This window comes from Balaenoptera physalus, assembly GCF_965194825.1.
Source record: "Balaenoptera physalus genome assembly, chromosome: 7".
Lineage (NCBI taxonomy): Eukaryota > Metazoa > Chordata > Mammalia > Artiodactyla > Balaenopteridae > Balaenoptera > Balaenoptera physalus.
Window position 1 is genome coordinate 5,815,338 of NC_138886.1, and position 105,813 is coordinate 5,921,150.

The window sequence follows — 105,813 nt, forward strand, 5'->3', positions numbered from 1 at the left end:
AATACTGGGACTGAGCGCTTTGAAATGGCACCGTGAGGACCCAGAGGGAGGCTGGAGGGCAAGGAACAGCACAACAAAACAGTGCCCCACGTTTGCAGAGTCCTGGGCCCGAGTTCTTGCATCGTAATCAGTTTCCTCGAGGATGGGCTAATGCCACACCTGGGGTTGCCTAGCGACATAGCTTAGGAAGGGCGCTTCTACTGGAAAGACAGCGTGGTGTCCTCTTACACATTCCTTCACGAACTCTGGGACTCTGGGGATACAGGAAATACCACAGGACCATCATTGCTTCCCTGCCTGCTGAGTCAAAACAGTATTGCAAGAGGGCTTCTTGGAATGCTTAAGTAACTTTTTAAAATGATGGTAACTAGATATAGATATTTCAAAGCAAAGGAAGGAATCTTAACGCTGGAACACACTTGAGCTTTTGAGGTGGATTTTACAAATGAGCAAACAGCTACCCCCCGGCCCCCACCAAGAAACAAGACTTAGGGGCTTGACACATTTTTGTCAGTGGCAGGTCCAAATAGAGGTGCCCCTCTTTGGATTAACAAGATTGCCCTCATGATTAATATTTCCAAGCTCTATGGTGCCAAGGAATCGAATTTAATGGAGAGTCGTGTTGTCAACTATTTTATGCCCATCTTGAAGTTATGAAGGAAGATGAGCACTAAGAAAGGGGAAATAAAGAAGTAAAATCCAATGTGACTTCTCTTGAGCTCTTGTGTCAGCATGATAAGAGAACTTTAGATTTTGGAAAGTAGTATGAGCAATAAATGGCCAATAATCAAAGAGCAGTTCTTCATTTGTTAATGACTTCACTACTAGACTGTGAGTTCCTTTAGAGCAGAGACTGAGTCTTATTTTTCCCTGTATCCCTAGGTGCTTAGGAAACTTATTTTGAATTGAATAAAGCCAAATCGGATTAATTCCTAGATTATGGTAAAATAAAAGAATTTGGCAAAATTGCAATATTGGAGAGTATCACTTTTGGCCAAAATGTTTCAAGCCATGTAGGAAAGCACATAGCTGGCGGTGTTGCTGTTGTTGAAGTGCTATTGTGAGGCAGGACCAACACATGCCAACATATCTATTTGTGGTCCAGCTTGGGTGTGTTGAGTGTTTTAATTTGCTATCCTTGTAAAAATCAAGGATATGGCATCAACCTTCCCAAACAGGGATGGTTCTGCTGACCCAGTATCAGTGATACTTGAGTTTTGAATACTTTTAAAAATCTGAGGTAAGTAGGTTGATTCGTCCAAATTCCAGCTGGCTCTCCCTATGAGTGAAAACAGGGTTATTGGCCCAAATAGTAAGGCACAGTTCAAGGTTTGGTCCAAAGATCACAGAATGCCTAAGTAAGAGGATGAGGTTCTTGTTCTTCCCCCTTTTAGTTGTTGAGTAACTTTGGGCAGCTCACTTATTTCTGGGGGCACCAAAGAGAAGGATGACCCAGACCCAGTCAGGTCCAGTGTTCTATGTTCTACTAACACCATAGACTTCATCATCTTAGCATTTATCGCGACTGTTTTTAAATCACTGTGTAATTATTTGTTTATTGTCTGTCTTTTCCACTAGAATAAAACCTCTGTTGAGACAGGGACCGCACTTGCCTTGTTCATTGCTCTTCCCAGTACCTAACAAAATGCCTGGCATTTTGTTGGCTCTCAATATTTCTGAAATGAATGAATGAGAATGATTTTGCCCAAATTGGATAGGAAAAGATTCTCAGAGGTTAAAAAAAAATCCACATATTCTGGTTGTGACTCGCTTTGCATACGAGACTGTCACCTAAATAAGCCATCCCACCCTGGGATTTAGAGGTACATTACTGATGACATTGAAATGCTTCCTTAGATATTACCAACTAGAAGCCACTCTAAAATGAAATTTTATCTGTAAGAGTCTAGGTTATGCTTCAGTAACAAACCTCAAAATATCAGTGGCTAATAGCAAGAAAGGTTATTTTTCACATGAACATGAGCATTCATACTACATGATGAACATTGCTGATAGGTTGTGCCTCTGCTACACATTGCCTTCACTCTTCAACCAAAGCTGATAGAACAGCCTGTCTCAAACATTAAACGTCACTGAGGCAAAGGGAAAAGAAAGTGTGGTAAAGCACGCACTGTCTATTAAAGCTTCTGCCTCCCCTCAGAAATGCTATGCATTACATTTGCTCACACTTCATTGACCAAAACAAGCCAGTGGTCAAGTATTGGCCAAATGGCAGAGAAATATAATCCACCTCCAGGGAGAAAAGATGAATATTTCTGAACAGTGATATGATTTTCTAGAGAAATTAAGAGGAACAAAATATATATGGGGAATGTTGTATAGTAGACCCTTACCCTAAAGGATATAGTATGGGTATTTCCAGTATTCATTATGCTAAGGATCCTTGACATCTGGTCATTTGTAATTTGGGGAAGGCTTGCATTCCTATCGCAGGATCTGCACTGTTTTTCTTTCTCTCTGAGGTAGAACGAATTCATAGCAGTAACTCTTTGTGAGTGGGGTGTTCTCCATTTAGAGGTTTTCATAGACCCCCTTTTCTATTGTCAAACATCCACTGGAATTTCAAATGCCGACTAAAGAGCATGTCAGCATCAAATCTAAAAATAAAGGAGAGTTACTAAGAATCTCCAGCACTGATGAGGAATAAGGACATTCCTTTGAGCAATGTTAAGACACAGGTACCCTGTGTCTTACCATCAGAGTAAGAGTACCAGTCTTGCCCTCATACCACCCTACTCTTCACAGAGTAGTGCTACATCCTCAAGTAAGTTCCTATGAGGGTACATGCAGTAAATATTTTGGGGCCACGCTTGTCCAAAACAATCTTTATTCTGCTGTCTCAATTAACAATTTAGATAGTTGTAGAAGTTGGTATTGCAAATAATTCTCCTTTAGGACACTGAAGTCATCATTCATTGTCTTCTAACATCCAGTTTTTTTTTACAACAGTTTTATTGATAAAATTTGATATATAATAAAGAACAAAAAATTTTGATATACAATACACTGCACATATTTAATGTGTATACTTTGACACTGTTTTACATATACACCCAAGAAACCATAATTACTATCAAAGTCATGAGCATGCACACCCCCCAAAGTTTCCTCATGCCCCCTTGTAATTTTTCCATCCCACCTCTCCCCGTTCTTCAGCCTCCCCGCCTTTGGCCTCCTCATCCACAAATAACCACCAATCTATTTTCTGTCACTATAGATTAGTTTGTGTTTTTTGGAATTTTATATAAATAAAAGCACACGGTATGTACTCGTTTGTCAGAGTTCTTTCACGCAACATAATTATTTTGATATTCATCCATGTGGTGCTGTGTATCAGTAGCTCATTCCTTTTGATTGCTGAAAATAGTGTTCAATTGAATGGGTATACCACAATTTGTTTATCCATTTACTTGTTGGTGGATATTTGGACAGCTTCCAATTTGGGGCTGTTATAAATAAAGTTGAATATCAGTCTTATTATGAACATATACTATTATTTCTCTTGGGTAAACACCTAGGCATGGCTGGATCACATGGTAAGTGTACGTTTATGATGAGTTAGTGTTTAATGGGTACTGTTTCAGTTTGGAATGATGAAAAAGTTCTGGAAATGGATGGTGGTGATGATTGCACAACATTGTGAACGTTCTTAATGCCATTGAATTGTGCATTTGAAATGGTTAAAATGGTAAATTTTATGTTATATATATATTTTACTACAATAAAAAATTTAATCACCCTAGGAAATAAAATACTGAGGTGTCAAAAAAGGGGGGATCTGTTGGAGTGCTGCTGTGGGAAGCTTGTGAAATGCAGGCCATGAAAGGAATGGGTTTGGCAATGGAGCAAGGCTACCAAGTCAGGAAGGGTTCTCTTTTCATCTCTCACCTTGGTAACTGTCTTGTGCCTTTTGGGGCTTCATCCTTTCTTGTGGCCAACTTGCTCTTTCTCCTCCTCAGACTGGAAGATGGAATATCGAAGCAAACAGCACTGGAGTTTACACAACATCATTGCCAGCCACCTGAAGAGAAACTGACTTCTTTATCTCCATTCCAGTTTAAGAATTCCAGGGCGGGGCTTCCCGGGTGGCGCAGTGGTTAAGAATCCACCTGCCAATGCAGGGGACACGGGTTCAATCCCTGGTCCGGGAAGATCCCACATGCCGCGGAGCAACTGAGCCCGTGTACCACAACTACTGAGCCTGTGCTCTAGAGCCCACGAGCCACAACTACTGAGCCCACGTGCTGCAACTACTGAAGCCCATGTGCCTAGAGCCCATGCTCCACAACAAGAGAAGCCACCGCAATGAGAAGCCCGTGGACCGCAACAAAGAGTAGCTCGCGCTCGCCACAGCTAGAGAAAGCCCGCGTGCAGCAACGAAGACCCCATGCAGCCAAAATAAATAAATACAATAAATTTATATATATATAAAAAAAAGAATTCCAGGGCAAGATTCTGATTGGCTCAGAAAGGTTGGGTGTCCACCCTAAACCAATCGGCTGTGGCCAGGAGTGGAATTCCCCATCAACTTCAGAGTTGGAGTGGAAGGGAGGCACCCTGCTCTCCAAATGCACTGTGTGCCTGGAGATGTTTGCTGGGCAAATAAAAGTCAGTGCTGATAACAGAGCTAAGCAGAGAAAGAACTGGATTCATATTTGTTCATATTTTCCTTTTGAGGAGCTGAAATTACTCTCTCTCTCATACTCTTGTCTTTTCCATCATCTTTGTGAGACAAAGTAGGTGAGCATCCGATCCATTCTAGTAGTGGAGAAAGTAAGGACATAGTGAAGTCAAGTGACATATCCAGATTCCTGATAGAAATTACACTGTGTTGTATGTTTGTATTCCCAACACCAAGTATCTGGTCCACAGAGACACTAAATTATGTTGAGCGGATGAATCCCAGTTTATCAAATCCCAGCATATTATCACTTGGATACAATTTCCCTCAGATGATCTGCTAGAATTTAAGTAGTAGAATCAGTCCCACTCCTTGCTGACAGTAGGAAAACTACTCTAGATCGTTACTGATCACTCTCACTGTTGATGCATAGATTGGCTGGGTATAGAATTTTAGATTGAGGCAGTAATTTCCAAGGCATTCCTTCATTATCTTCTAGCAAGCATTGTTGCTGTTGAGAAGCCTGATGCTATTCTGATATATTATCCTTTTGGACTTTTTTCCCCTTTTCTTTGGAAATCTAATAGACTCTTCTTTTTTTCTCCAATGTTCTGAAATTCCATGGTGTTGTGTCTTGAAGTGGATTTTTTTTCATCCATTATGCTGGCCACTCAGTTACCCTTTTGATGTGGAAATTAATGTCCCTCAATTCTGGGATATTATCCTGAACTATTTAATTGAGGATTTCCTCCATGATTTTCTCTATTTATCTCTCTAGAGCTTCTATTATTTGGATACTGGACCTCCTTTACTGGTCCTCTAATTGTCCTATCTTTTCTGTTTCCCATCTCTTTGTCTTTTGCTTTTCTTTCTGGAGAAAAAAAGAGTATTCCCTCAATTTGATCTTCCAGTCTTTCTGTAGAGTTTTTCATTTATGCTGTCATGTTTTTAATTCCTAAGAGATCTCCTTTGCTCTCCCAACAGTCCTTTCTTTAAAAAATAGCCTTCCGTTCTTGTTTTGTGGATGGAATACCTTCCCTTATCTCTCTGAGGATGATAAACATAGTTTTTTAATAAAAGATTTTTCTCCCTGCACAGTTCACGTTGCACTGATCTCAGTTGTTTTATGTATGTATGTATGTATCTAAGTAGGTAGGCTTTATGGTCCCTATTTTTCATGTTACAGACTTTCCTCAGATGTTTGGGAATACATGGTGGCCTGTTCATGCTTCTGGGTGGGTGAGGATTGTTGACTGTGGGTTTCAATGTAGAATGGTCCAGCTGGGCTGTTTGTTGGGCATCTCCCAATGTCAGCATCTTTAAGTTGTTTCTCTTGGACCAGTTAAACCCCTCTATAGAAAACTCCCAGTCTCCTTCCTGCAAGTCAGAGCACCTATTTTAGTTTAAGTTATACATTCATTCACCTGATTATCTGATTAAAACTTGTCTCCCCCACAAGATCATCAGCTTCAGAGACAGCAGCACTGTATCCATGTTGTTTGCCATTGTGTCTCCAGCATTGAGCCCATAGTATGTGTTCAATGAACAATGATTTCTATAAATTAATGCCTAGACCCTTTTGGCAATGTCCCATCATATTCTTTTAATCTTTGACTTATTATTTTTTATTATGAAATATTTCAAGCAAACAAGTACATAGAATAATGTAATGAAGAACCATGTACCCAATGTCAACAAAGGAAGTCAGCACTGCAATTACTAGTGAAGAGCCCTGTTTAACCCTCCACGATCCTAGTCTGTTCCTTCCCTCTCCAGTGGTAACTGCCTTCCTGAACTTGGTAATCTACATTCTTTTTTTTTTTTTTTTTTTAGTGTTATTGTCTCTTTTTTTTTTTAAATTTTTATTTATTTATTTATATTTATTTTTGGCTGTGTTGGGTCTTCGTTTCTGTGCAGGGGCTTTCTCCAGTTGCGGAGAGCGGGGGCCACTCTTCATCGCAGTGCGCGGACCTCTCACCGTCGCGGCCTCTCTTGTTGCGGAGCACAGGCTCCAGACGCGCAGGCTCAGTAGTTGTGGCTCACGGGCCTAGTCGCTCCGCGGCATGTGGGATCTTCCCAGACCAGGGCTCGAACCCGTGTCCCCTGCATTGGCAGGCAGATTCTCAACCACTGCGCCACCAGGGAAGCCCGGTAATCTACATTCTAATGGATGCTGTATTCTTGTGTGTGTCTGTGTGTGTGTCTAATGCTTTTAAACATTACATTGATATAAATGGTATCACGCTCTATGTATCCTTCTGTCATTTGTGTCTTTTTTTATTTTTTGACCCCACGTGTATTTCTGAGGTTTATCCAAGTTCACCCGTGTAGCCGTATTTCAGTTACTTTCCCTGTTATTCCACTATATGAATAAACTAGAAATTATGTATTCTTTCTCCTGTGGATCACCATTTAAATTGTTTCCATTTTTTTCTCTGCCACAAAATGATGTTGCAGTAAGCTTTCTTGAACTTGTCTCCTTATGCAGTGTTTGGCAGATTCTCTAGGATATACACCCAGGCGTGAAGATGCTGGGGGTGGGGGAAGGTGGTAGGGAATATGCCACCTCAGCTTTGCTAGAGAAAGCCCAGTTGCTCTCCAATGTGGACAAAATATCTCCAGAGTGGGACACACATCCCACCAGCTGCAGATGAGTTCTCGTTACTCCTCATCCTGGCTGACACTTGTTAATATCACAATTTTTATTTTTTGAAATCTAATGAGTTAAATTTTAAACATAAATATTTAAATTTAATTGTTATATTGTGAATATCTACATATATTACCATTTAAACTGTTGTTAAGTGTACAGCTCAGTGACATTAAGTACATTCACATTGCCGTGCAACCATCACCACCATCCACCTCCAGAACTTCTCTCATCTTCTCAAACTGAGACTCTGTACCCCTTAAACATGAATTCCCTGTTTTCCCCTCTCCCAGGCTCTGGATACCTCCACTTTACTCTCTATCTCTATGAATTTGGCTACTCTAGGTACCTCATGTAAGTGAAATCATACAGTATTTGTCCTTTTGTAACTGGCTTATTTCACTTAGCATAATGTCTTAAAGTTTCATCCACGTTGTATCGTGTGTCAGAATTTCCTTCCTTTAAAAAATTTTTTTTATTGAAGTATAGTTGATTTACAATGCTGTGTTAGTTTCTGGTGTACAGCAAAGTGATTCAGTTATATATAAATATATATCTATTTTTTTTTTTTTTTTTAAAGAAATTCACGTTCTTTTATTTATTTATTTATGACTGTGTTGAGTCTTCGTTTCTGTGTGAGGGCTTTCTCTAGTTGCGGCAAGTGGGGACCACTCTTCATCGCGGTGCGCGGGCCTCTCACCATCGCGGCCTCTTTTGTTGCGGAGCACAGGCTCCAGACGCGCAGGCTCAGTAATTGTGGCTCACGGGCCCAGTTGCTCCGTGGCATGTGGGATCTTCCCAGACCAGGGCTCGAACCCGTGTTCCCTGCATTGGCAGGCAGATTCTCAACCACTGCGCCACCAGGGAAGCCCCTATATATCTATTTTTTTCAGATTATTTTCCCTTCCTTTTCAGATCCTTATCCCTTTTTTTCAGATTCTTTTCCTTTTTTCAGATTCTTTTCCCTTACATCTATTTTTTTCAGATTCGTTTCCATTTTTCAGATTCCTTTCCCTTGTTATTATAAAATATTGAGTATAGTTCCCTGTGCTCTACAGTAGGTCCTTGTTGGTTATCTATTTTATGTATAAGAGTGTGTATATGTTAATCCCAAACTCCTAATTTATCCCTCTTCCCCTTCCCCTTTGGTAACCGTAAGTTTGTTTTCTATGTCTGTGGGTCTATTTCTGTTTTTGTTTTTTTTTTTAAAGGAGACCAAAGAGGCATAACAGTCAGATACAGTTCATGTGCCTTGATTGGGTCTTTTTTTCTTTTTTAATACATTTATTTATTTATTTATTTATGGCTGTGTTGGGCCTTTGTTGCTGCTCACGGACTTTCTCTAGTTGCAGAGAGTGGGGGCTACTCTTCATTGCAGTGCGTGGGCTTCTCATTGCAGTGGCTTCTCTTGTTGCAGAGCATGGGCTCTAGGTGTGCAGGCTTCAGTAGTTGTGGCATGCAGGCTCAGTAGTTGTGGTGTGCAGGCTCTAGAGCACAGGCTCAGTAGTTGTGGCGCATGGGCTTAGTTGCTCCACGGCATGTGGGATCTTCCCGGACCAGGGATCAAACCCGTGTCCCCTGCATTGGCAGGCAGATTCTTAACCACTGAGCCACCAGGGAAGTCCTTCTATTTCTGTTTTGTATATAAATTCATTTGTATCATTTTTTTTTTAGATTCCACGTATAAGTGATATCATATGATATTTGTCTTTCTCTTTCTGACTTACTTCACTTAGTATGATAATCTCTAGGTCCATCCATGTTGCTGCAAATGGCATTATTTCATTCTTTTTTATGGCTGAGTAATATTCCATTGTATAAATATACATCTTCTTTATTCATTCATCTGTCAGTGGACATTTAGGTTGTTTCCATGTCTTGGCTGTATATAGTGCTGCAATGAAAATTGGGGTGCATGTACCTTTTCAAATGGGCAAAAAATTCAGACACATTCCAAAGGAAGATGAATAAATGGTCAAGAAGCACAAGAAAATGTGCTCAACATTATTAGTCATTAAGCAAGTGCAAGCTAAAACCGCTACACACCCACCAGAATGGCTAAAACTAAAACTGAAAAGATATCAAATGTTGACAAGGTATGGAACAACTGGAACGCTAACACGTGGTTCTTAGGAGTGTAAAATGGTACAGCCACTTAGAAAAAAAGAGTGGAAGCTTCTTAATAAACTAAAAATATACCCACTCTTTAACCCAGCAATTCCACTCCTACGTATTTACCGAAGAGAAATGAAAACATGTGTCCATAAAAAAAGTTGTATGGTAATTATCATAGCAGCTTCATAATAGCCTAAAACTAGAAACAGCCCAAGTGGAACGATCAGAACAGTAGTTGCCTCTGAAAGTTGAGGATGGAGATTGAGTGGAAAGGAGCATGAGGGAACGTTCTATATATTGATAGGAATTTAGGTTACACAGTATATACAAAATCAAGCATATGTCAAGATTTGTATATTTTATTGTATGTAAACTTTATAATGAAAGAAAAAACACGCAGACAAATATTGTACTCTAGTCAATGATACACATTTAGGAGGAAATGTACTGATGTCTGCAATTTACTTTGAAATGCAACAAAAATAAGATGGATGAATTGCTTGACGGAGGGGCAGATAGATGGATAGACATGAGATAAAGCAAATGTAGTGAAATGTTCATAGTAGAAACTAGGGGGTGGGTTAATGGGTGTTCACTATTGAATTCTTTCAATTTTGCCCTGTTTGAAAATTTCATAATAATATGTTGGAAAAAAGATTACATAAGCCATCTTGGGGGGAGGAAGTTGAGTCATGGATCTCAGCCATAGAGTTCTGAGAGCTCAGAGATCTCAGAGCCATAGGTATTGAGAGGGAATGAAGGGATGGAGGAAAATATAACTGTTACCAGAAGAAAAGTGGATACAATGGAAATAAACAACTCTTGTCCACTAAAAATGGTGACACAAAACCAGTTTGAGAGTGTGGGAGAAGAAACAGATTTGGCTGAAAGAGGATGCATTCAAATGGGTTATGCTCAGACAGCATTCAAAAATATATGTGCCCTCAGGGAACTATATTCAATATCTTGTGATAAACCATAATGGAAAAGAATATGAAAAAGAATATATATATATATATGGGAGTCACTTTTCTGTACAGCAGAAATTAACACAACATTGTAAGTCAACTATACTTCAGTAAATTATATGTGCCCTGCTGGTCACATCCATCCTCCCTCATCCTTAGCTAAGACTTGGATGGACTTCGTTCCTGGCTAGACCAACACAAAATCATTTGATTGCCTATGAAACTGTTTCTTTTCCTTCTGCATAGGGAGTAAATAATGACTGCCAGGGATTGTTACATTAAACTTTCTCCCTTCCATCCATCCATCTAACCATCTATCCATCCACCTGTCCATCCATCCATCCATCCACCCATCCATCCACCATCCATCCATCCATCCATCCATCCTCTATCCATCCATCCATCCATCCACCCAACATCCATCCACCCATCCATCCATCCACCCATCCACCCACCATCCATCCATCCATCTATCACCCTCTATCCATACAACCATCCATCCATCCATCCATCCATCCACCATCCATCAGTCTATCCACCATCCATCCATCCATCCATCCATCCATCCATCCATCCATCCTTCCAACAAAGGCTCTTCCTGTGGATGGATTATTGAGGTATGGTCTCTGAAAGGCCCTTGTCTTCAATAATCATCCTCACCAAGATGGCATGATATCAGGAAAAAGATAGCTAGGACGGGGGCTGGAAATGAAATCCAGGAAGGAGTTGCAAGGAACACAAGATAATAACCAAACCATAAAGAAAGCCTGCAATTGATATCTGTGACGGGAAAGAGACATGAGTCAGCAGACAGAAATGGGCTGGAGTGGTGGTGGTAGCAGTGACGAACACTGCAAAGAATAAACTAGGCGCGGAGGCTGAGTTGCTTGCTATAAAGGAAAAGAACAGTTTCTATCAGAACATACGCTCTATTTGTTACACAGAGATTTCTAGAGATTCTCAAGCCTTTTGGTCCCACAAATTCGGGATAGAGTTAAAAGTGTGTGTGTGTGCACGCGCGCACGTGTGTGTGTGTGTGTGTGTGTGTTGAATCTGGTTGAGCCTGGAAGTATCTGGAAAAGAGAGAGGCAGGTAGGCAGGCTTCTCTCTCCCAGTCACATAGGTGTCCTGCTTCTATTCTATGTCCATTTAGGAACACCAGTTTTCTGCTCTGCGGCTTGATTTTTTGTTTTTGTTTTTTTTAACTTTTTGTTGTTGTTGTTTGTTTTTTATTTATTTTTATTTTTTATTTTTTAAATTAATTTTTATTGAAGTATAGTTGCTTTGCAATGTTGTGTTAGTTTCTACTATAAGCAAAATGAATCAGCTATACATATATCCCCTCTTTTTTGGATTTCCTTCCCCCTTAGGTCACCACAGTGCATCAAGTAGAGTTCCCTGTTCTATACAGTAGGTTCTCATTAGTTGTCTATTTTATCTGTGGCTTGGTACTTGACTCAGCTCTGGACCTGGAGGCCAGGGGGAAAAACAATGGCTACTTCACTAGAACCAGGCTGCCATGAAGCAGGAAAAATGTGATGCTTCCAAAGAAAATTCTACCCCATGTGGAAGCAGGAAGTAATCTGGCTGCATTTTCAACAAAATGTCACTCTTGGTTAAGGGCCTTTCATCCCTAAGACAAAATCAGTGGCTGGGATTGCCTCAAGGGTCAAAAAGTCTTAAAGGCCTGGTGGTGGGTTATCCTTTCTCACCCCAATGCCTGGGACAAGGTCTGATTCCAGGGTCAAATCACAGGCTGCTTTTGTAACATTCGGGTGTGTTTTCCATGCTTCGCAGTGACACATGTCTTTCTGGTTTTTCTTGTTGATGATCACAGCTTCCAAAAACTTGGGGCTCAAGAAAAGAGGCCTTGACAACAGGCCTGGGCCTCGTAGCCGCAGACCCTGAGCTGTCTTTTCATAATCTTGTAAAGAAAGCCTCCCTCCCACTGGCTGGGTTTGATGGATACTCTGGCCCGAGTGAATGGAGAGAAAGATGTTTTCATGTTTTAGAACCTGAGGCTTGCAGGTGATTCAGACAGAGAACAACCGTGGTTTGTTTGCAAAGATAAAACAGATAAGTCACAAGGAGAGCAAAGGTGAGCCCAGCAAATTCAAGTGCCGCAGTGGAATGACTAGTCTGTGAGTTGCAGTCTTTGGTCCTGAAGTTTCCAGACCTAGGATGCCCCTCCTTCTTCCTTTCTCACTGACATTAGTAAATCGAAAGAGGTGTTATTGAGTAAAAAAAGCAAATAGTAGAAAGATATGATTGGTCTGATCCCTTTATGTAAAAAGCAAGTCAAATGTACTGCACACACATAAATTCATGTGCTGGCAAATGCACAGGAAAAAAAAACGCCTGAAGCAGAGGCAGCAAATGATAATAGAGATTACCTTTGGAGAATGATGGGGAAGGATGGGGTGGGGAGGGAAGGGATGAGAAGATGGCAGAACCTATAGGACAGGCACTCAAAAGAGACTTTAGTCTTACCTAGAAGATGTGGCACATATATATACGATGGAATATTACTCAACCATGAAAAGGAACGAAATTGAGTTATTCGTAGTGAGGTGGATGGACCTAGAGTCCAGAGTGAAGTAAGTCAGAAAGAGAGAAACAAATACTGTATGCTAACGCATATATGCGGAATCTAAAAAAAAATGGTACTGATGAACCTAGTGGCAGGGCAGGAATAAAGATGCAGACGTAGAGAACAGACTTGAGGACCCAGTGGGGGAAGGGGAAGCTGGGACGAGGTGAGAGAGTGGCATGGACATATATACACTACCAAACGCAAAATAGATAGCTAGTGGGAAGCAGCCGCATAGCACAGGGAGATCAGCTCGGTGCCTTGTGATGACCTAGAGGGGTGGGATAGGGAGGGTGAGAGGGAGGCTCAAGAGGGAGGGGATATGGGGATATATGTATATATATAGCTGATTCACTTCGTTGTACAGCAGAAACTAACACAACAATGTAAAGCAATTATACTCCAATAAAGATGAAAAAAAAAAAGAGACTTTAGTCTTACCTATAATGGTAGTTTTTAAAAAACAAGTAGTATGTATTTGTGCATTGCTCATATAATTAACAGTCAATTAAAAATTTTTCCTTTATTTTATTTTATTTTTTTTAAACATCTTTATTGAAGTATAATTGCTTTACAATGGTGTGTTAGTTTCTGCTTTATAACAAAGTGAATCAGTTATACATATACATATGTTCCCATATCTCTTCCCTCTTGCATCTCCCCCTTTATTTTTTAATTGAAGTATAGTTGATTTACAAGGTTGTGTTAGTTTCAGGTGTACAGCAAAGTGATTCCTTTTTATGTATATATAACTGAATATTATATATATATTCTTTTTCAGATACTTTTCTATTATAGGTTATTACAAGACATTGAATATAGTTCCCAATTAAAAATCAATTTTGAAAAAAGATCTTATTCTTTAGTGCATAGTGAGAATATCTAGCCAGGTGAAAAATATATTGTAGGTCAGATAAAGGAAGGATAGAAATGAACATTTGCCTGTCGTTTGCCCCTCATCATAACAAGTGACAATGGTGACGGTGGTGATGATGATGTCAAGTTTATTGAACTAGGGGCAGCTTTATCTAATTCAAGTTTTATGACCTATGAGTTGGGTACTGTTAATTATTCCCATGTTACAGATGAGGAACCTGAGACTCAGAGAGCTGAAGGGATCTGCCCAAGGTTAGTACATTGCAGAGCTAGATTTCAAGGCCATGTCTGCTGGACTTCACAGCCTCAGATTTTAACTACAATGTTACACCATCTGGTAAAAATTTTCCCCTGCTACTCAGACTCCCTTATCTTCTAAGAATGTTAGGAGAGCGATGGGAGTTGGGGAGAGAGGAAGAAGAAGGAAGAGAAAGAGAGACAGGGCAGAGAAAAGAGGTGCTGGGAGCCCTGTGGGGTGAAGCCTCAAGAATCCCGAGGGTCCTGAGCTGGTTGGAAACTTCCACCAGGTGCCACACTTGGGCTGAGGCAGGGTTGCCCAGTGGCTAGGAGCACAGGTTCTGGAGTCAGACCCGGCCCCAATCCCAGCTCTGCCACTTAGTAACTAAGTCACCTTGAGCAAGTCCCTTAAGTCTCTGACTGAGCCGAGCGATCTCGCCTGGAAAATGGCCATGTCCCAAGGCCGCTCTAGGAGTGCACATGGGATGCACGCAGAGCGCTCCGGCAGACGATGGCAAGAGGGTGCTCGGAAGTGCCCGTTATTAGGATTGGCATCGCCGACGAGGCTGTGGGCTGGGTCCTAAGCAAGCACCGAGCCACCGAACTGTGCGCACTTCCACCCTATAGCAGAGACCAAGGAGGACGGGGCCTGTAGCACAGCAGCAGGAAGGTACTCGCATCCCCACCAGGCCTGCCTCTGTTGCCTGAGGGTTCTGAGAATGGGAGCTTGAGGGTGGGGACTCTGCCTCTCTAGTTTGCACTGAAGCCGTGTGCCTGGAACGGTGTCCAGGGCACAGTAAGTACTCAGGGATTATTTTTAGCGGAGCAAGAAGGGTGGGCACTCAATTATGTTCCCCGTGTGAATAAATAAATGTATGAGTATATAAATGAAGACTTCTCTGCGACAGCCCAGTCCCCACAGCCTCCCCCTTCTCTCGGGAGGTCTCAGCATTTAACACCCACAAAAAGGCACGTCTCTAAGTCTTTCTGGTGTATCTTTGCAGCCTTGGTTTTATCTCTAAGCAGTCAGGGGTTCCCAGTAGCGCCTGTGTCTACAGGAGCTGAGCTATCACACGAACTTTATAGTTCACATTTTTATATCCCTCCCATGCTTTCTACATAAAAGCACTGAACATTCAAAAAAAAATTTTTTTGTACAAATGAACCTATTTGCAAAACAGAAATAGAGTCACAGATGTAGAAAACAAACTTACGGTTACCAAGGGGGAAAGGGAGGGGGAGGGATAAATTGGGAGATTGAGATTGACATATACACACTACTATATATAAAATAGATAATCAACAAGGACCTACTGTATAGCACAGGGAACTCTACTCAATACTCTGTAATGACTACAATACACGGGAATAGAATCTAAAAAAGAGTTGATATATGTATACGTATAACTGAATCACTTTGCTGTACAGCAGAAACTAACACAACATTGTAAATCAGCTATACTCCGATAAAAATTAATTTAAAAATGTTTGAAGATGAATTCCTGATTTACACACGTAGCAAGTTATTAAAGGAAAGGTAGAAATGGCCGTTGCCAAATCCTGATTCTGTGACAGTGATATATGGATGGATTAAAATTGCCAGAACTTAATTCATGACTTTTGCATCTGTATTTGTAAGACACATAGTCTGTGATTTTCTTTTGCTGTGCTGTGTTACCATTTGGCAGTGAAGTTATGCAAATTTCATAAGATAAGTTGGGAGGCGTCCATTCTTTTCTCTGCTGTGGAAGAGTCTGAATCTTGGGATTACTTATTCCATGGATGTCTGAAATAACCCAGACATAAAACTATCAGGGCCCGGATACTTTCTTTGGGGAGGGAATTCTTGGAGAAAATGGTCTACCTCTTCCATAGTTAATGTATTATTTGGTTTTCCACTTCTTTTAAAGTCAATTTTAGTAATTTTATAATGTCTTGGAAACTGTAAATCATTCATTCCATCCAGATTTTCAATTTTACTAGCCAAATCTATACATGGAATCCTCTATTCATTTTTGAAATCTCCTCCATCATTGTATTCCCTTGCCCATTCCTAATGTTTATATTTGTTGTTTTTCTCTTTTCTTCCTTTTTAGTTTTTTTTTAACGAAGCTGAGTTTTCTTTCTAATGTACAAAAAACTTAAATTGTAGTGAAATATACATAACATTTACCATTGTAACCATTCTTAAGTGCGCAGTTCAGTGGCATTAAGTACATTCATATTGTTATACAACCATCACCACCATCCATCTCTAGAGTTTTTTTCATCTTGCAAAACTGAAACTCTGACCCATTAAACATTAATTTCCCATTCTTCTTTCCCCTCAGCCTCTGGCAACCACCATTCTACTTTCTGTCTATATTAATATTCAACTTCTTTAGATACCTCATATAAGTGGAATCATACAATATTTGTCTTTTTCTGTCTGGCTTATTTCACTTAGCAGAATGTCCTCAAGATTCATCCATTTTGTCACGTGTCAGAATTTCCTTCCGTTTTAAGGCTGAATAATATCCCACTGTACGTATACCACATTTGGTTTACCCATTCATGTGTCAGTGGGCACTTGGGTTGTTTCTACCTTCTGGCTGCTGTGAATAATGCTGCTGTGAACATGGGTGTGCAAATATAGAAGCTGACTTTTGAAGCCTTTGTCATGGCGGGTGGTGGGCGGAAAACCAAGAACTCCCCCTGCTGGTTCCTTGCTGGAGAAATCAGAATTAGGGGAACCACTGGGTGGCAAAGACCTCATCATTTCTTCCACAGATGAAGAACTGAGGCTCAGAGGGGACAAGCAACGTTACTGAAGCCACACAGCCAGGAAGCGGAGGACTCAAGGTTTGGACCCAGAACTGCCGCAGGAAATGCTGCTTCCCAGCCAACTGGCCTCTCTTATCCATCCTTCCGGGCCATGCTGGTGTCTGCTCAGTGATGGGTCTGGCCCAAATGTATCCTGGGGAGAGCTGCTTCTCAGCACTGGGCAAGCCGGCTGAGGGAGTCTGAAACCCATTTTGTTCATTACAAATGAAAAGCAGATGAGACTTTAAACGTTATGCTTTGGCTGCCATTGCTGCGTGGAGCAGGGCCCCTGTGAGCAGTCACAGCAAATAAAACATATTATTTAGGAGCGATTGGAAGGCAGACAAGCTGCAAACACTGTGCACTAAGGACTGCCGCTATCTGCTCACACGCATCAGAGCCACTTTCCCCAGGCTTGCACGTGGACTCACATTTAGGGCAATTTCCCTCGTGGTACCACAACTCCGTGACTAGACTTGGGCTTGTGGACAAGTGATTTCCCAGCCACATGGCTTCCAGCCCCAATACAGAGCATGGGGCTTGGCTTCCTGGGTCTTCTCTGATGCTGCCTGTGGAGACGTCATCTCAGCACTCAAGATTCACCCTCCCAGTTTCTGTTGGGATGAGAATGGTGGGCAGAGCCTTGACCCCAGGCATTGGTTGAGCACTTACTCTGGGCACCGTAACCAGCAGCCTGGCCCTAGGAGCAGCAAATCAGGAAACTGAGGCTCGGAGAGGTTAAGGTGCACATCCAAGATCACAAAGTTCCCCCGAGGAGCTCCTAAATGGTGGGAAGGCAGGGCTGGCTAGCAGGTGTGGTCCTGTGTGGTATTGGCACCCTTAGAGAGAGGAGGTAGGGTAACACTGCCCAGCTTATGGCATCTGACTCAGGGGTTTCTCAGGGCCTCTGAAGCCAAATCCTGGGAAGGCTCCTTAGACCCCTGCATAGGGACTCTGAGCCTGGGTTCTGAGGCATGGCCATAGTTTGGGGGATCCTGCAGTGGATGTTGGCACATCTTTCTCACATCGTGAGTGGAGGCAGGGCTGAGTCTACAGCTATAGGGAGGAAGGTTACTGAGGCCAGGAGCCACCAGATTGAGGTATCCCCGACAGAATGACAGGGAGCCCAGCTCTTAGAGACTGGAGGCCTGGGAAGGGAACACTGACCCAAATGCTAGACACAGGTACACACGGCATCTGATGTGTATTTATGAGCATCCGCTATGTGCCGGGCCCTTGGAGCTCACACTCCAGCAGGACGGAGCTGTGGAACAATGATGGTAACTCATTAGCCAGAACTTCATAAGCACCAAGCGCTGTGCTGAGCACTTTGGAGAGATTCGCCCTTCAGTCCTCACGAGAGCTGGATGGGGAGGGTGTTCATAAGAGCAGGCTAACTATCTTAACAAATAACCCCACAATAAGAGCTCATTTCCTGCTCATTTCATAGTCCAATGTGGGGCAAGGGTGTTGGGTGGGGACTCTGTTCCACGCGGTCATTCATGGGCCCAGGGTAGAGAGTGGGAAGAATGGTGCAGCACGTTTTAGGAGCCAGGCCTAGGAGTTGTGATGTCACTTCCTCCTACATTCCATTGGCCAGAACTCTGTCACATGGTGCCTGTAGGGGAGCCTGGGAAATGTAGTCTGGCTGGGTGTGCCTGGGAGGAAAAGGGAAACAGCTTGGTGGACAGAAGCCAGTATTTGCCACCGGTAGGAGCCATTAGTGTTCCAATTTTGCATTGAGGAGACCAGCGCTCGGAGTGGTCCCGTGGCTCAGCTGGGAGGGGATGGAGCTGACATTCGGCTGTGGGCAGCCTGACTCCAGAGAGCATGCCCTAATCACCAGGTACACTGCCTTTCTGGAAGTGAGTGCTGAGTTAAACAAATGGATATTGTGGGGGGCCGTGTGTGTTGAGAGTGAGGGCTCTGTCACAAACTTCCTGAGTTCAATTCCCCAATTCCATCTCTTACCAGCTGTGTGATTTTGGGCAGGTCATGTAAACTCTCTGTGTCTCAGGTCCTGGGGAAGGGCCTTGGCCTTTTCTAGGCCTTTCTCTGTTCTCTCCCGGGGACAGCAGGACAAGAGAGGAAAGCAGGACAACACAGGAGAAAACCAAGCAGCTCACACTAGGAGCCTGGGTGGACCAAGGAGGAAGAGAGGGGATTGAGAAGTAGGGGCTGGCCCTCCACCTCATCCACGTCCATCCTCATTTGGTGACTCTGGTCCCAAGGTGGCCACTTCTCTGCAGCCTCTGTGCTGACACACCAGCTGCATGGTGGGATGTGTCCCAGAGTGGATGTATTGTCACTCAGCCCCCTCAGCTGAACAGTGTTCTGTACACCAGGTGCTCTGTGAGGGCCATTAACCAAGGGGGCAATGGGGGAAGAGCTGGGGAACCAGGAGCTAGCTGACCTGTGTCTTCTCTCGACAGACTCTGGTGGGGGCCCATGAGGGACAGGCTGCATCGTGAGCCCCAGAACCCACTGGTGAGTAAACCAGGCCTGGCTCTGGAGCATGCGCTGAAGAGGAAGAGAAAGTAAGGGAGTGGGAGAAAAAAGACGTCTCACCCCCAGTGCTTTCTTTGTAACCAGGGTGTGCATTTAACAAAGCTCATCCCGAAATGCAAATCAAAACTACAATGAGGTACCACCTCACACAGTCAGAATGGCCACCATGAAAAAATCCACAAATAACAAATGCTGGAGAGGGTGTGGAGAAAAAGGAAACCTTCTACCCTGTTAGCGGGAATGTAAGTTGGTGCAGCCACTGTGGAAAACAGTATGGAGGTTCCTCAGAAAACTAAAAATAGAATTACTGTATGATCCAGCAATCCCCACTTCTGGGCACATATCTGACAAAACTATAATTCAAAGAGATACATGCATCCCAATGTTTATAGTAGCACTATTTACAATAGCCAAGACATGGAAACAACCTAAATGTCCATCGACTGTTGAATGGATAAAGAAGATGTGGTACATATATACAATGGAATACTACTCAGCCATGAAAAAGGAAATAATGCCATTTGCAGCAACATGGATAAAACTAGAGATTACCAAACTAAGTGAAGTAAGTCAGAAAGAGAAAGACAAATTACATATGATATCACTTATATGTGGAACCTAAAATATTACACAAATGAACCTATCTACAAAACAGAAACAGAATCATGGACATAGAGAACAGACTGGTGGCTGCCAAGGGGGAGAGGGTTGGGGGAGGGAGGGAGTGAGAGGTTGGGGTTAGCAGTTGTAGGCTTTTATATACAGAATGGATAAACAACAAGGTCCTACTGTATAGCACAGAGAACTATATTCAATACCTGTGATAAACCATAATGGAAAAGAATATTTTTAAAAAAGAGGGACTTCCCTGGTGGTCCAGTGGTAAAAAATCTGCCCTGCAATGCAGGGGATGTGGGTTCGATCCTGGTCAGGAAACTAAGATCCCACATACCGCAGGGCAACTGAGCCCGTGTGCCACAACTACTGAGCTCGCGCGCCTCAACTAGAGCCCACGTGATGCAAAGTACAGAGCCCGTGCGCTCTGGAGCCTGTGCACCACAACTACAGAGAGAAAACCCACACGCCACAACTAGAGAGAAGCCCGCGTGCCACAACGAAGAGCCCGTGCCTCAAAGAAAGATCCAGCATGCCTCAACGAAGACCCCGCATACCCCAACGAAGACCTGACACGGCCAAAAATAAAATAAATAATAAATTTTAAAAAAATCTTAAAAAAAAAAGAGTATGTATATATATATGTATAACTGAATCACTTTGCTGTACAGCGGAAATTAACACAACACTGTAAATCAACTATACTTCAATTTAAAAAATTGAAAGAAAACAATGTTCATCCCATCCCACCCCCTTTCTGCTTAAAATGTTCTCATGCCCTCCCCGCATGCCCCTGCCCCCCACCCTGCTCTCCAGATAATGTCTCCAGTTTTGCAGGATCTGGCCCTGCTGTATTCCAGCCCCACCCCTTTTAAACTCCCAGCACCCACCTTGCTGAATCACACGCACTTCTCAGAACATGTTGTTTCATGCACTCCAGGCATATTAGTATACTGGGGCTGCTGTCATAAAGCACCACAAACTGCTTGGCTTCAACAGCAGCATTTACTGTCTCTCAGATCTGGAGTCTAGAAGTCTGAGATCAAGGTGTCCACAGGGTTGGTTCCTTCTGAGGGCTGTGAGGCAGAACCCAGCTTCTGGTGGTTTGCTGGCTATCGTTGGCCCTCTTGGGCTTGTAGAAGCGTCATTCTAATCTCTGCCTTCATCTTCATGTGGCCTTCTCTCCCTGTGTGTCTGTCTGTGCCATGTTGGATTAGGGTCCCCTCTTACTCCTGTGTGACCTTATCTTAACTAATTACATCTGTCAGGATCCTATTTCCAAAAAGGTCATATTCTGAGGTGCTGGGGGTTAGGACTTTGGCATATGAATTTGGGGGTTACAATTCAACTCGTAACACTAGGCTTTGCCCATGCTGTTCCCTCTGTGTGGAACTCCCTTCCCTTACTTGTCTGGCAGGCAAGCTTCCATTTGCTTCCAAATGTCAGCTCAAGCACCGCTCCTTGGCAAAGGCTTCATAGAAGCTGAGCTACCGTGACCTAGCCTCCACTGTACCCCACTGTCCTTGCACAGCCACCGGCCAGCACACCAAATGCTTTGTACCAATCTGTCTGCCTTCCTGACTCTACCAGATTGTCGTTTCCTCAAGGGTAAGGATTGTGCCTGCTGACCTTCATGTATCCAGCACCCTGGCAGGATGGGCACGTAGGAGGCGGCCCTGGCTCAATGCCCCGTGAGTTAATGCATAGATTAAGAAGGAAAGAAAGATGAGGGAAAAGATGAGAGAAATGGGGAAGAGTGGGCCAAATCAATGTCACTTGTCCCCGCTGGCCCTCCCTCTACCAGGGGAGACGTGAGTGGTTCCCACGCTTCTGATAGAACCTCAAGCATCAGTGTTGTGTTTGGGGTCTGGGTTTTCTCTGGTGGCTGGTTGGGGTCGGGGTGGGTGGCGAGAAGAGAGTGGTGGGAGTCCCCGAGGGCTCAAGGTGGTGGACCTGGGGGTGTGCATGGGGGAGGGGGGGGGAAGCTGGAAACCTACAAGGCCAGGCCCAGTTTCCCAAAGAAGCAAACCACCGTCCTTAAACACTCCCCAAACACATTTATGATGTAAATCTGGTTTTGAAATAATAACAATAATGATAAATAAAAAGAGTGAGCGGATGCAAGAGGGAGGGAACGGGGGCTCAGCCAGGCCCCTCCCCCGGGACACCGAGGGGGGAAAAGCACATGGAAAAATTGAAATTAGTTGTGACAGCTGAAATTCTCTGCTCTGCAGACGACATTTGACAGGGTACTTAAAAAAATAATAAGAAAAGGGAAAGTGGATTGGGCTGCCCGGGGAAGGGGGAGATGGGGGGATTTCAAATGACACAAGACGCATAATTCAAGCTTCTTAGATTGCAAAAGCTCTTCTTACCTAAGGGGCCTGCTGCCTTTATTTTTATCCAAATGGCTCAATTACCTCAAAGCCCCACAGAGAAAATTACGGATGTTTGCCTCTATTTTTCTCCTCTTGTCTCGACAACTGTAGATATTTTGTTTTCCTTCTTTCTCTCGTGCTCTCTCTCTCTCTGCTTTTTTTTTTTTTTTGTGGTCGGGAGTGAAGACAGTAGGGGGGTGTTCAGATGGGCTAAGGGGCTGGAGGCTTTTGAAATTGCTCCTCCAAGCCCGCGTCGCGCGCGCACACACACACACACACACCACAGTCTTAGGCCACACCACAACTGGTCTTTGTGTGCGTGTCCATTTTGACGTTTGTCCTTTCCATCTTCCGATCGTGCTGTTCCATTATCCTCCCTGTGCCTCCTTTCCCTCCTCGGCCTCCTGCTCTGCACCAGTGGCAGCAGTTCCCTCTGGCCTCCCAGCTGCCCAGTGGGCACCCCCGCCTTGTGGCTCTCTTTTCATCTCAGCTATTTCCAAACCCTGCAATAGACACAGGGAGGCGCCAAGGTGCCCATTTTCCAACCTTCTTATTGGGTCTCCATTTGTCATTTTCAGAATTGGTGCTCCGGGGAGCCGGGCCTGGACGCTGCAGCGTTCACACCTGCCTGCTCTGAGACTTGGAACCTGCCTCCGGTTCCAGAAAGCTCCCTTTGGGGCTCTGGGGGTCCAAAGAATGATGTCTGAGCATCAGGCACCAGGACCCTGGTGGGTGGGCTATATGGGGGATTTTACCTCTCATTTGACCTCTCGCTTGACTGGGGCCTGTGCCTCCCTCTCCAGCCCACTTTCCTGCCCTTCTTCCGGGCCATCCTCACCACGGCCCCAGCCTCCCCTTCCACCCATCTCCCTGCCCCCTTCTGGCCCCTCCCACCAAGCCAGGACCCTCTCTTTCCTTGAACCTCTTCTGGTTCTTTGACCTTGGGATAAGCCCTTCATTGGCCTGGCTTTGGGATAAAAACCAAATCTCCCCCCCCACTCCCACCCCCAAGGGCCTCCTTCCTTCCAGCTTCATCATGGAGTCTCTCTCCGTCCCCTCCCAGCACCTTCCCACCCTGGGCCTTTGCAGCTGTGTCTCCTTCCTCCTGGCTTTCCCTCTGCTTGTCTCTCTTCACCCACCTAACTCTCACTCAGCCTCAGGTATCCTTAAAATGTCCCCTCCTCAAGCAGCCTGCCCAGCTCACTCCTCTCCGCCGTCAGGGCGGGCCCTCAAAGCTCTCTGTAGCCTCTGCCCCTGGGGGTACCACACAAAATCCTGAATGGCTGCACGGACCAGGTACAGCCAATCACAATGGGCGCTGACTGCAGCCCTGCAGCCAGGGCCTGGAGACCCCCAGGTGGGCAGGCTTTAACTCTTTAGTTAGTGGGCCTGGTGAGGCCTGAGCGGTGGGTCCCAGGGGACGGAAATGGACACAGACACATCACCATAGTTCAAACACCGTCCCTGCCAGTGAACATCATCTTGCCTGTCCCTGTCCAACGCGGCTCTCCACCCACTGGTCATTCTTGGTTTGATGTCCATCACCTCCACGAGCTGTAAGCCCCGTGCGGACAGACCGTGCTCCCTGTTGTACCTACAGGGCAGTGCACCGCGCAGGTGCTGGATAAATAGCTGTTGACGGGGACTTCCCTGGCGGTCCAGTGGTTAAGACTCCACCCTTCTAACGCAGGGGTGCGGGTTCGATCCCTGGTCGGGTAACTAGGATCCCACATGCAGCACGGCATGGTCAAAATTTTTTTAAAAATTAAAAAAAAAAAAAAGCTGTTGATGGACTGAAAGGCCTTTGGGACAAGACCCTTTCTGGGGACCACTGATTTCTGTGCCCACGGGTCCCCTCTTATGCCTGCATGTAGCTTAGCCGCGTGTGGGCAGCCAAAAGGTAAGTAAATCAAGTGGAACAGGACATGGGTAGGACCTATGACATCATAGTTGTTCTTCAAAGGTTCAGGGTCAAAGGGCCTGGATGCAAATTCCAGCCTCAGAGCTCTCTCTCTCTCTCTCTGGGTGGCCTTGGGCAATTGATTGAGCCTCTGTGCTCTCACCTGTAAATGGGCAGGGAAAATGCTATTGTGTGTAAGTTACTTAACCTTTTGTGCCGGCTTATAGCATTTTGATTATTGAATTAGCTTTATTTCTTATTTTCTTATCCTCTTGTCTTCCGTAATCAAGAGGGATCCCTGGTTGATCCCTGCTTGCCTCTCCAATCCACTGTCTACTTCTCCATTCACTTGACATGTATTTACTGCATGTCTACTATTTCCGGGTGTGAAGATGCAGCAGTGAGCAAATCAAGCAAAAAGCCTGCCCACAGAAGATACCGTCCATGGAGCGCCCACTGCATGTGGGTCCTGGGCTGATGCCTTCACACAGTGTCTCAGTGACTCCTCTCCACACCTCTTGGTGGTAGAACCTATGACTGTCCCCATTTTATAGCTGGAGAAACTGAGGCTCAGAGCTTGCGCAATTTGCCCGAGGTCAATGGTTAGTGTCAGAATTGAGATTTGAATTCAAACCCTTCTGAAGCCAGATCCTGAACATTCCTCCACTAATCACTCATCCGATTGGGCCACTCCCTTGCATAATCCTCCTCTATGGCCTCCATACTCCTGAACTCGGCCCAAGGGTCCAGCAAGACCTGACCCCTGCCTTCCTCTTCTCCCTTAAGTCTCTCCTGTCCCCCTTGAGCCCCTTCACCCTGACTGGGTACTTCCCTCCAGCCACACAGATCTGTCAGGTCCCCAGACAGGTCTATGGCTCTCTGACCTCCTAGCCTTTGCAAGTGCTGTTCCCTCTACCCAGAACACCCTTCCCCTCCTCTTGGTCTGGTTAACATTCCTTCTCCTCCAGGTCCCAGCCAGACCTAACCTCCTCAGGGATGCTCTCCTCCTTTCCCTGAGGCTGTTATACTAGCTGGCTAATCCCTCTACTAGCCCGTGAGTTCCCAAGGTCAGGGTCTTTGTTTGCCCTTTCCAAAGTTATATCCTGAGACCGTAACACAGGGCCTGCCTGGCACACAACAGGAACTCGACAATATTTGCCGAATTAACGAATCAATGAAAAATTGCAGAAGTCACTCTCCCGGCCTCCTCTTCTCACCTATGTACTGCAAAAGTGAGCTGTAACATAAACATAGGGGATATTTTTTTATGAGAAATGAAGATGGGCAGTTGTTAACAGGCTTATTGACTGTATATAAACTTGACATATCTGGGGAACAGGAAAATGAGCATTCTACTAGCATTTAAAGAATTATTTTCCCCTTAAAAAAGAAAGATGTGAACAACCTGGGAAAGATCAATGAGCTCCCTGTGCGGAGAGAATAGTCCATAAAAGCGCCCAGACGACATACTTTGTAGAGGCGGCAGCGCTGAGAAGCAGAGAGGCTCCTCCAGAGGGGAGCACACTTCCCCAGTCGTGGTACCCATGTGGGTTACCGCGCAGCTTAATCCAGCATCAGTGTTGCAAAACAATGTGCCTCAGGGGCAGACTTACTGGAACTCCGTGCCAAACCACGCGGCAGCTTTCTCAAGCTGGGGCTGGATGAGAGTTCCAGGAGGGGCCCAAGACATCAGGGGTGTCGGGAGGTGCCCTGCAGAGCAGAGGGAGAAGAATTGGGGGTCTTTGGGGCTGGGGGTGAGGAGCAGAGGTGTGGGGGGAGCACGGGCCTCTCTGGGACCCCCTAGCCCAACCATCTCCAGGAAAGGCCACAAAATCCATAGATGCCGGTGTGAGCGACTCTACAGCGGGAGATGAGGATGGAACTGGGGCTCCTCTTGTAGTTGCTGTGAGAGAAGATGGACCCCCAGAGGCAGAGCAGGAGGCCAAGAGGAAGGACCCCTAATGCTGCCCCCAGCACAGGCATCCTGGGCAGCCTCCAGGGCCCACATCCCAGGATTGGAAGTGACCGCCCACAGTCAAGGGCAGGGAGGCGATTAAGTTATTTTCATTTGCAAGATTTTTTTTTTTTTTTTTTGTGGTACCTCTGAAATCACACGCACCAAGGACGGTTAAAGTTTGCAAAGCAAAAATAAAGGAGGCATCAGAAGCAATGATGAAGAGGGTGGTAATTATACCAGGAACCTGGGAAGAGTGAGCTATTTTGACCAACGCGCTCACTTTGACTTTGAGCTTCCAAAGACAAGGCCAAAAGGGAAACTGGCAGAAGCGAAAGACCGGGTGATAATAATAACCATCACCTCGCAATGTAGAAAGGCAGGCGACAGAAGTAAGGAATATGATAGCAGCTCCGGTGTGCCGGGCACTTCCTTGAAGCCTAGGGCCTTGTTGAGACCCCTCTGTGGCCTCCTGGGGAGGCTGCCATCACCATTTTCACCTGCAGATGAGAGAGCCGAAGCTCAGGGAACGGAACTGAGCATCATATCCGAGGTCCAGGAGCTGCAGAGGCAGGCTTCAAACTGGGGCTGCTCAGACCCAAGCCCGCACGTGCTGCCTGCACCCATGGCTGTCCTGCCTCTGGGGAGGCTGCAGCGTGGACCAGCGGACAGGGCTATCTTCACATGCAGGTGCAGTGGGGTAAGGACTTGCCGTCCTCAAGACCCCTGGCCTGACAGCTGCCAGCCAGCGCCTGGGCCCCCTAAATGGAGTCCTGATACAGTGCACAGCGGTGACAGTCGAGCCCAGAGATAGCAGGGTGCGTCGCACCTGTCTGACAGAAGGGACAGGTCACCCGCAACCCTGTAATCCTCTGATTTCTGCAAGGCTGTGGCGCTTAACCCCTGCCTCGCCAGACTGGGCAGCGGCCACACCAGCAGGGCCAGCGAGCTGGGGGTCCCGAGGATCCAGGGCAGGGAACACTGGCTCCTCCCTCTTCCCATCCCAGGGAGGACCCTTCACTTCTGCCACCCAGCCAGCGCCTGCTTGGGCTGTTGGAGCAGCGGAGGGCGAGCTCCCTGCCTCTGCTCTCAACCCCTGCCTCCCAACTCCTTCTCCACCTGGAAGCCAGTAGGGGTCTTCGAAAAAGAGAAATTTCGTGAGAACACCTTGCTGTTCTCATCCCTTCCGTGGCTCCCTATTGCCCTCAAGATAAAGCCAAGCTCCTTACTGTATCCTGCAGGGTCCTTCTGGCCAGGTTCTTGTCACTTCACCAGCCTTTGCCCTGGGCTCCTTTCCGGGCCTCCAGTTCAGCCCTGCCTCAGGACCTTTGCATATACCGTTCCTTCCAACTGCGATCCTACCCCACCTCATCTCTGCCCACACGGTGTGCAGGCTCAGCTCTTAACCTTCAGGTCTCAGCTTAACCTGCCTGATTCCTGAGATTGGGTCAGGGTGCCCTGTAATGGTCCCCAGCAGCCCCCATCCTTCACACTGTGATTCTCTGAGAGCTGGGGAGGGCCTGTGCTCACGGCTCCAAGAGCCAAACAGGCACCACCTCAGTGAATCCTCGTAGCATCCGTGAGGGCTGACATTGCAACTATCCTGTTTTCCCCACCAGAAAAGTGACGCTCTGAGAGGCTGGGGCTGCAGGTCACATGGCCTGTCTGGAGCAGAGTGAAGATTTGAACCCGGGTCTGTCCGAGGCTCTGGGGCACTACACCAGTCAGGCTTTGGGAGCTGGGAGAGACCTTAGACGCCACAGTCCAAAACCCTCCAGGGATGTAAGCGGAAACTGAGTCCTAGAGTTGGGCAGTGACCCCTCCCCCTCCCAGGGTCCCGTCGCAAGTTGGTGGGGTGCTGGGAGAGAATCCTGTCCCCCCCACCCAGGCCTGTATTCTTCTCTGCCCCCCATCCAGTGAGCCCTGTCTCTTCTCTCCTAGCGAGAACCTCCCAGTGCAGAGGCAGGAGAGGGAGGCGATGCCTGGGCTAGGACCCTTCCCTAGGAGCTGGGCTAGGAGCAAAGGGGCTTCTCGCAGAGGTCCCCTCCTCACCCCTCCCCCAGCCCTGCCAGCAGCTGCTTAGCACAATTAGCCAACAAGTGGCTGTTTTGTGGAGTTACTGCTGATGTGTTTTAAGTGGCTTTCTGAGTGGGAAATGTTCAGTAGGAGAGTCAGGCAGACAAAGGGGAGCAAATGCATTAGGTTTTATCGGTCTGTTTTGCACACATCTGACAGCACTCTTTGAAACAAGTTCTCTTTAGCCCTGGGAGAATGATAAAGAGACAAGAGGGAGAGAGTGCAGACAGGCAGGCACGCTCGCTCGCTTGCACACGCACCCGTCCTCCGAGTGGAGGCATAATGGCCGGAGACATTGGAGCGAACTGTCCGACAGATGGGGCCTGCCCTGCTCCGAAGGAGAGGCTCAGGCAGCAAAGACAGTCTTCAGGTGAAACAGAATAACTGAATTAGCCAACCATTGTGCAGTGAGAGGGTAATGCGTCCGCCTCTTCCTAATGGCCGCCCAGTTGCCAGAGAATGAAACCTCTTCTGGTCACGCAGACGATCCAAGGACAAAAGTCACCGAGAGATGGCAGAGGGAGTGGGGAGGAGGCAGCCCCCCTACCTGGGTTGAGGCTTGGACAAAGGGTCCATCTCCTGGCCACCCTCATGCCCAGGGCTTCTGCTCTAGGTTTGGTAAGAAGTAGTGAGCAAGGAAGTAGCTACTTGTGAGGGGATGCTGGAGTCGGGGGCAGGGGTCCTGGGAGCAGGAAGGAGTGTGGCAGACAGGCAGTTGACACAAGGGTACATAGACAGTGGGATATGGTCTGGAGTTAAAGCAGTTTTCCTTAACCTCAATTCAATGCAGCCATCTTTATTAATCTTCTTTTCTCCCAGGTCTTGTTTCTTAAGAGGAGAGGATTTGATTTAACCCATTGTCCATCCATCCAGCCACTCAATTATTCATCCATCCAGATGGACAGTCATTCATTTAACAAGCGCTTTTGTTCAATAAAGGTTAAAAATATTTTATTTTGCTGTACATACAGCTTTGAGTACTGAGGCTGACCTACACTTTCCTACTATCATTCCTTTTTCATGGTGAGCTCTCTCCCTGGAAACCCCCATCTTTCCACCTTTGTTGATTGACATTTTATCTACTTTCAAAGTCCATTTTGCAATGCTAGCTCCTGGGTGGCTCTTTTTCAGATTCACTCATCCCTATTTGAGTTATAGATCATTTAATAAGTATTTTTTTTTAATTTATTTATTTATTTACTTATTTATTTTTGGCTGTGTTGGGTCTTTGTTTCTGTGCGAGGGCTTTCTCTAGTTGCGGCAAGCGGGCGCCCCTCTTCATCGCGGTGCGCGGGCCTCTCACTATCGCGGCCTCTCTTGTTGCGGAGCACAGGCTCCAGACGCGCAGGCTCAGTAGTTGTTGCCCACGGGCCTAGTTGCTCCGCGGCATGTGGGATCCTCCCAGAACAGGGCTCGAACCCGCGTCCCGTGCATTAGCAGGCAGATTGTCAACCACTGCGCCACCAGGGAAGCCCAATAAGTATTTTTTGAGCCCAGATTATGGGCCAGGCATTCTGCTAGGGGCTGGGAATACAGAGTGAACGAGAAGCTCACAGGCTAGCAGAGGGACAGATGATAATTAAAAATCCCAGAGATAATCATTAATTATAGTCGTGATGTGTACTCCGTGGAGAAGCTGCACGGACCTGTAGGGCACCTTGGTGGAGGGTCGGGAAGACTGCCTGGAGGAAGAGACCTTGGGGGGGGGGCAGTGCTGGGAAGTGGGTCAGGAGGAGGGGGATGGGGGACACTGAGAGCCTCAGGTGGGCAGAGAGGGAAGGAAAGGAGACATCTGGGCAGCAGAAGGGTAGTGAGAAGGCTCTGAAGAGGGACAGAGCCCTGAGGAGTGGGAGGGGACACACTGAGGGCCAGTGAACCCACATGAGCCTGGGCACAGGGGTGAGACCAGGATGGGTCTCTGTTCTCCACGTTTCAATGGTAAACACTGGCAGTGACAGAGGGGCGGATGAAGGGAGATGCCAAGGACAGTCCTTGCCCAGGAGGAACTGGCCTTGGAGGGGAACCCAGTCTGGGCTGGGAATCTAGTTGATGGAGGAGAAGGACGCTCTTTTCATCAAAAGCAAGAATTTCATTCAACTCACCAAAACCTTCTTGCTGCCCCTGTTCCTCACCCCACCCCCAGTCCTCTGCTCTGTGCATCCCTGCGGGCCTTGGTCAGAGGCTGGAGGACAGGAAGGGCATAGAATGAACAAGGAGAATAAGAGACCGATGTGTGTAGCAGGCAGGTTCGGACCCGCCCTGCTTAAAGTTCCCTAAGTTGGATAAACCATCTTCAAGGGGCACCTGGGGAAAGATGGCGCCTCCTGTAATGCGCTCCCCTCAGGATCGCTTTCAACGAAGAGGATGCTTTTTTCTCCCTTCAGTAAAAGATGTACTTTCTTTCTTCTTTCTCATTACAATAGTAACAGGTATTTGCTGAAAGAAAAGGTCAAAAGTCACAGAACTCAACAGACCAGAAACCTTGGGGCCCCCTTTTCTCCCACACCCATGTCCAGTCCATCAGCTAATCCTGTCGGCTCCACCTTCAGAATCAATCCTGACTCCAACCCTGGCTCTACCACCGCCACCCTATCGCCTGGCCCAAGCCCCCATCATGGGTCTTCTAGACCTGGCAGTAGCTTCCTAGTGGTCTCCAGACTGAGCTCTTGCTTCAGGCTCTCCACTCAGCAGCCAGTGGAGACCATGCCATTGTGGCGGGGGAACAGCGAGGGACCATGCCACATCTCTGCCTAAGAGCCTCTGGTGCCTTTTGTCTCCGAGCAAAAGTCAAAGTCCTGGGACTTCCCTGGTGGCACAGTGGTTAAGAATCTGCCTGCCAAGGCAGAGGACACGGGTTCGAGCCCTGGTCTGGGAAGATCCCACATGCCGCGGAGCAACTAAGCCCGTGTGCTGCAACTACTGAGCCTGCGCTCTAGAGCCCACGAGTCACAACTACTGAAGCCCGCGCGCCTAGAGCCCATGCTCCACAACAAGAGAAGCCACCGCAATGAAAAGCCCGTGCACTGCAACGAAGAGTAGCTCCCGCTCGCCCCAACTAGAGGAAGCCCGTGCACAACAATGAAGACCCAACGCAGCCAAAAAAAAAAAAAAAAAAAAAGTCAAAGTCCTCTTCTCTACCCACAAGACACTATATGATCTGCCCTCCATCTCTCTCCTCTTCTCTCCCTGCCTTCCTCCCTATTCTTTCTCCCCTTCTGTCCTCTACCCACCCCCTTCCCCACTAGCAGCTTCCTTGCTGCTCTTTAAACCCATGACCCCACTCTCGCCTCAGGGCCTTTGCACCTGCTACTTTGACCATCCCTCCCCCACCCCCCATCTGGAGGGCTAGCTCAGGTTGCTCCCCAAATGTCACCACTTCAGAAAGGCTTCCCTCACTGCCTTGTTTAAAATAACCCCTTCCCGGGCTGAGGGGAGAGGGAAATGGAGAGTTACTGTTTAATGGGCACAGAGTTTCAGTTTAACAAGGTGAAAACTGTTCTGGAGATGATGGTGGTGATGGCTGCACGACAACGTGAATGTATTTAATGCCACTGAACTGTACACTTAAAGATGCTAAGACGGTAACTTTTACATTATATGTATTTACCACAATTAAAAATAAGAATTCAATCAGGTATGCAAATACAGCAGATGGTACTCCAATGGGTAGAACTCATAGGAGGTATAAATACTTGAAATGCAGCCTCTAACCTATGAGCAGATATTTTCATTCTTTGGGACTCTAACGTGGAAACAAATGGATGGTTTAAATGCTATTTTCAATTACCAAGTAATGTAATGGCTCTAAGGGAGAGAGCAATGCCAGCATTCACTGCCATGGAGCTAATTATAATAGAGCAAGTCCCAATGAAAGAAAAAAAAATAGTCCCTTACCATCACTCTCCACCTCTTTGCTCTGCTTCATGTATCTTACTAGCCCTCATCATCATCTGACATTTTATGCTATTTGTTTCCAAGTCTGTGATCTGCTCCCCTGAGCCTTGAGTGTGGGCCCCATGGGCATAAAAACTTGGTTTGCCAACCAGGGCATCCTCAATGCCTGATGGAGTGGAAGTTCACAGAATGACTGTGGCTGGACCAAACGCTGACCTTCCACCACCTTCCTTTCCTTCCTTCTCCATTCTGGCCGTCAGAGCAGGAAAGGGGGTGGCTTCTCCAGCCTCGTTCGTTCATTCTTTCATTCATTTATTCAGTGCATGTTTATTAACTCCTGCTCTGCCCCAGTTGTCCTCCCCTTTAGGATCAGGACAAGATCTTGTTCGTTTCTGTCCCTTCTGGTTCCCCCCAGGGTTAGCCCAACAGCTGGCGCACAGCCCATCAGTGCCCACTGTGTGCAGTGCCTTGTGCCACAACTGAACTCCCTCCCGTTGGTCTCTGCCACCCTGGCTTCTGAGATGAGCCTGGCTGTGATGGGTTCCTTGCTATCATCCAGTGTGAGTGAGATAAGGAAACAAGGCGGTGGGTAGAGGGGGATGGACACTTGCAGAGCTTGCGGGTCAGGGAACACAGGTTTTATTTTTCTAAGGATAGTTTGTCCAAATGAATCAGGTGTGATTTTATTTTCCTTCTCCTTGGCCTGACTCTGGCGGTGCAGGAGAGATTTAGAACAACAATGACAAAAATGTTGGGTTTCATCTGAGGGCGCCAACTCCAGCCCACACTGAGGGAGGGACAAGAGACGTCAGGGAGATGAAGGCCTTCAAGGGCCCTGCCCAGCATTCTCCTGGTAAAAACTCACAAGCTATGGAGCCCAGAGTTGGGTACTGATGGCCCCTCGTAGACACATTAAAATAGTCTGAAGACTAGGGGACAGGCTGGGTTTGGGGTTCCTTCCTCTTAACCTCTCAAGCAGCTGAATGAATAATTTTAGCAAAACAACAGTGAGACCCAGCAATTCCACTCCTGAGTAATAATAGATGAGTGCCTATGAAACTAATGTACAAGAATTTTCAAAGGAGCTTTACTCCTGTGCCTCTAGTAATTTTTGATTATATACTGGATATTGTAATGATGCATTGTAGAGACTGTGGATTCTGTAATCTTCTTAGGAAGACTATTGGTTCTTATTGGAGCAGGCAGTTTCATTGCTAGCTGATCACCTTGGGCTCATGCATGCTTGGTTTTGTACCTTGTTAGAGCAGATCTGTAGAGAGCCCAGGGTATTTCTCAAATCCCTCTGACTTGGCAGGTCTGAAACTCTTAATTTTGCTTCCCCTGTGGATCTTGTCAGGGCTTGTTTTTTTGTTATTAGGACATGTAGACCTTACTGTAGGGCACAGTCCTCATTCCTAAGGGGAGACTCTTCTGATGTCAGAGCTGGAGGCCCACGAGGTTAATGAGGTCTCTCCTCTCTGGCTGGACCAGAATGCCAACATCCCCCAGCATTGCTTGATTTCAGTATCTCTGTTCCACTCCCCACCCTATAGCAGCTGGTCTCTGGGAAGACCCAAGGGGTCTTGTCCTGAGCACATACAGCCCAGATCTGGACCAAGGACTTGCTTAGAAACCCATTGCTGTGCAGCAACTTCTTCTCCAGCCCCACAGATTCCAGCTGTTTTAGCAGCTCCAAACTCTGACCTCTGCCTCCCCAGCTCAGTGGGATGACTGTATTCAGCTTGGACCCCAGCTCTCTGATCTGTGGTTGGGGCACTGGCCCCAGGCAGAGGGCCAGGTGAGAGCGGAGCTCACCTCACAGGTTTCCCTTCTCCCAGGGACTGCAGTCTTGTACTTCCTGAAAATAACTGCCTCATACATTTGATCCAGTTTTATGGATGTTTATAGTGGGAGAGTTAGTTGGTACCTATTACTCCACCATGGCCAGTAGCAGATGGTTGCTAGCAGCATTATTCATTTGCTTCTTAAGTAAAATGTTTATTTTGGGATAATTTTAGCTCTATAGAAAAGTTGCAAAGATAGTACAGAGAGCGTCTCCATGTGCTTCACCCAGCTTCCCCTGCAGTTAACATCTCATATGTAACCATGGCGCATTTGTCAAAACTCAGAAACTAACATTGGTCCAATATTAAAATACTATGTAACAGTGAAAAGAAACAAATTGCTATATAGGCAACAACATGGATAGATACCATAGACACAATGTTGAGTGAAAGGAGCCTTACACAAAGAGACACTGATTCCTTTAATGTGAAGTTCAAATTGATGATGATAGACGTCAGGATAGTCACTACCATCTGTGGGAGACAGATCCTACGATGAGTCCCATAATTCCTGGTGTCTACATCCTGTATAATCCTCTTCTCTTAACTGTGGGCGGGACCAGTGATTTGCTTTTAGCCAATAGACTGTGACAAAGGGGAAGGAGTTTTGTGGATGTCATTAAGGTCCCAAATCAGTTGGATTTTGAGTTCACCCAAAGGGTGGGCCGGACTTAATCAGGCAAAAGCCTTAAAAAGAGAGATTCTCCTTTTTAAGCAAGCTTCTGTGGTGGGAACTGCCTGCGTGAGGGCCACATGGCAAAAGCAGCCGCAGCTGACAGCCAGCAGGAAAACAGAGACCTCAGTCCTACTGCTGCAAGGACCTGGATGCGGCGAACAGCCATGAGGTCTCGGAAGACAGTTCTGGGCCCCAGAAAGGGACGCGGCCTGGCCGACACCTTGACTGCAGCCGTGGGAGATCCTGAGCGGAGGACCACAAAGCTGTGTCCAGACTCCTGACCCACGGAGACTGTGAGATCATAAATGGATGTTGTTTCAAGCTGCTAAGTTTGTGATCGTTTGTTGTGCTGTGATAGGTACCTAATACACCCTTGGAAGGAGACTGACTGGGAGAGGGTATAAGGGGGCTTCCAGGATGCTGGAAATGTTCATATCTGGATCTGGGTGGTGGTTATGTAGGTGTATTAAGTAGTAAAAATTCATCAAGTACACTTAAGATTTGCGTAATTTATCGTATGTAACTTATACCTAAATTAAAAAAAATTTTTTTTTTCCATTGGCGAACACAGTGGATGGCCAGCCCTGGTTTTCTATCCCTCCCTCCCTCTCCCACCCACCATCTTTTCTTATCTATCCAGGCCCTCAGGACCACCAAGACCTCCCTCCAAGTGTCAGACATCCTCTCTCCTCTTTCCCTATTAGTCATCACTTGCAGAAAATCTCACTTACTTGGGCAGCATTTAGAGAGCAGAGGCAGTAGCCCTTTTCAGGTGACCATCTTTCCAAAAATTTAAATCAAAACCTGTCACCCCTATCCAAAATCCTCCAGTGGCCCGAGACTCTGAGTGACTAGGGTCCTGCCCAAACTACCGCCCATCTGGGACCACCCCTGTCTCAGCCACCCCACCTCTCTCTGCTTTGTTCAGGTGGCATCTATTTTGTTTTTCTTTTTTGTTTCTTTGGCCACACCGCACGGCTTACGGGATCTTAGTTCCCCGACCAGGGATCAAACCTGGGGCCCCAGCAGTGAAAGCACCGAGTCCTAACCACTGGACAGCCAGGGAAGTCCCTATTTTGTTTTTCTTCAAGTGAGTTGCCATGTGCTGTTCTGAAGTTACATCAAATACTTTTGGACGCAAAAGAGTATCCTCCCCCCAGCCCCCTTCTTCCCTCCCTTCTTTCTTTCTTCATCTTTAGGCTCAAGATCTTAATATGTACACATGCCCCCTCCACACACACGCCTACTTATTTAACTTTATGAGACCAGCACCTCTCACTCCTTAACATGTATGTGAATCAGTTGAGGACCTTGCTAAAATACAGATTCTGATCAGTACATCCTAGGGAAATGGGCCCCTGATTCTGCTTTTCTAGTAAGTTTCCAGGTGACCCCTTTGGTCCACGGACCCTGCTTGGTGTAGGAGATCGGAGCACCACCCCCTCTTCCTGCTGGCCCCACTGGTGAGGGTGGCAAGTCACATGATGACTGAGGAAAATTTGGACTCAAGGCCCTCCAGCTTTTGGTAAACTTCCTCCCTAAATAAAGGCCACTGTCCTCTCTGGGGACTGAGAGGGTCTGAACACAGGGAGGCTCGGTGCCTCTGGCCTCTGCCCTCGGTGGGATGTTTCAGCTGAGACTGTCTTGAGGTCTGGTTTCTACACGTGGAGTCAAGGGCAGGGAGCTCCATCCTGGTGGCATGTTGGATCCACTGAGGTCCGATTTGAAGGCTGTGGGAGAGACAAGCTTGGCCTTCCAAGGTGCCAGTGACACCCCAAATACCAGGACTGCCACCTTTGCCCACAGGAAAAGGCAGAAGTGCTGAGCAGGAAGAGGAAAAACCAGAGACCTCCTTGAACTTGCTCTGTGACCTTGAGGAGCTCCCTCAGCTTCAGTTTCCCCATCTGAAACCCAGTTGTCTGGGCTCAGTAATCTCCAGCTCTTGCGGGCTCGTGCCTGAGACACTTTGGTGGACAAGCCTGGAGCCGTCCTGCGCCCAAGCACACACGCAGACCTCAGCTCAGTGGCCGCCACGGTGGGGTTTCTGGGGGAAGGGGTCCTTCTCTGCTGTCCTAACTGGCCCACTTGGGGCTGTTTTTCACAGCACCGCTGACCCAGCTAAACCAGGGAGATGCATTACATCTCCTCCCGAGGTCAGGGGTTGGGCAGCCCAGCTGGTAAATCGCCCAGGGGCAGTGTTTTAAAGCCCTGCCCTGTGTTTTGCCTCCTTGGGGCCTAGCTTGGGAGCAGCGAGGCTGCTGAAGTTTGATATGGCTCTGGGGGCTGGCAGGGGCAAAGGGCTCCAGCCAAGGGAGGGACAAATAGATCAATGGGAAACTGCCATGACCTCATGACCTCAGAGATGGCTTCAAACCATGTTCTTAACATGCCCTAGTAAATCTGGGAGTGGATCTACCTCCCCTGGGGGCAGTGGGGGCTGTGGGGACAGGGGCAAGGGGGAGGTGAGGCAGGAGATGCCAGGGAAGTGACAGACAATGGCCCAAGTGGCTAGATGCCCAGCATCCCTGGGCAGCCTGGGTTTGTCTGCTCTCCTTTGTCATCATAGAATGGGGTCACAGCATTTATTATTATTATTTTTTAAAATATTTTTCTTAACCATATTTGCTTATTTATTTATTTATTTATTTATTTTTATTTTATGGCTGTGTTGGGTCTTCGTTTCTGTGCGAGGGCTTTCTCTAGTTGTGGCGAGCAGGGGACACTCTTCATCGCACTGCGTGGGCCTCTCACTGCCGCGGCCTCTCTTGTTGCGGAGCACAGGCTCCAGACGCGCAGGCTCAGTAATTGTGGCTCACGGGCCTAGTTGCTCCACGGCATGTGGGATCTTCCCAGACCAGGGCTCGAACCCGTGTCCCCTGCATTGGCAGGCAGATTCTCAACCACTGTGCCACCAGGGAAGCCCGGGTCACAGCATTTTACAGTTTGCATGGAACTCTCCACGCCCTGTCCTTGTGGCAGCAGACTCCGAGGGGGTGGGGTTCGTGGCCTCCTCTGACAGTGGGGAAACTGGGCACAGACTTGGCTCAGCTTGCTGGTGGCAGAGCTTTTGAGGAACTGCAAAAGGGCCACTTTGGCTGGGGGACAAAATACAAGGAGGTCCAGACAAGTGGGGGTGAGGCCCCAGAGGTGGCCAGAGACCAGCTTCACTCTTTAAGGAGCCACAGGAGGATGCCAGCTCAGGGTGGGGAGGGGCACGGCATGATGAGATTACTGCTCTGGAATGCTCGCAGGGCGTGGGTGTGGCGAAGGCTCCCGTGGGCATCCTGGGGCTGTTGATGGATGATGGGGTTTAAACTTCCCTCCCAGCACCACTCCTGGACCCCACCATCTTCCCAGGCAATCACCCCACAGTTCCCGGACAGACCTGAGTTCCATCTCTGCCCCCGACTTGCTGCGTGGATGTGGGCAAGGGACTTCGCCTTCCTGAGCCTCCATTTCCCCAAACTTACCTCTACGAGTGTGAAAGGTTTAGCAGTGCCTGGGGTGGAGACGTGAGTATGGCTGCTGTCTTTATATCCCATTTCCCCTTTCCTCAACCTCAGCATCCCTCCCCCGGATGACTCAGTGTTCCTGGCCTTGGACTTCTCTAGCTGCCCTCCAAGGGGGCCTCCGGAGGTAAAGACATCACACCTGCAGGTCCCTGGTGCCCAACACGATGGGCTGAGGGCACAGATGCAATGCAGAAGACTGGGCATCTGCCTCCTGGCGGCACTGACTGTCCTTGCTGGACCCTCCAGCCCTCCGGGTGAGGTTCATCCAGACGCCAGTGGGCCCAGGTTCCAGCTTAGGCTTTGCTACAACTGGCCCTGCGCTGCATCTTCTCTTTGGGCCTCAGTCTCCCCATTTGTATGATGACTGGTGTTTCCCCAAAACAACAGGCACAGCTGGCGGCCCACAAGCTGAGCTAGGATTTTGCACGTAATAACATCGGACCCTGTTGTGATAAATATACTGTCCTTTCAATTCTCTTCCAACCCTTCTCATTATGTCAGGGAGACTTGGGTTGGTGTTGATTTGTCTTTAGTGGCTTTTTAAAAAAACTTTTAATTTTATATTGGAGTGTAGTTGATTAACAATGTTGTGATAGTTTCAGGTGTACAGCAAAGTGATTCAGTTATACATGTATCTATTCTTTTTCAAATTCTTTTCCCATTTTGGTTGTTACGTAATATTGAGCAGGGCTCCCTGTGCTATATAGTAGGTCCTTGTTGGTAACCCATTTTAAAGATAGCCGTGTGGACATGGAAATCTCAAATCCCCTAAGCATCCCTTCCCTCTACCCTTCCTCCCTGGTAACCATAAGTTCGTTCTCTAAGTCTGTGAGTCTGTTTCCGTTCTGTAAATAAGTTCATTTGCATCATTTCCTTTTAGATTCCACATATAAACGAGGTCATATTTCTCTTTCTCTGTCTGACTTACTTCACTCCATATGACAACCTCTAGGTCCATCCATGTTGCTGCAAATGGCATTATTTCATTCTTTTTAATGGCTGAGTAATATTCCATTGTGTATATGTTTAGTGCCTTTTTAATCCTCGCTAAACTCACTTTTAAAAAATGTTTGGGGCTTCCCTGGTGGCGCAGTGGTTAAGAATCCGCCTGCCAATGCAGGGGACACGGGTTCGAGCCCTGGTCCAGGAAGATCCCACATGCCGCGGAGCAACTAAGCCCGTGCACCACAACTACTGAGCCTGCGCTCTAGAGCCTGTGAGCCACAACTCCTGAAGCCCAGGCGCCTAGAGCCCGTGCTCCGCAACAAGAGAAGCCACCGCAGTGAGAAGCCCGCGCACCGCAACGATGAGTAGTCCCCGCCCACCGCAACTAGAGAAAGCCCGTGCACAACAGTGAAGACCCAACACAGCCTAAAATAAATAATAATTTTTAAAAAATTAAAAATTAAAAAAAATGTTTGAACATTAAAAATTGTTTTTAAAAATGTGGTAAAATACACATAACATAAAATTTACCATTTAACCATTAAGTGTACAGTTCTGTAGTGCTAATAATCTCACTTTTTATCAGAGAGAGCAGAGTCCCTTAAAGAAATAAGGGCAAGTAAGTAGATAATAGCAGTAAGTTGGTCCCCTGCAGCAGGATGACCAGGTGTCCTCCCAATTCTTACACCTGCTGTGTCCACAGATGGAGCCGACGTGGGGCTTCTGCACACACCTGCAGCAGGCACTAAACATATAGACAATGGAATACTACTCAGCCATTAAAAAGAATGAAATAATGCCACTTACAGCAACATGGATGGACCTAGAGGTTGTCGTATGGAGTGAAGTAAGTTGGCTGGTGGGCAGACCCAGCTCAGTCGGGAGGCCCGGCGCTCAGGGCCTGGGCTCTGGCCTCTGACAGTCCTGGGTTCGAACACTGACTCTGCTTCTCCCCAGCTGGGTGGCTTTAGTCAGAGGGTCTAACCTCTCGGCTGCTGTATCCACACCTGTGAAACAGGGCTGCCATCCCCTGCCACAGAGGGTCTTGTGGACCTCAGAGGTAATCTCCGAGGAGGCACGTCATGGACACGACGGCTGCCATGGTCAGCATTAACCAGGGCTAAGCAGGGGTGACAGATGCAGCTGGAAGGCATCTCTTTCTGGTTCCCGTCCTCATCTCCAGACTGCCCGATGGTGGCTTAGGGCATAGGTCTTTCTTGAGGCTCCTTTTCATTTGGAAGACTGCCCTCCTTGACGGTTGTCCCCACCCTGACGCTTCCCAGGACCAGAGACAGGGAGTGGGGAGCAGGCCCGGGAGATCTGGTTACAGGCGGCTCAGCCTCACCTGTCTCCCTTCTCCCAAAGGCCAGGGGCTGCACAAAGGGCCATGTCACTGACCAGTGCGATGGAGTGACCAGATTGTAAGAGGGTGCCTGTGTAGTTCTCTTGTCCCCCTCTGAGGTGGGGGACAGCTTTGACAGGCTGCCCCCCCAGGGCACTCGTTTTTCCCCAGCTTCTTTCTGCATCTGCGGCCTCAGGAGTCAAGGCTGAGGCTGCCGCCTAGCCCATGTGCCAGCCCCGGCCGTCTGCTTCCCAGCGATCTGCCCCGAGACACACATAAAGCCGCCTTTCAGAGCTTCGTTCAGGCCGCTGCAGGGGGCCGGGGAGGAGTCCTGGGGTCCTCGGAGCTGGCAGACAAAGCCGCCTTGTTGGGAGGGTTCAGAGAGAGCAGGGACCCCCCCCCCCCCCCGCCCCGCCAACCGCTCCGGTGAGACCCTTCCCCTTACGGTCTCTCCAGGGTGCATGGGGCCAGCTGCTCCCAGGGGCAGGGCATCGGCCTCACTGAGTCCTGGGCGCCGGAGGGCAGAGAGGGTGGGACTAAGGGGCCTGGACCCCTGAGAGCAGGGCTCCTGGATTTGGGGGTGCTCTTCTCAACCACATAAGCCACCCGTTACCCTGGATGCTCTTAGAGCAAACCCAAGGCCCAGGAGGCTGTGGGTGACCCGGCTGAGCCCACCACCTCAGGCCCTCATTCTCTCTCTCTCCTGAACCCACTCAGCCCTTTCGGATGCTTGAACCTCAGGTCCTGGAACGTGCTGTTCCCTCTGCCTGGAATGCCCTTCCCAGCCCTTCTCACATGGCTGCCTCCTGCTCACCGTCCTCGGAGGCCTCCCTGGCTCCCCTGTCCAACCCCGCCCCCACCTCAGATCCCATTTATTCCCCCTCTAACGTCCCTCCAGGGCACAGTGGAGGTGGGGCAGCTTGTTTTCTTCACCTACAACAGTGAAGAATCTAGAGCAGCCAAGCACCTAGGACATGGGCAGTACATAATTGTCGAATAAAAGAAGCAGCCCCGTTTCTGACTTACGTCACTTACCATATGACATCACGTATATGTGGAATCTAAAATATGGCACAAATGAACCTACCTACGAAACAGAAACAGACTCACAGACATGGAGAAAACGCTTGTGGTTGCCAAGGGGGAGGGATGGACTGAGAGTTTGGGTTTAGTAGATGCAAACTATTACGTATAGAAGGGATAAACGGCAGGGTCCTGCTGTAGAGCACAGGGAACTATATTTAACACCCTGGGATAAACCATCATGAAAAAGAATATAAAAAAGAATGTATATATGTGTATAACTGAGTCACTTTGCTGTGCAGCAGAAACTAACGCAGCATTGTAAATCAACTATACTTCAATTAAAAAATTAAAAAAGAAAAAAAGAAGCAGTCCTCTTCCCCGAGGGGGCGTCACCCAGCGAGTGGAAGCAGTGGCCAGGGCTTGGAGCCTGCCCGTGTTTATCGCAAAGCTTTTCTAGGGCCTCACAATCTCCCACCCACAGCTGTAGAGTGTCACCCTTGGGCCACTCCCACCCCAGGAAAGGGGAGAGGTCCCTGTGCCCCTACCTCTGTCTCATCACCCACCCCGTCCTCTGAGTGGTGCTGAAGGGCTGGGGGCTTCCTCTCCACAGCCATGGCCGGGACATCTGTCTTCATGATTGGGGCCTGGCAGGGGCAGGGCGAGGCCCAGGGGAAGACCAGCAAAGACAAATGGGAGGTGGGAACCGGGCCCGTGCCTGTGTAACACGGACGTAAATAAATGATCATGCCAGGCATAAACAGCTGGGCTGGGGGGGTTTGGAGTCCACACGGTGATTTCTCAAACCTCAGGCAGGAGTCGGGTCAGCCGAGGTCCCAGATGGGAAGGCATCCTGTGTCACAGCCGCTTCATTACCGTCTTAACTGAGTGGCCGGCTGGGTCCCTAGGAGCCCCAGTGGAGGTGACTAACATCATGATTAGTCACAGTTGGTGCCTGAGCCCACCCTCAGGGTCAGGGTGTGGGGGAGGGGGAAGGGGGGGCAGAAGCAAGTGTGTGGGGTGCTGGTGGAGTTGTGATCATTAATAATAATAGAACAACAGTTCCCGTTTCTTGGACAGTTACCAGGGGGCCTGGCCTGGTTTAAGCTCTTTAAGTGCGTTATTTATTCCTCAGGCCAGCCTCAAAAGGTCAGTACTATTATTGGACCCATTTTACAGATGAGGAAACTGAGACTCAGAGAGATGAAGTGATCGGCTCCAAATCCAGGTCCACCTGAGTTCTAACTGGAGTTTGCAGCCACTGTGCTCTCCATTGTTACCGTGGCTCTGCAGGGAGCCCTCAGAGGCCCTGGCAGCTCTGGCCCTCTTCCCCAGGGAGGCTGGTGAACATGGCCAGTGCCGGCTGAGTCTGCACAGTCCTGGTTAAACACACAGGTATTTGGCCCCACCTAGATCCTATGGAGGCGAGATGGGTAAAGAGGAACCATCACAGAACATTTACCAGGCCTCCCCCTCGGTGGATGCAATCAGCCACCATCTCTCCAGGCCTATGGTTTTCAAGTTCCAGTGAGCATCAGAATCACACAGGTAGCTTGTTAAACAGACAAGAAGGGCCCAACTCAGGAATCTGCCTGTTTATCAAGAAACATCGCACCACCAGTGGAAAAACACAGCTCCACCATTTCAGAAGTCACAAAGGAAGTGAGCCCAGAGTGCTGTCTCATTGGTCTCCCTGAGCTTGTCCAGAACGCAGACAAGTGGGCTGGAACCACGTCTAAAATTCTGACTTGTCCTCACTGAGCTCTCCAGGCTGTCACCAGCTGGGACCCTGGAGATTCACGGGGAGGATGCTGGAGTGGCTTTCACAGCCTCACAAGCTGTAAAAAGAACATTTGAAAAGAAAGGGAACCTAGAGGTTGTGAAATCTAAGCCCTTTGTTTTACATTTGGGGAAACTAAGGTCCCTAAACTTAAGGGACCTACCGAAGGCCACACAGCACATTAGTGGTAAAGTCATTTCAACAATTTTCCATGATGTCAAGCTGCCTGGGGCAACAGGTGTCTGGGGTTCCATCCCTGGAGGGCTAGTACTTACTGCCATGTTCTCTCAGGTGCACATGAAGCCATTAAAATAAAGGGCTTTGTGTTAGCTGGGCTGATGTGTTCCAGCCTGGCAAGGGGCCTGGAATATAGAAATTGCTCAGTTAATATTTTAGGAATATGCACTGAACATCATCCACAGCAGTGGGCAAAACAGACGCAGCCCTTGCTGTTACGGGGCTCACAGCTGGTCAGACCTCTGTGGCCTGTGAGCCAGGGTGAGGACGATTAGGCAGTGGCTCCTCTTTTCCAGGGGAGGAGGCTGATTCTCTTCCTTCTCCTCACCCCTCTACGCCAAGACCTCAGTTTCACTGATCCCAGGTCAGACAGGGAACTTAATGTATGAAGCAGGTGGCATGTGAGACATTAGGGAGAGGTAGGGACTGCGGCCAACAGTGATGGCCTTTGAATCCTAGTGTTTTTCAAGAAGCATCGAGCCAGACAACGGAAAACACTGACATACCTAAAGGCCAAGTACGGCCCATGACCATGGGTTTGCCATGGCCAGCATGCTGTGTAGTACTGGATCAGGAGTCTGAAGACCAGAATTTATTGTTGGTCCTTGGCTGACTGAGTGACATTGGGTGAATCACTGGCTTCAGTCTCCTCAACCATGCCCAGAAGGACTGGGTCATGGTCACCTCTGAGGCGTCATGCCAGGAAGCTGCCGGGAAACCAGGATGGACGCCAGCAGGCAGCGAGGCTGCTGTGGCTTTAAAAGTGCCTGGACAGCCCCAGTGGCAGCAGCTAGCGGTGCGGGCCACCTGCGGAGCCCGCCACAGCTGGGAAGATTAGTCTCTTCCACTAGACAACACCCATTACCATGTTCCAATAGCCATCACTTCCGCTAGGAGAGCTGCAGATGAGATATCGATTGCACTGACCCCAGGTGAGCCCTTTCCCCAGCCTGAGAGGCGTGCAGATCAGCTCTGCACCCGGCCGGCGGCTGCCAGGGCCCTGCCGACTCCTATCCTCAGCCCCCCGCCCCCATGTGCTCAGGATCCAGGGGAAGCTGACAGCAGCCCCGCCAGGTGCACTGATCTGGGTTGGCCAAGGCCTGGGCTCTACAGGTTCTTTGCTTTCAAGAGGGAGATGGGGAGGGGGCAGTTCACATGATCAAAGGTGAGAAGGTGGGAAAGGACAGTCAGTGGAGAACCTCGAGAGTGAGGTCTGTCTGGGCCCCCGGGAGAGGGAGAAGCAGGAGGCCAGGCTGCAGGCGGGGGAGGACGGCCTGATGCCACCATTTAGGCGGGCAGTGCAAACTTTGGGACAGGAGGTGACACGACCTCAACTCCACCTTTGCCCCTTGAGAATCCAGCCTCCTCTCCAGGCAGCCTGGCCTGCTGGCAGCTCGTAAGGTCTGTTCCTTCTCCCTCGGTTCAGGCACTGGAGCACCGGAAATGGAAAGGGGATGCCCACGGGCCTGGGTCCTGGAGGTAGGCTCCCTGAGGGCAGAGGCTGTGTCTGCCCCGCCCTGCCCACCCCGCCACACCGCCCTCACCATGGCACAGGGCTGGGCGCATTGGCCACGTGAGAGGTGGAATGTCTTAGTAGAAATCAGCTGAGCGTCAGAGGCAGGTGCAGCCTCCTTCACCCATTCACTCATCTGTGGAATCCTGCAGGGCAGGAACCAATCAGAGCTCAGAGCTCTTCTCCCACAAGCAAGATGCTCTCTCTGGCCCCGGCCATCCATGGGCACTGTGACGGCGGCAGCCCAGATGGCTTGAAGCTTTCTTATTTGCCCAGCACACCCCCGTACATTTTTTAAAAGAAGAAAGGCATTCTCCTTTTCTTTTTTTAACCCTGTGATTTCCAGCAGTCTCACCATGGCACCAAGGAGCCTTCTGGGCACTGGAAAGTTTCCGTAGCTTCACCTGGGTGGTGGTTACACAGGTGGATACACAGGGAAAATTTATCAAGCTGTCCACCTCAGACGTATGCACTTTTCTGTGTGTGTACGTGTCTATGCAAGTGTATGCACGTGTACGTGTACACGTCTATGTGTATATGTGTACATGTTTATATGCACGTGTCTGTGTACGTATATTTTACCTCAACAAAAACCAACTCTATCTTCCGCCTTTGAACAGGAATGTTTTTTTATTTTATTTTATTTATTTATTTTTAAATTATTATTATTATTATTTTTAAATTTTATTTATTTATTTATGGCTGTGTTCGGTCTTCATTTCTGTGCGAGGGCTTTCTCTAGTTGCGGCAAGTGGGGGCCACTCTTCATCGCAGTGTGCGGGCCTCTCACTATCGCGGCCTCTCTTGTTGCGGAGCACAGGCTCCAGATGCACAGGCTCAGTAGTTGTGGCTCACGGGCCTAATGGCTCCGCGGCATGTGGGATCTTCCCAGACCAGGGCTCGAACCCATGTCCCCTGCATTGGCAGGCAGATTCTCAACCACTGCGCCACCAGGGAAGCCCTGAACAGGAATGTTTTGCTTCTTCCAGGGAGGCAGGAGGGGCCTGGAAGGTGGGTTTGGCTGGCCGGTGGCCTGGACCCCTCCTCAGCTCCCCAGCCACAGAAGGTGAGGGGGCCTGGGGTCCTTGCTTGACCCACCCTGCTGAAGCCCAGCCTCCCAGCACCTGACTTCTCAGGATTCCCCCAGACATGAGAAACCCCCCATTGCCCAGCCAGGAGCTAGAGGCAGGAGTGAGGGGATTTACAAACAGTAAAGAAAATAATAAAATGATAACCAAGAGGGGATGGGAGAATCCCATCATTCATTCAATACAATTTCATTGAGAGCCTCTTACCTGCTAAGCCCTGTGCTGAGTGCCAGGTGATACAGTGGTGGGCACAGCAGACATGGTCACTGCTCCCAGGGTTGCCTGCGGCCTGCAAGGAAATGAAATCCATCCCAGGAATGTCCGGGGCTGGGCATTTAAGGAAAGCTGGAAGATGTGGTTTTTAACCTCAAAGGCCAAGAAGGTCGCCCTTGTCGGGGCCCAGACTCACCAGCTCAGAGGCAGCAGCTACCAATAAACAAAGTGCACCCAACTGCCATATTGTGACTTTATAACAAAAAATTGAATGGTCACACAGACCAAGCTCGCACCGACAGCTCCTGCTCCCGGTAAGCGTGCTGCACGGGCTGGCACACCGTGGTTAGGAGCCAGGAGCCCTGAGACCCACAGCTGCTGAATAAAAAAGTGCTCCTGCAGGGTGGGCACTATTGTTATCCTGTTTTTATAGCCAAGGACACTGAGGGCCCTCAGAAATACTGAAGAAGTCACCCCAGGTCCCCAGTTAGGAAGTGGCAGAGGCAAGATTTGAACTCAGGTCTGTGTGGCCTCGCCTGTAAAATGGGGATTCCCCTCCCCGCTTCCCTCACCATGATGGTTTTCCATGGCATAAAGGAGAAAAAGAAAGGATCTTCTCACAGGCTTCCCTGGTGGCGCAGTGGTTAAGAATCCGTCTGCCAATGCAGGGGACACGGGTTCGAGCCCTGGTCCTCGAAGATCCCACATGCCATGGAGCAACTAAGCCCGTGCGCCACGACTACTGAGCCTGAGCTCTAGAGCCCACGAGCCACAACTACTGAAGCCCGTGTGCCACAACTACTGAAGACTGCGTGCCTAGAGCCTGTGCTCCACAACAAGAGAAGCCACTGCAATGAATAGCCCTCGCACCGCAACAAAGAGTAGCCCCCGCTCGCTGCAACTAGAGAAAGCCAGCGCACAGCAACGGAAGACCCAAAGCAGCCAATAAAATAAATAAATAAATAAATAAAATAAATCTTAAAAAAAAGAAAGAAAGGATCTTCTGAACTGTCCACCCAGGGCACACATGAAGGGCAGCTTTTATTTGCCTTGACCAGATTTTGTAATGCTTCCGTGCCTGTATGTGGAGTGGTGACTGAGACCAGGCTCTGTCTCCGATGTCCCGCTGGGTGCCTCAGTGGGGCCTCCAATATCCCAGGAGGAAGGGCCCCTTAAGATCCCATCCTACAAATGGAGAAACTGAGGCTCAGGGGGAGTGAAGTCCTTGCCCAAGTTCTCACAATGGAGGGGAGTAGCCAGGATTTAGCGTGAGTCTAAGTCTGGTCCCTGAGCTGGGGATCCATTCCCCGCACTGCCCTGCCGCCCTACCTGCTTGCCCACAGTTGCCTTTCGAGGATCCGGTGCTCCACTCTGGCCGAACACCTTCTCTGTACTTCTCAGAGGCTTGCTCCAGCCCAGCGCTTTCCTGGCCCATGCTCTTTTCTATTCCTTTCTTTAACACTGGCCATCTTCCCCCTACCCCTTATCTTTAAAAATTTATTTATTTTTAACAGATTTATTGAGATGCAATTTATATCTCATACAAGATTCACCCATTTTAAGTTTGTTAAGAAGCCTACTAACAATGTGGAAAATTAATTGCACAATTATGGTAAAAAGGGAGAAAATGAAGCAAATGTGCAGGTACACAATGTAAACAAATTACGTTACCTGCATGAAAACATTTTGCACATGCAAAAATGACTAGCAGGAAACTCATAAAAATATTAACCAAAACGTTTTGGTTAACATGTTGGATTCAGAATGAAATTTTTTCCTAATGATTTTCCTTAGTTTCTGTAATTTTCGATATTATTCTACTAGGACACTCTGGCTGAGCCCCGGTAAAAAATGGTGTGAGATTCCAACACCCCCATCTATACCCCAATATCTATTTGCATTTCCTGATTGAGTCGAGCTAAGAACATGCCTAGAAAAAGATCTCCAGTGTTGGAAGTGAACTGATTCAGACTTACTCAGCCTTCTGTAATGGTCTGGGGGGCAACTCCATAAAAGCCTTATAGCCAGGGGTGGGGAGATCTAGGGTCTCCCAAGGGCAGAATCTACCCTGAGAAGGCGGAATCAGTCCAGACCAGCTAACCCCTGCAATAGGATCTGCTAGCTGGGGGATGAGGTGGTTCTAGTGGCAGCTGGGGGGTATTGACTAAAACTACTGCCAATCCAAACCATTTGGCGACACCTGCATGCTCAGGTGGAGAGCTGCTGTGTACACGAAAAAGTAAGAGTTCTAACATCTCGGTGTCCAAACAACCCTACTCCAGATCCCCTAAAGTGGTGGTTTCCTACCCACTTCTCAGTGGAGCTGGGGTTAACGGTCTTGAGAGCTGGGGCAGCAGCCAGTGGCATGGGCAGGGGCTGAAGTGGAGTGACAGGAGGGGCAGGTCCTGGGCTGTGGCATGAGGACTGGATTGGAATGGCTCCTGAGCACCTACGCACCACTCCTTGGGCTTCTAGAACAGAGAAAGCCCTGAAGTGGGGGGAGGGAGTGTGTGTTCCTCAAGTTCTTTGGATGTGGCTTCTGAGCTAGTAAAGGTTGGATTGATAGTCATTCATTCAAGAAATATTTATTGAGTAAATGTTATGGACCAGACATGGTTTTGGCACCTGAGACACAGCTGTGAACCAGACAGAGCCAGTCTCTTCCCACATGGAGTTTCCTGTCTAGTGGGAGAGACATTCAACAATGCCCAGCACCCAATAAAAAATTATTAGACACACAAAGCAAATCAGTGCATAATGTCAGGTGCTGATATGTGCTATGGAGAAGAGAAAGGCAGGGTAAAGGGTATGGCAAATGCCAGGTTTAGGCTCTATAACAAGTGAGCCTCGTGGCTATCTGGAGGAGGGAGAAGGAGGTTCCAGGCAGAGCTTGGCCTGTTTGAGGAACAGCAAGTAACACAGTGGGCTGGAGCAGAGTGAGAGGGAGAGTGAAGGGAGGTGAGGAAGAGAGGGGGTAGCGAGCCAGATCATGAAGGAATTTGAAGGTCATAGTAAGTGTATCAATTATCTGTTGCAGCAAAATAAATAATGCAAACTTAGTGCAATAGAGCAGAACTTTATTTATTCATTCTCATGTACCTATAGGTTGTCAGTCTGGTGGTTCTTCTGCTGGTCTCATGTGGGATCATTTAAGCAGCTACTGTCATCTTATGGCTTGCCTGGGTCTGGAGGTTCCCATGCATTTCCATGTCAGGGAGTTGGTGCTGGCTACAGTAAGGACTTTGGATTTTATGCTGAGTGAGACAGAAGCCATGGTGGGTGGGTGTTGGTTCAACAAGGATGAGAAATTATGTGACTTATGTTAATGAAATAGTAAATGTGACCCCAGGCCAGGGTGGCCTATAGGCATTTGGATTGTATTATTGTTAAATTGAAAAAAAAAATCAACTTCCACTTCTGTCCACGAAGCAGTAAGGTGGTCTAGAATTATACTCCCATTGTAAACAATAGAAACTGGACAAAACACAAGGAACAACTATTTTCAGACATTCAACAACAGGCAGCACAGGACTGTGAAAAAAGAAAAACAAGATGAGTCCTACTATTGTCTACCTTCCTGCCTGGAGATAGTTCCCAAAATGCAGAATGGAAAAGGCAAGACAAAAAAGTCCAGTGATCTTACTGAGCTAAGAAGACAGATGGGATTTGAGGAGACCAAGGCAGCTGGAATTGATGGGACTGATGACCAGAGAGGAGGGAGTTACTAAGAGAAAGAACTCCAGTCATCTGCATAGTGTCCAGTTGAGACTTTGGCAGGTGCCACTCTCTTCAAGCAAAATTCCATGAGCATACACAAGAACAATTTTCAAGGAAAGAAAAATTACTAGGAATTTCATACAGGACTGGGAATTGTTTAAGAGTCCTCCAGCTAGAGGAGAGAGACCTCATTGACTACAAGTCATCAAGTAAGAACACCAGAAAGGCTACACCTTAGAAGTAGAGCTAAATTATCCCTAGAATAAAAACTAGAGCTGCTCTAAAAGAGCTTAAAAACAAATCTTTAAAGGATCAAACTAATCTATAAGTAACTAAACTACCTTCTCTAAAGAAGTCCAATACTCTTTAAGGAAATACAAGAAAACCCAACCATGTATTGTTACAATGCCCAGGGTCAAAGTTTTTAAATTATGAGCTATACAAAGAAGTAGGAAAAAATCCCATAGTTAAGAGAAAAATCAGTCAATAGGAGCAGACCAAGCAGTAATGGGGACGATAGAATTAACAGAAAAGGACATTAAAGCAGCCATTATGAATATGTTCCATATGCTCAAGGATGTAAAGGAAAACATAACCATGAAACTGGATATATAAAAATGACTCATATAGTGATGAAAAAAATACCTGAAATGAAAAATACACTGATGAGATTAATAGCAGATTTGATAGTGTCGAAGGTCAATGAAGTTGAACACATAGCAACAGATACTGTACAAAATGAAGCTCAGGAACTTCCCTGGTGGTCTAGTGGTTAAGAATCTGCCTTCTAATGCAGGGGACTAGGGTTCGATCCCTGGCTGGGGAACTAAGATCCCACATGCCTCCGGGCAACTAGGTCCGAGCACCGCAATTGAGACCCGACACAGCCAAAAATAAATAAATAAATATTAAAAAAAAGATACCAGAAAACTATTTAAAAAATGAAGCTCAGAGAGAAAATAGATTAAACAAAGAAGAATGAACTGAGTCTCAGCGACTTATGGAACGATTCAAATGGTCTATGCTATGTATAATTAGAGTGCCAGAAAGGAGAGGAGGGTAGACAAACAAATTTGAGGAAAAAACTCCCACAAATGTTCAAATTTGATAAAAATCCACAGGTTCAAGCTCAATGAATGTCAAGTAGAATAAACATAAGAAAACCATAACAAGGCACATCATAATCAGATTGCTGAAGATCAGCAATAAAGAGAAAGTCTGAAAAGCAGGCAGAAAAAAGACACATTACATATAGAGGAACAACAACAAAAGCTTTTAGTTACTTTGATCAAGAATAAGGGAGATTGATACAGCCACTATGGAGAACAGTATGGAGGTTCCTTAAAAAACTAAAAATAGAACTACCATACAACCCAGCAATCCCACTACTGGGCATATACCCTGAGAAAACCATAATTCAAAAAGAGTCATGTACCACAATGTTCATTGCAGCTCTGTTTACAATAGCCAGGACATGGAAGCAACCTAAGTGTCCATCAACAGATGAATGGATAAAGAAGATGTGGCACATATATACAATGGAATATTACTCAGCCATAAAAAGAAACGAAATTGAGTTATTTGTAGTGAGGGGGATGGACCTAGAGACTGTCATACAGAGTGAAGTAAGTCAGAAAGAGAAAAACAAATACCGTACGCTAACACGTATATATGGAATCTAAAAAAAAAAAAAATGGTCATGAAGAACCTAGGGGCAGGACGGGAATAAAGACGCAGACCTACTAGAGAATGGACTTGAGGACATGGGGAGGGGGAAGGGTAAGCTGGGACAAAGTGAGAGAGTGGCATGGACATATATACACTACCAAATGTAAAACCGATAGCTAGTGGGAAGCAGCTGCATAGCACAGGGAGATCAGCTCGGTGCTTTGTGACCACCTAGAGGGGTGGGATAGAGAGGGTGGGAGGGAGGGAGACGCAAGAGGGAAGAGATATGGGGATATATGTATATGTATAGCTGATTCACTTTGTTATAAAGCAGAAACTAACACACCATTGTAAAGCAATTATACTCCAATAAAGATGTTTAAAAAAAAAAAGAATAAGGGAGGACAACCTACTATGTACTAGATGCTATGCTAGACCCCTGAGCTCTACTAATACCTACTAACAGCCTGCTCTTCTATCTGTGACTCTGTTCTACAAGTAAAAATAAGTAGTAACATATGTGATAAATAAAAATTCTCAGAATTCCCTGGCAGTCCAGTGGTTAGGACTCTACGCTCTCACTGCCAAGGGCCCGGGTTCGATCCCTGGTTGGGGAACTAAGATCCCACAAACCACGTGGCATGGCCAAAAAAAAAAAAAAAAACTTCTGCATGTCTCAGCAATCCCTGGGGGGAAAAAAAAGAATACGGGAGGACACAAATCACCAAGGTAAGTAATGAAACAGGGACATTGCTATCAATCCTGCAAACAGTTAAGGATAATAAGAAAATATTATGAAAAGCTTTATGCCAATAAAATTGACAATCTAAATGGAATGGGCAAATTCCTCAAAAGACACAAATTACCCAAAGTTGACCCTAGAGGAAATGGACAACATGAATAACCCAATATAAATAAAAGAAACTGAATTTATACCTTAAAAGCATCTGCCAAGAAAATTCTAGGCCCAGATGGTTTCACTAGTGAATTCTATCAGATATTTGTGAAAGAAACATTACCAATCCTACACAGGATAAATATAAAACACATACCTTTCTTATTTTTAATCTTTTAAAAACGATATTTGACTACCTAAAGAAAAAATAGCAACATATTGTGGGTTTTTGTAGAAGCAATATATATGACAACAAAAGCACAAACTGAAATGTTCTAAGATTGTATTGTTGTAAGATTCTTATATTACACATGAGACGGTACAACATTAATGAACGTAGCCCATTGTAAACTAAAGATATATGGATACTGTAGACCCTAGAGAAACCACTGAAAAGACAAAAAGCATAGCTAATAAACCAACTACTAAGAATACTCAATTAAATCCAACAAAAGGCAGGAAAATAGTTTAGAGTGAAAAACTAAATCTATAAATGGGGAAAGGTTAACAGCTATCAATATAATAGAAGATTACATAGTTGTTGAAAGTGTTTAAGAGTTTTTGATGAAGAAAACTGTTTATGATGTAATGTTAATTTAAAAGCAGGGCAAAACACTTGCTTTTAAAATACTTTAGGGACTTCCCTGGCTGTCCAGTGGTTAAGGCTTCCCACTTCCACTGCAGGGGGCATGGGTTCGATCCCTGGTGGGGGATTTAAGATCCTGCATGCTACGTGGCACGGCCAAAAAGAAAAAAGAATACTTTATCCTAAATAACTCTGTAAAAATATTTATAAGCATAGAAAAATTTGACTGAGAAGAAATTCACTAAGTATAAGCAGTGTTTATAATTGGGTGGTGAGATGATGGGTGATAGTTATTTCTATAAGATTGTATTTTGTTTTGTTTTTTAATAAGATGCAGCCCAATGATGGTTAAGGACATAAACACACAAGATTTGGGGGGTCAGCCAGGCCAGAGTCTGGTTCTTGGCTCTGTCACTTGTTAGCTGACTGAAAGCTGGCAAAGCAATTCCTCTGCATCTCAGTGGCCTCCTCCACCAAACGGAGATAAAAGCATCTACCTCAGTGTCATTTTGAAGATTCAAAGAGATAATGTGAATAAAGTGTGTAGCAAAGTGTCTGGCACAAAGTCAAGATTCACTGAATAATTTATTTGTAACCTTCACAATAAGAGGAAAACAAGTTTTAAAAACAAAATTTCTTTTGAAAGAAACTCTCCTTAACGAAGGCAATGGAGTGGAGGTCAGAACCAGGGAAGGGTCCAGAGCAACCAGCACTCAAGTCTTCCGGGTAACAGTGCTTCTGTCTGCAAATACCACAAACTCTCTCACCAGCTTAATTAAGCTCTAAATGGTAATTGGTTATGAGAACACCAGTGTCTCAGAGAATCCAAGTTAAGAAATGCCGCCAGCTTCCATGAGGCCTACCAGGATGGGAAATGGGATTCTAAACCGGACACCCACTCTTCCCATCACTCCCTTTTCCCTCTCTGCTTTTGCAGCCACAGGGCATCCCACCACGCCTAAATTCCCTTGTCCTCGCTTCTGGCCGGTTCCCTGGGCCCCATTGCTGGGACTGAGATTCTGATTGGCCCAGCTCTAGTCAGGTGCCCAGCCACGGTCCAATCAGATATGACCAAAGGGGCGGAGTCAAGTACAAACATGGCGGCTTTCGGCCGTGCTTTGTGGAGGAAGGAGGGAGGGACCCTTGTAAGCCAGGTAGACACTCCCCACCACCACCGCCACCACCACCAAATTATGTCTGTGCTTTTGTCCTCTGTGCTCAGGCTGCTCTTCTTACTTGGGTTCTTTCTCCTCCTTGATGTAGGACACTTAAGGCCACCCAGCCACGGTGGGGAAGCCTGGTGTGGTCAGTCGTGGCCACCATTCCCGGGAGTTCACTGCAGGCTGTGGGCACGACTGCTCCCAAGTTTGTCACCTAAACTCTCCTCGGTTTCCCTGGCACGTGCCACAGGGGCACAGCTGGTATCAAAATGCCAGGCTGCTGGGCTAGGGTCGACGCGGGGGGATGCTTCTGGATTCTATGCTTTTTGCTGGAGAGAGGGGTCGATTCTTCCAGATAAACAGGTTCTCTGGCAAAAGGTGGCCTTCGGCAGTGTGTAAGTCAGAAAACACAAAGGTTGGTCTAAGAAAAGCATGATTTACCACACCCACACACACACACTCTCTTACTCCTCTCTCTGCAGAAATAAACAAAAGACCAATGTATCATTTTTTTTTAATCGTCATTTTACAGCTCCTGACTGCAGCCGGCCCCCGCCCCTTCCGTTTGCTGACCACTTCTGCAGGCTCCAGGGGACCAGGGAACAAAGCCGGGGCCTGGCACCCGCACTGCACTGCCAGCCCTGGAGGACAAGTCACAACTACAAATTATCACAACAATTAGCGGCCGTACTTGGGAGATGGGCAAAGCGAGGAGGCCCAGCTCCCCATTGTCAGCCGGTTTATTTGGCAGTGACCTTGCTCTGGAGGCGATGATATTCCTTCAGCCTGTAAACCAGATTCAAAACAAAGAAAAATGTAAATTAACAATAACAACATGCACTCAGTTCAATTAATTCAGGCAGAGCTGCGCTGGCGGGGCAGCTGTTTGTTAAGATGTGTGTGGAGTTGTCTTTTTTTCTCCCTCTCTCCCTCTCCTGCCCTGGCCCCTCCTGCCCTCCAATCAGGATAATGTAATTAATTTATCTTAGGGGGAAAACATTGCTTGCCATTGTTTAAGACAAAGCGTTAAACTGGCAATGGGAGAAATGAAGAGGCCATTATGAAAACCCGGTGTGTTCGGAGCCATTTAAAAGGGTTTATAGAGTCATAAAACACAAACAGGGTGAAGGAGGCGGGGAGGTGGAGGTGACTGTCGGGCTGGAATGCATGTCTCTCCCAGTCTCGGCTCCAGGGACAGGAGGCTGGCTCTCAGAGAAAATGGTTTTGTGCTGGGGGCATGTTATCAGCGAGAGAAGAGAAACTCATGCCTTCTTCCTGACCCCAAGCCCCAGGAGAAGGAAGCTGGTGATTAAGAACCCAGAGCTGGACAGACAGGCCTTCTGGACTCAGCCCCACTGAGTACTTGTTGCTAAGCACCGTGCCCTTCCTGGGTGCCAGGGTCTGGGCAGAGTGCTTGATTTCCACGGACTCAGATCAAACTTTCCCTGCACCTGTGAGGCAGGTATGGTTAACATCCTATGATTTCCAGAAGTTCAGAAGGGTTCTGAGACCAAACTGCAGAGGCAGGATTCGAACCCAGGTCTGAGTGGCTTCAGATGGTGTGTATCACCCCACTGGGCCATGGAGATCCATGGTTCCAGTTAGACCTGAAGCTCATGTATGTGGATGTGAAGGCAGGAGCTAGCCAGGTGACCTTCTGTGGCTTCTTTCTACCCCTCGGCCATTTCCCTTGCTAACCTGCCCAGGAAAGGGGCTCCTGGTGGCTGGAGAGGGTGGGAGTGAGTGTCAGAGGCAGACAGCAGAACCCAGAAACCCGGAACTCAGGTGCCCAGGACCCTCTGTTGCTCTTGGCTGTCACAAGTGGGCCTTCTGGCCCCGCAGAGGATGGGAGCAGGCTGGGTCCAAAGCAGGCGCTGAGGATGTGGTGGGTGGAGGGACAGGAGGGTGGGGCTTGTCTAGGGCAGAGCAGTGGTCAGAGCATTGAGGTCCCAGCAGAGCCTGCTCCCCACACCTGGAGGGTCTGAGGACCCATCAGGGCCCAGAGCTTCTCACCTGAGGGAGTTGATGTTGATGAAACCAGTGGCATCAACTGGCTCGTAATCTCCCTGCACATTCATGCTGCAAAAGAGTAGGAGCTCGTCAGCATCCCCCGGGCCTTGGCCTTGGCATCCAAGGGACCTCAGCCTCACAGACACTCAGGCATTTCCTCAGTGTTGATCCAATACTCCCTGCACTTTGGCTTTTCATGCCATTCCTTCCAATTCAGGGAGCCCTACCCTGGGCCGGGGATCACGCCGGGGCTGGAGAGCAGGGAGCCACATCCCTGCTACGCAAATGGGCAGGTTGGGTCCTGGTCCAGCCAGCGCCAGCCCAGTGAACTCCTCCCACGAACCAGAGCACTGCATCTGTAACCTCAGGACATGCACTGGAGCCAGCTCTGCCCTCGGGCTGTGGAGGGCTTTGACGAGTGCCGAGGAACAGCTGGTGATGTCCAGTGGCCTGAAGGCCTGGGAGGCCAGGAGTTACACACCAAACAGCCTCAGATGTGCGTGACGGCATCCCTCAAGCTGCAGAGAGGCCCCAGCAGTTAAGATCTGTCCGCGAAGTCTTTTTCACCTTGTTTGCCCATTGAGTGAGACCGAGTCTAATCCAGCCTCAAACATGGGCACCCACCCCATGCCAGCTGGTTCTGAAAAGTGCCCAGTCAATCCCTGCTATACTCAGTGGAACAGATTTTTTCCCCCCATCTGCAGTTTCCATCTTCCAGGTTCGACAGCCTTCATTTTTTGGGTGTTCTCACTTAGCTGCGCTTTGGAACCCTTCTCAACCAGTCAGTCAGGTCCAGCCGCCTGGGTGAACATCCCGGCTCCACCCCTGCCACAGACCTGGGTGAACATCCCGGCTCCACCCCTGCCATAGACCTGGGTGAACATCCTGGCTCCGCCCCTGCCATAGACCTTAGGGCAAATATTCTTGCTCTTTGAGCTTCAGTCTTTCACTTGTGAGATGGGGCTCTCAGCCTTATCACTGGCTCCACGTGAAATGATGTAGCTGCCACCTGGCACCAGGTAAGCACTCAGTTTTACTAACATCATTCAGTCACTCATTCATTTACTCAGGTGTTTATTAAGCACCTACTACCTGCCAGGCACTGTGCCAGGTGCTGAGGAAACAAGAACAAAACAAGAACAGCACCCACGTGGGGGGCAGGTGGTGGTGGGACGGCGATTGCAGACATAAGCAATCAATCATCCATCTGCCTTCGACAATTACGACTGTGATATGCTCTTTGAGGACAAGTTCAGGGCGCTGTGGTCTCAGATCTGACTCCACGAGGCCACCCTCTGAGCCCCCTGGGGGAAGGGGGTCCCTCCCGTTTCTCACGGGCCCCTTGTTGCGTCCTGCCCTGAATCAGCCCCTTGTCTTCATGTCTGCAGAACTCCAGCCTCAGGACAAAGCAGTCTCAAGGTTCGATGACAAGGAGGTGGCCTGTCCCCTCAGGAGCCTTCTCCAGAGAGGTGAGATCGGGGAGGAGGAGGGCAGAGGGGTTCTGCCATTTTTCTGAGACCCTGAGGCTGTGCCTCTGACTGGCTCTTTGTGGGCTGTGGGCTTTGTACAACAAACGGGGTCTCTGCGCCTGGCTGCCCTGCAGCTTGTCGGGACTTGGGCTCTGTGCCTCCCCCTGCCACGCCCTCACCCTGACCTTCAGGGGACCTTGAAGCTGGATCTCCCACGCTCTCAGTGCTCCCTCCTTTTCACCTCCACTGGCCCCTCCAAGGCTCAGGTGGCTGAAGCCACCAGGAATCAACTAGCAAGCTCCCCGTGAAGGGAGAAGATGTCAGACATCCGAGGGGCTGAGCTCGGCACCCCTCACCAGGCAGGGGAAAGGCTAGACCCACCTAAAGCGTCAGCCTCCTCAAATAGCTTTTACAGACCTTGCTGGGGTGATAAACGAAGCTTCACATGACCCCGCCCTGAGCCTCCACACCCCCATCCCAAACCATCGCATGGGCTTCGGACTCCTGGCCTCGCTCCCGCTGTCTGAGGCGCTCGTCCCATTTGGAAGGGCCCCTGCGCTCAGCCCAGGGAGAAAGCAGGGCTTGGATCCCCTTCCTGCCCCCCCCCCGTGTGCATCCGTCCTTTCACCTCCATCTCTCACGAGTCGAAACAAACTCTGCCACCCCCTTGCCCCCAAACAGGCCCTTCAGACCACCCCAGCAGCCCCTGCAAAGAGAGGCCCACATCCAGGGACAAACTTGTCCCACGGGACTGCTGAAGTATTCCCAGAGGTGTTTCTCGGGAACCAAAAAACCTCTTTTAAAATCTGTGGTTTTGGGGGGTAGGGGGTACCGGTGGAAAAAGAGTTTACAATGATTTTTTTTTTTTTTTACCTCCCCTGACGGTCTACAGAAAACCTCTGTGCTTTTATTTTTGTTCATTCGAGTGGCTCTGACCTGCTCTATAATTACGGTACTTTCTACCTACTGTGCCGCGGCATTTCCAGTTCTGCTACCTCTCGCGGTTTCCTCGCTGGTCCCTGTGACGCTGTCACTCAAGGGCTTTCAAGTCAGCGATGTAGAAATCAGAAAGAAAAGGGAAATGGTCGGAGACACAGTGAGAATAAATGCTCCTGCTTTTCTCTCTTTTTTTCCCCTTTCCCTTTTTACTTTATTCATTTAATCTCCCTGAGTGAGACTGTAAGGCTTAATGAAGGGTTGGACAGATTATTAGAGGCTGTTGATTTGGAGGGGGAGGGAAGAAAGAGCCAGAGAGAGAAAGAGAGAAGATAATTTGACATTTACCCCGACTGATCTAAACTGATTCGGTTATATTTATGGCTTCTAAAGTGTTTAGGAAGATTGAAGGGGGGAGAGAAACGCAACACGGCAAAGAGAAGGGAGAGAGGAAAATAATATTGACCGCTAAACAAAACTCGTACTGTAATTCCTGACCGTCTTCCGGGAGGGGAGAGCTGGCCTCAGCCTGAGCCAAGCTGGACCTGGGACTTGTATCAGGTGGGGCTGCCTGTTCCCACCTCTTGTTTGGCCAGGTGGACTCCAGAGGGAACACCTTGCTCCTCGGTCAAGGCCAGTCTATCATTCAGGATGCAAACACAGGTGCAGCTAATAGGCAACTGCTACCTTGGACCCAGCCCGCCAGGGCTCCCCAGCCTCTCCCGCATCCTTTCAGCGCCCTCAGCCTGGCCCATCGGGGGGCAGCTCCTCAAGGTTCCCTCCTGGCTCCCTCTCATCCAACTCTGCCGCTCCCCTGGGCTGTCTCCTCTTGGCCCCATCAACCAGTGTCCTCAGACCACGTTTCTCCTCAACTCTAGCCCTGTGTGTCCTGTGGCCGACTATAGTTCTTCTGGCCTATCTCAGAGAAAACTCATCCTGCAGATGTCCAAATCCAAGTGCATGATTCCCCCCCCCCAATTCCCTCAACTCAGTCATTGCCACCAAAGTGTACCCAGAGGCTCGTGCCAGAAAACCCAGGGTGGTTCTGAACTTTTCCATCTCCCTCCCCATCCAAGCCCTTTCAATCCCACCTCCTAAATATGTGCCAAATCCATCTGCTGCTCTCTATTCCCAGAACCAGCAGCCTGGTCCAAGCCACCAGCGTGTCCCACGGGGAGCCCTTGTGTCCACCCTTGCCAGTTCCCACCTCCCTCAAATCCAGAGCAGCAAGAGGGGCCTCAAAAACCCACAGGTCTGATGTGTCCTTCCCTTTAAGATCTGGCTCCAGGACCCTCACACTCTGGAGTTCTTGTAGTGCCTGGGATGTTCTGGGTTCTTCCAAGGCTCAGAACCTCCGCACAGGACCGTCTCTCTGGAAACTCTCCTGCCCCCTCTCCACCTGGTTCACTCCTTTCTTTTGGAGACCAGCTCAGAAATGATTTCCATGAGGAAACTTCCCCACACCCCCGTTATTATACCCAGCCCAAGTATCCTGTATCTCCCCACAGCCCGGCACCTCCTTCCCTAATCCTGCACTCGGGTGATCCTTTGATTGGGGCCTTTCTCCCCATCTAGCCTGTACATTCCATGAGGGCAGAGGTGGTGTGGATAATCTTCAGGACTGTCTCCCCCATACCCTACACGTGCTTGGGCATATCTTTGCTGAGAAAGCCAGTCGGAGGAGATACTGGACATGAGGGTCTGTGCCCAGCTGGGGGCAGGGGTGGGGCGCCTACCTCACCAGCTCCTCGTTGTAGAGGGACAGTGGGGACTCCCGGCCGAGGATGTACACCTGGCCCTTGAAGACGGACACCCGCACTTTCCCTTCCACGTGCTCCTGGGACTTGGCGATGCAGTGGCGGACAAATTCACACTCGGGGCTGTGCCAGAAACCTGCAGGGAGGAAGAAGCGAGGGTGCTGGGGAGGCCCACCGTGTGCCTGCCTCGGGCCAGGACGTGGGGAGGACTGGGGTCCAGGAAAGGCACCCTGCGCCTCACCCCGTCATGGCAGACGTGAGCCTGGGAGGGCAGTCCCGCATCTGCCTTGTTCACTGTGGAGTTCTGGCACGACATGCACTTGTAAATGGCAACAGTGAGGACCAAGCCCGCCTGCCCCTGTCCTGTGACCTTGTAGGGCTCCTGGGGGTAAGGAGGCATCCTCTACACCCTGCAATGCAGTCACTCCCTAAGGGTCAGGAGGAGGGGATCTAACCTGCTGCTTCACACCACAGACATTCAGTGGTGAAGGGACCCCATCCTTTGCCCACAGGGGGCTCAGTCTTATCACGGCAGCAGACAGTTGGGCAGGAGACCTCAAGCAAGACTCAGACATATGTTACCGGGGCCGAGGAATGGGGGTGCCCAGCTGGGTGGTGGGTTTGGGGTCAGAAAGACCAGGTGTGTGGGGCCTTCACCTCTCTGTGCCTCTGTTTCCCCATCTGTTGAGTGGGGATGACACTGCCTCGCCCTCCCAGGACTAGCAGGCTTATTGTGCATGGAGGCCCTGGGCTCAGGGGCTGCTGTGAACGCTGCTGGGAAGAGCCCCACCCCTCAGGATGGGCAGACCCCTTGGAAACAAGTGACCTGTCTTTAAAATACTGCTAATATTTTCACACGCAAAGATTTCTGCAGATGAAGCACAGGCACCATGCTAATTCTTTACCTGGAACAGCTCTTTGAATCCTCCCAGTCGCAGGAGAAAAACCTCTCTTAGCCTCTTTCTTTTCTGTGTGAGGAAGTTAGGCTCAGGGTATTTGAGAGACTCTTCCACGATCACACAGGCTGTAGTGGGGGGCCTGGACCTGACCTCAGTCGGCCCAAGTTCTAACAACTGTGCTTCATATGATCATTTTGAAGCTTTCCCGTCTACAGCTGCGACATCCCCGAGCTGCCTAAGAAATGCGCTGCCCCCATCCCCCGTTACCCATATCTGTCCCCCAGATCCCTCGGGCCAAAGAGGGCCACGTGCTCAGTCCCCCGTCTGCCCAGGGTCTTGACGGTGGCTCCTCTCAGTTTCTGCCGAGGGCAGGGGGGCCGTGGCCAGGGTTGGGGGAGGGACAGAGAGAGGGGTAGGGTTTCTCTGAAACGGAGCCGGGAAGGTGAGCCCACCTGGGCAGCTGTGAGGCCAGATGGTGCGCGATCTCCTGCCCTGATAAAGGGCTGGGTCAGCCCCGGCTCTGTGGCTATTGTTGGAAGCCCTGGCCTCCAGGGGCACCTGCTGAGGCCCTCCGTGGGAAAGGGGAGCAGGCCTTCTCCACGATGGGTCCGGTGGCTTCCAGACGTGGGGGAGGGACGGGCAGGGAGAGAAGGGGTTGCATCCTCACTCTCCGATGTCCTGCCTTTCGAGTTCACCTCTGGTTCCACCTTGACAAGCCACATGATCTCTTTGTGCCTCAGTTTCCTCATTTGCACAAGGAGGTAATACCAACCATTCTCCGGGGGGGCGGGGGTTGTGTGGATTCAGTGAGAGTTTTTGCTTTCAAGATTTGAACGTGGCCTCTGCCAGCCCTCACTGTATACAGGGAGACAGACACCCAGAGAGGGAAAGAACCTTTCCAAAGCCACACAGCGAGATCCAGAGTGCTCCTGACTCTAGCCCAGAGCCCCGTGGGAGGGGACACTGATGGCACCCCCCACCATGCCCCAGTGGCTCGGCCATCTTTCTAAGTCAGGATAATTAGACCATTAGGTTCCCAGGTGGGAAGAGAGGTGGGAGATGGAGCCAGAGATACGGGGGCAGAGACCTCTGTGGGAGTGCCTGGCCTGGGCTTTATCTCAGGATCTCTCCCCTCCCGCCATGGGGGCCTTGTGCTCAGATTTCTCTTCCCAGCAGACCCAATCTAGGGTGGAGGGCAGTGAGTCCTGAGTGCGGCACTGGGGAGAGCCTGCGTGTCCCAGGCTGGGGGATGCACAGTGGATGGGGCCTGGAGCTGGGCCAAATTCTGTACTAATCAGGCCGACAACCCTCTGTGCATTATACCCATTTTACTGCCGAAGAAACTGAGGTGAGGGGAGAGGTGAGCTATACCCCCTAAATGAGATGGCTCTTGAAGCTGGGGTCCTGCCAGAATGACCCTGTGGGGTGAGGCCAGTGTGCTCCTGGAGGGAGGGGGTCTGTATAAACCTCATACAGGCAGATCAGGAAATTTGGGCGTGGCGTGAGAGGAGGGGGAGACAGTGGTCACAGTAGTCAGGGCAGCTAGGAGTGGGACCGAGGCAGAAGGGCTTCCCCGGGCCTCAGTCTCCCTTGGCCCCGAGACCACAGGGGCTCCGAGGAAGCTGAGTGCCATGGCACAGTGGTGGCTCTATAACTGGGGAGCTAGACAGAATGGAGAGGGGACCTGGGCCCGTGCCTTTTATTTTACAGGAGGGGAAACCGAGGCTCGGGGAGGAGACAGACCTACTCAAGATCATAAAGCCAGCCAGAGGCAAGGCCCCATTCTCCTGCGTCCACGCTCGGAGACCATGCCAGGCACTGTCCTGGAGGCTTTGCAAATATCCATGCATTGAGTCCTCACTGTAAGACAGGCAGAATTATCCCCATTCTTCAGATGAGGAAACCAAGGCACAGGGAGGTCAAGTAAGTTGCTCAAGCTAATCCCTGCTCTCTAACCTTTATGCGTCCCAAATGTGAGAAATCCCCTCAAACAGACCCTCTGAGCTGTTGGGGGGTGGGGACAGGCTGCTGCCAGAGGCCGACCTTCACACCTGTGGGGGGCCTGGACGTCAGGGGCACCTGGGCGAAGTTCATGTTAATAACAACTACCTGGGAGGAGCCTCCACTCTGAGATTTTATTTCCTTTTAAACCTAATCACTGTAACATTTGGGGATTTAGAGGGCTCGGTGGGTGACAGCAAGGACTCAACCCAGGCAGCCTGGTCCAGGGATGCCAGCCCCACGCCAAGGGCCAAGCTGTGCTCCTGACACCCAGGGCTGCCGTGTACACACCACTGCGCCCCTTGATCACCCCTTGCTAATGGCCCCAGCCCAGCTTCCTACCCACCTCGGATCTGCTGGAGTGGCCGAGAACTTGGCCTCTGAAGCCGGCCTGTCCTGGGCTCCAAGCCACTGCTCAGCAGCTGTGAAACCTTGGGCAAGCGTCTTTATCTCCCCTCTGTGCAGCTAAGATTAGATAATACCCGTCAGTGCCCAGCTCAGGGCTGGGCAGCAAGAGAGGTGGCAGCTGATCTAGTGTGGGGAGGGAGGCTGGCGGCCCGGCCCCCCCTCGGCCTCCACGGATGCCCCCTGGCCAGGTGCTGTCCCCCCATCGCAGCCTGCCGCGTCTTAATGACTCTCCCGCTTTGTAACCAAAATCCACCTTTCAGTGTGGAAACCCCGCTGAGCAAGAGAGCCCGCAGGAGACAATGTTATTTAAACACCTGTCTGTACCTGGGAAAGGGGGAACTGGGCTTCAAAGCTCCTGGGAACAATGGGAGGGAAAAATAATGCCAGCCAATAACCACCATGTCCCCTTGAAATCCCGAGATGAGTTCCAGCGATTAGGAGGTTTCAGAGGAAACAAAACCTCCAAGTGGGGGACGAGGGGAAGAGGTGAGGGCGGTGGAGGCTTCTACCAGGCAGTTACTATTACTATGAACTTTCCTGGGGTCCCTCTGACATCCAGGCCCCCATAGACGGCAGCCTGTCCCCCCCAACAGCTCAGAGGGGCTGTCTGATGTGATTTCTCAAATTAGGGAGATGTTAATGTCATAGAATAGAGTCAGCCCTTTCTGGAAAGGGCCAGATAGTAAATATTTTAGGCTCTGCAGGCCATGTGGCCCCTCTAGCAACTACTCTGCTCTGCCAGTGTAGCTCTGAAGTAGCCACAGGCAACATGCACACGAATGAGCAAGGCGGTGCCCAAAAAACTACTTATGGACACTGAAATTTGAATTTCCTATAATTTGCACGTGCCATGAAATAGTATTATTTTTTTAAAAAATTTCCCCAAGCACTGAAGAATGTAAAAACTAGTCTTAGCTCATGGGCTGAACAAAAACAGGCAACGGGCTGGATTTGGTCACCCCTGTTATAACGTGTGGGATGGATTTGGAGTCGGGAGGACTGGATTTCTACTCTGTGACAGCAGGTAAGGCACGGAAACTCAGTCTCCTCACCCGTAGAATGGAGCCCAGCCCACACTCCACACATGGGCTGGGCATTCGGCCGTCCCGGTGGCTTCCCAGTGGGGATCTGGCCCAGGCAATGCCCAGGCCTGGGGCCCCGTTCTCGGTCAAGGTAGGCTTTCCCTTGCTTGAGGCAGTTCATGTAGCGGCTCCGGGTTCTGCCTGGAAACAGGCTGACCTGGGCTCAAACCCAGCTAGGCCACGTCCATTTGTGTAACTTTATATAAGCTCCTTTTGCTCGGAGCCTCAGTTTCTGGCCGCAGCTCTCTTAGGAAACTTGGGAAGCCCCCTAGGATGACTTGTGTTCCCACACAGCGCCAGGTACCCGGCACGTGCTGGATAAAACTTGGCAGCCATAGGCATGACACAAGATGCTTGCCTGGCCCTGCGGCCATCATGCGGGTCGCAGGTGGCGGAGGCAGCGGGACAGCCTGGGGAACTGGTGCATTTCCCTCCACACCGTGTGAACAAGGCAGGTCCCGACGTCCCCTCCTCGCTTCCTCGCCCCCTGCCCTCTCTCCACCCCCTTCACCCTGCATCTTCCGGGCTCTCGAGCAAGTGGCAGTGGGCAAGGCGGGACGGGAGGAGGGTGCCCCTGGGTGAGGGAGGGGAGGGGAGCAGCTGCAGGGTCTACGCACCCGTGTACACCAGCTCGGCGAATTTCAAGCCCAGGCCTTGTTTGATTTTTCGCACTTCCCGATCCATGGTGAAGGCCTCGATGTCTAAATGCGCGTGGTAAAGGATCGTCCCCGCTGGGGTCTCGTAGATACCTAGCCATTTTTCCAGGCAGGGGGAGAAGAAGAAAAACGAGAGAAACGCATGAAACCCAAACTGTCAGCAAATGACAAAAAGAAAAAAAATAATAATGACTCGTCTGACAGGAGACAAGCCAGTCGGACCCATTCACTCCCAGCTTGCTGCAAAATGCATCCGTCATTATATTCATGCTGGGGCCACGACAGTCCACTCTGCAGCTTGTGGAGAAAATGTCTAGATGCCCCCCTTTGAAGAGGCCCTCAGACGTTGGAAAATGACAGGGTTTCAGAGCTGCTCCCCCCCTCCTTCCCAACTCGTGCCCACCGGCCCGCAGCTGAAAACCTGTAATTAAGCCGAGTCTGGTCGAGCCCAGGGCCCCGGATGTCCCTTCCTGCCTTCCACCAGGGAGCCAGGGGAGGGGACGGCTGTGCACACGCATGCACGCGCGTGGACGTGTGCCCACACATGCCACCTTCAGCCGGCGGCTCCCCTGCAGCCGTGTCTCTGCAGAGAAATCCTGACCGCCTTGGTCACCTGTGCTGACCCCACTGTACAGCCAGGGAAACTGAGCCCTGGAGGAGAAGGGACTTGGCTGAAGTGGAGCTGGGAACTGAATCTAGGCCCCTGAGTAGCGCTGTCTGCTGCCCTGTGGACCAGCAGGTGATGGGGGCCAAACCCAAAAGGTCACGGGAAGACGGTCTTGCTAGGTCCCCTCCCCATCACCTCAGGCCCAAATCCTCCATTTGCTAAACAATCTGCTTGAACCGCATGGTCTCCAAGTGACAAGGGGCGCCTGGCCCTGGCTGAGTGTAGCCCTGAGAGGAAGGTCTTATAAGTAGCACCACCCCAGATTTGGGGGCACTAAGGTTCCAAGAGGCAGGATGGCCCCCGGGCACATGGCCGGGCTCCCTCTTCCCAGCAGTGCAGCCTCGTGAATGAAGTTCGGATGAGCACCTTGGATAAACCTGCCCCGTGTCCGCTGTCCTGATGGAGGGGTAATAACCGCCCCATCCCCACAAATGCCACCCCCCAAAGTCCCTTTCTTCCCACCACATAACGTTAACAGTGTTAACGGGGCAAGTTTTCAGTTATCCTCAAAATTTACCACCATCGTCTTTCCACAGAAAGGATTTGTACGCCCAGGTTCATGGCAGCATTATTCACAAGAGCCAAAAGGTGGAAGCAACCAAAATGCCCATCAACAGATGAGTGGATAAACAAAGTGAGATAACTACATACAATGAAATGTTCAGCCTTAAAAAGGAAGGACGTCGGGGCTTCCCTGGTGGCGCAGTGGTTGAGAATCTGCCTGCCAATGCAGGGGACACGGGTTCGAGCCCTGGTCTGGGAAGATCCCACATGCCGCGGAGCAACTGGGCCCGTGAGCCACAACTACTGAGCCTGCGCGTCTGGAGCCTGTGCTCCGCGACAAGAGAGACCGCGACAGTGAGAGGCCCGCGCACCGCGATGAGGAGTGGCCCCCGCTCGCCGCAACTAGAGAAAGCCCTCGCACAGAAACAGAGACCCAACACAGCCACAGGGGTGGGGCGGGGGTGAGTCTCTCATCTACAAACCCCCGATATCCTGGTCTCGGGGGACATGCACATCAAAGAGACCAGGAGCTGATGTGATTACAATGTGCCTGTCCTGTTTCACTTGTGTGGCCGCAGCTCTTGGGCCACCTCTGCTGTCCTGAATCAGTTGTGGGAGTAAATGCCTCCCCAGCAGGAAAACACCCACATCCCCAAGTTTATGCACCAGGCCCAAGCCCTCGATTCTCTGGGGAGTTCCTCCGGCCCTCACTAGGCCTCGTCGTCACCCTTATAAACGTGGTTCAGACAGGCTCCGTCATCCACTTCTGCAAAATGGCTCAGAGACACAACCCAGAAAGGGCTTAGAAAGGTTGATGGGGTTGGAGTCAGATGGGTGGCCGAGAAAATGACAGCATAAGAGGGGGGGTGCAGGGACACAAAAAAACCTATGAAAAGCAGACAAGAATTCAGCGCAGGATTTGGGGCTGCTCCTTGTGGGGACAGTATGGTGCCACAGACAAGTGGCTCCCAATGGCCCCAGGTCACTGAGAAAGGCCTGACGGTTCAGCAGTCTGTTTCCAAAGATAGAGATGTGCAGAACTTTTGGAAATATCTGCCTCCCCAAAATGGCAGAAATGACCGCAACGTGAAAGGAGCAAGTTTTCAATTATCCCATAAACTTTATCACCAAGAGCCACCAAAAGCAAGACAAGAACAAAGCCCTATTTGTCTTCTCATCCTAGTATATACTAAGAACGCAATAAATGTTGGACTAGAAATGGGCCTTCTGATTCCTCCTCATTATTACTTTTGCCGCATTTTGGAAAAACTCAGAAACTTCCAAAGCCTTCCTTATGCTGGCACACACACTCACAACGGCAGGCCAATAGCAGGGGCCCTCCTCATTTTCAGCTCCTGGAGAACCTAGCTGTCTCCCTGCTCTCCTGTCCTCATCTGGCCAGCTGTGGGCAGGGTGCAAGCTGTATTTGTAGGGCCAGAGCTGTAGACCAGAAGTCCCTCGCAACTTACACTTTTACGGAGAGTGCACAGCTATGTGACCTTGGCCCACCTCATTCCCCTCTGAGGCCCCGGCCACCTGTCTGGAAAAGGAGAAGGTGGCAAGTGTCTGCTGCTTTTCCTTCTAACTTCCGCCGAGACCTGCCTGAAGGTGAGCACGCAGACACGGTCCCCCAGTGCGTACTGGTGGGTGTGTCTCTGGAACGCTGTAGCCATCTCCCAGCATCACTTCCCCGCAGTCCAGAGAGGGAACAGCACCGGTGGTTTGCAGGGCGAGAGGACACCCATGCTTTCCATCGAGGAAGAGCTATGCTTGCCCTAGGGCCCCCCACTATCGCCCCACCTTAGAGGCTCCCCAGGAAAAGAGCAGAGAGCGCCTGGCGGGCAGAGTCACCCATTCTTGAGCCCTTAGAACCAGCCTCACAGCGGTCAACCCTCCAAGGCCGCCGCAGGAAGAGTCATAGGCAAGAAGAAAAGCCGCAGCCGTGAAACACACCAGCACAGTTAATATTCCTGTTCCTTTTCTTAGAAGGTGTTAAAGTTAATTGTGACTGATCAAAAAGCTTGTTTTCAGGTTGCTGCTGTCATGTGTGTGTGTGTGTGTGTGTGTGTATCTTAAAGATCTTCCCTCTCCTCTCCATGGGGGTAGGGGGTACAGATGATTTCTGTGTATTTCTTCTGGAAAAAAAAAATGACTTTAAAAAAACCAGTGACAGAAACCTGATGCTAAAAGACGATGGATTTGGGGCTTCTGACAGTCGGCATACAAACCACTGCGCAAAAAGAAGGAGGAAATGACAGGTGAGTCTCGGTGTCGCTGTGGAAGAGACAGCAGACATCTTCGGAGTGACACGCGCAGCGGATTCAAGTGTCTATTTTCATCTCTCCGTGTTTACAGGAAAAAGACAGAGGTGTCAGCGGTTCTCCGTGGAGCAGCTTCAATCACACCATAATTACTGCCAAGGAGCGGGTGGGGAAGAAGGGCGAAGAGCTGGGGGGTGGCCGAGGTTGGGGGAGAGTGGACCAAAGAGGAAGAGGAGGGGACCAAAACAGCTGCCGCCGCTTAAATCCTTCTCATCTGTTCCTGAGGCTGCCAGGTTAGCCCAGATTGAGCAATTTGGCAGAATGGAGTGGGACCCGCCAACTCGGCTGGGGGGCGGGGGTGGGGCTGGGGGCTAGGGCACCTGGACCAGAGCCTCTGATCCTTTGGGAAAGCAGTATCCAGAGGGAGGGATTTGGAAAGGCCAGGGGCAGGGAGCTTGGCTGGAGCCCAAGGGCTCCCCTCTTGGGTACCAGGGCCAAGGATAGAGGCGGTTGCCATGGTGAGGCGGAGGCAAGTCCTGGTGGGGCTCTAGCTATCCTCTATGCTCCTGGTACCCCGCAGGCCCCATCCCGGGAATCAGGGCAGGCCTCTGAGTCTGGCCATTCCAGGCTTCTGGGAATGCAAACACCTTTGCTTCACAGGTCTCCCTCCACTCTGGAACATTCCATCTGAGTGGAGCCTCTGGGAGGCCTGGACAGGTGGGTGGCAACCCTTGTTCCTTCTTAGCCAGAAAGTGGAGGAGTAAGGAGGAAGTGAGGGAGGACGGGAGAGTGGGAGAGAGATGGGAAGGGTGGAGGAAAGGAGGGAGTGGAAAGGAGGAGTGGAGGGAAGAAGAGAAAGCAGGCAGAGAGGAGGGGGCGGAGGGAGTCGGCAGAGGGAAGCAGTGGCAGCAGGCAGAGGTGAGCCCCACAGGGCAGGGCTGGGAGGAGAGGAACCAGCCGGAGAGGAGGTGAGGGAAGGACCAGCGCTGGCTCCTTCCCTGCTTCCCTCCTGCCTTCCTTGCCCCCCTTCTCCTCCCCACTGATCACATTTACTTCACTTAATTAGCCCCCCTCCAGAGTTAAAAAGATAATGTGATAATGACGATGTGAGCAGCCACAATACAGCAAAAGCTACTCCATCTGCAGCTTCCCCAGCCCCCGGCCCGCTGACCCCATGGCCCCGAGTGCTGCCGACCCGGCCACCCCACACCCAGGGCACTAGCACTGACCAACTTCCTACCCATCCACCGCCACCCACCCCCACCCCAAAAAACCCCAAGCCCTTAACGAATTTCAATTGCGAGCTTTGTAAAATCAATACAAATGACATTTTCCCCTTGTATACCAAGGTACAAACAATAGCATTTTCCTGCTGTGCCCTCAATATAATTGACAATTAACAGCTTCTCCCGTGACCGTAGACCTGTGGGTGAATCCACATCGTCCTCATTTATTGCCCCCACCCCCTGCCTTTCTTTCTCACAGTGAATTATTGGGAGTGGAGAAATAAAAAACAAGATCTCCCCCTAAAATTATGAAGCAAGTTTCTTTTCTCACCCCCCCAACCCAAGTCAGAAAATAGGCAAGTTAGAACTTCCAGATGGAGATGGTGAGATCACCTAGTGTGCCCACCTTTGTTGGTGAGAGTCGTAGAGAGGGAAAGCAACTTGCCTAAGGTCACACAGCAAGTTCTTGGGACTTAGAACCCTGGTTGTCTTCCCCAAAGACTGTACCACTCTCAGGCTAAATTCTATGCTTTTAGGGACAGCCCCCCACAGGTACACACACAGTACCTGGGCAGAGTGAGGGCTGTGCTCCAGGAATCTTTTCCTCAGGTGGGTGGTCAGAAGCCAAGGGAGTTGGAACTGAGTGCTAATCTCATGACTCCCACCTTCAGTGGTGATGACGCCCCCAGTTCTGGGGAAAAGGTAGGAAGTCTACCATCCAGGCACAGCTCCTGCTATGGGTCAACAGGTCTCTGATCTGCACCACAACCCATTTCACAGATGAAGAAGTTGAGGCTCAGAGAGGCTATGTTGCTTTCCCAACGGTGATGGAGCCAAGATGGGGAGTCAAGTGTGGTAAACAGGGCCTGGCCCCTGACACCAGCCCTTCAATGTGCCCCCCCAAGGTCTCCAGGGGGTCAGTCAGCCTCAGACCCAACCCACCACCCAGCTGGCCACTTGGGGCTCCTCCTACCTTCTCTACCTTTCCCGCTGGAAGGCTCCCACTCCACTCTATTCCACGTTCTACCAGTTGAAGCCTATTCTCCTGCCACCTCTTTCAGGATGTCTTCCCAGATTAGCCCAGTTCGCGCCTTTATGACTACCTCCTTCCGTTCAAGTTCACTTGCGTGCCATTTCACAGAGTAACCTCAGGCCAGTCCTTATCTTTTCATTGTCAGCAGCACTGATCTACATCCACAATCAATTAGTGATGCCTGCCTTGGGCATGGGAGGGACGTGACAGTAGGTGCAGAGTGGGCATCTCTGAGCCACTCAGACGGTACCCAGAGGGCATAGGCTGCCTTTGCCCTTTCAGCATCCCTCTGGAGCTGCTGCCATTTATGAAGTTCCTCCACTGGGCCACTTCCTGCTATTACACATGGGCTAGAACCCGGATCTAGCAGAGTTCAAGCTCTCAGCCCTCCACTCCATGCCTCTCTGTGTCTGGACATCAGTCCTGGTCCCGGTGCCTGTGAATTTGAGCCTTGGTTTCCCTGCCTGTAAGATGAGGGTGCTGGTCTCTGGCTCCCCAAGGTCCCTCCGGGATCTGCCTGGGATAGTTTGCATTGTGCTGGCTCCCAAGGGCAGACTGAGACAAAGGGACATTTAATCAGATGTTAATATAGGTAAGATACAAAGGTAAGTGAGGATAAAAGGGAGCAGCTAATTAGTAATATTGTTCTCCATAGTAATATTGTTCTCCACAAGGCCTTCCCGAGAGCGTTTCAATTAGGTTGTTTCTCACAGAGTGTATGTGTGTCGAAGAGGAAAAAACACACGAAAGAGGCAAAGCCACTTTCATTCCTTCCTCCCCTTTTGAGATAAATTCAAACAGGTCAGAGCCAGAATGATCCAACTCCCATCCCCATGCCTACCGCATTACACCTGGGGAAACTGAGGCCCAGAGATAACAAGTCCAAGGTCATCTAGCAAGGCACAGCGAACCTGGCATGAAAGCCCCAGCATCCTGCCTCTGGACCAGTGCCCTTTCTAACCGCTGAAATCCAGCCATCGGCTCTCTTTGGATTTTAGAATCTTAGTAAAAACACCCTGAAAGACAAAGGGCCATGGCTATACCCTGGCCTGGTTTTATTTGGCTGTGTCATCCTTTTAAATTGACCCTAAGCAAAGCGAGTTAAACACCTGCCCACACAAGAGGCCTCAACCCCACCCCCGGTGCTTAAAGACTCGAGTGCCCAACCCAGGGACTCTTGACTGCTTGAAAGCTTGCCCCGCCCCCGATCCTGAAGTCCGGAAGCACGCAGCGTTGCTTTACCACCGGGGAACAGGAGATCCCCTCATGTGGACGGGGGGAGGGTGTGGCCCAGACAACACGATGAGTGACTGATAGGGAACCATGGGGCTCTGCTTACTAAGAGAAGACAGAGCCCCTGCTTGGGGACCAGCCTATCCTCCCTCCAGGCCCAGCCCGAGGTGGATATGGGCCGGGCAGCTTAGCCAAGGTGGCAGCCACTCAGCACCAAGGCAGAGCCCCGCCCCCATGCCATGCCAGACCCTGGAACAGGCCCTCAGGCCCTGGCTGGCTCACAGCGCCCACCCCTGGCGGGATTCCCACCCCACCAGGCCAGCTGGCCTCGTCAACGCAGCCTTAATGACCACGAAATCAGCCCTGCATGGTCTGCCTCTAAGCCTGGCCGACCCGCCCCAGGGCCACAGGAGAGCCTGACCTCCAGGCCTGGCCCGCGTCTCCTCTGTCCTCTGAGCCTCTCCCTGCTCCTGGGGCAGCTCTTCTCGTGATGCCTTCAGACATCAGTGGCCAAGGGCCCCTCATCCCCCCTTCACAGGAGGGAAACAGTCTGGCGGGGTGAAAGGACTCGCCCAAAGTCAGCCTGGGAGGAGCAACACCCGCTTGTGCCTGGGGCGTTAGGGGCCGCTAGGAGCCGAGGCGTGCCCCTGAGGGTGGCGCGCAGACTTACCCCGGGACTTCATCCCGATGAAGCGGTTCTCCACGATGTCGATGCGGCCCACGCCATGCTTGCCCCTGGGGGGAGAACCGGTCACTCAGGGTCACAGGCAGGGCGTCAGGCACCGTCTCGGGATCCAAGACTCAGAGGACATCTGAGCCAGGCCCCCTGGTCCAACCACCCATTGGACAGGTGGGGAAACTGAGGCCCAAGGAGGGAAGGGCTATCCTAGGACACACAGCGAGTTCAACGTGCAACTTCCTTTATCTCTGTCCTGGGCCTCACCCAGCCCTATCCACTGCTCATCTTTCCTTCTACCCTGGTCTCAGATCCAGTAGAGAGCTTGGAAGTTCCGGACCATCCCTAGGGGGCAGTAGACCCCTGGGGTTGTTACCTTCCAAGGCTGAGGGCCACCAGGACTCTCCCACGGAACCAGAGGACCCCATGGCTATGGGGCTGTGCCGAGGCTGACTGCAGGACACTGGCCTGTCCTCCCTGGCCCCTCAGCCTCAGGCTGGGACCATCAGCCCCAGTGGTCCGGGCTGGTGCTTGCCCAAGATGGTGGTTTCCCAGGAAGCCAGGCAGGGCTGTGGGCACTCACGCGACTTCATTCAGGTACAGGAAGAGCTCCAAGGCCGTGCTGTGGGTGGTGCCATCCCTGACGTTGGTCACCTTCACAGGGACCCCTAGGGCGGGAGGAGAGGGCAGTGGGCCCGTGGCTGGAGCTCAGAGGACGAGGCTGTGCCTGCAACCCCGCCCCTTCCCTCCGCCCGAAACGCCTTAAATGGATGTGACAGATATGGACTCCAAATGACTCCTTGAAAAGCCCTGTGCAGGTTGAGGCCTGCTGGGGAGAGAGAAGGGGCGAGAAAGCCCCCCAGAATGAAAGGGAAAATGCAATAAAAACCTCTCCCCCACCCTTCCCATTCTCTTTGCCCCTTTTGCATTTAGGGGCTGTGAAATTGGAACCAGGCCCTGAACTAATTGAATTTCACGCTCCACCATTGTCTTAGGAGGGAGTACCGGGACTACCTTCTGTCCCACCAGTTACGGGGCGGGGGGAGCGCCTGGCTGAGGTGCGGCTGAGCTCACACACACACGCACACACACACACGGCCCCCGGCCACGTCTGTCAGGCGGACCCCCGAGCCCCAACCCTGTACCCCAGACCCGCACACAGCCATCTGATTGATGGGGGTGAAACGATGCCCGCGCCAGCAGGCAAGGTGCTGGAGGCGTCTGCATTCTGAGAAGTTGGGTCTGGGGTGGCAGGAGGGCAGGAGGGAGGCAGCCGCTCGGGGAGGGAAGGGCCAAGTCGGGGGGGGTGGCTGGAGGGGGGCAGTGTGTGGGTTCGGGGTTGACTTTGAATAGCAAGGGGCACTTTCTCGAGCGGTGTGAAATGAGCAATAAATGTATTAGAGGACTAACAAGAGAGCTGTAACAGTGACAAAGAAAAGCTGTTCAAAGTTGGCGGCTAATCCCCCACCCATCTGCCCAGCTCATTACCATGTAGCCAGCCATCGGGTGCCAATCAGGCCTCAATAGCGGCTTTCGAGTCTTTATTAAGCCAGGCGCCGCTTGGAGGGGCTTCGCTCAGGGGCTGTCAGCCTCGCCATTCTTAACCCCCATTTCCAGGGGTTTTATAACTTGGTTGTAAATTGCTATTAAATGTAAGTCTGCCCAATAATGAACCTTAAGCCCCTCTCGCCACCCCCCGCCTCTCCCCTCTCCCTTTCTCTCCCTCCCGGTCCTATTATGGCCCTCGCGGGGCCTTGGATGGGGCCTGCCCCAGAGAGGAACTGACATTGTTGGTGCTGCTGCCAGAGAAAGCCTCTTAGCCTTTAAAATAGTTAATAATTAGATTAAAACTTCAAATAAATTAACTAGAGAGTGAATGGGAAGTAGCCGAGGAGGGTTCCTCCCGTCTACTTTTTTTTTTTTTTTTCCAGACAGTCCGCAAATCATTCAAATGGATCACGTTTCTTCTCGGGCTCAGCCCTCAGAGCTGCCCTATTCCTGGAGGAAAGGGGGTCAGAGCCTGTGTTCAGGACCCTCTGCTGCCTCCTGCCCACCTCCCACGCTCACCGCCCTCCCAGTTTTCCGGGGGACCTGGGGTGGGGCGTGCTGCTTGGGTTCATCTCACCATCTTCTCAGAGATGATGCCCAAAGAGGCCTCACGCCAGCACAGCCCTGGCTCAAGAGAGTGGGCGTAAGACGGACTTAGTGCTCCAGCTACCTTTAGGGGCCTTAGACTAAGGGCCTTTTGGTCCAAGGGGGCATGAAATTCAAGGGTTTGAACTGATAGCGGCAGGATGGGGTGGGGGGGGAGTGATGCAAATGCCCACTGACTTGGCCAGGCTCTTGGGAAAGGCCGGGAGGAGGCAGATTATTAAAGTATCAACAGGCTTTTTTCCCAGCGCCTCACTCCATACCCCGTGCTCGGCACCTGCGAGCATCCATTTCTGTGGCCCATTTTATAGGCGAGTGAGCCTGAGGCCCAGAAAGGTGAAGCTGGTTGTCAAGGTCACACTGGCAGGCAAGAGCAGGGGATCTATCTGGGCCCCTCCTTGCCCCTCCCCATCCTCCGTCTCCGAGGTGCCTTGGGAAAGGCCTCTCTGCAGAGCCCCCTCCCTCGGCTCCCTCCCTGCAGCTGCCTTGTGCACAGAAGGGCCAGCCTCCCTGCCTGGGCTTGGGATGCCCTCACGCCCCCTCTTGGTTCCTCCATCTCTGCCTCTCCGACTTCTGCAGCCTCCTGGAAAAGTCCTCTCCGTGGACACTCTGAGCCCTCACCTTGAACCTGGTCCTGCTCCTCCCATTACCCAGCATGCCTTGCTTTCCCTCCATCTTTCAGGGCAAGGGGGTTGTCCCTGGTGCCAGGCTCAAGGCTGGGCACTCAGTTCAGGCCAGCAAACACTTCTTGATGGTAGCAGACAAGATGAGGAGATCAGGACACAAGCAAGAGTGGCAGCAGCTTTGAACCCAGGATGGGGGGTAGGGAGACGCATCAAGCAGCTAGCTTAGGACTAGCTATGGGGTCAGGGGGGCCCCCGAGGCTGGCTCTGTAAGACTCATACTGGCTGAGCACCTCTGTGGTGCAGGGTCCTGCGCTGCATACACCTCGTCCAGATCTTATTCTACACCATGAAAACACGAGGCAGTGGATACTCTTTTATCCCCAGTTTACAGATGAGGAAACTGAGGCCAGGGAAGTGGAGCGACTTCCCCAAAGGGCCAAAGCAGTTGGCAAGTGGTTGCTCAGGGACTAGAACGCTCCCTCCAGACCTCGTGCCCACGAACTGATGGACATCAGCAGAGGGTGATTTCTTCCCAAGCCTGGAGGCTTCCACAGATCACGCCATCTGGGGAGGGGGCAGTTGGGAACATCTGAAGCCCCAGCCTGCACCCTGGCTTCCAGGAACACAGGAGGGATGCAGAGGGCTCGTGCCCAGGCTCCCAGGCAAGGAGGGGAAAAGAGCCAGGGCCCCAGGAGTCCATGCCTTGGAGTCCCGACAGGCGAGCACCTACCTTTCTTGAACTCGATCTCAAGGATGTCTGGGCTGTTGGGGGCTTTGGCCGGGTCCTGGGTCTTTGTGTAGAGGCCTGGAGGCGCTTGGTTCTGACAAAAGACAGAAAGAGGTTGGAGGGCGGTGTGCCAGAGCCAAACCGTGCCATGCCAGTCCCTGGACACCCTGCATGCCGCCTCCTGCGCCCCTCTCCAGAACCAGGGCGCTGCTGGCACTTGCCATCGGCTGGCCAGTCCAGCAGGCCTCCCAGCCCCCCACCCGGAGCCAGCCCCGCTTGCCAGGGGCCTGGGAAACAAAGGGCTCAAGAAATCAGACAATTTTTCCCCTCAACTTGATCTCATCTTTTTCTTTGACGCCCCCGCAGCTGGAGGTAGAATATAGCAGGAGGAGCCAGTCAGGCAGGAAAAGCGTGACTTTGGGGGAGCGAGGCGCTAGGCGGGCTTCCCGGGAGCGGGAGCGGGCTCAGGCGCACACGCTCTCCCCGGCACCGGGAATTGGGGTTTATTCTGCACTGACCGCAAAGCTAATGACTGCGCGTGACCCCAGCAGGTGCTCTGGCGAGCAGAGCCGTCCCCGGGGTCCCCGAGGTTAATACTCACAGGGAGAAAAGAGAAGAGCAAAGCAAAAACCCATTTGAAAACACATCAACCTTTATGTATATTTTTTTCTTGGGCGTGTTGGAAAATGGGCCTCTCCCTCGTCTTGATGCAGCTCGGAGGGGCCGCTGGCTGCCTGGAACTCTCCAAGTCCCTCCTGCCTCCCACTCCCAAGGCCCTGACCCGCCCCGCCCCCGCCCCCCCCCCCAAGGCTGTGGCTTGGACACTTGCCACAGTGGGGTCCCTTTGGGCCTGACTGCTCAAGTCCGTCCCCGGGGGGCATGCCAGGGCCCAGCGCTGTTATCCACCTGCTGACATCCTGGGAAGTGCAGTCCCTTAAATCTTGCCTTTCAAAACCTTGCAAACATTCCCATGCCACTTTGCATCTGCAGCTTCGTGTTCTCTGCAGCCCACCCGTTTGGTAAGAAGGTCAAGTACTGTTACCCCACCTATGGAGGAAGAACTAGAGGCAGAGGGGGACTGTAGGTGCAACCCTGTATGCTGTGCGGAGGTGGGGGCCACATGGCCCAGGGCAGGAAGCCCACGAGGTCCTCAACAATGATGTGTTGGATTTCAGAGTGGTGGAAAATACCCCCAAAGCCGGGATTCAAAACCTCAGGCTGTGGGGCCTTGGGCAAGTTGCTTCATCAGTTTGAGCCTCGGTTTTCTCATCTGTAGAATGGGGGGAAACGATACCTGCCTTTGACTGCCTTACAATTTAAATATATAGACAATTTTTATATTTTTTTACTGGACATGAAAATCACCCAAGAAGATGCCAGAGAGGGCCTGGTACAAGCTGTAACCTGCCCTGCAGGCGACAGGACTGCTGGAACAGCCTCCTGGTGATGCCACCCTCTGAGAAAAGCTGCTCCAGGAGAGGTGGGGCCACCAGGAGTGTCTCAGATCCCTCATCTGTGGTCACTTTGCTTGTTGGCTCTATGTCAGGGTGACCAACCATCCTGGTTCCCATACCCTGAGAAACCCCCTAGTCCTGGACAAACAGGGACAGTTGATCCTTCTAGCTTTACTTCTGAGCTCAGATGGGGCCGGTGATGAAGCCCTCAGACCTCCAAAGGGCTGTGTGGCTTGAGGCCAGCTGCATCCCTTCATCTGTTTCCATTTGTGGGGCAGGAACAAGAACCCAGAACGGACCTCCAAGACAGACCCAAGGAGGAGGAGGGTCCTTAAGGACCTCCAGCCTGATGCCTCCATGGACCAGTTGGAAAACTAAAGCCAAAGAAAACTAAAGCTTGTCCAAATCATACCACCCCACCCCATCGTCATGGGAGTCAGCCCTGAGGACCCTAGAATCCCTATCCTGTGCTCTTTCCATCACCCCATGCTGTTTCCCAGCCGCTCTGCTGAGAAACAGCACCAGGGATGTGGCCAAACAGCACCAGGGATGTGGCCAGAGACAGCTCGGGCATCAGGCTGGTTTCAGAGAAATGCCCAGCTCCCCAGGCCCTACTGGGTCCTGCCGACCGCCACATTTGTTGGGAACAGACAGGCCCGAGGGCCATCCTTGCCCATAAGGCAAAGTGAACCGGGGCTTGGGACCTCTGGGTGACCAACAGGACTCCAGAGCTCCTTTCCCACCTGCCCGGGGCCACTCACTGGCTGTCCAGCCCAGCCTGAACTCAAAGCAGGTACTAGCGCTGAGAGCCCCGGCGCCTCCACCTGAGGCCGCCTCCCTCCCACCTCCACCTGTTCTGCCCCTGCTGGCCCATCAGTTCCCAAACACTTAACGGAGCCACAAACAGGATGAGAATGTCTGCACTGGAAGGAGAGAGGAGGTGGGAAGCCCTCGAGGGACCAGCATCCCAGCTCTCTGCAGTGGGAAGTAGGAGGCTTCTGACACCCTGACAGCACCGATTAAATAAAATAACTAAATAGAAATAAAGTGACATTTGCTTTGCATTCCAAGGTGGCTCACGCCTGCCTTCTTTTTACTCTCCCTCCTAAAAGCCCAGTTCAAATGACAAATAGTTTGTTGCTGAGTATCAATAACATCTATTTATCCATCCCAGCGGGAGGGCTCACTTCCAATGTCATCTTGTGGGGGGGGGGGGTGTTGGGGGAGAGAAGAGAGTGAAGAAAAAAAAAGAGAGAGAGAGAGTTGGGGGGGTGATGGGGAGAGGGCGAAAGAAAGCATGAAACAGGGCCGAGAAGGAGAAATTGAAAGCAAATGGCCCATGAACTAAACCATGATGTACAGGCATGATCGATGCTGCAAATGGTTTATTCATCCATCAGATATGGCGGGCCGGCAACTGAATGCACTCTTTCACTGTGGGCCGTATGAAGTTAAAGCAAGTAAATTTCTATCTTTCTTCGCATTAGCTGCCTCATTGCCCTTCAATCAGCCCTCACAGAGGCAGAAAATGGCTCCGCCATCTGCCTTCAAACCCTCCCCTCGGCAGGTCTCGGGCTCTTTTTGGAGAGGGGGAGGGGGCACCGGTTCCCTGAAGCTCCGTCTCCCCAGCGCCTCCCAAGGGGCCCGGGGCTGCCCTGGGTACAGCGTTCCTCCACCGTGGAGAGTAGTGCCCCCGGGCCCCTAGCGGCTGCCCCCTCGTTCCGGGGATCTACTGGTGGCAATGGGAGGACAACAGGCTCCCCTGGCCCGCACCCTGCAGCGGAGCTGCCTGGGAAAGCAGGGCCAGAGTGGCCAGACCCTGGGTCCCTCGGCCTGGCTCTACACTTCTCAGCGGGAATGTTGTCTCCCCCTCGACTCACACGCAGCCCAGCCTTTCCTGCCTGATGAGAGGGGTCTTGAGAGAACCTTGGCTCCTTCCTCCCCAGATAATCTTAGCCGGCCTGAGGAGGGAGGGCAGGACCCCTGCCTCCATGATTGAGGCCTTGCCCTGTGCTAGGAACAGGCCAAGTGCTTTCGATGCCCCAGGAGAGAGGTGTTGTGATTTCCCACTGTTTGCATAAAGAGTCAGAGGTTCAGAGAGGTTGGGTAACTTGCCCAAGGTTGCACAGCAATAGAAGCAGAGTCAGAATTCAGACCCAGGTTTCAGATCTCTGGGAGCCAAGCACTAACCTTCCCACCTTGACTGGGTGGTAGAATCCTGAAAAATGCACTCTTTAACACTTACTTACCCATCCACTGCCCTCATTAGAAAGGAGGCCTGAGAGGGGAGGGGACCTTCACTGCCCGGCACTGCCTGAGGGGCGATTTCCCCTCTGGCCTTGGCTCTGCTCCCCCAGTCCTGAGGTGAGAGCGCCACAGGCCGCTACAGACGGGGTGGGATGGTTGCCCAGCGGGCCTGGAGCCTGGTGGACACCCCCTCGGAGCCGCGCTGCTGCGCTCAGCCCCCTCCGCCTCCCTGGGCGCTGGCTGACTGGCTGATTAGGGCTGGCTGGCCTGAGTGCCGTGGGGTCGGCAGAGCATGAACTGGAAAAGCCCGGGCCGGCAGGCAGCAGCCCCGTGGGGCCATCAGCCCCCAGGGGGCGAAGGCACAGGCTCTCCTGAGTGACATGGCTGGGCTGAGCTGGGTGGGGAAGGGAGGTGCGGGTCGCTGGGGAACCACAGAGGCCGGAGGGCCACTCCTGCGACGGGGCGACACGGGCACCAGGCCTGCTCCCTTGCAGAGCAGCTGGTGCCCCGGGGCGAGTCACTTCTCTGGGCCTCAAGTTTCCTCACCCACGCAACCAGGAGGCTCAGAGGCAGGAGCCGAGGAAAGCGAGCCGGGAAAACGCGCATGCCAGGCCTGGCTCCAGAAACGGTCACTGGTACGTGTTATATTATTGCCAACTCCGACCAAGAGGCCTGGTGCCTGTGGGGAGCCTCCCCGGGGCTGGGCAGGGCTCCAGCTCACCCCACGCCCCCCCCGGAACCACCCGGGCCTCCTCCACTCCAGCTGGTCTTCCTGGACCCCTCAGGCCCGGCCCCCCAGCACACTTCTCCCCTAACATCAGACGAGCACCGCACCCCCAAAGCAGCCGCCCGCCCAGCGTGGGGGGGGCGCTGAGGCAGGCAATGGAGACACAGTCCCTCAGGGACAAAGAGACTTTTCTCTTCCCAGGGTAGATCTCGCCCCATCTCCCACGGGGGGCGGGGGGAGATACAAAGGAAAACCCCCCCAGGGAGAGAAATCCTAAACTTCAAACACGGCCGAGGCCCAGCCTGGGAGGCTGGGGACAGGGGCATCAGGGCAGCCTGACGCGGGCGGGCACAGGCCCAGACGAATGGGTCCTGAGGCTCTGATCTGTGCCACCTCCCCCGATGGCAGCAGCGCGGCCTGAGAGGGCACAGGCTGGGCCCTCCCACAAGTGTCTCATCTGCCTAATTGCTTCTTTATTGTCTCACAATCACACTCTGGCTCTGTGCTGCCCTGAAATATTTCCTTCTCCTATTCATCCCGACAGCAATTAGAAAAAGAGCACCAGAGAGGGGGGTGGATCTTAAAACGCAGCGTGGAGTGGCCAGGCGGCGGGGCGCCCGGTGGGGAGGGTCGGGGAACACAGGCAGGACTCGGCCCCAGCCCCACGCCCGGCCCCCCGTGAAATTTCAAATTAGGCTACAAACACACCAGACAGTGTCGGCACGGAGCAGCCACTGCTAGACAGCCGGCTTGGGGAAATGGGGACTTACCTTGGGGTTCTCCAGGATTCCAGCCTCGTAGCTGTAGGGGAGAAGAAAGATGGGGGTCAGTGGAGGGGGGCAGAGGGACACAGCCTTGACACCCCTACCCCCAACGTTAAATCCGGTCTGTCCTTTTATCTCTGCCAAAGCAACTGCTGCCAAGCCCACCTGGAACATTCTGGGCCCACCGCAGCTGGCCGTGGGAGCTGCAGGCTACAAGCAAGGGCCTGGGACACTTCCCTCAGTCTTCACGGCGCCAGATCCAGGGGGCCTTCTCAGAGGGCTGTTCCCAGATGCTGTTCCCTCTGCTTTCGATGCCCTTCCCTGAGCCCCGGCCGGTCCCTCCTCATCCTTAAGGTTTTAACCTCAAATGCCACTCGCTCAGAGAAGCCCTCCCTGACACCCCAGCCGAGGCCAGGTGCCCTTTATCTACGGCTGGCACTCAGCAGAACTGCAGCAAGAGCTGGGAATGAGGTGGCCTGTCCTCCTCGAGGCCCCCGGGCTCCGTAAGGGCAGGGACCATGTGTCGTGTGGGCCACCACTACGTCCTGGCCCGACGCAGACAGGCGTGCACTGACGCTGAGCAGAGCAGCGGGCAGGTGGGCGGCGTCTTACCTGATGTGCATCAGGTTCTCGTCCATGCTCCACGGGTTCTTGGGGGTGACTGGGACGGGAATTCCATGTTGCTGCAGGGAAGAGGCAACACCACGTTGGCGTGAGGCAGCTTGAAGTAGACACAAGGGTCAGGCCCAGCTGCCTTGATTTTCTTTCAAGGTCAAAGACATCCCCAAACTCTGGCTCCCATGCAGGCAAGGCCCTGGACGCACCCCTGGTTTCCTTGCCCTTCCCCAGGCTGCTCAGGGAGGGAGCGAGGGCCCCATTTCCAGACATGCCCAGGCAGAAACTGTAAGACCCTGTGTCTGAGATGCTGTGGAGTGGACGCTGGCCTTGGAGGTTTCTTCCAGAAGATTCTGAGTCTATACTTCAAGTGCCCCCCGAAGCACTTAAGAGTGTGCCAGGCAGTGTGCTGAGGGTCTCCCAGCACCACCGGCTGACCCCCACCTTGGCCCTATGAGCCGGGAGCTGGGATGGACCCAACTTCCAATATGGATCTCAACCAAGGCATCTGCACCCACAGGGGTGCTTACCGTTCACCCAAGGAAGCGAGAGGCGCCCATGAGAGCTGCTCGTTCAGGACGCTTGTTTACGGGGCGTGGCCGGGCGCTTCCCGGGGCCCCTTCTCCCCACTGCCCAGCAGGCACCACACACATCACTCTGCAGCCCTGGAAAGGAATAGCCCCCATCCTCCCTGTTGGTTCTGATTATGCTTTGCTTCCCAGATCATCCATGCCTCGATGCAAGGAGAAAAGTTATCCCTCCGGAGACCCCGGGCCTGGAAGGCTGTTGGTGACACTCGGAAGGCCTTTTGGATTAAAGATGTGGCTGGCTTCCTGAGCTGCCCCGTGCTGCCCTGGCTGACACCTGGTTGGATCCAGCATGTGCATTACATCCTGCTTTCCCCTCCGGGGCTTACCGGGCACAAAAGCTGAGTGGCCCAGCCCGGCCCCCTTTAAGCCAGTAAGACTGTCCGCTCCGCCTCCCAGGCACCTCGCCCCCTGGGTGGGTCCCCCAACCTGGCCAGCCCAGGGTCCCACAGCCTCCACCAGCATCGCCCTGTCTCTCTTAATGGGGCTCCGCCCAGGCTCAGCTCATGCCCACGACTAAGATTCTAGAGGCTTCCCTCCAGGGAGCCGCTGTTTCCTTCATCAGCACCTTAAAATTTCAAAATAAATTAGGTTATCCCCTCTTGATGTTTGTCAAGCTTTACCCAGAGGCTTGTTTTAAAAGAAACAGCCCACACCCACCCTAAAATTTGCATACTCTTCAATGTAAACCACATGGGCAAACGGAACACCCCATTTAGAGGCTTATCAATGTCAGGGGGCTCCTTGTCCCCCATGAAGCTGCCCAGAGTCAAATCCACACGCTTGCCCTGTGCCATCTCCAGGTAGAGTGGCCAGGTGTGGGGACCAGGGGATGGGCTGAAATCCCCTCAGAGAGGACTCCCCGGCCTGGGGGCTGAGAAAACCAGCAGGCGGGTTCCCTGGAGCCTTTCTTCTGGGGGGTGGTTTGGAAACACTCTTGCCTTTCCTCTTTCCCACTGGGGCTCCATCCGAGCGAGGAGAGAAGAACAGGAGGTAAGGGGCGGAGGAGGAAGAACAGGATGGGCAGCCCTTCCTTGGCAGGGAGATATATACAAATGCCAAACGTAGTCCCTCAACCAAAGAGATTTGTTTCCCCTCCCCTCTCCATCCTGAGCTCCCCGCCAACACACACACACTGGAAATTCTGGATGCAATTGAGAACAGAAAACAAAACCATCTTCAGCATGTACACAGGAGACTGCCCTGCTTTCCAGCCCCCGACCTTGCACACTGGCTTTAAAAGAATTATGGTGACAGGGATAAGGATGGGGTGATTCTGAGTGTTTTTCCCTGTTTTTCCTTGGATGATGGATTTGCGGGGAGGTGGAAAGTGATGCAAATGTACGTTTTTGATGAGTCTCCTAACAGCACCTTGTGGCCTTGGCGACTTACGAATCTTGAAAGCAGGGCTTTTCAAAGCCCCATTGATTTTCGTCTCAGCTGAAGCAGCTGCCTGGCTCTGAATTTTGGACAGAGTCTGCTTGCTGCTCAGTCATTCTGGTCACTCCCCGGGTGCAGGGACACTGCCTCCGTCCTAGAATGTGGTCAGATTGCCGAGAGCTCAATTCTGACCCCAGCCTCCGAGGGAGGGTCGGTGGCCGGGGACACAGACTCATTTCTCCGGGGCAAACTTTCCTGTTTAAAAGGTTATTTGAGACAGAAGCTGAGCCAAGGGCCTTCTCCCCAAAATCTGGGAAGGAGGGACAACAATACTCCTGAAATTCATCTTTTCTGGAAAGACCAGGAGTCGCTTTTGTTTGGGAGCTTCACGGAAATGAAGGGCAGCGTATGGGTCAGCCCTCTTGAACCACAACTGCAGGCGTAAGAATGTAGATGGGCAGGGGTCTCAATTCATTGCTCTTAAAGATAAAACGTGCTTCGTGTTCTGTATCCTCAAGGAGACCAAGGAGGGGAAAAAAGCCTCTAACCTTGTTCTCTTAATAGCTCTGCTATTTGAAAATTTGTTTGGCAACATATGGGCTTGCTCTTGTAAACTCCCCTTTTAATAATAAAACAACAGATGGTAGAGGAGATCTTTCCTCCGAGCTCTCCAGGTCTTAATGGGATGCTGGCGGTAGGCGCAGGGCTGCGTCCCCGCCGTGTCCCCTACCACGCGGCCCCTTGGCCGCGGCAAGAGGTCACAGCCAGCCCTGGTGACTGCTGTTTAAAACCCCGAGCAATTTTCTGGTGTATGCTCGGGGCTGCTTTCCCCTGTCTGACTGATTGAGGCTGTTTGTCAAGGGCTGCCATCGAGTCGCTAAAAAGAAAGGTACCCTGGGGAGTGGCTAAGGATCTTGATGCAAAACTTCTAATATGTTTTACTGCAACTTGTACTTCAAAAGGGCTGGTGCGACAAAAGTCTTTGTCTGCCTCTGCCCCTCGGAGCACCTACCTGTCCCTGGGAAAGCACTGGGGACAATTAGGTAACGGAGGGGCACAGAACAGCCGCGCCCAGCCCCCCGTCCGCCCGTCCCCTGAGTGACACACACCGCAGAGGTGGCAGCTGGAACAGGAAGCAGAGGGGGCCCGTCGCCCTCCTGCTTGGCGGACTGGGGGCTCCCTTGGGAGTTGCCCCTGGCAGTGACCACACCTCTGCGGAGCCGGCCCAGGGAACAGGTGTTACGGGGCGAAGGGTAGTAGCCAGGGCAGAGGTTCAGTCTCCAGGCGTGGGTATCAGTCCCAGCCTCGTGCCTCTGGCCCAGACAACCCCCTTGGAGGGCTGTGCCTGGAGGGCACTGGGCCAGGGTCGGGGTGATGGTGGGGTCTGGCCATACCTTCGCGTACTCCATCAGATCGTTGCGGCCCTGGAACCGGTTGTAGAACTCGGGCATCCTCCAAGGAGCAATGACCTGGACACGGGGCAAGGAGTCAGGCCCGGGCAGCCTCTCCTGGCTTTAAGCTGCAGAGCTGGCCGCTCTGGTAAAGGGCCTGAGGCTCCACTGGGCACCTGGGTGCGGGCTCTATGTAGCCCACGGGGTGTGGGCAGGGGGACCCCGTTGGGCAGGGGAATGACACGGCCTGCCGCCCTAGAGGGTGGCTTTGGAGAGGCCCGAGCTCTGTGGCAGAATGGCCGTGCGTCCCCAGGCGGGTCCCTGCCCTTCTGGGCTTCAGTCTCTCCCACTGAGACTTGAGGGTTTGAACTAGATAGGCCTCAAGTCTCTTGATGGCATCCCTGTCCAGAGGGCCAGGACACCGCACCCCTGGTGACTAAGGAGGGGTTCACGTTGCTGCAGCTGTGCAGCCTGGCCCTGCTGCGGGGCAGTGAGGCCCATACGACATGCAACGTCCCCTGACCCGCTCCTCTTGCTTCCCTCCCTTCCCCCTCCCCCGGGGCTGCTCTGGCTGGGGAAAGGAGGGAAGTTGGAGCCTGACTGAAGGGACCAAATTCATCCCACCAGCCTGGGGGGTCGGGGACAAGTCCCCAACACAAGCTACCGCTCAGCTGTGGAGCCAGCCAGGGCCCTGCCTCTGCCGACAGCAGCCTAATTGGGGTGGAGGTGTGATGTAGATGGAGAAGCCGGTGTCATTTCTGGGCTGGGAAGCTGATGCGAGCGGCGTGAGTGGGGTCCCCCAGGCCTGGAATGAGCAGGGCCTGGGCGCGGAGCACCCTCTGGCCTCATCCCAGTCCCCGGAGACCAGCCTGGGGCCCCGTCCCCAGCCCCAGCCCACCCCTGGCCTTGGCCTCTGCAGACAAAGACCCAGAAACCGGACACCCTGGCCCCCCAAGCTGCTGGGGGAACAGAGAATGGGGGTCGGGGGAGGGCCTCACGCCCACCCGCCTACAGCATCAACAGGCAGCTACTTTCCAGGGGCTTCTCTGCCGCCTGGTGTTTGGGGTCAAAACAGATCATTAGAGTTCATTACCGCTCACCTCCAGGCCACTCTCACCCCCCAAGCAGCTGCTGGCTGGTTAAAGGGACAGAGAAAGATGTTCCACTTAAAAGAAAAAAAAAATGAAACCCCTTAGGGACCCCTGTGGGCTTGGGAGGGGCACGTTTTCTGTAGCTTTAGCCCGAAGTGGCCTCAAAGGAGCTGGACCCACGCCTGCCTGTGCCGTCCAAGATGGCACCTGGGTGCCACGTGTGACCACCAAGGCCCGAATCGTAGCCGGTCCCAGCTAAGTGTAGAGCACACAGTGGGTCTCAAAGGGTTAGTACCAAAAGAACGTAAAACATCTCAATAATGTTTTTACATCGATAACATGTTGAATGGTACCATTTTGGATACATAGGGTTCAATAAACCGTAGTAAAATGATGTCACCTGTTGCTTTCCATCTTGTTTTTTGTTTTTGTTTTTTTTTTCTTACGTGGCCACTAGAAAAACTGAAATCACCCTTGGGCCTTGTGTTCGTGGCATTTAGGGTATTTCTATGGCTCGGCCTTGTGCACTGGATGCCCAGAGGCCTGATCCTGCTGATTCCACCCCAGGAAAGAATCCAAGACCCCGGGGGTCAGGGCTCAGGCAGCCGGGAGGAGGAGGGCCTTAGCTGGGTGGCCCCCACTGGCGCCGAGAGGGCTGTGAGCAGCCCAGATATTGGCCAACCGTGTCTCAGAATGGTTCCAATCTGCAGCCGGGAAGCCAGACCCGGCATTGCGAGGACCCTGGCGGACGGGCCGCCTCATCTTTCCGTCCAGTGCCTGACCCACCCAGGCACCTGGGCGGTGTCTTGGGAAGGACAAATGGTCAGGGACAGAGTGTTGTCCCCCTGCGGTTGGCGTGAGTGAAGGGAGCTCTCCATGGGAAAGAAGGGCGCCACCCACCACAAGGTCCCTGTCTGGAGAACCTCCCAGAACCCCATGCCCCACACCCCCAGGGGCCTCAGCCCCCAGCGCCCACCCTCTAGGGGGAGGAGCAACGTCTTACCTTAATCTGGGGGGCCAGCGAGTAGCAGGTGAGCTCAAACCGGATCTGGTCGTTCCCCTGAAACGTGGAACGGGATGGTCAGGAGCCACAGGACAGGGACCAGTTGCGGGGTGGCGGGGGGCAATGCCACGTGACCTTCAACGATGCACCCGAGGGCCACTCAGGGCGGACCCCCGGGGTGGTTCCCTTCTCCGCATGTGCTCACCTCCCACCTCACAGCCTTCTGAGGTGGGTCCTACGAGCCTGTTTGAAAGATGAAGACTGGAGAGGGCTTTCTGCTCTGGACTTGAACCCAGGACTCCCCGAGTACACAGCTGAGCTGTGCGGGCACTCAGGTGTGCAGGACGTGTGTCTATGCGTCCGCAAGATGCCCACGTGCCCGCTGTGTGCTGAGCTGTGATGGTCATGACCTTGTGCGCACTGGCGTGTGAGGGGGCGTGTGCACAGATCATCACGTGTGTCTGCACTTCAGGGGGTGCACACACATGCAGGCCCGGAGGCCTGGCCCCGCTGAGACTCCAGGCAGCCCCCGAGCTGCCCACACGTCAGCCTCTTCCTGAGGGCCTCCCAACTGCCCCACTCCCATGGTTCCACGGTGTTTTGTCCAGAAAACCGGGAATCCTGTCTCCTCTGGGAGCCTCAGTTTCCCTGTCTAGACAGTGGCTGGCTGGGGGAGGGGTGGATCCAGGTGACCACCGAGGGCTCCTCAGCACCTCTGCACAGAGAGGGGAACAGGCCCAGAGGTAGCAGGGACAAGTCCAAGGGCACGGAGCCTGGCCCAAGCCTCAGGCACTGGGCCCCCACGGCCCCCACCAGCCTTGGGCAGGCGGCCCTGCCTCCCTGTGCCTGCGTCCTGTCCTCAGAGACAATGGCTGCCAGCCGCCTGCCCGCTTCCCATCAGCTCGGCAGCCTGGAGGGAGGCTTAAGCGCTGTGGAAATAACAGAGGGACCTCTCGCCTACTGTGAAAACTGCACAGGTGCAGCGAGGCAGCGGCGGGAATAACATGTTATTTTCCAGAGTCTTGTCAGGCAACGCGGAAATACAGGTTTCAGCCCCTCTGCTCGGAGCCAGGAGCTAAGGGGCCAAGGCCGCTCCTCTCTTGGTATCTCCCGGGGCCACAAGCTGTGCCGGACCAGCCACCCCACTCACCCTCCATCCCATCCCTTCAGTGAGTGCCTACCATGCGCTGGTTGTCACACGGGAGAGCCACCTGGCACCAGTGGGATTTTTAACCCTGTTTTACAGATGAGGCAATTCAGGCTCAGAGAGGTGGAGTCACTTGCCCAGGGACACACAGCCAGCAGGCACCACTCCCATCCTAATAGCTCACAGTCAGGTTACGGGTCTGAGCTCCACACATAACTCATTGAACCCTTACAGCAGCCCCTGAGGTGGGTTCTATTATTATCCCCATCTCACGGATGGGGAAACAGAGGCACAGGCGGTAATACTTGCCCAAGGGCCAGTGACCAGCACAGTTCCTGGAGCAATGGTGTCTACAATAAAAAGCAGACTTATTTTAGATTCGTAAAGCATATGGTCTACTGTTGCATATCCTGGTGATTTTTTTCTCCAGGGCTTCAAGTTTCCCCCAGCACAATGGCAGCTTGTGCCTCCTTGGACGGGCATACCGGGCTGGGGTCTGCCATCAGGATCGCCATGGGGACACCCATCTGTTCCCGAGCCAGAGACCCTAGCAGAAGCCAAACAGGCTCCCCAGGTTGAAACTCTGTCCCAGACAAGAGCCAAGGCCTGTCCGGTCCTTCCCTCCCTGACCCCAGGAGCCCCAGCCCCAGGGTGGCCCTGTCAGGTTCCCCGGGGGCCGGGGAGGAGGTGTAGCAGGTCCCACACACCCCGTGTGTGTTCACGTGCTGATATACATGTGTAAGTGCGGGTGCCGCACCCTCGGGGGCTCTCCCATCTGCTCCTGGCCTCGCCATACAGATGGTGCCATTTACAAAACCCCTGCTGCCCACACCCCTTCCCGAGTCTCAGGCTCCTATTTCCAGGCCCCTCTTCCAAAACAGGGGGGAGGAAGGGGGCCCTCGAAGGGCCATCCCAGCTTCTGTGCAGCTCTCTGGTGGGGAGGATTCAGGGTCTCCGAGGGGTGTGAAGGGGTGGACCCCAGCTCTCTCTGCACCAGGTGCCGCCTGGGCTGGGCCCTGGGTGAGAAGCTGCCTCTGGCCTCCAGGCCTTTGCACAAGCTGTTCCTGCGGCCCGGGATGCCCTTCCTCCTTGGCGTCACTGGCTAACTCTTGCTCCCCTGGATGTCTCAGGATCACTGTTACCCCCTGCTGGGTCAGAGCTCCCAAGTCCCCTGTATGGGTGTCCTAGTGTGTGGAGGACAGCCAGGGATGGGTAGGTATTCAGTGGGGGGTTCAGTGAGCCAATGCATGAAGGCGACATCGGCGGGGCTGGAACAAGGGCCTGGAGGCCCTGGGTCTCTCCATTGCCCGACTTGGGAGCCAGAAGCTGGGAGAGGCTGGGGGCTCAGGACGGTGCATGCTAGAATCTCCCCATCTGGGGAAGCCCCCCTGCAGTCTGCTTACACCCAGCTCTTTCTCTTCACTGTGAACCCCTTGCAGAAAGTTCGGCCAACTGTCCTGCCCAGATCTGCCTCTGGGTGCCAGCCTCCTGCAGGCCACACTCACTCACTCTGGATACCCATCTCCTGACGTGTGAAGTCACTGATGCGCCCCACCCCCAGCCCCCCTCCCCCCCGAGCCAAGCAGACCACCAGCCCCTGCAGGTAGCTGGCCCCTCCCTCCCCACCACCCCCTGCCTCAAGCCTGGCATCCCTCTGGGCCCCACTCCAGGCCCTCCTGCCCCTCCTCACTCACACCCCCCTCTTCTAGGAAACTGTCTGCAGAGGCTGTTGGGGGCTTCCCCAAGTCCTATTAAATAAGGGGAAACTGAGGCACAGGAGTGCGCCTTTCCCATCAACCCCCAGAAGAGATGGGAGGTTTTGGGGTGGGGGGGCACCGGGCCCCACCATCCCCTGTGGCCTTCCCGCTGCTGGTCTCGGAGGCCCCCCAGTGCTGTTTCAAGTCTGACTGTCCCTATTGTGGACACTGAGCATGAACTGCAGGGACGTCCCTGAATCTCAAAAGGCTACAGAACCGCCGCAGAGGGTGTTCTTCTCAGAACCGAAGCCCCGAAGAACCAGAGTGGGAAACAGGACCCTGCATGGCCAGGGCCTCCTCCAGCCGCTTCCCTGCAGGGTCAGCCTCGGGAGGCCTCAAACCCAAACCTCTGGTGCCTTCTTGTGGCCAAATGGAGCAGCGCACACAGCCGCTGGCAGCTATTCCCAGCTGCATGTGAGCTAGTCTAGTGCGGGGTTGGGGGGGGGGTCTCTCCCTGGACCCCAAGAGCCTCCCAGGCCAGGGGCAGACGCACCACACACACATTCACTCCACTAGCCCTGAAAGCCACCCTTCCTCAGTCCTGATGGTAGTTCTGGAGGGACCTTCTCCAGGCAGGAGCCCTTCCATAATCCTCACTTCCTGGCCTCAGCTTGAATACCTCCTGGAACAGGGATCTCACTGCCCAGCTCATTTCATCACGGACAGGTGAGATGTCTCAGAGGTTCATTCTGCACTGATGTTTGTTCTCCAAGCCCCAGTACAGGTCTGATGATCGTGTGATCAGGGCACTTCCCTCTCATTGAGTGTTTACGACGTGCCAGGTCTATGCTGAGCTCTTTATTGGAATGATCCTACTCACTGCTCCCAACTGCCCCATGAGCGGGTTCTATTTTATTCCCATTTTACAGATAAGGAAACTGAGACTCATGGGGTGAAGTCACAAAGTGTGAAAGCAGGGGAGCCAGGATCTGAACCCAGCTGTACTGGCCCCAAAGTCCCAAGTCCTGAACCTCTGGGTTCTTCTGTACTCTCTCGTACCGCCCGAGTGGAAGGCGGCATGCAGGTCTCTGCCCAAACGGCCCGGTCCACCCATTGCTCCGCCTATGATTCCCACCACCCCGCTCAAAATGTGCTCACGACTAGGGTGTTAGTGAAAACTGGGGCCACGTTCACCAGTCCCCTTCTTTTACAGGAGCCCATGGTTTCAGTCCAGAACAATCCCCTACATACCATGGGGGTTGGGGAGGGTCACTGGCCACCCCCGTCCAGCCTGGGGGTTTGACGCCAAACCCCGCAGCGTGGCCCCGGCCCAGCCCTGGCCCTGCTGCTTCTCCCAAGGCTACAGCTCCCACTACATGTTCAGGACCCTCGTCTCCAGGCTTTAGCTCAGGCTGTTCCCTCCGCCTGGCACTCTCTTCCTGTACCCATTCCTCCTCCCTCAGGGCCGTGCTCTGCAGGACAGCCTTCCCTCGGCCCCTGCCTGCTGCCCCCAGGCTCCCCCTCGGCTCCCCTGGCACCGACCCCACGGCCACCCTCTCCTGCATCCATTCTCTCCCTCGCTAGGACACAGGTCCCCTGAGGGCAGGAAAAAGGGCCCGCGAAGTTCAACACTGTTCCGGTGTCCAGCACACACTCAGCCCTGTACAGACGCCAGTACAAGCTGGTTGACCGAGCACCAAGAAAATGAGTGAGCTTCCAAAGACAACACTACCACCTGGTGGGGCGACTGTCTGCAAGGCCACCCCCAAATCACACCTCCTCCGTCACAGTCTGAGCTGTGAGTGTCCCTACGTCACCCTGAGCCAGGGCCCGCTCCCCCACTCCCGACTGCGTCGACCAGCCTTGCGGGGGGGCGGGCCTGGGTCAGGTCAGGACACGCGTGCTGAGAGGTTAGGCCCCCTTCCCACCCATCTGGAGCAAGCCGTTGGCGGCGTGTCCGCTAACTGCGAGCTCATGACTCCAGAGTAACACTGCCTACAGTCGCCTACATCGTTAGGAATCTTGTTTCTTGAGCCCTGCCACCTGCGGGACAGGGGCTGAGGGCTTTCCTGCCTTCTACCCCCAGGGTCGTCCTTCAGTCTGCACTCCTGCACACAAGGGCCAGAAGTAGCGGGTGTTATGGGTTGAACTGTGTCTCCCACAAAAGATAAGTTGAAGCTCTAACCACCCCTCCCCCCAATACTTCAGAATGTGACCTTGTTTGGAGATAGAGCCTTTACGGAAGTAATCAAGTTAAGATGAGGTCATTAGGGCAGGCCCTAATCCAGTGTGACCGGTGTCCTGATAAAAAGGAGAAATTTGGACACAGAACCAGACACGTGCAGAGGGCAGGCGATGTGAAGATGCCCCAAGGAGATGGCCACGTGAAGATGGAGGCCTGGAGTGATGCACCCACAAGCCAAGGACACCTGAGCTACCCGAAGCCAGGGGAGAGCCCGGAAGCGGCCCTTCCCTAGCGCCTTCAGGGGGAGCATGGCAGCCAACACCTTGATTTTGGACTTCCGAAACCTCCAGAACTGTGAGAGAATCCATTCCTGGTGTTTACGCCACCCAGTCTGTGGTGCTGTTGCCCCGGGAGACTAAGACAAGGCCTCATCCCCATTTTGCAAGTGAAGAAGCTGAGCTCAGGAAGGGCAAGGGCCTCGCCCAAGGCCACACAGCTGGGATTCAAGCCCGTTGCTACCTCGTGGTCTCTGACCCTGCCTACTGCATTGCACGGAGACTCCCACGGTGACCTTGGTCCCTGCGCCTCAGCAGCAAGTTTGCAAAACGGGGTGACACTGCTCAAACCGCATGTGGAACAGGCACACGGGACTCACACCTCGGGGTACAGGGCAGAGCCGTCCCTAACTCGCTACTAAAAACATTCCTCTTATTCAGACTGGACAGGCCAGTCCGTCCACTGCATACCTGACTGTGCTGGGGAAAACGTACAACTGCTTGAGGACCGTCCATTGCCTGGCTGCCTGTGTGCCCCTCGCAGGCCCCCTGCCTCCTTCTCCGTCCCCAGCCATCCATCCTGGCCTCACCTTTCCTGTGGCGCCGTGTGACACGTACTTGGCTCCCTCCTGCTGGGCGATCTCCACCTGTTTGCGGGCAATGCAGGGCCTGGCGAGAGAGGTACCCAGGAGGTAGCGGTCCTCGTACAGCGCGCTGGACTGGATGGCGGGCCAGACGAACTCCTCCACAAACTCCTTGCTGACGTCCTCGATGAACACCTATGGGGAGAGGAGCCCATGAGAGGGAGCCTCGGCAGGGAGGGGATGCAGTCAGAAAGCAGAGTCCCAGGGGCCTCAAGTGGCCTGCATCTAAGGCAGACGCTGTTAATGGATCCCAGGGCAAGCTGTACCTCCACTTTTCCCTCTGCATCTGTAGTAGACATCATAAATCAATCCAGCATACAGCGCAGTTACTCTCCCTCCTGCATTCATGGCAGACATTACTAATCGATCCTGATATACCACCCAGGTGAAACTGGATGTGGTCCTTAAATCCCTCCCAACATAGCATTCTGGGCCTGAGATGAAACAAGATCTAAATCCAAGATCTAAATCTAGATGTAATCCACAAAAGCCAGGGATTATTTTGTCCCGCAGGTGGCAGCTGGCAATATCTGGAGGTATTTTTGGTTGTCATAACTGATGGGCTGTGGGGGTCATTCTGGCCTCTAGAGGATAAAGGCCAGTGATGCTGCGAAACATCCTACAATACACACGACAGCCAGCCACATGTTAATAGTGTCGAGGTTGAGAAACCCTGATCTAGAGGAATTATTCTCAAAATGTAGACCCCTAGAGTTCCCCAGACCCTTTCAGGGAGACTGAAAACATTTTTTATGATACTCAGTTGATATTTGCCTTTTTCACTCTGTTCACATTCACATTGAATATGCAAAAGTGATGATGGGGGAAGGGGCTGGCACTTAGCACAAATCAGGGCAGAGGCACCACACTCCCCAGAGACATGGTGTTCCTCACGCCTTGCTCTCACAGTGCAGATTTCTCTTAAGAGTGGTCTTGAAAATGCAGTAAAAAATGATTAACTTTTGTTACATCTCGACTTGAGTACAAAATGTGAAATATACACGAAGCATATCTGCTGCATTCACAAGTGAATTATTAGCTCAACTAGCCCCTTTTCTCATAGAACATTGTTCTTGAACAAAGGACCGACAGACAAGTCAGGGTCAATGCAGACTTGGGTTTTTGGCCAACATTTTCATAAGAATGAAGTGACCCTATCGCTTCAAGGAAAACTGAGAATTTGTTGCCAATGATAAAACTCAAGCTTTCCAGTAAAAGTTAGAATTATGGAAAACTTGTATCTGACACCATGAACTTGACAGCTTCCTAATACTTCTGATGTGAGTTTTATTGCGTTTTATGGTGCTTCGCAGATATTGCGTTTCTTTTGTACTGTTAGCCTATGTGAGCAGGGACCAGGCTGGCCACGTTCACCTTACGGGCCTGCTCACCACATGATTAGCTGCTCAATCAATGCACTGATTCTGTTGAATGGATGGAAGGATGGGTGGATGGACAGAGAGCTAGGAGGGATGGACAGTTAGATGGATGAGGGATGGATGAGTGAGTGGATGTGTGGATGGACAGCGAGATAAAAGAGGGATGGGCAGGTGGATGGATGGATGAGGAAGAGACAGATGGATGGGGAGGTGGGCTGGGGAGGTGACTGGGTAGAAGAGTGGCTGGGGGAGACCAGAAGATGATGCCCTTTGCACACCAAAAGCAGAAGGAATTGACCTTATACTTCTGGAAGCAAGAGGACCCGTTGGAAGGCGTGGAGGAGACAAGGAGCTTTGGGACAGGACCCCCCACCCCCAGCTGCCTCCACCAGGTCAAATCCCATTTCCAGCCCCAAACCCTGCCTCCCGCTTGGTACCTTTTTAGCCCCAAGCTTCAGCGCCTTCTTCCTGGCTTCCTCAAACTCTTCCTTCTGGCCGACGTTGGCCTGAGCAGCAGAAGCAGAGAGGACCCATCAACCCAGGGGCAGAAAGAAGAGCTGAGAAGAATGTCCCCCCCCCACCCCGGCCCCTCCCCTCCCCTCCCCTCCCTTGGGGTGAGCCCTGGGCAAGTGCGTTTCACACACAACAGCCCTCAGATGGTGGTGGTTTCGACTGGATCGCTGAGGTCAAAGTAGGAAGGAGAAAGGGCGTGAACCAGGGTCTGCAGAAGCTGTAACACTCTCCAGAGCTAATACTTGGTTGAAGGACGGGCCGAGCCTGGCCCTGTGCACCCAGGCTGCTAGGTTGCAACATTTGCTGTCACTGCCTTGAAGGTCTAAGGCTTCCCTTGAACCCGTCTAACTCTTCCCCCAATTCCCCCAAAGTCGGTACAAAGGTTGGATAGTCAGCTGCTGCCCGACTCAGCTCACTTCCCCAGCCAAGTGCGGCAACTTGACTGTCCCAGGGCGCCTGAGCCGGCTTGAGGCTGAGGCCTGGGCTCTGGGCACCCAGCTGTCCCCCTGCTGGAGCCCAGCCTCCGGTTCCGACAGCCCCATCTAGACACGGGCATTTTTTTCTGCTGGCTGCACTCTGGCCTCCTGCCTAGACGTTGGCCCTGGCTTCTGCTCAACAGACTCTGGAATCTTCCCAGAGTCCAGCTGCAGGTGCTTTTCTGAGGTCACTCAGCTTTTAAATCCGCCTGGGGGGAGCCCGGGATCTGGACGGCCCACCGCTGCTGCTGATGACGGCGTGCACACACCCCAGGCTCTCTGCATCCGCTCAGAGCCCTGGCTCTCTCTCAGCAGGCAACTGTGAGCCAGGCACTTCCCCTCCCCCACCTGAGGGACACGGGGTCAGCACTGTTACGGACGGTAGATTGACTTCAACTGCAAACAAACGGTTCTTGACAACAGCTGAACTTTTCCTGTCCAGAGTGCCATCCTCACTTCCTCTGCAAAGAGAACCTTCTCTCCTGGGACCTCTTTCCACAGGGATGGGTGACAGCACATCACGTCACCTGCTCACTGTAGGGACGAGCCCTCCGAGACACAGCCATACTGACAAATGCATGGTGGGCAGGGACTCAGGCCAGTCAATGAGAGTCCCCCCTGGCCCTTCTGTCAGAGCCTCTGCAGGAAGCTCTCCTTTCTCTGGGGAAACTTGGGTATGATGATGTGAGCCTTGCCTGCCCTGTGGAGAGGCCAAGAATGAAGCCAAGCAGAGATGGAGGCAGATCTGGATAAGCACCTGGATCCAGCCTTGCCTGAAGCCATTATACCCCTGGCCTTCTCAGTTACATGAAGAACTGTATTATTTTGGTTTTCTTTTTTGTTTATTTTTGGTTTTGTTTGGCTTAAGCTGGGTTTCTAGAATTTGTGCAGTCATATGGACAAAGATTCAGAGGGTATGTCCAGGTTTATCAGAAGTTGAGCTGGTTTAATTAGGGATGTCTGCTATGGACCCTGGATGGGGGATGGCATCATACATAACCTATGGCCCGTGACCTATTTGCTTTCCCAGAATTAGGTGATCGCCAAGGGCCCGTCTAGTTTAGCCAGTGTAGGACCCTACACTCTTTGCTGAATTATTGAGCGCTTTGGGAAAGGGGAAGATTGTATGCCTTCCCGTGGCCTTCAGCAGATCCAAGCCCTTGGTCCCTCTCCAGGCAGGCTGGCCCAGCAGCTCTGCCAGGCGCACTCCTGTGCCCCCCGTCCAGTTACTCGCATGGAGACTTGGCCTCCTCCGTGACCTGGGGGGGCATCTCAGACCCGGGGGACTTCCAAGGTGTTCACTCGACAGATGAAGAGAAAGAGGCAGTAAGTGAGAAGCATTTTCCTACAGTTCAAGACAGGCTTAGAGAGGGGGAGGTGGGCTTGGATGAGCGACAATGGGCAGGTGGGCAGGCTGCGTGGACAGCAAGGCCGACAGTAGAAAGACACACATGCCAGGCGCCCCCTCACCAGGTAGGCAATGACGTCATAGCCCTGCTCCTTCAGCCACACGAGGATGCAGGAGGTGTCCAGGCCCCCGCTGTAGGCCAGAACCACGGAGCCTTTGCCGGACATCTCGTCTGGAGGGAGGAGACGAGGAAGAATGTGAGTGACCCAGAGCCAGCCCTGCCCCCTCCCCGTCTGCCAGCCCCTCCCGACAGCTCCCTTCTGGCCTGTCCCCCAGCCCCGACCTCGGCCTTGGGCAGTCTTATCCCCTGGACAGGCCGCCACCGTGAGGTGTGAAACAGGATGTTCGTCTGTCATCAGGACCAGCTGAGCTGCTCCTTCCTGCAGCCTCACGCCTTCCACCCCCGACACCCTCTCAGGGGACCCACACACACCACGCTGGCGCCTGGCAGGTGGAGGCATGTCTTAGAGCCAGTTCCCCACCAGCTAGAGAAGACGACAGGGTCAAGGTCAAGACACGAAGGGTGCACAGCATCAGGAGACTTGGGAGAGGCCGTGGCCCTGAGGCTCGGGCAGCCCACACATCTCCAGTCAGAACTGCTCCTTGCTAGGCTGGGCCAGTGTGAGTGAGGCATGGCCCTGGGGGCCTCATATAGATCACCCTGCACCCCGATTATGACCGCATGAGGTAGGAGCTGTCATGCATGTCGGGGCAGCAGAGACTGGGGCTCAGAGAGGTCAGTGGCCAGCTCGAGGTCACAGAGCATGTGTCTGTGTCTGTCTGGCTCCAGAACCTGGGCTCTTCCCAGCATGCAGGGCTGCCTGCCAGCTTTACAGGGAATAGGATGCCCCCCTGGACCTCTCCCACCTGGGCCCCAGTGAACCTTCACACAGTGGGACTTTAGGCTCTTTTTAAAAGCAAGTACCTCTGAGAGGGGAAACACAAGAGACCCCAAACACCTCAATGAACTCAGCTCCAAAATGATTAGTTGGGAGGAGCTCAGAGACCAACTTCCCTATGTGCAGAGGGGGAAACTGAGGCCCAGAGGAGGAAGGTAACCAGGACGTACAGATGGTAGATATGTCCTTCTGCAGCAGGACAGATGTGTCCCACGCTATCCCTCCCTCTCTTCAGCTACACTGACGCTTCCAGAAGGCACCAGGGCCTCCTCACTCCTTGCCTTTGCAGCCACTGTTCCTTCTGCCCAGAAGGCTCTCCCTGAACCCTCGGGCTGCATCAGGCCCTGCCTCCCCCCCCACTCTCCACATGGCCCTGAGAGAAGATGCTGTTATGTGCCCTCTTTGCTGAAGAGGAGACCGAGGGTCAGAGAGGCGAGGTCACTTGCTTGAGGTCCTATGGTCAGCAGGTGGCGGGGCCAGATTTGGATCCAGTCCCTCTGTCTCCAGCCTCCATGGACATGGCCCCAGCCTCCTGCATTGCCTGGGTGTGTGCTTGTGTCTGGTGGGAGCATTTGCACTGGAGACTGACCGAAGTCAGGGTCCTTAATAGAATCTATTGGGAAAGGCTGTGGGCATCACTGCACAGATTCACGTGGGCCTCATCCAGAAGGGCCTCTCCCCAAGGACGCAGGCTCCTGTATACTGAAGGCTTCTCGTGTGCCTGGAGGTTTAGAGGCAAAGTGGTCACCCAGCCCTTTGCAGTAGAACCCAGCCCAACCGAGGGACAAGAACACATCCTATGTGCTGTCCCCGGCATCTCACCAGGCCACCTGCCAGCCAGTCCCAGGGCTCACATGTCTTTACTGCCCTTTGGACTTGGAAGGGGAAACACCTCATGGAACAGTGAGGTTGGGGGTGGTTCTGAGGGACGGATGTCCACAATTCCCCCCTTCAGTGGGCATTCGGCCACCTGCCAGGCTGTCCCAGGCCAGCCGGGGCCAGCAGACATGCCCATGGCAACCGCAGCCAGGGCAACAGGCCATCCAGGATGGAGGGGAGGAGGTGGGAGGGAGGCAGGAAGGACTCAAGGTAGGAAGTGCCTGGGGCTGAAGGTGTGGGTTGCGGCTTCCAGAATCTGTCTTGATGGCTCAGTGAACCACCCTGCAAATGCAAGGGCCGCTCGGCTGCCTGGCACAGCAGCTGGGTGACACCAGAGGCCGTGAACCCAGCCTACCCAGCCCCTGGACTCCCGTTTGGGCAGCCTCGCTGGGTGCGGAGACTCAGGAGCCCCAGAGCCCCGTCCAGCGCCCTGCTGCAGTGTGCGCGCTCCCAGCCGTGTGTTCGTGTGCGAAGGGGCTGGTGGTGTGGTCGGGTGCGGGGTGTAACGTTGCATATTTGTGAAGCTCTATTGAGATATAATCGACACGCAATGAACTGCATATATCTAAAGCGTACAATTTAGTAAGTTTCGGCATGTGTCTACAGCCAGGAAATCATCACCACAATCAAGATAATGAAGGTACCCATTATAAGCTGAGTCCTCCATTTGTGTGATCCCCAGTTTAGAGACAGGGAAACTGAGGCTCAGGTTAAGGAACTTGCTCAAGGCCTTGCTTGGCTGGTGAGTGGCAGAGCCAGGATTCAAACCCAGATCAGCTAGACTCATAAGTACAAGGCTTCCCCTCTCTGGGAGGTGCAAGGAAGGGGATCCCTGGGACAAGGTGTGGTCTGGGAAGCCACAGGTGGCTCAGACACCCTGGAGTGACAGGGAGAGATGATGCGGGCCCAAGAGTCACCCCTGCTATGCCACCTCCCAATGGCCCTGGAGCCAGAGGGTGGGCACTGGAGTGGGGGAGGGGCAGCTCCATGGAAACAGACCTCCGGGGCCTGCCCTGTTCTGTCTCAGTGATCCCCCTGAGCCTGATGCGTGGCCCATCACAGCACAGTCACATCTATTCTAACTGCCCCCGCTGCCCACTGTGAGCTCTGTGGGGACAGGACCATCTCTCAGTGCCTGGCACATGGCAGGCACTCAGAGCAAGGCTGCTGATTCTGTGACCTGGAGGTCAGTTCCTCACCTATAAAAAGAGAGGGTTACAATCCCCTCCAAGTCTGGAATCCCATGCACGTTCTCATCCGTAAACTTGTGAGCCCCTCCTGCTTGCCAGGCCATGTGCATGCACGGCTACAGAGGGCCTCAGCCTCTGGGTCTGAGACACGTGATGGAATGGGTGCACCCAGGAGAATGTGCCTGAGTGCAGGGGTGTGTGTGTGTGTGTGTGTGTGTGTGTGTGTGTGTGTGTGTGTGTGTGTGTGTGTGTGTGTGTGTGTGTGTGTGCGCGTGCACATGTGTGCCTGCATTTCTTGGGGAGAATGTACCTGAGACTGCATGCATTCACCTGTGTCTGCACACACACACACACACACACACACACACACACACACACACGTGTGTGGGGGGGGTGGGGGGGGGGTGGCGTTTGAGTCTGCGTGTGCATGTCCAGAGATTAGCTGGGCAGGTGGGCTGAGACAACAATATAATCTGACACTGGCATTGCTCCGCCCTTCCTGGCGAAGCTCCCTCCTCCCTCAGCCAGTGAGGTCCCTGCCAGTGAGGTCCCGGCAGACTATGTGGGGCAGAAACTAAAGGAAGCTGAGGCCTCAATTTGGGGGAGAGGGAGGGACAATGGAAGAGACTAGGGGCAGAGCACAGTGGCTGGGTCCTCCAGACCTGGGTTCAAGCAGCTTAAGCTGCTCACCTGCAAAACGGGAGCAAGAAAAGCCCATGCCTCCACAGGGCGACCGTGGATTCCGTGAGATTCCAGGAGGAGCCCAGGGCTGGGTACCACACCTGTGCCCACCAAACTCTCCTTACCACTGGGTCCTGGCTGACCTTGGGCAAGCCCCTCACTCTCTAGGCCTCAATATCGCCGTCTGCACAAGAACCTGAAAGCCCTTCTGGTTCTGACACCCCAGGACACCCCAGTTCCTGCCTGAGGACTCGGCCTCCCCCAGCCCAGGGCGGCTGGACTCCTGGGGCTCTGGGGCTCCTGAGTCTCGGCCTCCCCCAGCCCCAGCCTTGCCGCCACCTCACTCTCCACGAAGGGCGCAGGGCAGGTGCACCAGCTCCCAGGCACATGACCACTGCCAAGAACATTCATGCCCCCAGCTCCCGGGGCCAGCCCAGACATCCTGCTCCAGAAGAGGGACACCTGGGAAGGGAAGAAGAGGGCCTCATGCCAAGATGCCTGCCAGCCTGGCCTTAGTTGGCAAGGCAGGGGGCATTCTCCAGTGCCCCCGCCAGAGCCATCCGGCCAGCTCCCAGTGAATGTGCCAGGCCAGCCTGGGCAGTTGCTCAGCACTAAGAAAATTCATGCGGCTCTAAAACATCAGAGCTAGAAGGATGACAAGAGCAGTTGCTATGTTTAGTGCCACACGTGCATCATTTCAAGGCGGGAACTATTATTACCGCCTATTTACAGATGGTGAGCCCGAGGCTCAGAAAAGTTAGTGACTTGCCCAGGTCTCAAGCTGGCGGATGGCAGTGCTGGGATAGAAACCCAGGCTGACTGCAGACCACCTGTTCTTTAGTGCTCTCTGCCCTACACTCTCTGGTCTCTAGGAGACCACAGACTGTCTCCCCCTCCCATTACTTGTCTGCCAGAAGACAAAATCCTCAGCGAACCATCACCAGTCAGTATTCTATTTCTCTGTGCTGCAGCAACACGAATGTTCCCCTGGAACCCCTGCCCTCCCGTTCTAACTCAGTCGAGCTGAGTTCATTATAGTTTCCAGGCTTTTTAAATAGCCTAGCTCCACCAAGGCCATAGAATTCTCCCTGACTTAGGGGTTTGCTCATTTTAGGACTGCAACTCTTACCCTTTTGCTGCCCTCATTCGTGTCTGATAGAGCTAGGCTGCAATTCCACACTTTGACCAGGAGGTCAAAGTGTCAGGATTCAGCCTGAACATTTGTTTGCCTGACACGCTCAGCTCATTTCATCTGCGTACTTGGCGAGACACAGAGGAAGGATTTCTGCGTCTGATGAGAAAGCTGAGGGCCGTAGGGGTGCTCTAGGCTACATACTGAGCTGGCTCTCAGCTGCAAATTCCTGGGGCCTGAGATTCAAATCAGGAATGCCAGGCTCTCTTGGGGACACCAGCACTCCAGCAAACTTCCTCTGCCCAGGGTAGGGGGGGTCCTTTGGGAGTGCCTTGGCTTAGGAAGATTGGGTCTCCAGTTTCGACGAGAATGTCCTGAGGTAGGAGGTAGGAAGACTAAGTGGACCTCACCAGGCCCCAGTGACAGGCACTTAAACCCTTTCCAGAGCATTTGGTTATGGAAGAAAGCACGAGTTCATTCATTTGTTTACTATATTGAAATGCCTATGCATGCCTGGCCTATCCCAAGTCTGGGGAGGGCGTCTGCCCCACAGGAAGGAGCCAAGGCCTGGTGGATCAACTTTGCCTGAAATCAGAGCCTTAGACCTTGAATTCCAGAGGTTATCTCTCTCCACATGGATGCCCACAGGCAAGGCGGTGGCTTCAGAGGCTGTGCGCTCAGCTTTCGGATGAAGGCATCTGGCTGTCTTGGCTTGCCTCCCAGGACCCACGGGACTAAGACGAGATGGGGCATGGGAAAGTGCTTGCACAGCAGGTGAGTCTGGGTCTGGCCCCCCGCGAGTCAGGCTCCTGGGTTCCTGGGCCAGGGAAATGGTTACCAACAGAGCCAACTGATCACACAAGCCCAGGGGAGGCAGGCAGCTGATGGGGGCACCTGTGGGTACTCAGGGGGGCTCAGACTGTGCTGAGTGGGGGCCTCCCTCCACCCCATCCTGTGCCTGGCCTGGGGTCTAGGCGCTCAGCCGGAAGGATTCACCACTCATTCACGAGCACTCAGCAGAGCCAGAGTTACTTCTCAGCATAACGCACAGGTGGCTCCACTGGGACAGGACCCCCTGCCCTGGCTCTGAGCCCGGGATGGGTGGGGGGAGGGAGTGTAGAACGGAGACTCCTCCAGTTCCTATCCAGTTCTCACGCCCTTCGTGGCTGTTCCTGCCTCTACTGTCTCCCTCCCCCGCCAGAACCTAAGTCAGGAGGGCAGGGACCCCGTCTCCTGTTCCGAACGCCCAGCAGGGTAGCACCCGGTGAGTCACTCCCCAGACACAGGGAGTGAACGGACCCAGGCACCCTTCTTAACAGTATACATCCCCTTACTGTTTCCTGAGCCCTGAGCCTGTGCCAGCCATGACGAATGGAGAAACTGAGGCTTAGGACTCTGGGAGGCTGGCCCGAAGGCTCACCCAGTTGTGGACTTGTGCCTGCCTTCCGGGCTGGGGTCACCTGCCCTCTTCTGTCACCAGCCTGGGCGTGGCGGGGAGGGATCAAAGCCCAGGGCCGATTTGATCCATCCCTGGGGAAAGGACAGGTTTGCTCCTGCCCGGGATGTGCAGTCAGACCGCACTGCTCTCGGGAGGAGACGCCCCACTTCGCAGAGAGGAGCACTGAGGCGGCCGGGTCACGGGACCTCCTCAGGAAGAGCCCTGGCGGGATGGGAGAGGAGCTTCCTGCATTTCACACAGACTCTCCTTCCCTGGAGGGCGAGGCCGCCCCAGGGGCCAAAGGCAACAGGCATCAGGACGGCTGACATTTCCTGACGAGCGGTCCCTCCCCCAGGCCAGTGCCAGCCGGAAACCGGGCACCGCGGCCAGGCGAGGCCCCCGCCCCACCGGCCAGAGAACGCAGAGCCCTTCCAGAAGGCAGAGCCGCGCGACTGACGCCCCCTGCAGGGGAGGGAGCCCAGCCACACCCAAGGCACCGGGGTGGGCCGCTCGGAGCCCGGAGCGACCCGCCCGGGGGAAACTGAGGCTGGGGCTGTGGGAGGGGCCGAGAAGCCCAAGCCCCGGGGGCGCGCGAGGCGCAGCGGTGAGGCTGGACCTCTGGTTGCAAGCAGAGGAAAAGAGGCGGAGACAGAGGCCAGGGCCAGAGAGGGGCCGAGAGAATCGGGAATCCTCCCACCCTCCGGGTTCCCAAGGTCTCCATCTGTGGGGCTCGCGGCATTAGGGAAATTGGATCGGAGAAGGAAAATCCAGAAAGGACCTCGGCCCGCAAAGGCGACAAGTAACCTGACCTGCCCCTCAGACCCCCGGCCTCGCGCTCCGGGCCCCTCTCCGCGGCCCAAGGGAGCCAGGAATCCGGGCGCCAAGCGTTTGAGCAACAGGAGGCCGGGCGTCGGCCCCCTGCCCGCCCGTCCAGGTGCGAGCCCGGGGCGCGCGGTGCCCTCCGCCTCCTCGGCTCGTTCGCGGTGGGGTCCGGGCAGAGGGCGACCTAGGCCGGGGAGTGGGAAGGGGACGCCTTACCGGGAGGCAGGCGGCGGCGGCAGGCGGCGGAGCAGGGCTGGTGGCGGCGCGCATCCCGGGTTATAAGCACGGGGCAGAGGGCAGGGCCGGGGCCCGGGGACAAGTCGGAGGAAGAGCAGCAGACCCCGCCCCCGGGCCCGGCCCCCCTCGCGGAGCGGCTCGGCGCGGGGGCGTCGGGGCCAGGCCTTTCCCTCCCTCCTCGCCCCTCCCCTTTCCCTCCTTCCCTCCTGCCCACCCAGCTGCCGACACACCCTCCCGGCCGGTCCCCCGCCCTGGCCGCAGGGTCTGGCGGCTCCCCTGGGCGCGGTAGTGGCTGGAATCCTCGCGACTGACAGGGTGACAAGCCCGCCTGCCAGACTTGCCGCCTGGCCCGTGGGCAACGCTCAAGCGCTTCGCCGTGGGAGTGGAATAAAAGTCCCTCAGGCTCGTGAGTTTCATGCCCATTTTTGTCTTGTGGTGGCCTTTCTACAGACCTCAAAGCCCCTCCCTTCCCCCCTCTCTAGTCCCCGTGAGCCGGAGCCCATTGTATTGGTGAGAAAACTGAGGTGGAGGTGGCCCTAGAAGGTCGGGGTTTCATCCCTCAGTCCAGGGCTGGTTCCTGGCTGTCTCCCCAGAGCCTGGCACCTGACCAAACTCCCAAGGGCACCCGGTAAATAGTGAATAGAAGACTGGCCCACTGCTAACCCATTGAACAGCAGGGAAAATTGAGGTTCCCAAAAGAAACGGGGAGTTGTGTCCCCAGTCTGGCCTCCAGAAGTTTCTGTGTCAGAAGTTTTCCAGCCTGGTTTATAGGCCCCAAAGCACCAATCACTGCAACCACAACCCAGTAAAACAGCTGGTCCCAACC

At 52.1% G+C, this 105,813-nt stretch overlaps 1 protein-coding gene and 1 long non-coding RNA gene across 3 annotated transcripts; one reads left to right on the forward strand and one right to left on the reverse strand.

Annotated features, from left to right (window-relative positions):
• Positions 1–36,576: 36,576 nt before the first annotated feature.
• LOC309663793 lies at positions 36,577–67,238 on the forward strand. The gene is made up of 2 exons (XR_014265474.1): positions 36,577–39,519; positions 67,149–67,238. It is a non-coding gene; the product is annotated as an uncharacterized lncRNA (long non-coding RNA).
• ASS1 (argininosuccinate synthase 1) lies at positions 54,907–105,110 on the reverse strand. 2 transcript variants are annotated; one of them, XM_082468215.1, is made up of 15 exons: positions 104,967–105,100; positions 97,772–97,881; positions 95,750–95,818; positions 93,880–94,068; positions 87,986–88,042; positions 85,895–85,969; positions 82,531–82,601; positions 81,925–81,955; positions 76,730–76,820; positions 73,806–73,890; positions 73,217–73,281; positions 65,584–65,715; positions 60,556–60,712; positions 56,418–56,483; positions 54,907–55,190 (listed from the first exon to the last, which is right to left on the reverse strand). In XM_082468215.1, exons 2-15 carry the CDS (start codon positions 97,874–97,876, stop codon positions 55,145–55,147), a joined length of 1,239 nt encoding a protein of 412 aa, XP_082324341.1. In that variant the 5' UTR covers positions 97,877–97,881; positions 104,967–105,100; the 3' UTR covers positions 54,907–55,144. The 2 variants fall into 2 exon arrangements, with proteins under 2 accessions (XP_082324341.1, XP_082324342.1); XM_082468216.1 differs by lacking the exon at positions 97,772–97,881 and having other exon boundaries at positions 104,967–105,110.
• Positions 105,111–105,813: the final 703 nt, after the last annotated feature.

Coding starts and splice junctions, on each gene's coding strand:
- ASS1 (XM_082468215.1), bottom strand. CDS start 97,876: ATGTCCGGCAAAGGCTCCGTGGTTCTGGCCTACAGCGGGGGCCTGGAC. Junction 82,602..85,894: donor ATCTGATGGAGTACGCGAAG/GTATGGCCAGAC, acceptor TCTTCCCTGCAG/CAACATGGAATTCCCGTCCC. Junction 55,191..56,417: donor ATCAACATCAACTCCCTCAG/GTGAGAAGCTCT, acceptor TCTGGTTTACAG/GCTGAAGGAATATCATCGCC.